We start from the raw sequence: 144,179 nt of genomic DNA, 5'->3' as shown, positions 1-144,179 counted from the left end.
CAGCTGGTGTATCTTTTCCCACGTTGGAATGGTATCAGCTGAGTAGGTCTTGTGAGAAATCTCAGTTTGTAGTTCCACTAAAAGCCAGACTCGCAGATGTAGATTTCTTTGTGACATTTCACCGTTGGATCTGATCTAGACTCTGCAATGAATCTCAAAAGTTCATGGACTTCTGCAGTTTGTTCTTGCTTCTGTTGCACAAAGTACACGGGGAGGTGCAGCACCACCTAACTGGGATGAAAAAATAATATTTTCCTTTCTCTTACAGCCAGGGTGTAGCTCTTTGTGCCCAGCACAGATAACCCAGCTGGTTGAGGATGAGCCAGCTTTGGTGCTGCCCACAGCAGAGGCACACTGGTGTGATGCTGACGGCTCTCTAGCTCACCCTGCTTGGCAGCCGCACGCTTTGGCTTCAGCATCGCCTCGTGGGCTTCAGCATCCCCTCTTGCCCTGGGAGAGGGGAGGAAGGGGTCCATGGCTGTCTGCCCCTGCCCTGTGGGGCCTTGAGGAGCTGAGTGTTATCTCAGACACCCATTAACCTCGCAGTCTGCCCTCAGCACTGAGCGCACGCCTCAGACAGGGCTGGGCTGTGAGCTGCCAAGGCTCTGTGGGCGAGAGCTTTCCAGGCAAAGCAGCCCGTCATCGCACACTGCAGTTTGTCAGAGTGAGAGCCTTGGAGCCAGCAGGGTGTGATTCATCCATCCCGGCAAGGTCTCTGAGGCAATCTGACATTATTCGGACTGATATCATTAATTAATGAGGGCTGAATGTTATTCTTAGACACTGGATTGAGTATTGGGTAGAGAAGCCTATGAAAGGGCTCTTTGATTTTGGAAAATTCCTATGGCACTGTCAAATTTGCTAACAAAATTAAATCATCTGCCAACTTTCCAACTTAAGGAGCACATCCCTTCTGGAGGCTTCACTGAATCTCCTCAGTGCCTTCGCAGGATCAAGGGATTATTTGATTTATATTAATGCCAAACGAAAATGATAGATAGCCTCCAAAAAACCAGTCATATTAAATCTATCGGGCGGTCTTTGGAGAAAGTGTGGGTTTTTTTGTCTGCTTCAGCACGGATCTGATCCTCCCCCACCTTTGTTTGGCTTTGTTTGGTTTAATGTGGTCAAGGTGGAAGCAAGCCAAAAAGCAGAGTTTTTGTGCTGCCTGGGGATCAGTCACCAGGTTGTGCCTGGGCTCTGCCCCTGTGCCAGGATGACCCACAGCTCCATGCAGTGGGAGCGAGGACCTGTTCATGCAGTTGTGGGCAGCTCAAACGAACCCCAGGTTTAATGAGGTTTGGGTCTGGTACTGAAAAACATCAGGGTGTGCTCCAAAGCAAATGAAGAGAGCAGCTCCCCCTGCTCCCGGCGCTCACATCCCAGGGATTGGCGCTGCTCTTCCCTCCTCCCAACCCTTTTCCTCCCCGGAGCCGCCTCTTGCCCCGGTTCTGGCTGGCTGCCCCGTGGCATGGACCTTGCAGGTGTCCAGAATTAGCAAAGCCTTTGCGGGCAGCAGATATATAAATATAATGCTGTCATTCCTTCAAAAACCCCAGACCCGGCAGGGCTGGGAGCGCGGGAAGCGTGGCCCACATGGGAGCCAGCCGGCAATCACACATGGATCCCATTGCAGCCCTAATAACGCTGGGGCAGGGGGAGAAGGGCAAAGGGGCTGCCAGTAGGTCAGCCCCTCCTACCCCAGTTCATCTGTCTCCAGGCTGCTCTTGGTCTTAGTGTAAACAGAGAGGTTCCCAAACACTGTCAGTTCTTCGGTTTGCTCTTGCTGCCACGTTTTTTGGGCAAAGAGGGGGCATGCATGACCAGCTGGTCTGCTGGGGCGGCGGGAGTTCATCGAGTAACTGCTGCACCAAGCCCAAGGCTTTGTGGTGGAATTAATGTACATGTTATCTGAGGCAGGCATTTTTGGGATGATACCCGCGTAGTGACAGTAATCATGTCACCAAGTGTTCATCTGCAGCGTGGGTTGGGTTTGTCTTTCAGCTGTAAGAGGTTGTCCTCAGGGCAGCCACTGCAATATGTTCGTGTCACACAGCTAGGAAGAGACCAGCAGCCACTTTAGCTGAAAAAAGCACATGAATGCTTACCATTTGGGAAAAAAACCACAACAATTCTGTTATAGATCGTGCCAATTATAAAGAGCTTTGACATGGTACCATACGTTCAGCAGCAGAAAGACCTGAGTTAATTGAATCCCCTGTTTGGTTTGGTGTGGCTTGTATCCATGAACCAGGCTGTAATCTGTAATTCTGGCTGCTGGAGTGGGGTTTTTTTTAGGGATGTGTGTGTGACTTGCTTTAGCTATCTGCTCTAGAGGCGCCCTGAAAGCATTTTGCTTCCATTGCCAGGATCAACAGACGAGGTGCTGGAACAAACTGATAAATTAAATAGCAGCAAGTTACCCAGACTTGATGGTATTAATCCAGGAGTTGTGAAAGGCCTGAAGAATGAAGTGCCTGAGCTGCTCACAACAGAAATGTAGGGACTCAAGGGAAGCAGAGAACTTAGGAGTGACAGTCTTTGTACTTACTTTTAAAAACAAACACGAGAGCGGTGCTAGGAAGCACCTCCAAGCCTTACTGTAGGGCAAAAATAACACCTAACTAGTCTCAATAATAAACAATGGTGAAGTTATAAATACACCTCCTACATCAATGATATGAAAGAGACAAAGTGGGGTGTATTTTCCAAAGGAAAACTACAAGTCTCTGTTGTACCACAATTTTTCGAATGCACAAACAAGCAGATTTGGAAGAACGAGGAGCTTTCTTCTCAAAGGAAAAAGTGATATTCAATCACCAACTAAAATGGATAGGAAAAAGAAAACAAGAAAATAGTAGTAAACATTCAGTTTTCAACCTGGCACCCGAGATAGCAGGGTGTCTCAAATTGCATCCTAAATCTGGCGTTGTTTAATACATTTAGAAATGAACTGGAAAACAGGAAGTGAGGCCCCCATCAGATTGGAGATGATATACATGTTCATGTATTTTTTATGTTATACAAGCTGAAGGAAACACAGAACGTTTCACAAAGCCAAGTAGAAAGTGCTGTGCTATGACAAATCAATATGAAAATGCATCTGAAAAGGCAATGTAGGTAGGAAAAGAAATATGTGCCATTGAATAACTATCACTGTGATTAAATATACTGAATACTGCTGTTGAGACACACTGCATTAATCTTCCATGCTGAAAACTGATTTCCTAGTCTTTGCTTATCAGTTTCTAATTTATAGCAAAATATGAACCCACATCCTATGACAACTGTTCCTCTTTGATAACTTTCTTAAAGTTATTCTGCAGAGTCCTCTGCTTATGATACATTTGTATTTTGTCCAGACCAGCCAGTGATCCATGTGATGCAGTGGCTGACAAATGGCAGTGATGGTAATTAATACCATAATCAGCTGTTGTAGCTGCTATGATGGGCCTCTGTGCTTGTGACTGAGCATGGTGACTAGGGTGGATACAGGATTAATGTCTCCTGGTGCTGCAGAATCATTCTTAATGCTGCTGTTGTTTTTGATACAGAGTTTGCTATCAGTGTATTTTTTGAGATACCTCAAAAAAATGTGTAAAACATTTTTAGCCGGCTTATATTTGCTGCCTCTTGCAATATAAAAATGTTCCTTTTTCAACTTGTATTAAGAGAAGTGAGTGAAGTTTAGTGATTTCAGGAATAGAGAAGTGGAATATGAAAAAGAAATACAGAAGAGTTGGGGCTCCGTGTCGTCTTAGAAATCCATTCTGTAACTCTCACTCTTTCTGAGACTGTAACACAAAAGGCTCCTGGCCACATTACCAGGTGGTATCCTTGGAAAAATGCTTTTAGTGAGCCTCAAGGTTATTCAGGGCACCTGCCAGATGCTGTATTATTCTGTAAAGTTTCTCCTGGGGCATCACATTTGCATTTGCATGAGGTTTAGGCACTGAGAAGGGACCACAGGCCCTGACCACCTGTGACGCCTCTAGTCCAGGAGAACGATGTGGAGCAGGAGGAAGCTGAGTGAACATCCTTCCCGTCACGTCAGTGCCTTCATGCATGGCCTCGAACATCCACAGGCAAGATGAGAGAATAGTTTGGTCTCTGTCCCTCTAGGAAGCCTTTCCCTTTCCATCAGAGACTGCCAAGGTTAATAGCTGTGCATGGGTGTAACCTGAGGTGTGGTCCACGTCTTGTTTTTTGGGACCTTGACTAAAGCCACCACTAAATAACCACCTGACTGCCGGTGACAACTTCTGGTTGTTCCTGAGCTGAGCTGGATTTAAAATGGTAATGTGGATGACGCAATTCCTATTTACAGTTTCCTCAGCTCTCCCGTGCTCCCAGATACATCATTACTTGGGGAACCACATAAAGCAGTTGCCACATACTTCTTTCAGAGTTTCCATTAGTATCAGTTTGTGCAGAGGGTGCCAAGTCCAATTCTCACTTATGTCAGTGAGATCCCAGTGCTCTTTGAGTTCCCTGAGATGAGGGAGCTGGTGTGGCTGCCACTGGCTGCCCAGTGCCACCCATTTTGTAGAAAGTGTTTCCTGCCTTACCATCTCCCATTACTTCTGTCTTCCTGATTTCCTGTAGGTAAGGCCTTTCATAGAAAGCCTCCTCTTACTTAACGTGCCATTTCTTCATTACTTTATGTCAGTAAATTCAAGATTCATCTCACCTAACTTTACTTGTCTGAAAGCTAAACCTGTCTTCCGAGCTAATGGACATAGAGGCATATCCAGAGGGTATTTGATCCCATTTTAAAATAGATTTCAAAGGAGCCTAGGCAACTCTTTTAATCTAGGTGTCAAACTTTTGAGCAGCTAAGGTAAAATAAAGATAATCTCCTAAAGGATTTGCATACATTGCTCCTTCTTGATTCTGTAGTGGAAAGGTGCGTTCACAGGCTTGAAGAGTCTCCTTAAACATTTAAAATAAAAATCATGTGCCAAGTTTGTAACAAAGGATCAGATGGAAAAGAAGTTCTACCAAATATGTTTCAAACTGCTATCATGGGTATTTTTAGTACCCAGTTCAAGATATCAGAGGTATAGGGATTAGCAATTTGGATTTACAAATTACTAAATTAATTTTTTTTATGGTTTCTGTGGGGAGTAGGAGGGCAAAAGTGGTTCATGGCCTCATGGGACTGTGACTTTTAAAAGTTTCCAAACTCATTTTTGTATGTTAATTTTCTTTTCACCAATACTTGTAGGATTACATGTAATTTTAAGAGTATATTTAATCCTGTCTCTTTAGGAGTTTGGTGAAATATTTTGCTTTAATGCTTGGCTCTGCCTAAAAATTAAATACACCCTAATCTTTACTCTTTCCTTGCCCCAGAAAGAGCTTCTTTTAAAATGGGTTCAAACGTCCAACCCTATTAGCTAAGGTGATGGTATCATTCCTAGCTAGGAGCCCTTTGCATCTTGCAGATCTTAGCTTTGGCTGACAAGGAGGCACAGCATTCCTGGCTGTTTGCACCATATGGTGAATAACTGCAGCTTTTTTCGTGAAGGAATCCCTGAGTGCTTTTCAAACTATTTTTATAGGAGTCACTTCACTCGTCACTGAAATGGAGCCCGTGCTGGGGTAAAACATGGCAGCCACTCAATGGTAACCGAAGCTTGCAGCACTTCTGAAAAACTGGGGACCGTTTTGCAAAACGTCAATATTTTTGATGATGTTGGGTACAGGAGGCCAGGTCCTGAGTATGAACAAATTAATGTTTTGGATTCGCTGGTGTCTGTGAAGTTGCCATAATTTCTGCCCATGGAAAAACTGCCCCTACCTGAATACTTTCGCTCTCTGAAGCCTTGATGATGCAAGGCCACTTTTGTCTGATTTCCCACTTGGTAAATCTTGAAGCGGCTGTCAGAGGAGGCACCCAATGATGTCCAGACGGGACACTGGTGTTGTGTGGGAGGGGACACCAGTGCTGCTTCTCTGCAGTCATTGCCCTGACTTCTCGCTGACCTCCCCAGGCCTTTCCCAGCACCATGAGCCCCAGCACACTTCTCACTTCAGGATGACTGGACTTACTAGCCTCGGTTTATCCTTATAGCCAACACCAGATGGCGGTAATGACCCAGGTGGCCTCTGGTGGTTGATAGATGGATTGGGTGGCTCTACCAGTTCCCTGCTTGGTCCCCAGCATGGTGTGAGGTCTCCCCCTGCTTCAGCCTCCTGCTATGTGGTGGGGAGACAGCATCTCGCCAGCAACAAGGCGGGTGGCAGTATTTTCCCACTTCATGTGTCTGTTATGAGGGTAAATACATCCAGTAACCCAGGCAAAGAGCTGCAAGGTGGATGCATAAGTTAAAAACAAACCAAACACTGGGTAAAATTCCTGAGGTAAACAATACAAGGCCATCTTAGATGCCTAAAGCTAGAAATCATGGCTTTCTGCCATCACTTAAGACAAATATAGTTAGAGATTATCCCTGTGAAAGTTTTTGAAAGGAAACTCTCCTCTCATGCAGTCAAAAGCCCCTCTTAAAACCTGTGGGGTGTTTGCTTGAGTTGGAGCCATAGGATCTGGCCTGGCACGCATCGCCTTTGCAAACGCAGCACTCTTTGTCAGAGGAAAATCTTGCACTGAAAAATGAAACAGCAGCTCCAAAATAATGCTTTTTGTCTTTAAGATGTGCAAATTCTCATGATCTTGTAAGTATATGCCTTAACCAGAATCTCTCCAAGACAGGTTAATGTGAACTCTGGGATCTGGTAAGACAGGACTTCCCATGGCATCACCGTGGGCTTTTCTGAGAGTGTGTCTTAAAAGGAAGATAAAAATGAGGGCCATGACGTTATGGGTGGAGTTGTGTGGAAGAGAGCATGTGGCTGACAGCATTTTTTCCAGGAAACTGGCCTTGTGATTTCAGATGCTTTGCTAGATACTGCTGGTGATTTTGATGAGCAAACCAGGCTGCCCTTCTGCTGGGTGAGGTTCAGATAATGCCTAGCCCCACTGTTACATACTTTCATGTGGTTTAGATATAGAATATTTATATTGTTTTGAATGAGATAGACTTTAATGAAAAAGCAGTTTTTTAAGTGCTGGCTGTAATAGCAGCACTGTTAATATTACTGTTTTTGGCACTGCAGGCACAGGAAAAGTCTTTCTAGAGCCAGAAATCTGACAGGCTTGACAGGGGGTAGCATCTCTTCTATCTGTCTTGCTCTGCATGTGGCTATAACATAAGACTATTATTTCCTCTGTGACAGGCAAATAATTTTGGCTAAAAATTGACTTGGATGTGGGAGGCAAGGATCAGCTTCGCACATGTAGATATAACCTATTGCACATCGTCTTCCTCCCTCCTCCAGAGAAAGGTTGTGAGCGAGTTTCTTGAAATATTTCACTCACATGAGCATAAGAAACTTGTTTTGTTTGTTTTTTTTTTAATAAGGAGAGGTGCTTAAAAGAAAGGAAAGAGTCTGTAATTACTTAACTTTCATTTATGCCAACACCCATTTTTAATGATTTTCATTTTCAGGTAGCAAATCAGCATTCCGTTTTCAAATAGACTGTTGGCTGCATTACTCTGAAGCATTAAAATGTTTCTGTAACCAACCTGTATATTTACATTTGAAAACAAAAACTTTTCAAGAAATATTTTTAGATTAGTTTGTTGTTTTTTTTTTAAAGGAGCAAAAAATGATAAATCATTTAGAAGGGACTGAGTATGGGAATGTTGCCATTTTTTAGCTATATATCACTGAATACATTGTCGGGAAAGCAATACAAAATGTTAGACTTTTCTGCTTTGAGAAGTTCTGCTCTCTGAATGGAATAAATTTGAAGTAATGTAGAAGAATTACCTTGGAAACCTATCAAGGAAATAAAAAAGATGTAAAATAACTTCACGATTCTTAATTTAAGTATAGTGACATTTCACAAGGAAAGACAGTCACATACAATTTACTGTCATATTTCCAGTCTGCTTTCTTGCACACTGGCTAATCTTCATACTTTTTGGATACAACAGCAAAATGACCAAAACCAGAAGTCCCTGGAGAGGCTGCCAAGCCTTCGTCTGCCCCAGGTAAGGATCAGGGGAGCTGGTCAGGTTGTGACCCACGTAAGCACTACCTCCACACACCAGCTGGGGAGCTCAGCACTGGTGCAGCAGGGAGCCCATTGAGTGGCCACAGCCCAGGGGAACCATCCCAAAGTTGCCTCTGACCAAATGGTTTTAACTCCAAAGACCACCCTCTTGGATGCAAAGAGCTGATGTGAAGAAGTGGAGCTGGGCACATAACATTCCCGTTGCAGGGACTGTTACGGCAAGGCAGCAGTGGTGCTGGGGGGCAGCTGCCCTGCTCCGGGCAGAGGACCCCATGCCCAGGCTGGTCTATAGCAAAAATGTTTCTTCTGGGAGAAGTTGCCTAACTTTAACGACTCTCGTGTCGTTTAAGGGTGGGGAAAATACTCTCCCAGAAGGTCTGGACTGCTCACCATCCTTGAACATCAGGGTGTTTAAACACGTATCTTACCCTCCCCAGGACATTGTTCAAACCACAGGGTCCCAGGAAAGCTTAGGATGTGGTGGAGACCAAGGCAGGGTGGCAAGGGAAACGCTTTCCCTCCTGGTGAGATTGATCAACGCTCTCATACAGGGTTTTTGGAGTCAGAAGGTTGGATTTAACCACTCTCAGTGCACCTTGCAGCAATAATCAGTATCAATAGATATTGAGTCTCAAAGATTAAATTTTGCAGCCCATTCTACATGGACAGAGATACAGCCGTTGTAGTTGTGGCTCCCGGATCAGGACTTTGCAGTAAAGTTTCTACCAACAGGAAATGAGGAAAAAGTTCATATCTCATGGTGTAAGTTTTTCTTCAGAGTAGCATAAGGCATTTTTTTACTACCCGAAATTAAATTTTAAAGCAATATATAGGCACAGAAATAGAAATAACTTCATTTTCTGAGGGAAGGTTGTTTACCTGGATTGGTGGCCCTTGAAATTTTTTTTAATCTGGGAAGTCTGAACTTAACATCTTAGAAGATGACTCCAGAGGGACTCCACTGTCTTCAGAGGGAGTTGGTCTGACTAGCCTAGAGCTTTCAGAGAGCTAGCATAAGCAGAAGTGTATCGCCTGCTTAAACTCAGATTATCCTGGTAGGCCAAAATTTTCAGAACTGCCAGAAGTAGTTTACTTTCAACACTGAGGCTGTTTTTAAATCTCCCCCCCCTCCCGCATGCATTTTGGCTGCTATTTATCACTTTAAATTGTTCCCTATGAAACATGAAAAGTGCTATGAGTAGCTCAGATGAAGTGCAGGCGCTAAGGAAGACAGTGACAAAACTCCCCTGGCTTCAATGGAGACAGGATTTAACCCTCACCATGTTTGTTTGGGGGTTTTTTTGTGGGTTTTTTTTGTTTGTTTGTTTGTTCTTTTTTTTTTATTAGCTATATGTATATACTTTTACTGGTTATGAATGCTATCACCTTTTGCCATTTATTTTGGCAGAGTTTAATGCTAGGTCCATAGTTTTTTGGAGCCAAGTTGCTAGCTCTGTAAAAGAAATTAAATAATCACTTTTAAGCTTAATTAGTATGTTGAAAAAAATGGCCACATGAATGTGTTAAAAGCAGGAGATAGTAGAGTCATTTAGAGGGAAATGACAAGGTAAGCTGGTGAGTGGGGTTCTTCGTAATAAGTCAAAATGTTTGAATGTTTTTTAACAAACTATTCAACTATACTGTCTTTCTTTTTTTTTTCTTCTATAGTTGTCCATGAGCATAGAATTATTTTCTGCACATTGTATGCCCTTTGAAGTAATTCACACATTGCATCAATGCATTCAGGCTGCGGCTTGCTCACAAACTGTGAATTCACTACATTGGTTTTAAAAAAAAATCCTCAAACTGTATGACCAGTCCGCTCCCTACATTTCCTGTAGTGCATTTTCTGAATGAATGATCAAAACTATCTAAGCTACAGGGCCAGAACAAATCTGGCAACGCTCAATTGTATTTCACTGAAGTCATCCTTCAGTACAGAACTTCCATGAATAAAGACGAGTAGAGACTTGTGTCCTTAGCTTCCAAAACACCACAGTCTTGTTGTAACTTCATGTCAGTGACTTTAAGATGTGCCACATGGAAAACTAAAAATATGTAAATTTTTACAACTGTAAAATATATGGATTAGCAATAGTTATTTTAGAAGGATGATGTAGCACACAGACTGGTACATGTTTTTCTTTTTTGAGTTACGTAGCACCATTAGTTACTTTAATTGTAAGGGAGTTTGTAGAAAATCCTACTGAATATTTACTAGTGGTGATTATTGAATCTCAAAAATAAGTGATTAAAAATGAGCTTGTGGAGTGTCAAAAATGCCAAACAGTGAACATTTTTTAAAGTATGCAAATATTTGCATCAATGCCTTCATTAATCTAAGTATTTTGACACACAGTGGAAAAGCATTAGCACGAGGAATACGTTATACAAAACCCCGATAATCACTGAGATTCTATAACATTTTGATGACCTTCCAAAATCTAGCTGATATAAACTTTGTTAAACTAGTAGTAGCGATGATCTAATTTGTCTTGTAAACAGCTTGAGAGATCTGGATGAAAAACATCAACCTTGGCACTTGAGGTTTTTTTAAACAAGCCACCAAAAAATGTATACACAGAAAAGTCACATATCTAAGGTTTTTTGTGGGCTTCATCTCACCTAACTTTAGACATCTGTAATGTCTCATTGAAGTTATTTATCCAAAGTGCTCACATAAAGGGAGCTCCTCTTCAGTGGGAAGGAACCAACTGTTTCTAAAGGTAAAAATAATCTCCGCTGAAACCAGTTGCTGAAAATTAACCAGGGAAAAAAAAAAAAAAAAAGATTAATACAGAATACAGTCCTGCTGATCCCCCAGAATATGCTCTGGGAGTGCTGTCTCACTGAAAGAGGAGACACCTGCAGAGGGTGTGGAGGCCCTTGGGAGGAGGGAAGGGTTGTCCTGGGGCTGGTGGCCAGGGAGGAGAAGCGGAGCTGTCCAGCAGCGCCGGCGCAGCCCACCCGGCCATCCTTGGGGTGCGGCCCCTGCGCTCACTGGCTGAGAGAGGACATGCATATGCGGAGAAAGTCCTACCTGCCCCTTCCACCAGCAAGCCAGCACTGCGCTTGCGTGCTTTACAGCTGCAGTTAGTACTGCTTTTGAAGCCTCCTTGTTTGCAGGGGCTCAGAAAGTACCGAATGTGTCTGACATCATCCCCAAATGTTAAACACAAGTGGAGCTGGGTCGACGGAAGTTCTCCTTTGAAACATGCTTTTGAAACACTGCAGTCTTCAAAGCTGGCTTACATACCCTGTGCTGTGATACACAGCCTTTTGTTTTGCATAAGTGTTTGTTTTAATGAGGTAGTGCAATGCAGCTCATCAAAATCAAAAACATATGATGCACCCTAGGCAAGAGAAAGGCAATAACTACACAGATTTTTGAAGAGGGCTAGTCATACCACAGGCTACCATTATAACAGAAAAAACAACAAGAATTTTAATATAGCTGTCTGGCCAAATATATTAATTTAAATTGAATGGCTTTTTCTGATATTATAGCTGTGAGGCACAATGTTCTACTGGCAAGCATCTTCAAAACTTTTTTTAGAAGATTTGCTTCAAATTATTTCTGTGCACCAGATCTTGATGGTATGTACATTTGGGAGCCTAACCAAAGGAAAAAAGCTTTTGATTAAATCAATGACCTTTTCTGGAGGTTGAATGAAATGGAGATTGTAATACAAAAAGCTACCTCCTCCAATAGTGTTTTCTTCAAAATATTTACTCTAAGCTCCCCTCCATTAAGTTTGCCCTAACTTTTCCACAAACGTTCATATCCTTGTGCCAGCACAGAAATATGCTTTCCCATTAGCAAATCCTTTTAAATAAATTTTAGTCATTTCCATGATCGCTTCCCCAAATGGCTTGCTTACCACCAATTTTCATTCTTTGCCAGAGGAGACTGCTGGGTCCTGTTTACTTTTGGAAACTTGGTCTTTATTGTGCTTGTGCTTTGTTGTGCTTCTTCAAAACCTGGTAATACTTGTTTCCCTCATCTAATTGCATGTCTTCCCACTTGGCAAACTGGAGACATTTTCATTCTGATACGGAGAGAAATGAATGTGATTATTTCTTAAAAATTATTTTACATATTGATTTCTCTTGATAAAAACTGGTGTCATCTTTTTGTAGCACATATCTTTGCACTTTGTTGTTATTCCATGAAGCAGAGCTCTGGGAACGCACTGAAGCTGAGAACAACATGTAACATCCTCCCCAGCAGTTGATGTTAATGAAAGTTGAGTCCCACAAGGAGACCAACAGCTTGTGTGATATTAGGCTGCCTATTATTAGATTAGGCTTGCTAAAAAAGCATCAGAAATTTCACCAGAAGGCACACAGGCTCAATTACAACTACTGTGCAGAGCTGGTGGAGGGAAAAGATCACTTTCCTGCTCAACTAGGTGGCCCCATTTTCAGGTGGTTTTGGGGCAACCTACAGACAGCACTGATATGGCTTGAAGTAGTCTCTTAGGTTTTCTCGTGCTGTCTGGGATGGATACTGATTCTCTGCAACCCAATTTGTATTCTACAGCAAAAGAAGTCTTCAGTGACCTCCTTAGGGAAGGCTTTGTTTGGTTTTTTTTTGGCCTGTGCATGTCTGATGCACCATAGATGACCTGATCAGGGCTTGGCAGTCTGGCTCTATGCTGGTAATGCAAAGAGTATTTTAGAACAGAGAAAAAGTCTTTGCTATTTACCTTTTAGAAACAGAGACTACTGTTTTTCATTCCCACAACAGTACTGCTTTTCTCAACATGCTTTCCATAATATTGGAGACCTAAAAGTGATTTAAAGCGATTCTGATAAAATCAGTTAAGGAAACACCTTCTAACAACATTTCTTCCATCCCTTTTACTTCACATGTTACATTGCATTTCACTTCTAAAGAGTTGGTGGGCAAGTCACAGGAGACAACGAAATTGATCAAGGTGTAAGGTGACATCAGTTTGCTTTGTCTTACAAGACGTCTCCTCCTCTATCCACAGAGGGTATGAAAATTGCTAATGGAATTATTAAGTAATATTATTTGCATTATAAAAACTCTGCTGCTCTGAAATGCAAAGTAGTGGTCCATCCCTCTGCCCTTCTCCCACCTTTAACCTCTAGTACCTTTTCTGAAATCCCCATGCAATCATCTTCTGCAGTTAACAGGAGTGCACCAGTGGGGCAGAATCAAGGGGCAGCAACCTCCTTCAGTGAGCTGCTGCAAAATAGTTTTGACCAGAGAGTTTAGTGGTTCTGTCTTGGTTACCAGGTTGCATCAGTTGTCTCCCCAGGAAAGTCTGGATGGAAACCTTTCCCGTGGAGCACCACTCCTGACAGCAGCACATCACCCCAGGGTGTGAAGGGAGCATCCTTAGGCATATAGTTTCACACTGTTTAGTAGCAGATTCACAGTTTTGGTTTGGTTTCAGTTACTTACTTTGCCTTGAGATTTCTCCTTGGAGGCAGGTTACTGTCCATATTTATTTATCCCATGCCCAGACTAAAATCCAAGATCTATCGATTACAGCCAGGTTTTGCAACCCATGGGATTGAACACAGAATTATGGTCAGCCCCCACAAAGACATAAATGTCCACTCTAACCTAGTGGACCGAAAAGTCTGAATCTAGAACTAAACAGCTCAAGACCATTTCTGTCAGCTGCATGGCAGCTGATCACGGGCAGCACAGGGCCCTGATCAGTTACGTATAGTCACACTTAGCTAAAAATGTTTCAAATAGGAACTTTTCTTCTCAAGAGGTAGAGCTGGGCTTTGGCATGGTTAGTATTGTTTCTTTAGCATAACCAGATAAACAATGATTTCCTAAAATGATAAGTTTATTTCTTTATGATGCTGAAATAACCTACCACATATCCAAGGACTGTTTTCACATCCAGACAATTTTTTGTGATTTTTTTCCACTTACTGGAATGCTTTTCTGAGTTTCTCACTCTACCATTGGTCTCCAGACCTGGTCCAGTTGGGGTCTGGCAAAGCTGTTTTTCTTCTGACCTAAATGCATTTGATTACCTGATTTGCTGTTCTGTAAGTGTTGGAGAATGTCCAAGCCTGTCAGATTTGAGTATTTTCCAGCAGAATGTTCTCATTTATAAGCCTGGCTTTTATGAAGCAGAGATGTATCTATCTTTTATCAAGGGCCCCAGCTGTAATTCTCCTATGGCCAGACCTGAAGAGGTGCTGATGTCTCCAGACACACCTTGGTTTCAGAGATGCCAGTCTCAGCACAGCTTGAAACTCAGCCCATGGCATGATGACCCTTTTATCTCTGCTCAGAGGTGAAAGAGGCAACAAGCAACAAGTGATTGATGGGTGTGATCAGATATCTCCTGCCAGTCATCTTGTGGCAGCACAACGTGCCTGTAGTCTGCTGTTCTTTTAATGCTGTATACAGGAATGATGTTTGTGACCTTGGGTAGGAGACCACTTTCCTTCTAGTCCCATTTATTTAGGTTTTCTTCCTAGTTTTCTAGAAACTTTCTTAATAATAAGTAATATGCTATTAGCTCCCAATTCAATTTGTTTTTTTTTCTTCTGCTAGTTTCTGCATTTACCAGTAGCAACCTATATTTCTATCTGCATTTGCCTACTGACCTTGGATACAGGAAGTTGCCTAAGTATGTGCTTAACTTTGAGGATAAGCTTAAATTTCACCAATTTTAATGGTATTTAAGCATATGCTTAAAGTGAAACCTAAAATTAAATGTCCTTCCTGAATAAGGATGTTCTTCTGAGTCAGACCCTGAATGCGTTGCCTTAGAATAGATCCTGGCTGTCCCTCGAGTATGTTAGACATGCCGGATGCTTTCAGAAGTGGTTAATCTGATGAAAGAATTCATCTCAGAGTCATAAAGAAACCACAAGTTTCCTTCACTTTCAGTTTGCTTCTTTGATATTGTTGGTCAGCTGCTTGTGTTGCAAGAGCATTTGCGTGGAAAGTTTCATAGTCTGATGGTTGGGTAGGTAAGAGATCTACCCAGCTGCTCGCACATAAGCTGGTGTGACTTTTACTTCTTAACTCCGTGCAGATAACCCTCTTTGTGAATACAGACTAGGCTTGTGTACTAACATTTTGAAAGTGGAAGTTGTCAGATGAAGACCAAAACCTCCAAGACTCAAAAAATAGGCACAAGGTGATAAAACACAAATACCGCGAAACAAAGAGTGGGCAATAAGTGCAAGGAGCACATACACGCCCATGACTCTTCTTCATTGGACAGGCAACACACTGAAAACTTCTCTGAAAAGGGAAGAAATACAGTGTCAATACACAGTAATATGGGAGATACCATTATTCCTGCTTGTGGCACATTGTTGTAAATGGGGCACAGCTATCTGAGTATATAGAAACATTTCATTTTAGAAATGTTGTTGTAGTGTGTTTTGGCATTTCCTAATTTTATCTTTTTTTTTTTTTTTTAATAATCCAAAGCAACTCATGGAATTTAACTCAAATGTGCAAATATTTCAGATGGCTCAGAATTGTATTTTATAAGGAATATATTATTCACTTCTTCCCAAAATGTGGGAACAATATCCCCATTACAGTATGTTCACAGTTCTCCTCAGAAACCATTCTCCCAGTAAAGTCCTACTCCCTAATGATCTGTTTTACTTAGCCTAACTTATCTACTTCATAAGAATGTTTGTCACCCTACAGTATCCTTTGCATTTCTTTAGTACATGCTAAATATTTGGAGAAGGGTGTTCTTTCCATGTCCTGGCCAGGGAATCACCATGTAATGAATGAGCTTGAAGCCCAAAATAGTGTGGCAATTAGAGCATGAATTTATATATATCATTTCCATAAGGTACTTTGATGGATGAGATTTATTTTCATCTGTAGGTGTTCCATCTTGAAAATGGCAGGGTAATTAAAATTAAAAAAACTATAGGGAAAAAAAACCCACAATAAGAAAATTGCTTGAGGGAGAAAATCCTTCAAATGAAACTTCACCTATAGCAGCTGAGAATTTTGTTAAGAACTGAACACACTAAAGTCATCATTGTAGTTGAAGAGTCAACTGTTTTGACTTCTTCTGTACTTTCTTTTAAAATTCATAACATAAATTACCATGTATGAATCTGGCTATTCATAGTGCACAAAGTTCTGTTGTTTAGTGTAGGAAGCTTGCAAAAGCAATCTACTTGTTTTCCAGCCTTACTGGAACTAACACGTATCATTTTATTTGTTATCCACCTCAATTTTGTTTCAAAAGACAATTTCTAGAATGACAGCTTAGTAACGTCAGACTTGCTGTAACTTTTGCATTTTTTATTTTTCTATTAGAAGCTCAAGCCAGAAAAATATCCCACTTCTTGGCAGTTGATTAGAACTATTTACTATAATTTTTGACACTGCAATTATATGGTTCTGTGTCAAATAATACATTTCAAATTCTTTCCTCATGGAGAGAACTGTGTGGCTGGCAATATCTCGATGGACTTGCTTGGATCGTACTTGCGCTATTGGCAGATACGCAGCTTTGGTTCTGCATATGCTTGGCTTGAACAAAGCCTACACAAACATAACTTTGAGATAAATGCATTCTTTTATAACATTATTCTTGTGTGTTATTTGTACTCCAATGGCAAACAAAGCTTCCCCAGCCCCCAGATCTAGAGCTGCCATTGTGCAGGACCTGGGAGGAGTTTATGACTGAAGGTCCTGATCCAGGAAAGCATCTGACCAAGTGTTATATCGGGGTTCAGTTGCTTGTAATTCCTTCTGCCCCACTTTGCACAGGACAATTAAAGAACAAGTGAGAGGCTGGGCTGGGGAGTGAGTGACTGAATGATGAAGCTGCTGTCTTGGCAGGTGGCAAGTCCTGCTGGCAAGGGATGGAGGTGAACTGAGTGCTTTGCCTGGGCACGTGCGGGGCTACCATGGAGGAAGGAGGGGGAGCTTTCCCTTCTTGAAAGCGTTGAGAACTGTGATCTTTCCTTCCTTTGCTTTCATGACAAGTGCCCTGAAAACAAAGTGTTGAAATCACTTAAAATAGCTGTTCAAGGGAATGTCCAGTGTTTTCAAAGCCTGCTGTTATTTTAGTTCAGGCCAAAACTACTCAACAAGTTTTTCCTGAACTAGCAAATGGCTTCAGCTATCCCCAAACTACATTCTTTGGCAAATAACTGCATTGCATATATACAGTTTCACTGAACTGTGATGGAAACGTTGCGTATGGTAAGAGATCTTTGCAAGGCTGGAACTGCAGCTTAGCCTTGGGGGGCAACAAGCCCTGTGCTTGTGTGCTAGGGTCTTAAACCACCTGGCTATCTTAAATACCTGTGGCTAGTTGAAGTAGGTTGATATGCTGAGTAACTCCTTATGAAGTGCTGGCACTAATAGTAGTGTCAGCAGTTCAGGGTAGGAAGGTAAATCCATCTATACAGGACTATTTTTCAAATGGCATTTTAATATATTTTTGGTAAGCCCATTATCAATATCATGTCTAAAAAAAGGTCTGTTGAAGACTATTTTCCACATCAGACAGGAAAGTCCAGGTTTTCTGAAAATTGTCTGCATTTTTTTCACCTGCTGTTTACATCTCCTAAAACTCTGAATATCTGATGACACTGGTAAATATCACAGTTTTCTGGCCTACATTGAACATCAAAACAAGTGGCTTCAAGCATTTGTGCCTATGGTATGTGAAGGCATAAATAGAGGCTCAGTTACAGCTAGAATGAAACTTCTCAGACAAAGTAAAAATTAAAAAATTAAGTCCTAAGCCTGCAAAACCTCATCCATAAATTGGGTTCTTACATTTTATATAGTCTTCACTGAAGTCAGTGAAAAGATAGTATTCAATTGTGTAAAGATAAACCCATATATAAGTCTTTGCAGGACTGAAGTTCACATCTGTGGTGTTATTTTCAAAACCAAAATGAGATCATTAAAAGGAAATCCAACAGCTACAGTTGCTAAGTGACAACAACGCAGGTACCAGTAGTGTCCTTTGTTGAACCTAAGAACTAAACAGCTATGAAATGTTAACGCTTAGAGGAAACAGAAATCATGATTACTTTGAAGTTTAAGGAGAATTTCCCATTTCCCCTTTTCAGTTTCCGATCCCTTTTACCTTTCTAATGCCAGATCATTAAAGAAAGTGACACTGACATGAATAACGTGTTTGCCCCTCTCCTCATAACAAATTTGCCATTTACAAGCCAAACAGTTTTCACCTTGGTTCTCTTGGTTGTTAAATAGAGTCATGTATTGACAATGGTTACAACTTTATGGGTGAAAAGAGGATCGCCCCTCCATCAACACAGCCATTCAGTGTAGAGCCAGATTTGACTGGAGGGATGGTCTGGGACAGTCTTACCTTGGGCAGATCCTGTGCAGATTTCATAAGGAAACAGAACTCTCCGCTTATTCAGTGGAAGGGTTTAGAGCTCAAGGCTTTCCAGGAGGTTGCGTAGCTCAGAGGGGAGGTGGGGGAAAGAAGTTGTGTACCCACCAAGGAAAAGGCGGGAGGAGCATTTTCTGCCCCGCTGGGTGCGTTTTGCATTGCATTTGGCCACAGCTGCCTGGCACATGGGCACCCGCGTGGACCTAGACAGCACCCTGACTCTTGCACAGCGTCTGTAGGTGACAGGAGGGAGAGGAGGAGGTATTGGCAGTGAGGAGGAGGGATTAGGAGGCAAAGATGCAAAGGAAACCAAACTGCCTTAATGGCACAGATCCTTTTTGAGAAATGCAGTAGCGCTTCATATGGAATTATTTTAAGAATCTTCTGTAGACCAGTCACAGTACATTGTGGGAAATACTGGGCTACTTCTAGAGTGAGTAAGATCAAGTGACTCAAAGTCAGATCAAGCCCAACAGAAGGATGGGTAATTTAAATGTTTTGCTTTCAGTTGATGCAGTCTTCTGAGAAGATGGCGATGAAGAAATAGACGCCCCATAAGTCATGGTCAGGTTGGATGGGGCTCTGAGCAACCTGATCTAGTTCAAGATGTTCCTGTTCATTGCAGAGGAGATTAGACTAGATGACCGATAAAGGTCGCTTTCAACTCAAACTATTCTATGATTCTATGGAGTTCGGTGCCATGAACTGGAAAAGTTTGGCATCTTCTAGGGCTGGGCCCAAAACACAGATCGTTTTAGAGTAAGTGCCCCATTCTATGAGACTAATGCTGCATACAAAACTTCATTTCTGTTTTACTGGATCCCAGCTAATTGCGAATCGTTGTTGGGAAAGTCACAGGCCACCAAGGTAATTCAACACACATGTTTTAGCAAGTTTTTCACACATGTCTGGCAAGCCTTTCATAGTAGAATAAGGCTTTAGGGATTCTTTCCCGGGCCTTAAATCATGTATTAAATCCTATCAATTATTGGTTCCCTCCCACTTTCCACTTCTGCTCATTTTTTTGTTATTGGACAGTACTTTTTGTGTCTTGTAACATGACCTACATGGGGCCCTTTGAAACTCAGAATTTCCAATTTGCAGGAAACTGTGATAATGTATAATTTTATTTAATTCTCAGTGGGTTGAAACCTTAATCTCATTAAGGCAAGAGGAGTTTTACTATCCAGGTTGGTTGAAGCAGGACATTGTTTTTATTTTTCTTAAAACACTGTGTAACCTACAAAGTGCTTTAAATATGGGTAAAAAGACTGTGATGATGACAAATCCCAGGTCTGTAAAAACTCTGAGTTCGTTATCCTGGCAATTAACGATAGTCAATGTGGTTTTTTTAAGTGATAAGCATTTTATGCCCACAGTTTTTATCTATTAAATAATTGAGAACTCCTTTGCTCTCTTTCTTGCGGGTGTATTTAGTCCCCAAGAGAAAATATTTTGGTTTACCGTTGCCAAGTCCTTTGATTTCACTGTGGTACTTTTAAGATAATAACATAATTTTCTTGTATGTTATTAGAAATGTCTTTCTCTAAATGCACTGAGCTTTAGAAATCACATCAGGTAGGACTTTATCAATGTGGCATTTCTTGGGTGTTGGAAATACTTGGTATTTGTCATCAAGCTTTACAGATTCAGGGTATGCTGTTACTCTTTAGAAGAGTTCACAGGCATGTTTCATGGTAGTAGAAAATTATTTTATAAACTGCTTGAATAATGCCAAAGTTAGAGAGTTGCCAACAGGCAGTTCTTGGGATCACCCGCTTTCCAAACAAAAGTCCTTTCTCCTACCCAGATGATCATGATCCTGCATGACCACCACTGCAGATATGGGGGATAGCTCCCAGACATGGGATCTAGCAGAAGAAAGGAACGAGGGGTTTCATTGCTAGAGAAACGGGTGAGCTATTTGTAGCACATCATCATTCCATGATTTGAGACCTATGCTCCTCTCTGCTCTTCAGAAAGCCACAGGAAAGCTGCAGTCCCTACAAGAATTTTTGGTTATTATTTCCTCTCAACATTTTTGCTCTGCTCTTCAAAAAGAGGATAAATACTTTTAGTTTAATTTTGTAGCTGAGATTCAAGATAGACCAGTGTTAGTTAACAGTGATTTCTTTAATTATTTTTTTCTCACAAGGCATATGGTATTACTGGGTCTTAGAGAGATCCAGAAATATCGGACAGTTACAGAAATGTATGAATCTTACCCTTTTTGGACCACACAGCCTAGCCTTGGAAGTATTCCTAGAAGATGTACTACCACATTTTCCAAGTGCTTAATTTCTATTTATTTTTTGAATCTTATTGCAAAATAGTTGTTCAATGATTATTGTTTTCATGTTTTCAGTATTTAAAAGGGCCAGCTAAATGTATCCTTCTGTCCTAGACAGGAAAAAAAAAATAAAAGCAAAGCAAATTACCAGTGCAGTGGAAGTAGTTTGCTTTTACTATATATGTATGCAGCATGCATGTAGTGTTTGGAAATGGTGATGGGAATGGCCTGCAACCTGAATTTCTCCTTCATAATTTTGGCAAAAGAAGAATGTTTATGGAGGAGTCTAATTAGTGCATTGTTCCATCAACCCCACCCCATTGCTCTTCTAACTGTGCCCTGTCACCCATGGGTGAGGGTGGCAACCGGCAAGGGGTCCCTACTGTAGACAGGGCAATTATTTCAGTTTTAACATAAGATACTGTGAGATACCTGGCACAGATTGAGACAAACTGAGTAGACCAAAGTTTTGTTTATATGTCTATGTTTTCTTTTACATTTTCTCTCTTCCCCAATGCTGACAAATTCACCTTTGGTAGAAAACAGCTGTCTAAATGGAAGGAGGCTTATTGATACTGGGGAAGAAGATCAATGGGGAATCCATTTTTTTCGCTGTTGTTAAAATCTTGAACTACATCTGAGTTCATAATTAGTATAAAGATGTATAAAAGTCTTGAGGTTTTCTATTTCTGCCTGTTTGTCTGCTGGGGTGGGGATATTCCTGGGTGTGTGCTTGTATCTCAAGGTGGTCAAAGGGTGGCAGATTTCAGTTATTAAGAATGATCTGGATTAGCCCTGGTCTTTCTGGGTCACTAAGTTTCAAACACAGATATTTCACATCTGTTTCTTGTTCACAGCCACTACCAAAAAAGTACAATACCAAAAGAGTCCCAATTTTAGATGCGTGTCTGGTCCTTTAAGGAATTCAGCTAGTTACTTAGAGAGAGGGGGGAAAAAAGCACAGCTACACCTCCTATGCGAATTTGCAGATTAGGCAAAAGCCCAGAGGTGAAAGGTCAAATAAAACAGTTGAAAGCATTTTCTATAGACTTCCTGGTCATGGAGGGGAAAAGAGAGCACACAGTCCTCCAAAGCATGTTATAAAAGCCAGAAGAGTGTGAGAGACACTTTAAGAGGTTCCATTCTTGATGAAAATCTTGAAACAGCCTCACTAATACAGTGTAGAAACCCAATATGCCAGACATATATATATATATGCTAGCTATGTGTAATGCCCATCAACGTAGGGATGGTGAGACCTTAAAGGACAATGGTCTGTAATTACCAGTTCAAACTATTGTGTAGTTCAGTTAAAATTATGCAAAACATTTGGAAGAAGGTGATGAAAAATGTTGGCCTTTGCCCTCACAGTTAATTCTTTTTTCCTTGCAAAGAATTTGCTTTTTTGAAGTGTTTTGTTTCGGGGTTTTTTGTGTGTCCTGTGGTATCACGGTCACTTAACCAACTTTAAATTATCATCAAACATCGAAAAAAAAAAAATAGCTTTCATATCAGTGGCAACTTTCAGCCAAAGGTTTCAGCGGACTTTTATTATTAATACAAATAGCACTCCTTTGGCATTTGACTCTACAACTGTTACCATGTTGGAGATGGGAAAATTAAGGAAGAATGAAAGGAAAGTTGGGTGACATTCATCTCACATTAAGAAGAGTTATCCAAAAGCTGGGTATCTCAAGTAATCTTACAGGTTCCCTTTGTAGGTAATGGAGAGTGTGAGAGAAGTACTTTAAAGGTGTGATTCATCTCACCTCTTTTAAGCAGCTGTTGTAGGTGAGACCAAATGACATGATGAAGATAGTTGTAGTGAGGAGTGCAGAAAAAGCCTTGGAGAAATAGGTTAGTGTGGACATCTACATCTAAAATCATTGCAGCCTGATGAAGTGAATCCCACTTCAGCAGATAGAATTCCCTGTCTGCAAATAAGTGCGTCAGCACTTCCCTGTTAGGAAGTACGTATGTTGACTATTGCAAATAACTCCAGTGTCAGTATAATTGTGACTGTGTCAATGTAATTCATGTAAACAGAGCTCCCATTAAATTTCCCATTTTTGAGGTATTCTTTTTATGTAGAGAGTATAGCTGATCTCCAAAGATGATCAGAACAGAAAAGGTGGGCAAACAGTGGTGTAGTCACCAAAAATATTTTGGCTGATAGAAGCTTAAGTACCCTGAGTCATAGTTTGGAATTCTGGGTTGGTAAATGAAGTACGTTGACTTTCATTTAGAAAACTTCCAATGTTTCATTTCTGTAAAACTTTATCCACTGGGAGACAATCCATTCTTGATTGCTGTTGTTCCATGAAGTAAAGTTAAGAAAAAATCGTTTTGCCCCCAAATCAGACTCTCTCCCAACTTTTCAGCTCTGCTAGCAAGTGAAGTGAATTCATTGCTATGACAGGAAGGAAGGTGGGGATGGGGGAAGACATGAAGGGACTGACTGGCTGAATGGGTTGGAACAGCTGAAAAAAGTGCGCAGGGTGATTGAAAGGAAGCAAAGACAGGAGAGTGGGAAGACATTAAATCGTAAGCAGTCTTCAGGGCAAAACTCATGGTGGGTGCCACCGCAGCAGGAAGAAATCTTCTTTTATCAGCTTCTGTGAAAGTATACTCTTTTTATTAACAGAAGCAATTTCTGACTTTGGAAAGAGCTGTTCATTGCGTCGTGTCGGAGGAAACGATGCAGCCAGGCGAGCCAGCAGCTCTCCTTTAGAGGGGCACGGAGCACCCTCTAGTGACTGCCGCTGCCGAGCTGCCCGTGGCTCCCAGAGGCGCTCCAGGCACTCAACACCAACTGGGGGAACATCGAAGGGATGAGGACATGTTCCTCCTCGCTCCACTGTGGTGCCAGACCTGCTAATAAGGGAAATAAGAAGCGCAAAAGCTTCAAAACAATGCTGGAGGAAAGGGTGATTTTTGTGGGATGCGTGCTGTGTTGCCCCAGTGGCCAGGTAGTGATAATTAGTATTAATTATGTGGCTTTACATGGGCTGCTTGCTTTGATATACTAATTGGAGTTTGGCTAAAGCAAATGCCCTACTTCATTCAGAGTAGCACCTTCCTCCCAGAGTTGACTTCCATGCTTCCAGCCATGGGTCAATAGGCATGAGCCCACTACAGAGCTGGACCCCATTTTTCCCAGGATGGAGTTTGTCCTGTGCCCTCAGAGCTGGTGCTGCATCAAACCTACTCAGGTGTGGAAGTAAGAGGTTCCTTGGGCAGCCCTGAAGGCCCAGCAGTCCTAGGGATGGGCGACAAGAGTCCAACATCCTGGAGCAGGATGGTCCCGCAGTCCCTTGGGGCAGGTTGTGAAACTCTGTTCTTCTTCTGGGCACCCCTGTTTATTCCCCTGCTAAAAGTTGATAGCTTGCTTTGTGGTGAGGGGAGAGTTTCCCCTTCTGTGAGAAGATTTACTGACTTTTTCTTCAGAGCCAGTTGAAAGCTCTGACTTAAAGGGAGGAAGTCCTGCTGAAGGGCTTGCTGAAAACTTGGTGAGAGTGTATTTGGGCCTCACACACCAAAATGAGTATGGCCAAACTGAAGTTTGGAGCTCCATTTAAGCAAAATACTATGTCTTTGTGAGATGATTAAGACCCTTTTAGGTGTCTCTTCATGTACCATGAAGTAGCATTAATTTGCCTGAATTTCTTAAAGTCTGTTTCCAAAAACTGCAATGCAAAGTATTTTGTTGTACTCAAGTTTTTTGATTGTAGCCTGGTTCTACCTAGAGGAAAGCCTCCTTTTTACCTGTAATGTTGGTAAGAGGAACAGAGTTCCTTTTTTTTCTTTTCTCTCTTCTCATTTTTTCTTTTAATACCCACATCTGCAGACACTACATATATGCATATTAAGCATAACACACAAGGGGAATGTGTTGCCAGGTTGCCCAATTATTTACCCAGTTATTTATAATGTAAAGAAATCTGTACAGTTAAAGGGATGAGGGCCACGTTATTAGCAGTACTAACAACATTTTGAAAATGAAAAGAAGCTATCTGGGCAGACTGCTAAACCAGCGTTGTGAAAGTAAAAGACATAGCAGCAGTAGTGTGGATAACAGAGCGCACCTCTAGTCCCTTGGTCAGCCTGGGCTGAAAGCAGCATTCTTCGTTTGCCTCCCAAGCAGCAAGATGGATTGCAGATCTGTTTACATAGGGAATATTGCAATATAGATCCTACATCCTAACACACTAGCGGATATGATATGAAAAAATCTGAGGAAGGATTGTTTTTCAGAGTTAGTAGTGGTGTTTCAAATAACATGAGAAATGGTGTCTCTGAAAATATTTTACATGTGTTTAGATGAGTATGTGCACGTTGAACGTATTTCTAGTACAACCTAGAAAGAATGCAACAAGCGAAATAACTTTTTTCTTTAGATTTCAATCTTTTATGTTTAGGATTTAGTCTAATCACTTCTTTTTCATGGTCAAACCAAATCTTTAGGTCAACACAGGACCCTGTTTGTTTAAGCAGGCTTGGATCAGCATGGATCTGATCCTTTGTCTCCAGCTGAAAAAGGTCTTCTCAAAAGAGGGAGCTCTTTAGTCCTAAAGGTTGAAGGTACTTAATGCAGTATTTAAGCCTGTCTGTATTCAGGAAAGACCTTAAGCACAGCTGTAATTCTAAAGCATGTGCAAAACCCCTGTTTTGATCTTAACTTAAGCACATGTGTAATATTAAGCACATGCAGTAGTGTTTTGTTGCTCTGTGGTGTCTAGATACAGGCTTGAATGTAGAAGAAAATTCCAGAAAATTGGGTGACAAACTTGAGTGAGAAATTAAGGGGGGAAGGGAATGTTAGGTGACTTGTGTGGATTTTTAATGCTTTTTTGTGTTTTCATTCTGTTTGTTGACCAAGCTGCATTTTTCCAAACTCACACAGCATTATTTCAGAGAATAGGAAATAGTTGCCTAACATAACAAAGACATATTTTCTTTCTATTTAACCTTAACAAGATGCAGAAAAGAGAAAAATAGTAAAAGTGTTTGTACTACTTTTATTTTGCAACTGGATGATGGTGATTTGATAACCCAATATTTTCCTTTCCTTACAGTACCAAGGCTCTGTCTTGCAATTGGATTGACATAAGCGTAAGCACTCAGAAATCTGCCTGTGGGTATTAGCTTGAAAGTCAAATAAACTTCATTGAATTCTTTGGCACAGAATATGTGCCAGTTTTAAATGGCAAAATCCTTACCAGGCTGTGGGCTCTGTAAAACTTATATAATAATAATAGAGCTTGGCAGAGTCTGATATTGCCTGCCTTATGCTTCCAAAAGCCCGACATAAATCAAGAGGAGGTTTATCTATACAGAGGTAGGCTGGAGAAGAATCATAACTAAAACCTGCTTGTGAATGAATTTGTCAGATCCCATTCACTGGAGAGCTGAAACTGATACTTCAAGCCTCTCAATATATTTGAGAAAAAAAAAAACAAAACAGAATATCATGGGCTTAACTGGAGTGGAAGTCACCCAACTGAAACATTATACAATGCTTTGAAATTTCAAGAAAAAGGTTCTAATCTTTTGGCTGTCTTGCTCATTGTTTGGAGATGAAAAGGGAGGAAATCAACATCCCCATGAAATACAATTACTGTAAATTGCTTTCTTTTCATACTGTTGCATACTGTTTGTAATGAAAATAGGAAAGTTACCAGAAGTTACCTACTCTGCAGAAGCACAGTAATTCAGTGGATGCGGACTGCAAGAAGACATTCAGCAGTGCAAAACTCAATTTCTATATGAACCTACTAATAGAGTATATAAAATATTGCACAACAGTCCTGACTTGGGTTTGCTCTGAAGTGACCAGAAGTCATCTCTGCAGTGGAAGAAGCCGGAGCTCCTTAAAGTGAAATATAAAACCAAGCTAAACTTGTACAGGGAATTGATCCTGTGCACCTCAGGGTCCAGAGCCGAGAGGAAAGGCAGGGTGTCTGCTCTCCCCTTCCCAGTCTCGCCGTCGGGATTAGGACTCAGATGGAGGCCTGCTTGGCCCCTTGGGCTGGCTGAGGAGGCCCTGAGGCTTGTGAGGCAGCTGGAGATGAGTTGGGATGCAGGCCCAACTGGGAGACACGTGGCTAAGCTTGAAACAGGGACTCCCCGGGAGCAGGTCTGCCAGATCCTGATTGCACTGGTCCTGTGTCACTCCATTGTGCTCAGGGATTTTCAGCTCTGTGGTCCCCATGGAACACCTGGTAATGAGGATTTCCCAGGACCTAGTGAGTGCCAGAGCCATTCTCATTAGCAGGGGCAGGTGGACGAGCCTTTCCTCTGCCCCCCCTTACGTGAGATGGAGCAGCACCTGCAGGATGAATGCCCAAGGTCCAAGCAGGCAGTGATTCATGTCCTCCGGGTGCGTCTCTGGAGAAGTGCATGGCCACGTGTCACCTTCTTCAGGTCAGGATAGGAGGGCAAGAGTGAACTGGGACTTACTGCTATCGTTAGGTACCATTTGGAAAAAATGCATACCAAATGCCAGCAGTCATCACCAGTTAGAGGGCAACGCTCCGATTTCCTTTTCTTGTCCTAAGGAGCAGGAGAGAAAGGCATTAGGAGAGGGTGAGGTCATCTGCCTCCACTAAATAAAGCTATGACAAACCATCACTATTTCTTGGGGTTTTTTTATCAAACCAGAGTCCCTGGTCAGAGGGCAGGACCTTAACTACAGCGGGAATTATTTGCCCAGTGCTGCAGCGCTTTCAAGCAATATGTCCATCGTTTTATATTGTTAGAGGAAGCATTGAGAAATTGTAAACCAGTTATAGTAGGACCAGCTTTTAAAAATTACAAGATTGTCAAACAGTTAATACATTCTGACTTCTTTTAATTTTTCCTTCAATTTTGAAGGTCCCATTTTCAAGTTTTTCTCTTCTAGCTGAAAGCTTAGAAACCATTGACACCAGGAACTGTCTTTCACAAAACACAAAATGTTGCGAGAATCATAAGAGCAAGAGGGTTGTGCCAGGATCCTATGTGGCTCTTTACATGGGGACTTTTACACTGGCTGGTACTGTGGGACCACTTCTTATTTTTTTAGTTCAGCATTCCTAAGCAAGGGTCTGGGACAGAGACAGTATTTTGTTTGCACAGCTGATATAGTTTTGGGGTGCCCTCTGATTGCCAAGTGCTACAAAAGGACAAAAAAAATATAACACTGAGTAAAAAATTGCTACCTCACTCCAACCAGAAAGGGAATCACCAGTGAAACCATCTCATTTTCATGCATGGATAGAGCTGTGAAGTAAAGGAAGAGAGTGGAAAATTGAAGACTGCTTATGGCAATCAGGCACTTGCTTTTGAAATTTATGGTTTTTTGTGACTTCCTTTCCTTGGTAAGAAAGAAGCATCAAAAAGAAATTATTGTCTGCAGTGTACTTGCTTCTTCTCTAAAAAAAAAAAAAATGCGCTAAATCAGATAGGCTAGAAAGTGTCAATAGCTCAAGAATTCAGGAATGAGGTTAATGGACAAATATGGATGTGGTGTAAGCGGGGCTAGACTTCATTAACATATTTGCAGTTACACCCGCTTATACCAAGTCTGGCTTTGGCCCTGAATCAGCAATTCCCCAGTGAATAAACTGCATGAAACTAGTGCTGAATTTGGCCCATTTCATCTGACATCTGCATCCTGCCTCAAAGTGGCATGTCACACTTGCTGCACATCAGATCACACCTGCCCAGGCAGTCACAGGCAATTGACTTTTTTGTTAAAAAAAATAATTAAAAAAATTTAGTCATATATCATCAAGAAAAACAACATTGTTTTAGGACTCTTATCTCTTCGCTCCCAAATATCCTGTTTCTTCGAGCTGCAGTGGCCAGGACCAATAGAAACCTCTTCCTGCCATTGGCTGACTTCATTTCCCAGAGTTAGCACAATCTCATCCGCTCTAAACAACCTCATCAAAACTTCTTTCTGGTCAGAGCGAAGCAATAATTATTATTAGCAATTATTAGCGATCAATAATCTTGATCACATTATGGCAAGCACTATTAAGGTAAGAAAGGGGTACCTTTTTTGTTGGAATTTTTTTCAGTGGCGTGTTCTTTGGTTTCCTTTATCAACCTAGATAAGTTAGAATTGGGCAACACCCCCACTGCCACAATAGAGGACAACAAGATTTCCTTTGTACTGCCTAGTAAATTTCCTTTTTCCTACTCCAACCATCCGCAAGGCTTAAAAACTTCAAACTCGGAAAAAAAATTGGGTTTTTTAAATTCACTGTTCAGTGCTGTGGATTGCATATGCGAAGCCCTTTTATGAGAGCTTCTGAAATTTCTTGTAGGTATCATTCTGACAGCTTGGATGTGTTTGCGGACTGCCATAAGGGGAGAGGGTGTGCACTGGAAGGAAAAAAAAGGGTTCCTAAAAGCACTAAACTTTTGGATACTTTTAAATGTTTCTCTTGTTGATGGGGCACAAATATTAGCAAGCGGGAATGAGAGGCACAAGCTCTTGTTTCTCTCATGCAGGTGTTAATTATGTGCTTTTCTAGAAATGCTATGCTGATACTCGGGACCTTTGTGAATGTTATTTTAATGGTGGTGGCAAGATCTCATGGGTGTGTTCTTTTTCTTTTAATTTTTTGCACAATAAAATTCTCTAATTGGCTTATAAATTGATCTCGGTGCATGGTTTGTTTTTTTTTTAAGAATGGCTTTGATGAGTTTTTCAGGTTGTGTCACTTAGTTGAATAAATCTATATGTCTATCTGTCTAGTTTTTGCTTCTCTGTATGTCGCAATAGATAGCAGTTACAGATATAGCAATAGCTGTGATTAATTGCAGAAGTATAACTGTAACTAAACGCTTTGTGATAGTGAAACTAATTTTACGTAAAGAGCAAACCAGCATGTACAGTGAGGACTCTGCGGCGTTGTATTATCAGATTTGGGATCAAGGTATTTGTTTTCTTTGTGGTATTGTGTATTTCTGTACTTTTCTAATTATGCCAGAGATTTAGTAAGAGATACGGAATAGCAGCGGTGCCTGGCCATTAGCTAAGTGGAGCAGCAGTTTGATTTCTCAGTAACTTCTGCTTAGATGTTTACATTTTAAAGATGCATTTGATGCTTTTTGTTACAGTTTTTGAAATCTGAAAGTCTTGCCTGAAGACAATGTGATTAAAAAAACTAATGAACCTTCTCTTTTTGCAACCACTAGTGCTTTCAAGGGGCTATTTATGGAGACAAAGATTTGAATCTCCTTTGCATTGCTGGCCAGTATCTATTATATGCTAAGTAGCTCCTGAAACAGCTGAATTCCCTTTGGTTTTGCTGCGCAGTTCAGAGCACACAGAACATTACAGGCGCTCTATGAAAATCTTGAGGTTCAGGGAGTCAAGTTTTGCATTGCTAAAAGAAGGGCTATGTGCTGAGATAGTAATACTGGTTTTTGCGTCTATTAATCAGAATGCACTATTGATGTTGGTGGGAAATTTTTTTTGAAAAATGATGGTACAAAGAGATTAGATGTATGCATTTTGAGGAGCTCTTATTATTTATTTTTTGATGTTTTGTGTTGGCTGAATTATAATAGGGTAGATGATTGCAAAGAATATCTCATAGTTATTATTTTACCTCCACCTTAAACTTACAGAGGTGGGCAGAAGCTGTGTGCAGCTGTGCATTATGCAGCCTGTTAACGCAATGCAGACAGCAAAGTCTCCTGCGTGGGAAAAAACCTACATTTTTGTCTTCTTATCTGGGAGTGAGAAACTTGCTGGGAGAAATAGGCACCCCAAAATGTTGAGGACTTTGGTGCCCAGGGTGCTGGGAAGGCCTTATATGCAAGGATTTTATTTATGCAAGTGCAAAATGTAAAATGACTGAAAAGAAATGACAGGTGCTTTGTACTGTAGATACAGGAAATGTACTGTGACATGAACCTAAACCACTCCAAAGAGATTCAATTCCTTCTCTGTACTGAGTACATAAAGAAGTCACTTAACTGAGATATTTCCAAAATAAAGAAATTCCATTTCAATGCCAAATGGGTGTTTGTGCTTTTGCTAAACAGTTATGTCTAGCAAAGATTTTTTGTTTGCAATTTCAGTATAATGACCTGTGTTCTCTGCTGGCAATGGGTAGCCCTGCTATCCCAGTGTAGGTGACAAGAGGCTGTGGCCAAGTAAGGTGGAAAGCTTTATCTGGGATCTCTGTGCCAGGAATTCACTCTCTTCTTTAGGGAAGCCATGGAGTCATTAAATTTCAAAATTGGTTTGCAAATGGCTATGTATTTGTTCATAACTGGATAGAAATTGCTCTAAATGTACACACCTGTAAAGGTGGCCTTCCAGTAAGACCATATTTGATTCATCCTTTTCCTATCAGACAGAAATCTGCAGGCAGACCCATGGGATGCTCAGGGATCATGAAAAAACAGGCTGGCTTAACTGGGGCTAATCATTATCTATGAAGGCAAGCATTTGTGTACGTTTTCAGGCACTGGCGTTGACATCACGAGTGTGGCTTTACTGGGAGATACGTCTCTGCTTGTCCCCTGTCCTCCTCCTGCTGCCCCCTTCCCCCTCTCCTCCATGACGGGGAAAGCGCCACAGTGAAAGGTTTCTCTTGAGAAGGAGGACACAGCAGTGCCCTCTTCCTAGGCCAAGGCATGGATGTCTTACTTTAATTCTGACCTTTACGCTGCAAGAACAACCACCCTCTCCCAGGCCGGGCACCTCTCCCTCCGATCGGGAGCAGGGCCGGCTCCCATGGAGGGCAGCGTAGGAAATTGTGGAGAGGAGAGCGGTGGGAGAAGGTGTGCGCCTCCATAGCTAGTATTATGGTTTCGGTACACAATTTGAGGACTGATATTTCTAATGCATTCACTTCCCTATATGTGGTGTGCACCTGGCTAACCTCACTGTTTGTTAGGGTTTTTGGCGTTTGAAGGATAAAATGTCTTTTTCCAAGTTTTTCAAGTTTTTTTCAACAGTAGTACCTGACAGATATGTGCAGTAGCACAACGGTGCAAAGCACTGAAGCTGAAGACCATCAAATCAATATGCACTGCTAATTATAGGCATCCCACTAGTTACTGTAAATACAAATTAAGAAAATATCACAGGCTTCTGAATTAGGCATCTGTCTTTTTTGGTATTTTTTTTAATAGAATGGAGCAAAAATTACTTAAGTGTTACCTTGGGATGAAGTAAAAATACTTATCTTGAAGGTCATTTGGGGTTTTTTTCTCCATTATCATATAGCGGAGGAAAGAACATTAATTAGAAAATTACAACTAGAATTCTACTTCCTTGCCATGTAGCAAGCCTTGTTATATTTCTCTCCCTGTCTGCCAATGCAATTATACTTATACTTAAAAAAACCCTTCAGTAAGTTATCTTGACTTTACAATGACTTATTGATTACACTTGTGGATATTTCTTTTACTCTAATTTACTTATAAATGTGTGCATGTCCACTTTCTATTATTGAATTCTAATGTGCTGTTCACATGGAAGCTACGATTTCTGGGAGAAAAAGTCTGTGTATTTGATAAAGGACAGGAGAATCTTCAAGCCTTTCTAAGGCTTGAAAGAGTATCGGTATACTGATTAAAGCAGTATATAGTAGCAAAATTTTTTTTGGTGAGGAATCTTGGTCTGTGCTTCTCTCTATAGTATTACTTTTCTCTCACTTTCTTTTCGAAAATCTAAGTACTCACTCAAGTATTTCTAAATCCAAGAAAAGCTGGAGACAGTTAAAAAAAAATCTGTTCTCGACGTATGGAAATGTTTAAGTCTCTGTTTAGAGGACTGCATCTGCACTGAATCCAACAGAACTGATACAGTAATTTGTACTTTTTGTTCCTTGCATTAAAAAAATTATAAAGTTTATTCTCTTTTTTTTTTCTAATCCCAATTAGCAAATGATCCAGTGGTATATTTAACTTTAAGCCTGTAAATACTTCTGTTGGCTTTGGTGATATGACACAACCCTCTTAAAGCTAAGCACACACCTGAGTGCTCTGGTGAATCAGAAACAAGAACAGCAAGAGCGCCTTAAACCACTTAGCCTGATCTTGCACTCCTTAATTCAAAGTTTCCACCAATTTCATGAAGATTTTGTTCCAATAAAGGCAGTAAAATCAGACCTATAATTTTTTCCACGTAAAAAAGTATTTCTAACTCAAATACAAATGTACAATTCAAGGAAGAAATAGTCATATAAGAACAGAAAAAGGTATTTTGGGGGTTTTTGTATTGTTTTCTTTTGCTTTTAATCAGCAGTCTTTTATCTCAATCTGGTTTGTGGCTACATATGCCAAACGAAGTCAAATATAAGGATTTTGCTTCCAGAATCAAGTCCCCAGGCCAGGAACATCAGCTGGAAAATGTGTATGTTTGACTGTCTGAATTGTTTTGTTTGTTTGTTTGTTTTTTTCTTAACAAGAACTATATTATCTCTTAACAAAATGTTTTTCAGCACGTTCCATGAGGCCTTTCAGAATAATGTTAAAAGAATCAAGTGCTTTTGGAGAATGACTTGCTGAAAGATAAATACATAAGTAGTTTTGAGAAATGTGAATGCCAAAAGAAGGTATTTATTTTCAAAGTGACAGTTCATAATGCAGTAAAAATATCTACTGCTCTTCACTCAAAAAGAAGCAGGCTTCATAGTGCAAGTTTCTAATTCATACCAACAACATTATTTTGAAAATCAGCAAAACGGAGAAAAGAAAAAGAAAAATTGGATTTGTATCACTTGTATTATCAATTTTAAGAAAGTAAAAGTGATGTAGTAGAAAATATCACATGCAGTGCCAAACCTTGTCAAGTTAACAAAAATCTTTTCACTGACTGCAATGTGTTTTCTATCAGATTCATCATTAACTACTTAAAAATTAATTTCTTTTGATAGATAATTATACAGTAGAGAAAAACTGGCATCTTTTCACATTGTCAGTAATGAAAAGCCACTGGTTTGACAAAATGGCATGTGTTCTGCTAGTCATCCTGCTGTCCTTAATATATATTGGTGTATTATAGAAGAAATATTGAGTACATTTAAAACACCGATGACAAAAAACTTTGAAGCGCTCATATGAAAAAAGTATCAATCCTATCCTTAAAGTATCAATGTATCTTTATGGTTGAAGGGGTTATTTTAAATGTTGTAACTAAGCCTCCCTGAGGTTGGATAGTACTGCATCCTTCAACTCATTCCTCTCACCATCCCCCTTAAAAGACGGACTGTATAACCCTGCAAACAACTCATCACAGTGAACAGAGGGAGGAGAAGTTCCAGGAAGTCTGGTGAGATTCAGGTTGCAAACACAAGGAAGTTATCTCTCTCCTTGGCATGCATACTTAGTCACCAGGTTGCTAATTTTTACTATGCACTATTTTTACTATGATTTTTCTAATCATCCTATTAGAAAGATCAGACATTGCTTTCAGGAAAGGGATATTAGTGGGTAATAAACAAGTAATATTAGTAATGTTTTTTAATAACTACTGTGTACAAACCAGTGATTACCACTTCTGGTAATTATCATGTCATAGATCTAATTTGTTTCAAAGTGAAATGAATAAAATGACAATTATTGTCATTAAAATGTCGTTGAACATTAAAAGGTAAAAAAGAATCATGAGTAATAGCAGTTTTTAAGGCTAGGCTGAAGGACACACCAAGCAATCATCCACATACAGTGGACCAGGCAAATGGTCTTCAGAGTGGTGGATTTTGGAAATGAATGAGTGGAAGGAATGCATATGATACGATGTCTCCCTTCACTTGTTGAGTAGGTTTATTTGGAGTGTATATTTCAACTGATGGGTGGAGAATGGTGTCACTAGGATGGCGTAACCTTTTCACATTAGGCAAAGTTCTGACTCAGTTAAATGTATGTGTTGCCAGGTTAAGCAGTGCCTGATAGATGGGAAGGAAATGCAACAACAAATTACAAGGACTGGGTATATGCAAATACCTGCAGGAAGGGGTGGTGAATTACTATTTATGGGAAGTGGCAGAACTCTTTAAAATGACCTACCTGACTTAAGAGAGATGAGAGAGCGAGATAGAGAGAAACAGTGCTGTAACTGGGAAAAAAGCCACAGGAGACTGGAAATGTTTCGTTTGACAAATCCCTAATTACAGTTGTGCTGAGAGAAGCAGCATATGAATTCTACATGGAAGATTTTGCATAACTGTAATGTTAGCCTGTAAGATTATTTTTTTAAACCTCATTCTTTAGAGTTGAAAAACATCTTTTTTTAGACGGTATGTTTATTACCTTGATAAACAGTAAAATGCTGTCACAGCAATTACCTTGATGATAAAGAGTCTGTAGACAGATACTTCCTGCATTCATTTCCTACCCAGATAAGTCGCCAAAATCAGGGACTACCAATACAGGAAATGCTTTCAATAGGAACTTCCTATCTGTTAATATCTAATTCACTGAAAAGATCTAAGCTCTTCTTGTATGATATAAAGGTACTGTTCTACCTGTTACTATTTAAACATTTAAGCCACAGTACAAAACATCTGTTTATGTAGAAATTTAAGACCAATGCTGTTATGTTGGACTATGAAATATCAGGGGTTTTCTCTGCAATGCTAGGAAAAGTGACCCTATCTTTTACAATACTACAAATCAGGTTGCTTCAAAATACATTGCCATTCTGTCAGATGAAGAGCAAGCAACCTCCCTCCAAGTCCTTGTTGCCTGCATCCTTTCCTTATTTGTGTGCACCACTGAATAAAGTACACATTTCACTAACCCTTGAGGTGGACTGCTCCAACAAGAGAAGCATGTTCAGAGCATGTTCTGGATATATTAAAAAGTCACGGCCATCTCTTGCAATCCGCAGTGACATATATATTCAACCGAAATGACTGAAATGGAAATTTTGCCTCACTGTACAGAGAAATAAAACCATGACTAACCTGCATGTTTGAACTTCTGCTGAGAAAAAGAGAAACCTAGAGCAAAAGAAAAGTAAACAAAGACAGAAAACCTCCATTGCTAACTGTTACTTCAGGGTAATTGCTTTCAGGCAGATGAATAGAATGAATGAGGATTTATGAAACCTGAAGTGAAATCAGCCAAAACGAAGTCAAAAGTATTTGGCCAATGGCTTGACTGGGGCCAGGCTTTCACCGAAGTTATTCAGGAGCTCAGTCCAAGTTTTGTGTAGTGTTTTGCCTATGATTGCCCTGGAGTCATTCCAGGTTTCTGCCACTCTGACTGAGATCAGTATCTTGGCCTTTCCCCATAGAGTTGAGTAGTCCTTTGCTATTGTGGCTTCATATATATCGCGCCTTTTCATCTTTGAAGAACAGACCCGCATTCAGTTATCTCCTCAGACTACTGCGGGAAAGGCAGTTGTTTAAGTTTATGTTGTGGTCTAACAGGCTGGGAATCTGAGGTTGGATTTACAGACCCCTCCAGAGACCACAATGAATGCATCACTTGGAGCACCAGCTGTCGGATGGGAGAACAGGTCCTGCGGGGACCTGACGCAAAAGTCCAGTTACTGCAGATGGGTTCAGCAAGTTGAAGTTAGTTTTGACAAGTAATTTCCACAAGGCCATGGGTGAAGAAGCTCTAGGAAGTTCCCCGTGGCTTTGGGCTCACAGGGGTGTTGGGGAAATACGTGCTCTGTCCTGAAAGCAATGTTCCTGGGACATGGTTAGTCAGCTCTTATCTACTTGCATACATTTTTATTATTGTTAGTCTTTGGCGTATTCACATCAGCTTTCCTCATGTGTAAGGTATTCCCTTGGAAGTGCTCAAAATTGTTGCTTTTCACTAATCAGATCAACTCACTAAAGTGGTGGCCAGAGACATTTTTAACATTATTTCCATACAGCCATTACCTTTAAAAAATTTTCCTGCGATTTGTCATCAAGGCACCATTACATGTACCATTTTCATGGAATTCAGAATCTGATTGTTTAGTCTACGTAAAGGGGGAAAAAAGAGGGGGATCCTGTGCCTTTAATGTTGTTTATAACGGTTGGACAGAGCTTGTCAGGTGAAGGTTAATTGCTCTCCAGTTAAAGCAGTTCTCTGCACAGATGGGTTATCAGGGCTGAACACTCGTTACAAGATTAATCTCATTTCCGACAAGACTTCCCTTTCCTTCAACTGATTTTTGCTCAGCCATTGGACCTGTCACCAGCCGTTAAAAGAAGGGTGGGTTACCTCTGGGATATTAATGCTTGTGTGCAGTGAAACAATGCAAAGTGTGTGTCATATCGGTAGGGAACATCTTTAGGAGACAGCACATTTCAGTGCTGTTCTGAAGGTCGAGATTCATAAACAACAGAAACAATCAGGAACGTTTGTATTAACCCTCTTAATGAACACAAACTCCAGCTGAGTCATCCGTAGGCTCCTTTTTCATGTCTGTTCTCATCTACATGTGGTATTTTTTGAGTGCCAGAGGTGTATTTTTATTAAAAATTTTAGTCAACAAAGTAGCCACTTGTGAGATGTGGAACCCAGGACCCTCTTCTGTCCAGTCGATTAACTGATTGATATGGCCACTGCACTTAATACTTGTTTCAGCGGGGAAATATATCATGGTGGCCACCCAAAGAAATTAAAACTTTGGGAGTAACTGTCTTGGGCTCTACAGTAAACCTGATGAATTTTCGTCTTTCTCTAAGCTAGAGAAGAGCTGGAACTGGATCCACTGTATCCAATGGGCTACAGAGGTATAAGATGGGTGTAAAGTGAGAGGAGAACATCATGTTCTTAGCATAATATTACCTTGCTAGCCAAGACTGCAGTGTAATCCTGAATGGTTGCATAGAGTGAGTTCAAGGAGGCTATGTCATGAACACAAAAGTCTTGCTGGAGTTTTGGGTTTATTTCAGGAGTTCTGATACAACCAAAATAACACAACTTGGCAAAAGTCTCTGGCTGCCAAGTTTCTTCCATGCAGCTTTAGTCAGTAAATTCCAAAACACTAAACAAATATTCAAGGCGACAAACAGGGTAGCTCTTATGTTTCCTCAGAGTTTCCTGTCCTGGCTTTGCATGAGTGCAATCCTGTCGATGGTGCTGAGTCTCTCCATTGACTTCAGTGAACTTTGAATCAGGCTAGGTTGCCTCAGCCAAAAAAGCAAGCTCTGTGGAGGGTCGCAGGCATCACGGTATTCACTGAATGGTTGTTGTAGATGTGATCCATCAAACCATGCAGACACGTGCTGAACTGAAAGCATCTGAGCTGTTCCACTGATGTTTTAGATTAAGAGCATGCAAACGTGCCTCATCATGCTGGGCTCTGCAGTGGTGAGGCAATGGCTCCCACTTTATTTTTATTGAACTAATAAGACAAATCCAGTGCATTTTATACACCTGTAAGGACAGAGGTTTCTGCACATGTACAGCATTAGACAGGATACGTCCAGGGAGACATCAGAAAATCCTATTATTCCTTCTGATTTGGATCAAAAATGTATGAAAAGGATACAGAGAGACAGATCATCAGCCTTATCTGATAGATACGCAGCAAAAAAGTTGTCCTTGTTCCCATGCGTGGGGCTCCTACATAATGAGAATAAATTTTTATGCAGTGATAATAATATTGGTCAAGAAGCAGTTATTCTCCTGAAAATGCTTTAGTGAAGGTCTTTACTGAAACTGTTTGTTTCTAATATATATTTTATAAACACTTAGCAAAACTAACAAATTATCTGAAAAATAGTGATTTTTTAAGACGCCTTCTATCTACAAGCTTCTGGCAATTTCTTAATTTTCTTTTTTGTTTTCTTATAATTATCAAAGTCTAATAGTTTTACTGCTGAATTCTTAGGGTTTTTATAAATTGTGATGAGATTAAAAATAAATTTTCCTTTGATTTAGAATCCACAGATTTTAAGGAAATGTACTCACTGCAGTTATAAAGCTGAAATGAAAGGTAGACAGGAATTTAACCTCTGGATGTCATACTCTTCAGCAGTATGCATTCATAGCCAAAGAAATTCAAGTAAGTGTATTCCATTACTGGTTCTAATAAGATAGGAAAAGTGCATAGTAAATCTTTACAATCCCAACTAAATCATTGGTGTTTTATGCCAAAGGAGGCAAGTTTAGTAGAAAGTCTTTCAATGGACCAGGTTGACATTTTCAAAAAAAGGGTCCCTAAGGTTAGATTGTTAAGTGTGTGCTTAAAGCCCTGAATAAGGATCTTTATTTTCTAAGGTGTTGACCACTTGAGAGTTCCCACTGTTTCTGACCAGTGAGGCTTCAGATGGGTTTTTGAAGATGGACTGCTTACTCACAAAATGGAAAGTGCTGTTATGAAATTTACCTGCTTTCACTGACGTGAAAAAACCCTGCTTAGTCAATGCTGCCTTTCTAGAAAAAGTAAGGAAAATTGAAAGTGGTTAGGTCTTTTTTTCCTAGGAAATGTCTTTGGTTAGTAAAATAATGTAATTAAAGTTGAAGAAAAAACAGTCACACAGGAGATGAACTCGGGCAAAGTGGCTTCGCTGTATTCTTTCTTCCTGTACCTTCCTCCCAACATGTATTATTAACCAGATGAAATGCTAGAAAACTGCAGTTTTGCAAAACTTCTCCTTTATTTTCCCTCTCATCTTCAATATGCCAAAACAGAGGCTGGTTTTGTTTTGCAAATAGTAACCATTCCCTTTTAAACTCTTCAGACCTCCTGTTTGATGGTGTTGTGTTAGACTTTTATTTGCATGGGTATCAATAACAAGCTTTTGAACAAAAAATTGCCGCTGACTATTGCTACTCATGCAATGCTTTTGCATTTTATTTTCTCCCTTAGGATGGGAAGCTTTAGATCCAAGCTGCTTGGCGGGCAAGTGTGTTGCAGATTTGACAACTACGACACCTTTTTAAAAAATGCATTTGAATAGGTGTTAAATTTTGAAGTATAGCACAACCTATAAAATGTATATGTAAAATACTGACTTTTAACTCATTCTGCATAAATTCTTTCTCCATAATGGTGCCCAGATACTTTCCAATTAGCATGAATGTTAAATCTTAGCTGTCTTCAGGTTCACTTCCCCTTCCCCCTCTCCCCCATCTTCATCACTTAATCTAACCTTTTGGAATGCAGTCCAGACCAAATTCAATTCCAAGTATGTTTCTCTTCTGAGCCTGGGCCTTCCTAGTGCTATTTTCCACTTTCACAGAGATTTTGTTTGGCCTTAACCTGTGTCACTCTCAGCTGTTCCTTGGAGGATGCAATTCTTGCCGAGTCTCATAATTTTTATCAGGAGTCTTGTGATATTGTAACAGTCTTCTTAAAGGACAATTTCTTAAATTATATGAACACTGGGAAGTCTTCAGTTGTCATTGACGAAAGACTCTCTAATATTAAAGAATCTACCCTGAAGGCTTAAAAGCCAGGAGGCAGACTGAAAGTGCATTGCTTTTAAGTGCTCTCTATTTCTGAGGCCTGACTTAAAAACTTTGAATACTTCATGTAGCAGGGCTGAACTCAGCACAGGGCAGAGACCCTGCAGAAGAACTATACACACCACCTGGACTTTGCTTACCTGCTTCTTAAGGGACTTCACGTGGTGTTAGTACCGCATAGGTCTTGACCTAGTCTTATGTGCAGAGCTAGAGCTCACACAAAACAAGTACGTTGTCTAAGGGTCTGATGCAGATGAACACTCAGTAAGCTGGAATTTTAGGGTGTACCTTTTAATTAATAAAAACAACGAGTCAGACACATTTCTGGTCATGTTTCTAGTCTGTAGCCTGGGATTCAGGTGGATTCTTGCCATCAGATGTCTGATATTGTCTTATTCCTGAAACTGTAAAGAAATAAAGCTGGCAGTCTAACCTATTGGAGAAATCTATTTTCTGTATAGCGACTGACAAAACCTTTGGCTCACTTTTTAAAATCTGAAAATATCCAATGTTTGTAATATCACAGATAAAGATACCGCACCTCTGTATATTTTAGTAGAAATTTTCTCTCCAAATATTGCAATTTAGGGGACTTGAAGGCTTTTATGACACTGGAGAGGATCAATTAAGAGGGCTGGAAGGTTGTTTGAGAAAGGTCAGTACTATGTGAGGTGTCTGTGAAAATCAAGGCATTGTTTTCCCTTTTTTTTTTTCTGGATGCTTTTCTGTTCCTTTCCTTAGTGAAAAGAGAAGGGCTCTGTCATGGTTTGAGAAATTCAGAAGATTCAATATGAAGATGAGGAAAAATGTTGCAAAATGTTTTATAAGAAAGTGTCCAGGTGGAGGTAGAGAGCAGTGGGACACAATGGTGAAATTAAGGTGATGGTAAGGAATTTTATCATTTTTGTCAGTAAAAAATTTTGAGAATTCATGAGATGATGACATCAGCTTAAAAATCATGGAATTTCAGGGAATAATGCAAGTTATATTGTTCACTTTCTTGTCTGTTTTTTAAACCTTGAAATTTACTCTTTTTTTGCTGAAATGAAAACTATCAGTCTTAGGTTTTCAGCTGACTCTATAATTTAGGTTCAAAGGAACCTAAGGTTCAGTAAGATCATAGAATTTGGCAACTACAGTTGTTAAAAAGGAAGCTTGAAAAATCCTCAGATTAACTCTTTTAAAATCTTAGATAAGGTAAAGCAAATATGATTGGGATGATGCTGAAAATGAAACTTCTAAGTTTGATAGTGACACTAGAACTAGATGCTGAAAAGCAGGACCAATAAAATTTGCTTCAAAATAATTTACAAGCTACTGCATGAGCAACTGAAGCAATAATAATCAGTGCCGGTCAGTGCTGAAAAAAATAAAGTGAAAGGTGGAAAACAAAATCTGTCTAGAAAGTACTTTGAATCATGAAGTATCCTAAGGAGGACAAAGCTTTAGACTTTTTGAAACTATCAGCTTAGTATACAAGGGACACCAGGAGAAAAGAAAAACAAAGTCAGTACACTGAATTTTCATGACAGTGAGTATAAACTGTAATCTCCAGCACTTCAGAGACCATTTACAATCACCAGACTTGTGTAAATAAATGAGAATGTGGCCAAGAAAAGGAGAACAGAGGCCTAAACTTCCAAAAAAGTCTAGCTTAGCAAGTAAAGAAGACCTATACAAAATATCACCAAAATTTCCTGATTTTTCCAGTGAATTAGGCAAATGCAGGGAGAATCCAAAGCCCGAAGTACAAGCAAAAGAATTGCATTTGCTTTTACAGAACAGTGGGCAGTTGTAGAAGACTCTTTTTTGTGCAAGGACCCTGAACTTCTTTTATTAAATATGCCTGGGCTCAAGCGGTGAGCTGTATTGCGCCCTTCAGCCACAGCCTGGCAGAGGTGCTGTGCAACGGCCACTGCCATTCTCTGGGAGATCCCCGCTGCCGGAGTGGATGTGCTGCCCTCTGCAACGAGGAAATGCCTTACGTTCCAGGCAAGTTGTGTCAGGGGAAAGACAAGCACTTCCTTACCTGCTTTGTACTTAGCAGATTGCAGAGCAAGTTGTCTCGCAGTCCTGGGGGGTGTGATGCCCACGGTGGTCCCAGCACAACTGTGGAGATAATACACAAGGAGGAGTCATCAGTTCATACATGTGAACCCATTCTCCTTGTCACACAGATCATTTAACAAAAGGCTTAGTATAACATGTCAGAGATTCATGTAAGACTATTTCTAAACTCAGCTGGCTCAGAAAGAAACTGCACTGTGATTCCCTAGTTTGTCCTACTGCTAAAACACCCCAATAGAGTTGGCATGAAAAATGTATTCAACCAGCCACTGTGATTTTCTAAGCTATAGCTTCTGTATTTGCTGCACTATGGGCGTGTTAATATCTAACCATTCTATTCCAGTCTGTTACCCAACGTGTCTGCTAAATACCAAATGCTGGTTCTATCTTCTTTTAGGTGACAGAGGAAATTTAATGCGGATGCTTGCAATAGAAGTGTTCAGTTCCCTGACCTTCAAAATCTTTTTTTTTTCCCCTTCTCTCTTTTAGTATTCCTTTCTGCTTTACTTTCTAACCTCCCTAGAGCCTGTGCTTTTGCTGATCAAATGTCACAACATACCTCTAAACTAAAATGAATATGTTTTTAAAGTTAGTTTTGTACTCTGCTCCAAAAAAACCCACCTCATTTGTCTCCATATATTGAAGTCTTACAATGCTAAGTGATGGATAACCTCTCATATAAATTGTAGCCACTGTGGATATCTTCAGCACACCAAAGTGCTCATAAACATTACCTCGATTTCCTCTGATTTTCTCAGTTTCTCTGGTTGGCTTTTCTGTACTCGATGCCTTCCCAGTGCTCCAGCCACCAGCAGAATTCTCCAATCTCAAAGACTTCAGCCTATTTTTTAATCTTCCATATTCTTTCCTTCTCTAGATTTCTTTGATCTCCTTTAGGACTACTTCATCTCTTCCTCTGTTTTCCTTTTCACTCAGGTTGCCTTTTCTCTGCTTTATGTAATCATCGGTTGCTCTCAACTTCTAAACACATGTTTCTGAAGGTCGGAGCTGGTTTCACACTGTCACCTGCATCTTCGCACAAACAGCTTACACCCCTTTTCACCAGAAACACAGTTCACTTGGCTCTGCAAATTTCAGTACCCTGTTTGTATGGAAAAATATTTCCCTCTGAATAAAGAAAATACAGGAGGAAAAAAAGTCCAAGCCCCTCATATTTGTATAATCAGTAGCCTGCTAATTACTCCTGTTGTTGCTGGCTAAATAGAGGACATGTTGTCTTTTTTAATTCCCATGTTGTAAGACCAGTGGGAACAAAGAGTTATGTAGCACCAGTGAGTCAGAGCAGGTTCTGTACATGCATGATCTGATGGCTAATGACTCAGGCAGAGGACTGGAGGGGAGCCTTTTCTGTTATATCCACAGTGTGACCTGAAAAAATCACTATGTATTGTCAAAAACGGCTGCTTTTTTTCAGGTTCCCATCCTGAGACACTTTCATTGTGATTTTCAGAGCTTTTTTAAAAATAAAATTATTTGTGTGTGTGACAAATGTAGTATTTAGTGTACTCAACATACAAAGCTATTTGTCGAAAAGTAGAATACAATCAGATGTGGCAGGAATTTTAAATGTTTCTAGCAAACGTTTTCTCCACAGTTGTGACTGAAGTCTGAAGCTTCAGAGGGTAATAAACAGCTTTAAAACATGCCTGGTCAGTGATGAAATACTCAACATGAGGAAGCAAAAAGTCTTCGTGAAGCCTTAGATCTGTTTTCCATATTCTAACAGAAGAGTTGGTTTCTGAAGATCTGTTTTCTATTTCAGTGTTACTGGAAGTATCTTATAAGGAAAGAGTTCAGAAACCTTTTATATATTTAAAAGACGTTCAGAAGAGTCAGTGTTCTCTTAGTAAAACCAAGTATGTGTTTCTGTTAACTCTGATGGAGCGAAATTAGTTTGCATTGAAGAGTTTAAAATAATTTTGTTTTGGTAAAAAAAGTGTTTGAAATCCTCAGAAATCAGTTTGTGTTTGGCTGGCTGCAGAATCCCAGTCTTGAGAAACTCGTGCTTTGAACAGATGCCGAGTTCAAGCGTGGATACCTGAGGCTGGGCACCTACATGTATCTGTGCATCATAATTATTTGCTTGACTTGCAAATGTATTGAACACCCACAATTACAAAAGCCTCATTAACTGGATGTGTTCCAGGTGAATTGAATGATATATTAAGAAAACACTTAGACTTTCTTTGGTCAAATTCCAATCTTCAGTCTGTCAAGCTCTCAGAGGGAAAATAAAACATAAAAAGCCCACCTTCCTGCTCTCATGTCAAGGGCTCTTATCGACTTACTGTTGCCTTTGGTTTACCTCAGCTGTTGGCAGCTCCTGACACTGTCAAAAGCCAAGCCCCAATGTTGCAGTAGGGCAGGAGGATTCTGCACACAAGGGGTGAGAGCCATCTTCCCTTTGGTGGGATGTGCTGCATTAGGGAATTTGCCCCCGCAGGAGCCTGCAGGGATACCCCCTCCCACCCAGCACAGGTATCTAAGAATGAATCATAGAATGGTTTGATTGGAAGGGACGTTAAAGATCATCCAGTTCCAACCTCCCTGCCATGGGCAGGGACACCTTCCATTAGATTAGGTTCCAAAGCTCAGGAGGCTTTATCTATAGCAGAGAGGGTTTGGGGCTGAAAAGGGAGTGTAGAGGGGCACTGTCAGTACTGCACACTGCATTGGCTCCTGCGTGTTCTTTCCACTGGGAGGTCCTGGGCAGTCAAAGGTCATCTAAAAGTGGAGAGATCCCTTCAGTTTCCCTCTTGCCACCATGATGTTGACACAGAGAGGTAGATCAGCTGGAGCAGAGCCAGAGAAAGCAGCTGCAAAAGGAACCCGGACAGGGATGAGTCGTTTGTATGGTGTTAGCTGGTTTGCTCCAGACAGTGCTGAATAGCTCTTTGCTTTTCCTTCCCCATTCCTCAGACTTTTCTCTTCACCTCCACTCTACTTCTTGCCTGCTGTGCAGATCTTGCCTGCTGTGCAGAGCAGCCTTTCATTTTTTATTATCATCTGTGTAGCTCATTCAAATTGAAAAATAACCTCTGGCACAACTGTGACAGTTGCACTGGTCACACTCTGCACTTAACTTGTGCTTTGAATGTATTTCCCTCAACTTTTGTCCCTTCTGCGTTAGCTGCAAGTGTTTTGTGACAAGGTCTATCTACTGCTTTGCCTTAGTTCAATCCCAAGATAGCAGAGTCCATTTCTTTCTTGCATCTAACACTGCGTAACATTCATGGTTAGTAAGTAGTAGTCAAGCATTTGAAAGGTCCTTTCTGTTGCAGTACCATACCAGTTTCAAAGTCCACAGTAGGAAGTCAGCATATCATGACATGAGTGTTGCCCCGTATCTCCTTCTCTGTAGAGTATAGCTTTCATGGCAATGCCAGGTCTTGCTGACACATGGTAGTGTTTTGGACTGTGGGTTTTAATTTCAAGTGACTGCAAAGTCTGTGTTTTTGCATATTTTATCAACAGAAAAAAGAAATTAACCACATCTTTTCACTGCGAAAGCAGTGTCTCCCTACCCAAAGATTTCAAAGCTGGTCAGATTCTTCATTTGGGGAAAAGCATTCCAGTTGTTGTGTTGATTCTACAAATGTTTCTTTCTTACTTGCATAAATGTCATGGACAGCAAGGCTGAAATAATTTGTTCCTTACTTGCTTTTATTCCTTCTTTCTGCTTTTATTTACTTGACAAGCCAAATACAGAAACAGGATTTTACAATGGTATGATGACATTTGTCATTGACTTTTATCACGTGTCTCAATGGGTGGAATGCATTATACCTATGGGAGTTCAGTGTATGGGTTTTCTTCGTTTACTGAATATCAGGAGCTTTGGATATTGCTTGGGTCAGCCAGGAACTAAATCAACGGGATCTTCTGGTTTTCCCTTCTTACAGAACGACATGTATCATTTTGCTTTATTTAGTCCATGCTTTCATTTTATTAGATTGCAGAGAAGCATAAATGGTGTCTGTTTATATTCCTTACTGATTCAACTTGAAATTATGACCTAATATGGCTTAAGTAGTTTATAAAAAGAGATGGTAGTTTCTGGCTCTCAGGCATATAAAGGTGTTCCTGGAAGCTCAAAACCCAGAGTGCAAATCAGTTAGCCTTCTCGATGATTTTGAAACCTCAAATCCTTTGAAATAGTTGGCAACTTGCCTGTTGCATATTTACAGTTACACAACTCTTCCTCTCTGTGACTCTTAAAAGTTCCTCCTTCCTTTTTTCTTTAAGTCTCTTGGCAGCATCAAACCAGCTTCTCTCTCTCGCTCCCTTCTCCCCCGCCCTCCCCCCTCTAGCTCTCTCTCTCCTTGGTATGGCACATTGTTCTGTGGAAATGGGTTGTTTTGAGTTCACACTTTGTTTTCCTGCTGTTTTTCTGGGAAGCTGGACGTGGCACAAAAGATATGGGAACAGCTTGTAGGAAATGGGTTTGTTTGGGGAAACAATAAAAGAGCAACAGCCCGCATACCTCTCCTGTATGTTAGAAGGCATAGCATACAGTATATAAAGACATTCTGGTGGTCATTTGTCAGTACAGTCCAAAGAAAAGTAAATCAAAATCTTTTGTTTTAGCATATCTTAAGCTTTGCATCCACACTGCTTCATTTCATATAGTAATGCTTATTAGATGCTTGGTCTTGCTAGCGAGATATGTGAAAAAGCATCTTAATGGTTTCTATTGCTGTAGTAAATGCATATCTCAGAGTTCTGGACTCGAGATTGTCTTCAGTTGCATTGACTTTCTCAGTTTGCTTTTCATCAATAGCAGCAGGTGGCCTTTTTTTTATCCTTCTGGAGCTAATGCTGGTTCCATTGAAAAATATAGTCAATATCAGAGCTGCAAGAGTGATGATGTCGGTAATCACTAGTTCAGAAGACATACTGCTGCAGGGAAAAAAGTGCAGGATTTTTCTTGTTGCCACATCAAAGATACCACCACATGCATTTTCCTTTTCTTCTTCACATGTACAATTAAAAATCATCCACAACCTGTTTCTGCTGCAGATGAGATTCAGCAGAAAGCATGGTCGCAGAGCCACAAGTTGCACAATAAAGATAAAGATTGAATTTGTGAGGTAGTTCTCCTAAAAAATGGAAAAAGAATGAAAGAAGTTGAAAATTTTCTGAAGTAATTATTTCTATTTTGTGATCTTGGATTGGCAATTTTCTTTAGGAAGACATTGCTTAAATAAAGTTAATACTTAATAGAACTCAGTTTAAAAGCAAAACCACAGATGTAATTGGGATTAAATTTTTTTTTGACTGTCACAAAGCAAATTTTTTTTGTGTATGTGAGGGTTTCTTGTTGTGGTTGTTCTGTTTTGTTTTGCTTGGGGACAAACAAAGAACATTCACTCCAACCTTTGCCATAGGTATGAAACAACATTTTTTTGTTCTGATCTGTTGGTTTGACTACCTCTCTAACTGCAATTTATCAAAAAACATACCAGTTTCTTTGACTGATCTCATAGTTAATGTTTGAGCTAAAACAAGAATATCCTTACTTTATACTGCTTCGGCAGAGCAGGTTAAATATGCTTAAACATAAGCACATGCTTTACTAAGCACTCTCCTGTTTAATCTTAGCGCACACAGAAATGGCTTAATACTGGGACATTCAACCCCACATTAATTTCATTAGTCATGGTTTGTGGCAAATGACTAAAATAACATGTGCTGAAGTATGAATCAAGATATTCATTACAAACAATTATAGGAAAGTATGTTAGGCTATATGCTGTAAAGGTTATCATGACAGGAAGTCATATTTTACATACACAGAGGGCATACTTGGAAAGTGCATTCTGAATTTAGAAAGATTACCCATCTGAGCAATATTCCATATGCTCGTAAAACGGAGAATACCATGAGAAGCATATAATACTATATATGTATATATTCAATGTATACATGGAAGATCCAGAATAAAAAGTGGTTGAGGAAAAGAAAGGGAGAATAATGTAAACAAAAGACTTCCTGTTGTAATGTTGTGCAAAACTGGAGAGCGCTCTTAATGTAGTGAATTTTTAAAAAGCTATAGCAATTTGCATTTTAATTCCAGTTATCTAATGCAGATGAGTCAGTCAAAAATATCAAGACAAATACATTTTGAAGTAAATAAAAACATCCGTACAAATAGAGATGGCTTAAGCAGTGTTTGCAAAAGCTATCAAGCAAGGAAATTACTTTAATAAGTGTTGGATGTGATAAGTGTTCTCTAAATAGGAAGGTGAGAATTTTAAATGTATGAAGGTGAACATAGTGGAGCATCTGAGACCTTGTCGGCCTGATGCAGCAGGCAAGAGGATCCCCAGCTCCAGGGGGTCTCTGAGGGGGAAGCTGAGCTGCAGAAAAGCAGCTCTGCAGATGCCCAAGAACAGTTCCTCCTCTCTCAGCTGATTGCTGTGCCTGGCTGCTGGTTTGAGGGGACTAGCCAGATTTAACAGGTAACACACCCAGTGGACACCCTTTTGTTTTCCAACAATTTTTGGGGGGATAACTGATATTACATTTGGAGCTAAGTTCCCCCATAACTGCAGTCTTTCCAATCAGAAAGTGAGCGACCTGTTCATGACACCCACATGCACACACGTGTGCGCACGTGCACAACCACCACACACAGAGGCACTACAGGGAAGTGATGGGTCACCCAGAAGTTCAGTTCATGGCCATCATCCAAGTGTTATTTCCCTAATGCTGTTAGGCATTCATAAAAACCAAAGGTTCATTGGAAAGGAAACTAATTTGGATGCTCTTTTCAGTTTTACCCCTAATATTTAATTCTTTCATCAATGCAATGTCTGTAAAGGTCTCTTCATTCCTTCCTATACATTTCTCATCACTTTGCTGATGAGTTTGTCTTTGGTTCATAGTATACCTTAGAGAAAAGTTTTTTAATGCCTGAATTACTTTTACTTTAAAATTGGTTCAGAGATTAAAGATGGCATTATCTAAAAAGGCGTATGTGTGTATATACTTATGTGTATATATATAATGGGCATATATAATTATATATGCAAATATATATGTAGTGAGTCAATGTACCACAGTTAAATATTAAACTTAGTATAAATGTGATGTATAATCCTGTAGTTTCGGCTAAATGGTAGGAAAAAGAACCTCAAATGTTACCCTTTCGTGATAACACTGGACAAATCTTTTGAATAAGGCAGAAGAAAATCATGTGGTATCTTTATGTTATGAATTTTCTCAATAAAGTTACTGAGACCAGAGTACCAGGGCAGTTACCATGTTCAAGGAAAACGTTTAATTCTGGACAGATGGCTAACTCTGGTAAACACGCAGTAATTCTTGAAGACACCTCATTCAAAATGCTGGGGCTACCGTGATGCCAAAGATCACAGAATCACAGAATCACAGAATCACCTAGGTTGGAAGGGACCTTTTAAGATCATCTAGTCCAACCGATGAAAAAAAAAAACCAAAACAAACAAAAAAAAACACCACAAAAAAACAAAAAACACACAACACCCACAAACAAACCACACACACCACCACACCACCCAACACTAATCCATATTCCCAAGCACCATGTCAACTCCTCTCTTGAATACTTCCAGGGATGGTGCCTCAACCACCTCCCTGGGCAGCCCATTCCAATGCCTGACAACCCTTTCAGTAAAGAAATATTTCCTAATATCTAACCTGAACTTCCCCTGGCGTAACTTGAGGCCATTGCCTCTTGTCCTATCATCTGTAACTTGGGAGAAGAGACCGACCCCCGCCTCTCTACAGCCTCCTTTCAGGTAGTTGTAGAGAGCGATAAGGTCTCCCCTCAGTCTCCTCTTCCCCAGACTGAACAACCCCAGCTCCCTCAGCCTCTCCTCGTAAGACTTGTGCTCCAAAGATTTTAAGAGGAAACATGGAAGGGGTAGGATTGTATGTCTAGAATGGGATTGGGTCATGTTTCGGGCAGCTGTTTAGGTCCCAAGACTGTTTCCCAATATTGTTTTATCTGTTAGCAAAAGTTGGTAGCAGGTATGGCATGCAGCCTCAGTTCACTTCCCACTGGGCTGCTGGCCACTTTACAAACCTGCCACCTGTTTTGCCAAACAAACCTTTGCTTGAAAGATTGCTGAAAAAAAACCCAAATGTTTATATTTTTTTACGTAGTAGAATGTTGCCTGCTCCTTCAGATAAAGTCCTATACTAGAAAAGCAAGGTAGAAGCAACAGGCTAGTCCTGGGCTGAGGCAGAAATGAAAAGGAGTTTTATATCCAAATTTTCCCAGTTTTCCAAGCATTTTGAAGCCCTAGAAGCTAACAGCCAAGCATGAAGGAGGAAAAAACTTCAGGCTTTCAAAGTTCATAATTGACAATACTATCAAGATGGAAAGGAATAAAAGTCTATTGTATTGCCTGAAAAAATAGTCATTCAGACTTTGGTGTTACAGCTCTTTATATGGATGGAAGTGCTAAAATAAGCATACAAAGCTACAGTTTCTTTAAAAATGCATATACAATATACAATTTGCAGTTTACAATTGTATTGTTTTAGCACTGGTGAATTAAGGTTGACATAATCATTCAGGAATATGTATTCTGAGCCCAGCTGATCATTGTGCTGCTCCTGCCCTGCAGCCCCCTAACCCCACTTGTTCAGCCACTGGCGCAGTAAATAAAACCTGGTGTTGCCTCAGCCTTTAAGTAGTTTACCAGCACTCTGCTGAAGGAAAAACGGACCAGACTCATCACTGTATAGCACCAGACTGTCTGCTTTATTCCCTAGGCTTTTTGATACAGTCTTATGGATTTTGAGGTCCACTTTCATTCAGAAGCCTGGTGCAGTTCTTCGGTTGTTGCACATGGGCAGAGATGCTTCCAGGCATACCCCTCTTAAAGTCACTTGGGCACTGAACATGCGCTAAAACAGATGCAGGATGGAAGCTTTGATCATCGCATTTGAACAAGATTGCTGCGTTGCTTTAGTGATGTCCAGGGCATGTGACATGTATGAAAGAGTTTCCTATTTCCATTTATTAAATCTTGGTTTAGGGTTAAAGTACTCATTTGCGCTTTGTCAGATAAAGACTGCAGGTGAAACGATTGTGAAATGGCACTCTACTAGGTGTTATAATTTTAGTATGTGAGATGTAGGGTAATCCCAGATATGGTACTGAAGTTGGCATGAGTGAGATGATATGTTTTCTAAGACAAGATGCATTTTTAGTCATTCTTACCAAAGTTACCCAGTAGCGCAATGGTGATTTTTCTTACTTTATGAAGCACTTGGAGAGATGGAGGGGAATTTCTGGTGCTATAAATATTACCCTATGATGGAAGGAGGTGACAAAAATAGCTTGGGCAAAAATAGGGTCTGTTAACATTTCAGGAGTGACAGTCTATATATTAGAAATGGTGATAAAGCACCACAGTCTACATTTGAATTTATAATATCTCAGAATTTATTCATTAAGACACAAAATGATAAACCTTTGGGCTTAGCCATGAGACCTCCGTTCACATTGCTAGTAATGGCTTACACAAAGAGAGCTGCAGGATTGGTCCTTAAACATCTGCTATTGTTTCCCAGAAATAAATGGAGCCTGCAATTTCATAACATCATTTTGATGGATGCTTGATTATTCCTTTTTTCAAGTGGGACTGCAGCAGTGGCTCTCCTTTGCTTCCAAACATCCTTTGTATTTTTCTCAGCAAGAGGTGAAGATATCAGATAAGTGGCAGCACCGGGCCTGTGTTTGGATTACCACGGACTATCCAAGCGCTCTTTGCAAATAGATGGAGGATGTTAGCTGAGCTGGCAATAAGATTCTCATGGGTGGAGGTGAGGACAACATCTGTCTTTCCTATCTTGTACTTGCCAAGGCTTTTTGTTGTTCCTGAACTCTCTCATGAATATAATATGTGGATTTTTGTCTGATCTAATGAATCCAAGACTTAGAGATTTAGAAGGAAAACACATTCCAGATGTGTTCTGCAATTCCTGACTCAGGTGACTGCATTTTAAGTAGTAACCTTTTCCAGCATGTTCCATACACCATATTGAGTATCTTACAAAACCATTTCTTTTGCAAATGGTCAGAATAGAGTTGTAAGAGCATCATGATAAATAAGCTATAGCAAGGCTAAAACATCAATCATTTGTCTTTTGTTTCACTGATTATTGCTGCATGCAATGAATCCAAGGCTCAAAGACTTGGCTTTAAAGCAGGACTGCAAATTTAGGCTAGAAGCCCTTTAGCAGTTCAACCACAGCTTGCTTTATCGTGCAGTGATGCCTGTTGCAGACGTGAGTGGAGCGGAGTTTCAGACTGGAAGACTGCCCGCTGCTTTGTGAGGTTCTGGTGTCCAGCCTCTTGTGTGCTCTCAGTTCCAATGTGGAAATAACATTCCTGGCCTGTTTGAAATTAGGCTTTCACTGCAGATAAACAGCTTCCTAGAGCATCAGAAGATGCAATCTGAGGAAGAAGAGAAAGAAGAGTAGCAAGTGAGAAGAGTGGCTCGGTGAAGTCTGGAGCAGCTGTAGCAACATGCATACTGTGTGCAGTCTTGCACATTTTCACCTGTTCTTCCTTTCAGTTACAATTGTATGTAATTTGATTGCACACAAATTCAATAGCATATGTTATTGAGTATACAAGGGGTACGGAGTTCAAAAAAACATGGAAACACTTAATAGAGCTAATTGCATGGTTTTAATCAGAACAATCTTTCCTCAAAAAATGCAGGTCCTCTCCAAATGTAACTTTATTAGAATGTTTTAACATCTGCAAAATGCACGGCAGTGTGCTACAATTCATCCTTTTAATAAACGTTTGGTGAAAGTTTTCATATAAAAGCTCTTTGTCTAATTTGAAATGAAAATAAGTCCCAGTATGTCAGAATTCTTCCTAGAATGGAGAATTAATTTTTCTGACCAACTGTAGAAATCCAACAAGTGATAAGAAACAGCCTTTGTCTGAGTGTACATAGGCTGTTTGAAGGCTGTGTGGAGGGTCTAAGCTTGTGCTTACAGAAGGGTTATCATGGAATCAAATTAGGCAAGTGCAAGTTGATTACATTAATGAGGAGAAATATCATAAAACTGTTGTCAAAAAAAAGATCATATAAATTCAATGACATATAGGAAAGCTAATTAAAAGTTCTTGATTGCAGTGTTATTGCAAGTCCCTCATAGTCAAGGGTAGCATGTCCGTATTGGAGTGTGGGAGTACTGACTCCGCAAGATGACTGCACAAGTAATAAATGCATTTTACTGCCTGCAGCATCTCTCAACATACAATGAGGGTTGTTGCTTTATTTGTGTCTTCTTGTGCATCCTCCTCTTTATGTGGAGCTCTTGCACAGTCTCCTACTGTTTTGTGGCCAATTTTTTTCATCATACTGGTGTGCTATTGCCTGCTAGGATTTTGACAGTGGTGGCCAGTAAATTCTTGACTTTCAAAGTTCTTGAAGCATTTTTTTGAGCAGCAAATCACTTGATAGATTTTGATTAGCCAATAGGGATAAATAAGATCTACTAAACCTTTTCTGTTACAGAGATTAAGCAATAAACCATGGAAATATTTGAAGAAATGAAAAAACCAGAGCTGAATGTTTTGAGATACACATATATACACATGCATGTGAGTGTACTACCTGGAGACATGATTCAATTTGATTGCTGTACAAATGAATGGAAATGGTGTCATGTCTAAAGTGGAAGCTGGGTTGATAACATGGCAGGCCTGTGAACACATGTATTTCACGCACAAACCAGCAAGTTCCCTAATCAGAATTAACTTAGAGAAAGCATCACCAAGTTAGAATGGCCTCCAAAGTCTTTAAAAGTCCTGCTGCAGTACTTTTTCCCCAATAACCCTCAGCACAAGCAAATTATGCAAGATGACTGCATGCCTCATTGTCTTCTTTAGCCATTTCTTAAGTTTGATCAAGCTTTAGGAAAAAAAGGTCTTTGTCCTTAGTTCCTGACATTGCATATAAAGGACAGGTCAGCTTGCATATACTTCTCATGATGGGAACTACTTCAATCACATTTCCTGTAACTTCATGTTTCTAGGCCAAGTAATCTTGCATTTGATTAAGTAAACACCTTTGTCCTAATGACTTTATGCCTACTTTAAAGGCGTTGCTGTACCTATTGTTCTACAAATTTGTCAGTCTGTTATTCTTTTCTTTTTTTTTTTTTTTAACTTATCAGTGAAGTGTAAGTCAAAACCAAATAGAGAAGACATTTTATTCTTTTATCATTAGTTTGGAAAGTCCAAGTGAGAAGCCAAGTTTTGCACAGTAAAAAAAAAATTATGTTTTGCTGGTGATGAGAGGAAGTATGTGGAGAAAGAAAAATGAAATAAAGAAAATCCAGGTCCAATATTGACCTCAGATAATATAACCAACAGCTCTACTTTACAGACTTGCATGAAAGACCTTTCCCACCTGCCACTGTAAGCTGTATGTGTTGGTTTCTTCATATTACATTACCCCAGACGCTGGTTACTAAAAATGAAAGGCTTCATTTCTGAGATGTCGTGAGAATATTGTATTGTCATACAAAATCCAGGAAGATGACCCATCCGCTACTAAAATTGTTACGGTTAAAGTACAAAATTTGGCAAGATTGAAAGGAGCCTTATAATGCATCTATTTTATAATATTTATTAATGTTTACCTTGCTTTATCCCACTTACTGCTTGAAGTTGCCAAACTGCTCCAGTAACAGCATTAATATGCATGAGAAAAAAAGATCAACATGTACATGACTAATGAAAAGTATTTACTAGAAATAGAAAATACATCTGTATGTAAAAAAAACCTTGCTAAACATTGTCAGGATTAATAGTTTTGTCTTCGTTTATATGTGGCCAGACCATGCAGCTATTCTTCATGATGGTGAATGCTGACAATTCTTACATTACATTTGGCCCAAGAGCTTGAATTTAGAATTATAGCAGAAAGCACAATTTTAAGTCTCTGTATTTAAGAAATAAATACCCATACTGCTTCCTGTCAGCTATTCAGTACCATAGTTTGCTGTTAGAGCCTTCCTTTCACAACTTAAGGGTTGGCTTGACAGCTTTAATTAATGAAGAGAAATCAAGGATAGACAAGATGAAACGATGCATGCAAGGAGCAGCTGATGAACATTTTCTATCTGGTTTTGGGGATACCAAGTTATGCCACATTATGCCTCATGTATAGCTGAGAAGTGCTCCGTGTTTCTTGATGCTGTTTCTATGCTTTCCCACAGTTTGAGTTTCGTGTGAGGTTTTATCAGGTTGTATTAGCTCTGATTGTTCAGCATCACTGTGTCTTGAATGTTCAGTGGATTTAGAAATGGCTGGGCCAGAAATCCGCTTTTTTTAAGATCATGGAGAGGAAAAAAGGCAGCAGTATCCAACCCTGGACACACAACTCCCACCCATGTGTTGCAGAAAACTTCTCCCTGTGCGTGAGGATATGCAAGGACCACATATTTCACCTGTAGCGGTTGCTGGCAAATTGGCATCACTGATCCTGCCTGCATTTGAAAGAGGACAGTCGGTACGGCTGCTGAGTCCTGGCTGACAGGAGCAGAACAGATGCTAAACATAGTTTCCATTTTTCCCACACTGAAACCTCAATCTCAGTTATGTGTGAGAAGAGAGAAGATGGTTAAAGAGTTAAAGAGGAAGTAAGGCTAATTCTAGTTTAGACCATCTTTGCTAGTTATGCTGACTCCTCAAAACTATACAAAAGCTTAGGTGGCCAGTTCAGCTTTTGTAATTTGCTCTAGGGAGGGATGATGCATGTCCTACTGTCCTTCAAGGCAGGCCAGCAAAGATCAGTGAGGACTTGGAGTAAAATGTCAGAGACACTTGCTATCATAGAGTACACATTAATAAGCCTTTCCCATAAGGACCGACCCAACAGCGTGCAAAGTTGGCAGAAACTCATTTATTCCTACAGAGGCTTTACAGACCTGTTAGTGTGCACTAAATGATAACTAGCAGGATGGAGTGCAGGTGAGTGTTTGCTCTTAAACCAGAACAAAACTCTAGCTAGCAAATTGAGGGGGTTTTGTCCATGACTAACTAGGCATTTTTTCCTGAAATGTGAAGTCTGAGTCTGTCTCTTGGGTTCATTTATGTTTGTCTTGTTTTTGCCATAGTCTTTTAGATATTCACACAACCTGTATTAGTTTGGCTCATACTTCCAGCATTTGCTGTCCCCCTCAGGAAGTTAAAATGTGTGTACTTTCCCTCTTTGTGCAATATAATAGGCACTCACAGCACAGGCAATATTTACTGTCATTAGTAATGCCAATAAATAGAAAGCCCGTATTTTTTTTGTTCACATTTATACTTACCCTAAGTATTCCTATATTAACTTACATTTGGTGATGTCAGGTTTAATAGGAACCCAAATAAATTTGCTTTGTTTCACTTGTGTGGGGGAGGATGAGAAACGTTATCTATTATATGTTATTTGATGCCTATTTTGAAAAGGTCTATTAGTAAATGGTTTACAGAGTAAAATAATATTATGCCTGTTGTATCTGCTTTCTACTATATAATTCACACTCATGTATTTACTGAAGCTAACTCTTCCAAAATTAATATTTCATTACATGGGTTTTGTTTCATGTATTAGCTCTCCAGAGGGGCAGAAAAGAGGGAACTGTGCAGTAAATGGTCTCAGGCATGGGATGCATTGGGATTCCCTGGCCAGGCTGTGTAGATAGGTAGACAGATAGATAGATAGACAGAGATAGAGATATCTTCATGAAGAACTCTCATGGAGTGTTGAGAAAGAACTTTTTATTTTCCTTCCAGTGTAACATTTTCTTTCTTTAGCTCTTGTGATGTGATTCCTGCTACTTTACCATCCAAGCACATCAAGTTCCTTTGCTGCCTCTCAGTGCAGCGTAGCCAGGGAGCAACCTTTGGGGAGCAAAGGACCAGCAGCCATCTCCTCCCGCTTGATAAGCAGGAAGCATCTTCAGGCTTTCCCAGGAGTGATTCATGAGAAAAGCTTCAGACCACCACCAGCAGCAGCAGTTTTAGCATGACCAGGCAGGATGGAGAGCCACAGGAGTCTAAGAAGCATGGCAAAAATGAGAGGTGTTATTCTGGCATCCCTTCTGTCTCGCAGAAGAATGTTCACACCCCTAGAGACCCAAGACACAGCAGTTTGGTAGCTGGGTTCAGGGTGAGGGAAGAGCGTGCAAAGCAGGGCTGCTAACTGAGGAGTTAATATTAATGGTGGTACCCTGGGGGTGACCTTCGTACTCAAATGACATCTGAATAGCAGTAATGCAAGGGTGCGGATCGCTGTCTGAATTTTGCATCCTGGCCTGTGCCGGGAAGCATTAGTGTTGGTGATTCAGTCATGAGTCTCATGGCATTTGGAGGGCTGCTTCAGAGCCCGTTCCCCAACTACAGAGATTAAGGGGTGATCTCAATTTTCATGAGGAGTAAGAAGAAGAAAGTGATGTTCCAGCCCTTGCGGTTGCAGAGAAAACTGAAAGTTAACAGAGTGCACCCTGAGGGCTCACAAACCAGGCGAATAAAAAGAATGATAAATCTATATGCCCTTCAAACGAACAAATACAATTGCTGATTTTTAGGGCAGCATGTGGCTGCTGGAGGTTGTGCAAAGCCCTCTTCCAGCATGCGGGGAAGGTAGGAGCCAGCAGGCAGCCACCCGGCTTCCCGGAGCTGGTGGACTCCCATTGCTCTGGCTCTTGTCTCTCTCCCCTCTCCACCGCATCCTCCTCTGCTGACATGGCAATATGGTTTTATTGTCCCCCCTCAATTGGTCACCAGTGGCGGGCCCACACATGCTACCTTGCAGGGGTGCGGTCCCACGCCGAACACCCTGCTCCAAATCTGGCTTGGGCTCCATCCCTCCCACCCCAGCGTCCCCATCCTTGGCCCCCAGGCCTCCAGCCATTGCCAGCTGGCCACTGCCACCACTGCTGTCATCTGGCCCACTGCATGCAGAGCCTCCTCTGCCAGCCCAGTGCTGGGGCTTGCCCCCTGACCACCAGTGGGGGCCACATGGGAGGGAGGGAAGGAGGAGCCAGGCTTTCCCTCTGCCCCATTTCATATCAGGGCAGAGCTGTACTGCCAGGGTGGGAGGAGGGAGTCCTGCTTTGGGTTACCATCCCTTATGCCCCATGTTCACCCTAAGGAGCCCATGGAGAGGGGGTTTTCCTTGGAAGGCTGCTTTTGGAGGTGTGGACCCCCGAGCCTTCACGGTGCTGGGAGTCAGTGGGAGTGTGGGAGCCCAGGCCAGCTCCCATGGCCAGGAAGCCTTGGCTTAGGCAGGATGGGTCCTTCTGGCAGCATCAGCTTTTCCTGCTGATTCCCGATGGCCTGGTGGGCACACTGCCTGCCAGAGCCAGGCCCAGGCACCTCCTTGCTTCCATGACTCGGCTCCAGATAACCTGGGGGTGGAGTTGGTGCCGGCGTGTGGCGGTGGGGAAAGAGGGTGGCCTTCACTCCCTCTGGCCTCTGTCCAGTCTCCAGCCAGCCACCAGGGCAGCCACCCTGCCACCAAAGGGTCTGGTGAACCCTGACACTCTTGGAGGCCATAACCACAGTGCTGCCACGGTGAGGGAAGGTGGCCGGGGAAGCCCTTCCCACAGCACCAGAGTGGGGTGCCCAGCTGGCCGGCCTGCTGGGAGGGGTTGCCATGAGAGAGAGAGAGGGAGAAGCGGCTAGTGGGTATGGTCTCCTCTTGGGGCTGGTGGTGGGCACCTCCACTGAAGCTGGCAGTGAGTGGGTGCTGGCAGAAAGAACAGGGTCCCTGGATCAGAGGTTGCACCCAGCTATGTCTCGACTCCCTGTCCAGAAGGGACTTGGCCTTGGTTCCAGAGGAAGGAAGAAGAGCTCCCACTGAGTCAGCAAGGCACGGCTTTTGGTTGCTTCTTGCAAGGGCAGTTAAAGCAGTGATGCCAACTTGCTTGTGCCCCTGGTGGATCTGGCCCTATCTGGGATGCCAGAGCCCCAAGATTCACTACCTGTCCTGCCCTCTCCTCCCTTCCAGCTCCTGGTCACTGTTCCTAAGTGTTTGGTAGCATGTGTCTGTTCATCTTAGCCACTGGTGGGAAGCATCTCCTCAGGGGAAAGGCTGTCTTCCCACCATATGCTGACAGCATGTCTGGCACCATGAGTCCTCACCTCCACCGATAGCGTTGGTGTGCCTAAAAAGTAATCAGCATTTAGGCGAGTGACTGGGTGTTCGTCTTCTAGTGAGATAGACAAGCCCTTTTTTCCTTGAAGGATATTGTAATGTTTGCTATGAAACATGGTCACGCTGACTTCTCTGGTTTGCAGGAAGCATTATCAGTGGTGAGTGAAGACCAGTCCTTGTTCGAGTGTGCCTACGGATCGCCCCACCTTGCGAAGACAGAGATGACGGCCTCCTCCTCCAGTGAATATGGACAGACATCAAAGATGAGTCCACGTGTTCCCCAGCAAGACTGGTTGTCGCAGCCCCCAGCCAGAGTCACCATCAAGATGGAGTGTAACCCAAACCAGGTTAACGGGTCAAGGTAATAAGACCAGTGTTACCGTGGCTCAAGTACACTTTTTCTTGTGATGGGTATAACTCAGTTGTCTAAATCTGTGAATCTAGTGCCGTTTTAGATGGCCCAAGATATCCCACCTGTCCCAGCTGGGACAGCTGCTGTCCCAGAAGCCTACCAGTCTCTTGTACATTGTGGGTCACACTTGCCAGCCCCGTTCAGGTGTTACGGAGAGTCTCTAGTGGTGCTACACGCACAGTGTTCGCATGAGCTTGTGCAATACCTTTCTGTGTTTCCTCCGACTGTGGATCATTTTGCATGTGAACTTGCATTGCACATTAGGTGAAAGAGCATATATTCAAGTTAGCAAAATCTGAGTTTGCTGTAGTCTGTGGCAGCGCCACTGGTCCATCTAAGGGTGTAGCGTATGTGATCTAATTTCTAATGGAAATTGCCAAAATACAGTAATTTGGGCAGTTGCCTTTGCTCTAAATGTAACCAAACACAGAAGCATAGGAAGTAAATTCTTATAATGGCAGAGGGAGTGAACTATTGATCTTTACTTTTATATTTACTGTAAACATAGTACCAAAAAGCATAACCGTGGCGTTGGATTTAGGAAGAGCTCACGCTGAAGAAACAGCGTATGTATGGAGGCAAGCAGGGGAGTGGAAAGGAACAGGAAAAGAAATTATTCAGCTCAACAAGCAGTAGCCACAGTATGTCAGTGCATTAATTGTTGTCTCAGGACTTTTTTTTATGAATGTCACTATGAAGGAGAATTGTATTGATTAAGTTGAAAGAGTAACACAGTGGATTTGTGGATATTGACTGGTAGCCCTCCCAAGCATAGGAGCACTCTATGGGATTTCTTCCATCTGAAAAAGCACAATGAAGATTTTTTTTTTCCAAGGAAAATATCCAAACAAGTGCTTTCCTGTTTAAAATGCCTGACTGTCTAAACAGTTTTCCTTTGGTGTTGCTGAAGGGCAGAGTTCCAGAAAGAGTCGGTTGCTCACAATTGTTGGTGATATACCAGGGAAGACTGTTCTTCACATCTCTCTGTCACAAACACCCACCTACTAATCTCATCTCCCAGCATCAGTTGTTTAGAAAAACCTCAGTCATGGTCACTGTGGTTAGTGTTGACGCTTGCTGTGCTAATGTGATGGAGCATCACAAGCAGTGCAAAGTGGTTTGACAGCTTATCACACCTGCACTTCTCAGTGGTAAGGATGGAAATTGTGCTGAAGTCAAATCAGAATTTCCAGTGAATAGTCAAAGATTTGAGATACGTAGAAACAAATGGTGAAGTTACAAAGAATTAAGGGAAGTCTTCTTGTAAGCCTGCTTATTTAGAACTTGTTCACAATCAATTTCAGTGAGGTTCTTTTCCCTTTTCTTGTGCTAAGCAAATGCACAGGTATTATCACAAATGGAGTATTGATTCAAAACCAGTTTCACCTGCTCCCTAAAATTACCTCTAAGTATTTGTGCTGGCATTTCTGTTAGAGAACTGATCACTGTTTTTATCAGTCTAAATTCCATAAAGTGCATTAGAGTGCTTAATTAGTGTTAATTGTTACTGAGATTAGTGGTAATAGTTTGTAATGTTATACATAACTAAAATCAGTCATACACAGACCCCTACTTTAACATACTCCCAGATCTTAAGAAAGATCCTAGATGATACAGATGCATTTGAAATGGTTGGTCAATGACATTTTTTAAATACTCAAGCCAGAACCCTGAATTTGCTGGTTTGGGTTTCTGTAATACGTAACTACCCTCAATATTAAAGCTCAGTTTGTGAATCACAGGTACTTGGCTGTTGCTGTGACGGTTTAAGGACAAAAATGTGGGTGGTAATATTGTCTTTTATTAGCTGAAACCTTGTCCTGTCTTGTTAGAGACCTTGTTAGCGACCCTGGTAAGGATTATAGTCTGATTTAGGAGGTCAGGATCCTTACTGAGTCCAAAATGTGTGCCCATAGTCAGCTAAATTGGGTCTCCAGGCAAACCTGTATAGGCTGTGGGTGAGAGCACGGTGTAGGAAATGTGCTGTCACACACCAGCACACCCCAAACCGGTAGAGACTGGTAAGAGCCTTGCATTGAGAGCACAGACAACTCCAGGCACTAAAGCGCCTGGCTCCTGCAGGGGCTGCCTTGGTCCAGAGATGACCAGGCACTGTGAGGCACCCCTGCTATTGCGGGGTGCCTGGGAAGGCAGCCAAGCCCTGCCTTGGTATCCGAGAGGCCTGAAAGTGTCGTTGTGGATGGATGTGTGTTGAGGCGTGCACCTGGGAGAGATCCTGTGCTCAGCACCTTTGCTTCTCTCCCAGGGGCTGTGCCGTCGTTGGATAAAAACAGAAGTAACCTAGGGAGCGGGGAACCGCAGTGCAGCCACCAGAGCAGAGCGTCCCAGCTGCAGGGCTGGAGTAAGGCTCCCTGTCTCTTGTCTGAACCCACAGTTCACATGTTGCTGCCTGCCTGGCAGCCCGACTTTAGCAGGCGGGACAGGGCAGGCTCATGTTCAGCATATTTTACAGGACTCAAAATACTTTCCAGGGATGGATAAGCATTCAGAAGCCCCGAATTAAACAGGCTGTTTGGTCGTATCTTCATAATGCCTATAATTTCTCCTTCCTTTATGCTATTTTCTATCCGTGTGTGTGGGCATTAAATCACTTAGGGTGATACTTAGGCTTCCTGCACAGTCAATAGACAGAAATTGGCCTGTGGTTTAGGTTGCCCGAGCTGCTCTTTGCACAGAGAGGTATCTGCCTTTCCTTCAGAAGTATCCTGGTCTCCACACTAGCTACATAAAGTGTTTGTGCATATGGTCTGCAACTTCTACTAGCAGAACAGGCATCTACTTTTGCAAGGACATATAATTTGACCATCAGTGGAATTGTTTTTAAATGAATCTCTTTTAATTAGTCACAAGGCATGATTTTAATTCATACTATTCCAGCAGAACTGTTCATTGTTATAAAGAAGTGGCACCCGGGAGTTGCCAAGGCACCTGGAGCCTCAGTGACACACTTTTGCACCATCCTGACCACCTTTACTACCATTACAGAAGCAAAGAGATGAAAAGAAGCAATTTTGTGCACCTCCTCTCTGAAAAAATAGCATTAGGTCTACCTACTCCATCATTAGGACTTGGAGTTTAGTGCAAATCAGCTGAGCAACACGTGAAGATTAAGTTCTTCATTTTTCTCTGGACAGCATCACTCAGAGGTGCTTGATGTAGTCACCATTAGAAAGTGAACAGCTCAGCAGTGGCCGTTCTTTCCCAATATTGAGTATGTGAGCTGGCCCATGGGCTATGCTGCCAGAAGAGGCTGTACAAGTTACTTGTCTGAACTGCAAAATGTTTTTGATCAGAGCACTGGTTTTCTAAAGGGCACAGCCTGGCTGAAAGTATAATAGGAAGAAATGCAGTTCTTTCTATATTGAATTAGAAGTAACCTGCAGCATTGGACACGGGGTTTCAGTTATTAATCTTGGATTTGACAGCCTCTCCTATTGACAGAACAATGCAGAATTTCTAACTGGAGAAAACAAGAAAAATTCATACTTCACTTCCTAAGACATGACAACATGCTGAAAAATAAACAAAGAAAAATCACTTATAGATGACCAAAGATAAGAATAGACTAGCAGTACAAAAAAAATTCATACATATATTGCATGCTTATACTTAACACACACACAAAAATTATCATGAACATACACGTTTTATTTCATCAGAAAACTATCATTTTAAAAGGGCTAACACATGCCTGAAAGAATAGATCATAAGATTCCACTTTTACTTGGGTGAACTAATATTGCCAAGTAACAAATACAAATATGTTCTGCCATTTCTGAAATGCTTGTGTATGTGTGCATGTAATATATATATAGTGTTAATACTCTGGGAATTGTAATGCTTCCTATTATGTGATATTCCTGCCAGTTTTAGAAAAAAGTGTGTATAACTCAAGCCTTACATAAAATGGAATTACTCATCAGTATTATATTATTGCTAAATAATCATAACAAATATTCTGATACATTGATTAGTACTGTCAATACAGAAGTCACTACAGGTCAGTGTGACATATGCGTCTCTTACAAATCTGAAAACCATTTTTTCCTTCCTGAAGTCTGCTAGGCCTTTGCTATTTGTACGTTGGTGTTTCACTGGTTTCCTGACAGACTATCTGCTGTTTGTCACATGCATAGTATCGGCCACAGTTTATATGCGCAGATTAGTGGTACCCTGCCCTTCTGCAGGATACTTTGCATTTTCTTTTCTGCAGAAGCCTTCCCCACCCTGCTCATTTGCAGTCCATAAATTTATTTCCTTAAATTAAATGCTTAGTTCTTAAAAATGATTCACATGTTAAAAATTAACACATGCAGTAGAGCTTGGAGCTGCTTTTCATTTTTAGTAAAACTGTACCTTCTCTGTTTACACCCATTTTAAAATCTGTGTTGTCCCAAAGGACTCTAAAATACCACAGCCACATTGCAGAGTTGCAGAAGTGCTAACTCTTGGATCTCCAGAGTATCCTCTGTAATTGTCTTCCAACAGGGGAGCCTGGCTCTGAATAATACCGTGTGAAGAGGATGCAAAACAGGGTACCAGACCCCACAAAGTGATAACCAGAGACTAGTTAGCTTTATGACTTTTTTGCTGTCCGCTTCTCCCTTCTCACTGTGTTAGGCTGCTTCCTGGCCGTATATTCTGTCATCTGGAAGGGGGTATAAAATTTTAGGAGCGTACTAAACCTCTTACACATCAACAATTAAGTACCCACTCAAAGCAGAAATGTACTCACTCTGCTCGGACTCTACCCAGATATACTTTGGCTGTAATTGCCCTACATTAAATCTCAAAACATAACAGTCTTAAAAGTGGCATTCCTATGAATACTGAAGAAATAACATTAGAATGAAATTAAAGGGTTATTTTCAGTGTGCTGCAGAGGGATTAGCTACACAGTTTTCTTTAACAATAACAGTATTTTTTAAAGCTAAACCCTGCTGCACAGCACCAGAAAATACAGCCTAAGGGCCTACCTTAAATTAAATAAAGCAAGAAAAGTTTAAATTAAAGCTGTCATTTACCTTGCTGTTGTTGCATATATAATGCAGATTGTCACAGGTGGTATCAAATTGAGTTTCTTCAAATCCATTATGTTGGTACAGCCATTATATTTCTTCCAGGTACATAAATCTAATGAGACCTTTTGTGCCACCATATAGTCAATCTTTCACCTGCATGTAATAATATTGTTTCCTGCTATTTATTGCTCTCGAGTCAGACCAAAAGATTCATCCTGTCATAGTAAAGTACTATAATACAAATCTGGAGATTGCATATATCATACTGTTACTTACTTTTCTGTTTATTTGATCAAATTAAGCATGAGCAATTCTACTACAGTGAATGAATACGATTAATGTTATGCATTTAGGGTGAAATTCACTCCTGCGGCAATGGTCTCATGAGGCCCTGGCTAGTGCTTAAACAGCATTTAAATCCGTGGATTGCTCAGTGGTCTCTGAACACACTCACCCATGGGAGTCCACCATGCCCATGGGTGGGACTATACAAAGGTAGGTTGGAAGAACTACATTTACTGGTAGGTAATCAGTCTTTGTAAGGGAGACTGAAGTGGAACATAGAGTCTTATTCACAGATAAATTTCACTTGCCGTGCGCAGTGTGATGATTTCATTGAAAAAGCATTTGGAAAGTTAGCTGCAGTGAAAGCACAGCAGAAGTTTTGGTTTGGCTGATACAGAAGTTTTAATGAAATGCCAGGAATAATTATTTGTCATTAAGATTTAATCATGTGCAAAATATTGTTCTAAGTGCTACCAATTGTTGCTTGAAAACCATTTGAGAATTAAATTATTACTTAATATATCTTTTGTGCTAGCTCTTTAGGGAAACACCATTTTTCTTTGCATGTTACTGTTCTAAATTTTCATCAAAGAGCCTCTGTACTAGCTGGGTTGAGTGCATCTGACACACAGGAGGACTTTGCAGAGTCTGAAGTAACCTCAAGTTTTCATTTATTGTTTTTTTTTTTTTTTTTTTTTCTTTTCCCTGTGATGTAAAGTCTCCTAAGGGGTAGCTGGTTTGTGCTATATAAACCAGCAAATTTGGGTGGGTAGCACTTGAGGTACCTTGCGCAATCTAGCCATGTGCCAGCTGATGTGCCCAGCCACTGAGGAGAGTACATTCATCCATATGGAGCTCTGTATTGCCACCATGAGAGAACCACCCTGCTCCCAGGATCCAGGCTGACGTGCTCTAAGCCAGATGAGGCACCTCTGCATTATGCTCTAGTCTGTGGTTTAATACTGGTGGATCTAGTTAGAGCATTTGCACACCTTGCTTGTGTCCAACACATAGGGAAACAGTTGGGCTGCAGTAATCGCCCTGACTTCACTTGTTTTTCAAGGGCATGGCTTTTTCCATCCCTGGAGCAGAACCGTGTGGCTGAGGCTCAGTGCCATCCCTTCCACATCTGGTGGCGTACCACCAGTATGCAGCCCTGGTATTCTTGGTAAACCTCAACTCAGACTAAACAACAAGCGTGGTCCAAACCCCATGGCAGTCAATGGGACTCTCTCCTCTGTCTCCAACAGGGCTTGAGTCAGCCCCTACATCAGTCCACAGCAAAGCTGGGAGATCTGTTTTAAGAGGATGACTTTCCTAATGCACTTACTGCAACTGCCTTTATAAAGTAACATTAATCTTGGGTAAAAAGATGTGGTGTTAGATACCTCAGACTGATAATCTTTTTTCCCACTGACTGGGTGGTTGGTGGAGTGGCTGCCTACCAAAGTGGAAAAACTGCAAATTCAGGATCTTCTCCATGTAGGGCTTTGTGTGTGACTACTTGAAGAAGTTCCTCTTTGCTCTGAAAATCCACCAGCTTAACATGAGTGCATGCGTATGTGAGTGTTCATGTTTGGCTCTGTTCTTGAGGCAAATACGTTGCCAAGGAGAAAAACAAACCCAGCTCACCACTACTATAGCTACTTTTTTGAAGCTTTTTGTGGGGTGCTGGGCTGGCAGGTGCTAGCTAAGAGGCTTTCCACTCTGGGATAGCATGTTCATCCGTAGTTGGCACAGTTACATTTTGGATTGACCACTGATGCTTAAATTGTGTGCTTAGCTTCAGGAGTTTAAGAGGGAGATGTGGATAGATAGAATTTCAAAAGTGCTAAGCAACCGAAAGCTCTCATATGGGTAGTGAAATATAAAATTAGTCTTCAAATAATGACGTAGGAGCCCACGAGACTATGCTCACTGTCATTATTTATGGCACTTGCTATCATTACAGCTTTATTTCCAGTACGGTATTTACGTTTAGAGCCAGTGGTTGTAGTGTTCCCCCTGGCTGACATGGCATAGGCACTGTCAGCAGGTAGGTTGTCTCTGACCCAGCACATCTGGAGATGAGTCCTCTCCTCTCCCCCTTCATTAGTAGGTGTTTTATTTTGATCAAGGTAGTATCAGTGTGGGTGTTCAGTATTTAAAGCTTGGGAATAGCATTCTAAGACAAAGTGGAAGGTGAGTAAGAAAAAGAAAAGTGGCTAATCGTGACTTTACTGTTTGACACCGATCAGCCTCACAGCCTGATAATGCTAATCACGAAAATTAGAAGACATTCCACACACACAGGGGATTATGGTTTCTATAGAAGATGTCACTTCTGTTTATGCCTAGCACGCTCTACTTTGCTAGCTTTCTATGTGATCCCTGCCCACAAAAGAAGGCATTGGTGGTTTGGGAAGGGCCCTGGTATTCTCCTGGTATTTCATATTTTATGAAACCACAAATACAACAGTCTTACGAGCTCTTGAAATGAAATACAATTTGAGAAATGTAATCCATTACCATTATAATAGAATTTCTATAAAAATAATAAAAGAAAAACAAGAGAAAATAGGTCCTGAAAGTTATAGGCCAACTGGGAAGTCATTGTGGCTTTGGCCTAGCTATCACCATGTCAAACTTCAGCCTTCTCCCAGGCAGCAATCTAATTGTAAATTATGTATATACAGAACATCATTTCTTAGCTTTGGCTTTTAGTGACCCCCTTCCCTTCTTTCCCTTTCTTCACTCCAACCTCACACATAAGAAATATTGAAGTGTTTGCACTAATGGAGAAATGACAACGTGCAGTCAAACTTAAACCAGCTGTTTCCCCACACTATGAACACAAAGAGCCAGGCCGGTAATATTTATAGCTTGACTGGCCTCTAGTGAGCCAGACGCTGACTGCCTTAATTTGCCATGATGGCCTTAAGGCTTGAAGCAGCTGTGGACCGCAAGATAGCCGGGGATAGTTAGGCAAAAAAAAAGAAAAGATTGTTTCAATTAGCAAAAGTTATTGTTTGATTGAAAATGAACGGCTGCTGCATATACAGCTCAATAAACAAGCATCTTTTGTTTTGCTTACAGAAAGCCAACAACATTACATGTGTTGGCATGTGGTGTTTGCTTTCTTCTTTCACTGGAGGAAGAAACCGAAGGCACTTCTATGTGCCATGCTGTGACATCTCTGAGCTAGACCCCAGGGCTAGCCTCATGCAATCCTGAGCACCTACCGAGCCCGGGGCACCCCACAAAGCAGTATCTGCCCCTGTTTTGGATGCTGAGGGAGTGTGTTAGCATGGGGCTGACCCAAGACCAACCTCTCCACAGCCCCGGTCTGTTGAAGACCGGTTTGGTTGCCCCTGCATTAGCCAAACATGGAGCAGTGCACCTCCATGGCTGTGTGGCCCAGCGAGGACTTCAGTTTTCCTTGTTTCTTTTTTCTTTTGTGTTCTGAGGACTACTTTTGACACTCGCCTTATAGCAAAGGTGGTGTTGGCAGATATGGTGTAGGGGAGAACTTTGTAGAGCGGGGTTGATGGTTAGACTCGATGATCCCAAGGGTCTTTTCCAACCTGAGTGATTCTATCATTCTATGATTCTGTGATTCAAAGATAAACAGACTGTCACTGTGGCTTCAGCATCAACCTAAGCCAGCTTTAGCTGGCGGCGTGGGTCCCGAGGGGCTTCCCTCCCTTCCACAGACCTCAGCAGCTTGCTCCCACCCTGGCTGTCCCTTTTCCTGTGGGCGAGCGTTGCCTTCACACAGCCGCCCCACGTGGGTGGGGGAGTGACTCAGGTTATAGCTAAGCACTGCATTACGTACCCCCCCACCCATTTATTTACTTATTTGCGTATCTGCTGGGGAAGCAGCTCCCCAGCCCAGTTCACTAAGCAGTGGTGCGAGTGCCTGTGTAAATACCCCAGGGATATTTCAACCTACGTGCATTTTCTGGCGTTTTAATGGCTCTGTTATGTTGGAGTCCTCTGCGGGGAATTTTGCGTTGCTTACACAAGAAGCCTTGGAAGGGAAAAGAAAACCTCAGCTTTCCTTTCAGCAGGTTAAAAGTGTGGTGGTGCTCATGCAGCAGATTAAGGGCAGGTGCCTGCACAGGAGCAGAGGGCTTGGTGCACTTGTAGGGCTTGGCCTGGTGTACACCTAGATGCTGCGGTGCTGGGTGATGAGTGCGTGTGGTGGAAACCGAGCTCTGTCAAAGCAAGTGTTGGGACCTCTGATATCACCACTGAACGCACTTTTCGAAATCTCACTAAGCACCCATGGGCATCACCGTTGGTGCCAGGGAAGCAGACCCTGGGGCTCTGCAAATCTGCTGGTGCAGCCACACTCCTGCTTTGGAGGTTGGGAAGTGCGGGCTCCTTCTCACCAGAGAGTGAGTCAGGCTGTCCCCAGTGATTGCTGCCAAAGGGGAACCCAAAGGGGGATCTGCAGGTCCCCTTTTTGCTTGTCATTGCTGTGGCAGGTCTTGGCAGATGGGAATCCCACTGATTCATGAAGGGGAAGAGGGTGCAGAGAGGGGCAGGGCATGGAGTTTAGGGCTGCAGCTGTGGTAAACCTTTGAGTTGATATTGTGAAGTAAAGTATGTCAGGCGTGTTTTAAGAAACAACAGTGTACCTCAAAGTAAGAAATCTCAGGGATTGGCCACTTCTTCAGTGACAAACCATTTTTGGGGGGAAAGCGCTGACCAAATTCACTACAACTTGAGTAGTTAGAGTGAATGGAGACAAGCCTGAGCACGCTTTGCAATATGTATGAGCTGACCTTTACATGATGTCATTTTGGCTAAATATAAATTTACTTGTGTTCGCCCAAATTATCTGAAAGAGCTGGCTTTGCAGAGCTCTCCCTCTTGTACTTAAGGACAGGGTAGGGACATTGCAGCCCTGCTGGGAACATTCCTCTCTCTCAGGTCACTGGCATTACAAAATGGGAGAGGAGAGGAGGAGTGGAGGAATCTGTATCCTGTAGGACAGTGTCATGGTTTGTTCGACCAGAGCCTCACAGAGTAAAAGTTCTGGTAGCTCAGTGTATCCTCTGACCTGACCAACCACAGGCTAGATGGGGACCATGCATGGAAAACTCTTCAAAGATTTCCTTACACTGCACTACTCCCTTGAGACCCCTTTTCTCTAAGTAGCCTCTGTAAAGACGTTATCCAAGCTGTGTTTGTTAAATGAACTTATAAAGATATGTAGATATTTGGAGAATACAATTTTTCTCATTTATTTCCCTTTGTAATTCAGAAATATTAAATAGAGGGTTTTATATTATGGGAATGTCACAGAGATCATGTAAAATTTTGCTGATTCCTAATCTGTGTTTCTCTGACACCTTGCATTTTAACACAACACAGGTGCTTTATGTCACATGGGGAAAATAGTAGCATAGTGAAGAGGAAAAACTGTGTTTCATACACTTATTTATGAACTTACATTTGCTTTCATCAGAGTCAATGGCTGGCAAAGCTCCAATCAGCTTCAGTAGGAGTGGGCGCTAAGTTTAACCATCAAATCAGCTGGATTCTAAGTAACCCTGAATAAAGGCAAGGCTTCCAGGTCCAAGGACCCATGGAGAAATACTTTCTTCAATATACATTTATCAACTATCAAGAGCTGAATCAGCTCAGGACCGAACAAAGTGCCCTTGGGTAGCATGATTGTGGTCTTTCCACTTTTTTTTTTTTTTTTTTTTTGTAAATTCCAGGTGTAACACAGTATATTTACAAAGGGTAAAAATAACATGCAGCTGTGAAGAAAAACATATCAGGTTTCATTTCAAACCTGGAGCTGAGGATGAATCATTGCAAAGCTGCACCCTTTACACTGGGCACACTTTCTGAAAGCTGCTTTTCCACTGCCCCTGCTCCCCCGGTGGTTCAGAAATAAAGCAGACTCACAGAAAGTCCTAAAAAAAGGCCTTTGCAGACAATCACTCTCTTGTTGTCCTGGGCACTAAAAATACCATTTTCTAGTGTCTGCTTGCATTTTCAGTTTTGCTTTCTGTACCATAGAAGTCCATTGCAGCCATTTGAATTAAGCCTTGGTTCAGTGGTATGGATAAGCACACGCTCAGGTTGAAGTACCTGAGTAGTCCTGTTAGCTCCCGTGGAGCTGCTTACATGCTTGAAGTTAAGCATGGTCTTAGAAGATTTGCTCAATTGGGGATTTGCCTGTTCACCCAGTAAGCTAACATGACAAAACCTTTGACTGTCTGCTTCTGGATTTTAATCAAAAGTTATGATTTATTTATGATCTTCTTCCCCACCCCCATCTGTTTATATTCAGATCAGAAAACCAGCTCAGAAGCCGTATCAGATTGCCAAAAGCTGTGTGCTGCTACTGGATCTTTCACATCATTTACTGTTCAGTGTTTACAAGAGTGTTTTTAATGCACAATTGCCCATACAAGTGGTGTAGGCTAATACTGATGTGATATTTCATGTCAGCAGCAAGACTTTAATGTCCCTGTATCCCAAGTTCCTTTTCACAGAAAAACAAAATAAAGTAACTGTGTGAGTTAGGCCAAAGGATGCTGCTAACTCTCTGTTTCCCAAAAGCATCCCTAAAAAGTCAGTGAATGGGCCAAATGGTTCTTTCTTTTGAATTTGTAACATAAGTGACCCTGGGAGTCAGGGTAGGCATCGTCACAGGTGGAGCAGCAATTGGATCATGTTTCCAAATATACAGCATTTAGTATCCAGACTCACTTACGCATATGTGCCATTTGTATTTGTTAAAGGTAAACAGAAAAAGCCAACATTTTAGTCGCAAGCAATCATCACAAAAGCTCTTTTTCAACACGTTTACATCTGAAAGAAAAAGTTACTTTGTTTTGCTTAGGTCTGTTTAGACAGAAATAAGCTGCATCTCAGAATTATATTTGGAGGTATATAGTGGGATAGAAAAACCTGAGAGAATAATGCCCAGGTATTCTGGTTCTGAGAGGAAAGGTAAATTCACCACCACTGAATGATGGACAAGACCATGTGCTGGCTGTATCTTCCCTTGTGGTTATTATTCAGTCCTGTGGCTGACAAAGCAGTTGTAGGACCTTTACACAAGGCAGATTTCATATGTACAATGTCATGTGGCACCCAAGGTATTTTATACCTGAAAAAGGTATATGAAGCCAACATTTCCCAGACAACATTCAAGGCCCTGTTCCTTCTCCTCAGAGGATGACAGTACCCATTGAATGGTTTCTGTGATATACTTTATTCTTAAACTGAAAGCCATCAGCAGTTAATTTTTAAAAAATATATACATTAACACAACATGGTTAAATTAGAAGTAGCACTGCAGAGAAAAATCTTGATATACTTACAATGTACTTTTAGTATTTAAGATGTATACTAAATCTTTTCAGCTTTCCAAGTGCTAGTTATTTTTTAAACACACGTGAGAACTGTAGCTGCATTAATTCCTGACCAATGGTAGTGCTGAGCGGTCAACTCAACCGAGTCACTTGGGCATTGGATAAAATATCTGCCCTTTTGACGTATGTTGAGCAGACAGTGGTCCAAACTGTATATTATTTTTCCTCTTTTGTCCTCAAACAAAAACTTCTGGGAAGGCACCTGTATTCTGACCACTGGTGGACTTATACTAACACTGCTGCCCAACACTTGCAGCAAGAATTGGGATTTCTGAGCTGGGGAGAGCAAGAGGCTCTGGGTGAAACACATTTTGTGGGGCAGGAGGCAGATCGTGAAACACGCTTCCAAGAATCTGGGTCTTGGAGGGTCTCTTGGTTCTCCGGACTGCAGATCAATTGGTTTGCAAGAAACCAAAATGAAGCATTGCAACCTGACTTGCTGCTTGTTTAGTAAAACCAGGGTACAGTTCCAGGAGTTAAATGGCAGGACTAAAAGAAAGCTTGTCAGTAGTGTAGTATCACTGAAAAAACCAAAACCCAACTAACACCCTCCTTCCCTTGCCAAACAGCCTCTTTACATTTAAAGGTATTCCCTGTGGCTCTGTTCTTTATTTTGGTTTTTGTAACAATTTTTCTCTCTCTGATGAAACACGTTGTAGACATTAAATTAAGGGACAAATATGTCTGTGTCTGCCAGAAAGAAAACTGTGATGCAATTAAAATGCCATTAGGGGACCCCCTGTGGGATATTAAACCGAAAGACTCCATTCAGAAAGCAAAGCCAAAATTAAAGAGGTGTCTGGTTGCAGATCCTCTGCAGATTTCCATTTCTTAACTACAGTACCATGGAGACTGTGCTAGTCAGGAGCTGAAAGGTTTTTCCAGTCATGCGTGTGGTATTTTGAATCACAGCTTTGGCAAATGTTCCTTTTCTGTAAGCCATACGTAGAAGTGCGTCCACGTTGCATGACATAAAGTGCAACTGAGCGTGGCCCACATGAAACAATGACAGCAGTGGAGAAGGGAAGCTGTCCAAGCCTTGTCCAAGCCTTGGACAATGACAACTAATAGTAGTTTTCCCTCAGAAAATTTACATTAAGTGCATCTCTCTGTTTGCTGAATTGTCTGTGAGGTGTTTGGAGAGAGAAGTGCAGCTACTTGCAGCCATCAGACTCAGCAAGCTCATGAACAAGTCTTCATTCTAGCCGGGTCTCTGGAAATAAATCATTAGTGTTTATATGTTTGGAGACATATAAGAGCTGAATCCTTTGAAAATAAAAATAAATATATGGTCCGTTGGGGCTGGTAATTTTTTCTGAGGCAACTGAAGGAATCAGCGGAGTCATTGGGTGGTAGGTACTGAGTTTTCCAGTGACAGCCCAACCCTGGTGCTTAAGTCTCATTTTTTCTATTTCATTCAGTGTGATTCTTTGCTGAGGATATTAGTAGGGACTGGAATATTAATACAAGCACACCTCTCTTCTCTGTCTAGGAATTCTCCTGATGACTGCAGCGTGGCAAAAGGAGGGAAAATGGTTAGTGGCTCAGACAATGTTGGGATGAACTATGGAAACTACATGGAAGAGAAGCACGTTCCACCCCCAAATATGACTACCAATGAACGAAGAGTCATTGTGCCAGCAGGTTAGACCCTCTACACAAAAATTATAAGCAAAAAAATGCATTTCCCCTAAGTCTACTAACATTATTTGAGAAAGTTTGGAGAAAAATGACAATGTGATATAGGTGATCAGAAAGAAGAGAGCAGTAATTTCTTAGGGTTACTAAGAGAATGAGCTGAGAAATATCATAGTAAAGCCATCTCCTCAACCTGTTCTTCCCATTTCAGCAGCAGAACTGGCTAATTACAGGCACTCAGATCTTATCTGACTTCTCTAGCTCCTTTTGGAGTATTTCACTTGAATGTGGGCAAAATGAAGAGCCACTTCCACTTCCTAACATCATGGACTAGCTGGTTGCAGTGTGTGAGACAGAGAAAGGATCACTGTACCACACGGTATTCCTGCCAATACTAAACGCAGTCCAGCCCTCATCATTCTGAAAACAAAATAGCTTCTGTGAAATCAAACAGTGTGTAAAAAGCATTTATCTAGGTTATCCCCTGAGTTTGGGCAGTGTAAAACATTTTAATAAGCAAGCTGACAACTCCACTGCAATATAAGAGAATTGAGAAATTCTTGGTTAGTCTTGGCAAGCTTAGTTGTGGGATTCAGCAGTTAATTGAACAAGAAGGCATTCACTCCTGTGTGCCTTGCCCTCCACACCTCTGTTGGAAGGTTTGTTGCCTTAGTTTGCAAAATAATTAGCATGCCTATTTCTGAAGGTCTAAAGCATTAGACCATCATGACCTATGTGAGCGTTCATAAACCACTGGATATACACAGCATAGAAACAACACCTGCAAACAGAAGAGAATGTTTTGCTGCTAGTTCCTCTCCAGCAGACATGTGCCTATCTGAAACATTTCTGCTACTGCTATGTTGCTTAATATTCTTACAGTTTTTCAGTTGCTAAGATATGCAAGAGTACTAACTGTGGCCAATTTTGCAAGCTGTGATTATTTCAGTTATTTGTCAAGACACATGTGGACAAATATGTTGCATTATCCTTTGCAATGGTATTGACAGTTCTATTCTGAAGCACAGAAGAGTGATGCACTGAATAATGCCTAACTGGAAGCAGAGCACACTGAAATTCATAACATTTGACTGTTCTTCTAGAACATTTGTCTTCTTGGTGGTTGGCACGTTTTTCAGTCTTTTAGTAACCCTTAACATGGTTAGCTCAGCAAGATTTTTTTTCTCAGTGTGTTCCTGGAGGTGTGTTTTGAGGCGGATTTGAGCGATATTCAAGGAACAAGATGGTCACAGCCACAGCCTTGCTATTTTGAGGTCCCTAGAAGAAACGTGTGGGTGAAAATCAGTTAGAATCATCAAATCATAGAATTGTTTAGGTTGGAAAAGACCTTTAAGATCATCAAGTTCAACTGCACTGCCAAGTCCACCACTAAACCATGTACCTAGGCACCATGTCTACCCATCTTTTAAATACTTCCAGGGATGGTGACTCAGCCACTTCCCTGGGCAGCCTGTTCCGATGCTTGATAACACTTTTGGTGAAGATTATAAGGCCATTTCAGTTTATCCTATCACTTGTTATTTGGGAGAACAGATCAACCCCCATGTCACTACAACTTCCTTTCAGGTGATTGCAGAGAGTGATAAGGTCTCCTCTCAGTTTTCTCTTCTCCAGGCTAAACAATTCCGGTTCCCTCAGCCGCTCCTCATAAGTCTTGTTCTCTTGGATGAGAAACTCAACATGAGCCGGCAATGTGCACTGGCAGCCCAGAAAGCCAACCGCATCCTAGGCTGCATCAAGAGAAGTGTGGCCAGCAGGTCGTGGGAGGTGATTCTGCCCCTCTACTCTGCACTCGTGAGACCCGACCTGGAATACTGTGTCCAACTTTGGAGTCCTCAACACAGAAAGGACATGGACCTGTTGGAACGGGTCCAGCGGAGGGCCACGAAAATGATCAGAGGGCTGGAGCACCTCCCCTATGAAGACAGGCTGAGAGAGCTGGGGTTGTTCAGCCTGGAGAAGAGAAGGCTCTGGAGACACCTCATAGCAGCCTTCCAATATCTGATGGGAGCCTACAGAAGAGCCGGAGAGGGACTCTTTGTCAGGAAATGTAGTGACAGGACAAGGGGTAATGGTTTTAAATTGGAAGAGGGGAGATTTAGATTAGATATTAGGAGGAAATTCTTTACTGTGAGGGTGGCGAAGCACTGGAACAGGTTGCCCAGGGAAGTTGTGGATGCCCCATCCCTGGAAGTGTTTAAGGCCAGGCTGGATGGGGCTTTGAGCAACCTGCTCTAGTGGAGGTGTCCCTGCCCATGGCAGGGGGGTTGGAACCAGATGATCTTTAAGGTCCCTTCCAACTCTAACCATTTTATGATTCTATGATTCTAAACCCCTCATCAGCTTCATTGCTTTTCTTTGGACACACTTCAGCACCTCAATGTCTTTCTTGTAGTGAGGGGCCCAAAACTGAACACAGTATTCGAGCTGCGGCCTCACCAGTGACAAGTACAGGGGAACAATCACTTTCCTATTCCAGCTGGCCACACTATTTCTGATACAAGCCAGGATGCTGTTGGCGTTCTTGGCCACCTGGGCACACTGCTGGCTCATACTCAGCCATCTGCCGACCAACACCCCCAGGTCCTTTTCCGCTGAACAGCTTTCCAGCCACTCTACCCCAAGCCTGTAGCACTGCATGGGGTTGTTGTGACCCAAGTGCAGATGTGCAGCTCAGGTGGCAGTGTTTATGAACAGAAAAGGAAAAATTTACATTTCCAGCTGTGGTAACTTTCTAGTTATCATAAATAAGAAGCATTTAAAAGTTACAAGCATAATAAAAATGTTTTAGTAAACTTCCTAGTGTTTGGTTGCTTACTTCAAACAAAACTGAACATAATTGTTAGAGTTCTCTGCTGTAGATGTGGGCTATCTCATCCGGACCCTAGGTTTACCAGCCAGACTTGCATCTCTCTAGATTGCTAAATATTTCATACCAGATGGAGGAGTTCTTTTAAGTCTTTTTTGGTGCACTTCAGCAAACAGAGAAACCCTCTGAACCTCCAGAGAATTAAATATTCTGTCTTTCAAGGCCTTAAAATGCCAGAAGAAACATCAGAATAGGTGAGGCACTAGTGGACGAAGGATTGGGAATGAGCAACAGCATGACAGACTCTGTATAGTTCCTAGCCCATGGAAAGAGGTCCCCATCTCTTTCAGACCAGCCTGAACAACAGTCAAGAGAAAGGGGATAGCACTGAATTAAGCCACAGAAGAGCTATTTAGGCTGTAACGCAAGTCCCAGCCCCTCCACAGACTTTTATGTGACAGAGTTCAGCCATTTGACCTCTGTGTGCTCCATTCTCAGTCTTCAGGATATCACTGTATCATTCAGGTTGGAAGGCACAAACCTTTGAGGACTTTGTTTCCCCTTAGCTTTATTCTTTATTCTTTTCTCTTCAAAAAGTACAAATTTTTCATGGTAGGAGCCATCTTCCGTTATGGGGATGTGCACTGCAGGTCATTAGGGACTAGTTCTTACTTTTTTGCCCAGATGGTTTTGCCAATACTTCAGGTAGTAAGTAAAAACCCATGAAGGTGTAGCAGTGTACACCAGTAAAACTCAGCAGTCCAGGAAAGGAAGTGCAGAATATTTTAATAAGACCCACTCTAGTTTATGAAATAACCAGTCAAATCTGTGAGCGCTTACTTAGCCTGTGCCCAAGAAACAGTACTTCTGACTTGAGTGGAAATTTCACTTGGATAAAGTTACAGATTCAAGAGGGAGCTTGTTCAGATGAAGAAAATTGTTCAGATGGAAGTTGCAGTGCTGTTAGTGGGCTCTCTTAAATACCTTTCTAAAGAGTATTCTCTGTATGAGTACAGGAGCCTATGTTGATCTGTGGATAATAACGCATAAAAAATAACAACACAAAAGAACTAAACAGGAGAAGGAGCTCAACAGCAGAGGGTTTGTTGTTAGTAATCAGAGTTCACAGCTCTTCCCTAATAGTTTTTCACAGACAGTTATTCTCCTTTGCACTCAACAGGCAAAATTAATTCCTCATGTATCTCCAGCAGTCAGTAAACAGGGGATTAAAGTCTCTCCAGTTTGACTGTGGTCTACATTTATTTTGCAATGGTCCAGCACATCTGCACTCTCCCCTCTCTGCCTTACTTTGTGCTTTGTGATACCACCAGATCCTACACTATGGAGTACAGACCACGTGCGCCAATGGCTGGAATGGGCAGTGAAGGAGTACGGTCTCCCGGATGTGGACATCTTGTTATTCCAGAACATCGATGGGAAAGAGCTGTGCAAAATGACCAAAGACGACTTCCAGAGACTTACCCCAAGCTACAATGCAGATATCCTCCTGTCACACCTACACTACCTCAGAGAGAGTAAGCTAGTTTTCTGTCATTATGGTAGTGGCTACAATCAATCTGTTGTTGATATCAGTCTTAGATTTAATGGCGTGGATACACTCAGCTGGGTTTTCAAATGTCTGTTGCAAATGTTGCTGTTCCTAAGAACATAGGGGGGAGCCTGATCCAAAGCCTCTTGAGTTTGATGGAAAGATTCCCATTAATTTCAGTTGGCTTTCACTCATGTTCATCAAAGAAAAAGTTAGGGAATATTTCTACATGTCCATCTCGGAGAAAAATGAAATTGAAACCCAGCATATTCATCAGCATACTGTAGGAAGAAAATCATATGGGATTCAGTGCTAATGTTTTTTCTGGTCACATACTCATTTCTTTCTATTTTAATGATGAGAATGCTAAACGAGAGTGCAAACATTGATTCGTAAAGCGAATTCCAGGCATGATTCTAAGGACTGACAGCAGTTTGCTCTACTCTGAATAAGATTTCTCTGAATTGAATAAAAGTTCTGTAAATTCATGGAAAAAAGGAACAGTCCCTGAAGTCCAAATGCAAATTACTTGTAGTGCATGGCTAGCGTTTCAAAGGGAAAGAAGGGACTAGTGAATTCCTGGCTTGAGGGCTCTCATCTAAGGTTGAGGAAATTTTGCAGGTTTGCCTCAGTTTAAAATAGTTAAAGTGAACATGGTTTTTAAAGAAAAAAACCAACAAGCATTGCAACACCAGTGCGGTGCAGTCTTCTCCACACGCACACTGTCAATAATCAGTCAGAAATATTATGCATTCATAATGTTGAATAAATGAATGCCCTAGTTTAAACTGTAGCACACACGCCTCCCTCCAAACTGCAGATTGAAACTGACTATTGGTAGACTCGCATTCAGACAATCCTGTCAAGGGAAAATATGGTTTACAAGGATAATTCACAATTTTTTTTTCATTTTGGTGTTGCTTTTTGTTTTGTTTTGTAGCTCCTCTTCCACATTTGACTTCAGATGATGTTGATAAGGCCTTACAAAACTCTCCACGGTTAATGCATGCTAGAAACACAGGTAATGCTGGCACTGCTCCCATTGCTAGAGGTCATCTTCTAAAAGCACAGGATTCCTTATTATGGGTTGCTCGCTAAAAATGGAAATGGTAAATCAGGAGGGAGACAAGCGTATCCTCTCCTTGCTGTGTGTCTGAGTTTTATGCACAGACACAGAAAAAAGGTGAGATCACGCAGGGCTAGATGGTGCAAAAATGGTCTCCTTACTGGTAATTTCTTGTGTCCTGCAAGAGAATGGGGTCCCTGACACATGATAAACTGCAGGCTCAGGGCCTTTGTCTCTGGGGACTTTTTTTCTCATTCTGTCTCATTGTACTCTCAGAGCTACTCCACAGATCCCTCGAAGGGTGGTGGAGCTCAAAAGTGCTTCAGCGCTTGCCTAAGTGATGTGGGCTCTGGTGAATGGGGACCGTCTCCCCTCCCATGTAGCATATATTGTATAATTCAGTAAAATTGCTGTTTAGGCAGTTAGCTCATCTCATTTGTCAGCTATATGGGACTTGAGCTGGGAACTCCACTAAGTTTGGTGTTGTAATTTCCTCTAAGTCTGATCTGAATGTAAAATGATTTTTTTTTACTATTCACCCTTCTGTTTATTTGGCCCATAAAAGTATTGAGCGTAGGTAGGAGAACGATACAATACATGCCTCAAAAGCATCTACCTTTCAGGATGTGACTTAAAATATTTATTAAAATAATTCAGAATAAATTTTATCTTGCTCTAGCAGTTGTGTGACAGAGGATGGCATGGAATTGTACATGTAGTATGGTATACATACTGATTGAAGATACTTGGAATATTGCATGATCATGCCTGAGGGTATTAGTTACCTACAGTGACCAGAAATAACAATTCTATATGAGAAATGAAAAAGATAATACAAAGGATATTGCAAAAGAAAAATAAAAGAAAACCTTGGATTGTGATGCCTTTTCCACATTTCATTTAGTTTTTCACTGTGGTAAATAGCAGTGAGTTTCCTAGCAAAATTAACAAGATTAGAGCTCTCCCTGAGATTAGATGTTTGCCACTTGACATAAAGTCCTGCTGTGGTCTGTAGGCCTGCTGCAGACCCCACAAAAAGCAGCAAAAAATATTCCATTGACTTTGATGGGGTTTGGACTAAGCCTGAAGCCCTTTTTAAAAATAGATGGACTCGATGGTCTTTGCCATCTCTGTCTTTCCACATTCTAATTTGCCAAGCAGTTTCCGCATACAGTCATCCAAGTGTTGATTGGCAGTTCCGTGTGTTATCTTTTTCTATATGTGTGCACTGACAATGATATTTTGAAATTCACTTCACTAAAATGAGATTGTCTGCATTTCTGTCATTGGGAGTGTGAATAATATCATGCTGATCAGCAGCATAAGGAAAGTTATTTGTTCTGGTGGCATAAGAACTTTGGAGTGGGATTTTCAAGGGGCCCCCAAAAAGTTAGAAACAAGTCTTCTTGAAGTCAGCAGTAATTGCACAAATCCTCATGACCCTTTTCATGTTCCTAGAGATGGTCGTTAGAAGTCTGTTGATGTAGTTAGAGCAATCTCAATGCCTGAGATAACTGAGATACCATTTTCTGTATCAAACTCACTATTTTTAATTTTTTCACTCTGTGAACAGAATGGCATTTCTGAGGGCCTGATCCAAAGCTGACCGAAGTCTGTGAGAAGATTCCCACAGACACCAATAGGCTTTGGCCCAGGCCTACAGACTCTGTTGAAAATATGAACCTGTTTGGAAAGTGTATGCACAAAAGAAGAGAAGGCAAAGAACTTTTATTTCAGAAGATATTTGAAACCACCTACCCAGGTGTAGATGATTGTGGGGAAGGCAGAAGGGATTTCCTGAACTTGACTCTCTCTGTCCTCTCTTGACACAGATTTTGCACAGACTTTTATCCAGTAATTTAAATGGATTTACACAGATGCAAAGGCTATCAGAATTAACTTTTATATATAACAGTCCTAAAAGAAAATAATTTTTCATAGTCTCCATTCAGACCCACTACAAGAGGGGAAATATCAGTGGACTTAGGGACTGTGAAAATGAATCTTTAGGTGTTATGTCTTCTTTTTTCTCTTTAGGAGGTGCCACTTTTATTTTTCCAAATACATCAGTTTATCCAGAGGCAACACAAAGAATTACAACCAGGCCAGGTATGAACAATGACCACCTTTTCTATGCTGTGATCTTACTCATTTCATCTCTTGAAGTATCTCATTCTTTTTCTCCTTCAATTCTCTTTTCATGAATACTAGGCTATATTTTGAATATGCACACATATATGCGCATACCATTTTTATATGTGTGTGTGCATATATCATTGTGTAGAGTGAGATGATTAAATAGAGCAGTTTAATGTCTGTTTCTTCCACATATCTCTGTCTTTTAAGCAATGCTATCTGGTGTTTAAAGTGCCATAGAATCAGAAGACCGGAGCTGTCTTCACTGGTTCTGTTGCATTGTCCTAACACAGTCACTTTTCAATGTGCTTCAGCTCTCCATCTGTAAAATGAGGCAAGAATATCCTCTTTTATAATGTTATTTGATGTATATTGGGAAAAAGTACTCTAAAAATGCAGGATACATGTTTCTCCTGCTGTATACTTTTTATTTATGTTTGTGGCAAATAAACCCCACAAATATGACTGTGAGTTTAAGAGACTGAATAAGTAAAATAGGAACATAAGAAAGTTCTTACTGCTCAAAAGTTTGAAGCCCATGAAAGTATTGTGGGTGTGCTGGTTTGTGAAAGGCTAAAGGGAGTAATTAAAAAAGATGAGAACATTGCTATGAAGCTAAAAATTTTCTTTACATCACCCTTCACTGCTAAAGATTCTGGAAAAATACCTAATCTGAACATTTGCTTTTCCAGTAATAAGCACAAAGTACTGTGAGACAGCAAGAGGAGTTGTAGCTAAATACTAAATTTAAAGGAAATCCATTACTGTGCCAGAGGCATACATCCAAGTGTTCTGAAGGGACATACACTTGAATTGACTGAGCTCTTGTGAAAAGATACATTCTCTCACTAAAAACAGAGGGGTTTTTGGATAGCAAATATTTTATCTTTTATCGATCCTCTAGGGTATAATCCAGGAAAGTATACACAAGTAACTGTTTTATATAGACTTGTATAAATGTATATGTGCATGTCTGCAGATTTGTTAATTGATAATTAAAAAAGATAGATAAGGAAACAGCTACCAGAGCATTACACAATCAAATCCACTATTCAGTTTCTAGGAAAACAAACTCTTTGCTAGATTTGTTTGTCTATAACAATACCGTAGTGAATAGAAAGGAAACCAGTGATCCAATGCATACATTTGGCATTTGGCTTTCATAAGACATTTACCAAAGTGCCCTACAACTATTTACAATGAAATTTAAGTCAGCCTGTTATAAGAAACAAAATATTTTAACAGATCAAGAGCTAGATGATTAACCTGTTACAAAGACTAAGTAATGGACATCTTAAGTCATGAGTGCTTTACCATTTTCTGTCATGATCTATAGTTATTAATAGTTGGAAAAAGGACACAATAAAATTTGGTATAAAACTTAGAGATGACATATGACTTTGTAATTACTTGGAACCAGAGATTACTCTAAAGTATTCCTGTACAGGCACCCAGAACCTCATTAGACATCAATGAACTGGCAATATGTTAACAGCTGAAAATGCAAGTTGGTAAATTCAGTATAAGACACAAGTTATTTGCATATCTTACTGATTTCAAACTTACCCTCTTCACTCATAAAAGAAGAACTTAACATAGGCATCTTTACTTATGGAAGTGTGAACTAGAGCACTGCTCCAGTTGTTGGCCAAAGTGAAAAAAAGTAAACCAATGAAGAAACACAGTGGAGGATCATATGGGAAATCTGACTGCACCATTAAATAAATCAGCAGTGTGGCCTTGTATGGAAAGTTGTGTGAATCTTCCTTTATCGAAGAGGCAATTTGCAGAATTAGAAGGCACTTAGAGCAAGTCATGGGAAGATGGAAAATCTTTCGAGCATGTTGAAATTGTCCAACGCAGGGTCTGGGGATGAGGAAACATGATATAATTATCAAAATAAAGAGTGTCACAGAGTACCTACATAGTCTCAGTATTAGAAGAGAAGATATTAAAAAAAAAGTTAGACATTTTCATGAAAGATTAAAGCAGACTGTGGCTCTTGTGGTCACAGGTTATAGTAGCACCCAGGAGCTTTGAATGACAAAGAGGAATCTGGACATGAATATGGATGAGAAGACAAAGCATAACTTTAGAAACAGTTACCAACTATGCAATGTAAAACTGGATGCCCAAAGCTCTCAGTAGTTTCCAACAAAAATGAACATGTAACATAAGACCAGAGGGACCCAGGTGTCCTACAGTAAATAACCATGCCAATTTAGAGGATTTCAGGCAAAGGCTCAAATGAGTCTGCTGTGAAATAATACTATTTTATGGGCATACTTCCACTGGACTTATACAAAACTTGGGAGTTTTTATCCCATTACATATTCTGTGATTTCAGTTTGTTTCATCCTGACTTGTGATGAAAAAATAAAATACTAATTTTCTCTGAAGTAAAAGGTTTTAAAAAAACCACATGTATCAGACATGGAAAAGTCCTTCATTTCAGCATTTTTATCCAAATCACATTTGCAATGACGCTTACAAAACAAAAAGCTTTATGTCAACATCAAAAGCATCTTCCTGTGTTGACACAATTCCTTGTGGGAGTTGCAGTTTGGATATAGGGTGTCTCTATTCTTCCATGTAAACTGGTGTATCCTAACTAAAAAATGCCTACAACAAGCGATCATGTGATTTTGAAAATATTATTTTATCTTTTACAATTGAAAGTTGACAAACATCTTTAAAGTCAGAATTTTCATTCAGAAAGAAAAGATTTTTTTGCAGAAATTCAGTTTTCTCTCAAGTTTTTCTCAAAACTTTCTCTAAGTTTTTTGCTTATTCCATTGCTTTCCTTTTAATTAAATATCACATTTCAACTAGACTGCAAAGAAACATTTTCATAACAAAGCTCCTTTATGTGAGAGCAATACCAGACCCTGGGGACAATCACTTGATGACATGAAAAAGGTCAAAAATGAGGGGATGGGAGTAAATAATGTTAAATGGGAATTGGCCACATTCTGGGATGCAATTTTGGAGAAAGTAATTAAGCATTGCCATTGTTAAGGCACTACAATAGAAAATAGGAAATGAGCAGGGCTTGTAATGAACTGCAATGACAAAGGCGTATTTCTTCAGTCACCTTTACAACAGAACATGAGGTTTCAGCAAGCTGAAAGTAATACAATGAAGCTATCAGGAGCTCAGGAATACCGAATATGGGTTTGTCTACATGTCTCATCAAACAGGAGCATTCCCATCAAAGATCTGTCCAAGATAAGGACATGTTGTACTAATATCTCATGAATAAGAACAGATCTGCTTATCTAGGATAGCAACATGTTTATCAAGGCACAATACTGAACTAAGAATGAAGTTGGAATTTTGCGCTATTTCAAGAAAGGCTGATAACTGGATTTTTCTTTTCATGGAGAGGGCGTAGTCAGAAAACCATCTTATGATGTGTTGAGTTAAAGGGCAAAACAGTTTTCTCACAGTACTAAATTTGTACCAAATATATTTAAAGGCTGCAAGTGCCACTGAGCACAAGCACACAAGATCACACAGCCCTTTCAGTGTACAGATGTCTAATAATTTGCAGACCCATAAAAAAGAGAGGAGGGGGAAGGGGGGGGAGGGGAGGGGAGGAGACAAAGCTGTGGAATAGGTCTCAAAAAGTCAGGGATAAAAAGGCACTAGTTATTCAAATGTAATATAAAGACAAATTGCATATCGTAGCAAAAGCAAAGTTTTGAAGTGTAAGATTCCAGGAGATGACAGCACTGGTAGTGCCAGTCTGCTCCTCAAGCCAAACAGACTAAATAAATTAAAGGCAATTAGGTTGAAAATTTCACATTACACTTTATTTCCATGTGATACTTCTGCTCATAGTGCTTGGAAATGGGCAGAGATACATCTGTTTTGCACATAGCCAGTCTGTGACTGTTTCTTTACTTCCTAACTGGTTTCATTTCCAATCATCATTTCTAAAATAAAGCACAAGCACTGTTAAGAATCAGATCATCTGCACCAGCTTAGTTCTACAAGGTGGGTACTGCTGCCTTCCTGAGATCCTCTCCAGGCTACATAAGTCTCTGATTTTGGCAGCAATTTTAGCTAGTGTGTTAAAGCCAGCCATAGTAAAGCACTGGCAACTGTAAAAGGTTTCAAAGGACAAACCAATCATTTGAGTTTACAACATATACTTTATGAAGAAAGCTTTTATATTTTAGTTTCTTCATTTTTATATGCTAAAGCATTTAAATGAAATAAAAGTAATGACTAAATGAAAGGAAAGGCAAACGAAAATTTAGATACATAAAGTTGAGGAGCTTATCCCAAGAAGCAGGAAGGAATATTTGAGTAGATGAAGCAGGAAAAAAGCTATCCACTTTTGGGAAGAAATATAATATGCATACATATATATGTTAAACATTGAAGCAATATCACTGATTTCACATGTTATATTTCTAAAGATCTGTGAGGATACTGGGGTATGAAAGGGAAAGTGAAGGAAAAAGAATTATTAATAACTTGAAATGGCTAGTAGAAGAGAAACAAGTGAGATGATTGGCAATGTGCAGCAATCAGTTATCCCAAAAGGTTGCATTCTGATTGATGAGAGTGAGACTAGAGGTTGCATCTGAGGAAGAGAGTGCTTGCAAACATGAGGAGTGATATCACAGGGAGGGCATAATAAAGTGCGTGATGGCAATGAGAGCTGGTACAAATGCAAACACACAACAGTGGTTTAGAGGAATCTCAAATAGACAAAACCAAGACTTTGTTGTCTCACATATCTCTGCCTATGACCAGGTGGTAGAAAAGGGAACTCTCAAACTCAGCCTGTAAGGTCTGATCAATCTTGAAGGATGACAGCAACAGACTAACAAAGAATGACATATAAAATCAACTTAAGTCTGTCTTCTTAAAATGCTTTGACATGCTGAGATTGGGAGGGAATGGTAGACAGTATATGCTTAATCTGAGCTCTGACCTCTTGGGGGGACTTTCCTGCAGAACTCTACCATAAATTGTCCATGATGTGCAGTGTGTGTCATTCCTTAGTGTCCTGGGCTGAAGAAGGAGACCAAAGGGAATACTCTTGAGCGTTTGGAAATTATGGACTCTATTTGTATCAGCTGTTTCAGTGCAGTTCAGACATCTAACAAGAATAGGTACCTCTAAAGAACAATACAGAGGGCAATGTGATACTGTTATTTTTAGAGTCAATAAATAAAATAAATGTTTTAACAAAGAGTGTCCTTCCTGTTTCAGTAATTTTTCCAATCCAATGGGTTCCCTAGAAATGTGCCTCTTATGGACATAAACACTTCATGCCTTATCTGCATGAATCAGTGTATTTTTCTTTCACAGATTTGCCTTATGAGCAAGCCAGGAGATCAGCATGGACGAGTCATACCCACCCCAGTCCTCAGTCGAAAGGTAAAATACATCAACATATGTCTAGCCAATGGACCTAAGGCACATCCAGTGCAACCTGAATAGACTCTGAAGTGAAATGATAGGAGCTACCTCATTCAGTTCTGGAGGATTTTTACCTGTGCCTTGGCTGGAAAGACTGTTAGCTGTGTATAGGCAATAGTGGGTTGAAGGGCAGCCATATCTTTCGTTGAACTGAGGCTTCATCAGGTCCATGACCCTCTAATCTTTTAAAGCTGATCACAATAGGATTTATCGAGTGGTGAGCAGCAGGATTCCCTGGTCTGTGATCTGTCACAGATCTATCAAACTGGAAAAATAACTACATGGGTTTTTCCATTTTCAGCTACTCAGCCATCATCCTCAACAGTTCCCAAAACAGAAGACCAGCGTCCTCAGTTAGGTGGGTGTCATTTTGTTTGAATTATGCTTGGGTGTGACGGGGTTTGTTAAACATGATGAGAAGGACACTTTCTCACCTACCAGTCAGAAGCAAATTGTAACATCTGATGCAGACCACTAACGAGATCTCCAGCTGGTGACCACTAAATCCCCAGATGTGTATGGGTTGGCTCTACCTCTGGATCTAAGATGAAGGCTCCCATGGCCATTGAAAATTGCTTTTAGTAATGTTATTGGCAATGACGAGCTTGCAGAGTGAAAAAGCTTTTAAACAAAGTACCTATGTACAGTTTAGGGACAAAGGTGAAAGGTAAGGATGTCAAAAGACCATATACTCCACAGCAGTTGAAATGCTAGTGTTTGGAAAATCTGTGTGAGCAAAGAAAAGAAAATGGATAACAGCATTCAGAAGCCTATTTGAATTGGGCTCCTGAATTAAACAGGAAAATTTGAAGGATTTTTAGTCTATTGGGAGACTGAGGAGAAAGTAGAATTTTGTGAGTTTGTAGACGAGTGGTCTTGCAAAATGGGTGCATTTTGTGTTTTCAAAGCAGCTAAGCCATGGGATAGGACCCATTGTGAATTCCCTTATTGTGAATTAGACTGTTTTGGACAAGTAGCTAGAAAGCACTACAGATTCTTGGTCAGTTGTGGCATTTGTTAACAGCAAAAAGGTAGAAATAGGAAATAAAAGAGATTTGGAGGATATCTTAGCTCAGAAGACACTGAGCCCGTTTTTATCACATGGATTTCAAATCATTATTCTAGTTTTTCTTATAGTGAAATAAGACTATGTGCATGACTACATCTCATTAACTCATATGCGTGCTGCCTGAGAAGTATTATATTGCTTTTTGCCCAAATAGCGCTTTATCTAATCTGGCCTTCCAACCATGAGAATCTTTCAAGAAATGTACTGATGATTTATTTAATTCTTTAGGATGGTTTAATGGCTGTGTGTGAGCTGCACAGATTATTTCAATGTATAAGGAATGTAACCTGATTATCTTCTTGGCTGTAAAACTGGCGGCCATTTGAGAGCAGCCATCCGGAGATGAGGCAGCACAGCGACGGTCATTCAGTGAGGGGCTCCAGGCTGTGCTTGCAGCCCATAATTTTGGCTTTTGTACTTCTGTCACAGCCTTCCCTTTTTCCTGTTGCACAAAAGTTCAGGCTGAAACAAGTTTTTGTTTCCTGAGGGAATCCCTTGAGGAAAACATTGAGATGCTACAGGCATTGTGTGGCCAACACAGGCTGTTCTGAAAACCCTAGTTGCAAGGTTAATACAGGGGATCCCTCACTGGAATCCAGTGACAAAGAAGTATAGACCCAGCCACGTTGCCTGGGTTCAGCCATGCACTCAGCCCTCTTCTGGAGGCTCCTTTGGCACAGAAACAGTTAGCAGTGGCACGGAGAAAGCACATGTGGCCTTACAGAAGAAGAGGGGCCACTGTCCTTTGTGGAGAGGACTCTCACCCCATTACCTGTCTGTGCCTGGCACACTGCAAGGTTCGATAGTACCAAAGGGTGCCTGTCTGTATGTGTTCTTTATTTAAGTAGGAATCGGAATACTTCTAGGCCAAATTTACAATGTGTCTGAATATATGCTTGTGCACATTAATACAGTACAAAAGGCAAATGTGTATCCTTGAAATTGTTCACTTGCACACTCAGTTTTAAGCGAAAACATGCAAATATTGCAATGCAGAGAAAGGAACTGCTTTCCCCAGTGTTGGACCTGCTTTCCCATCAAGTGGTGTCCACTTCCCCTTACAACGTTAAAAAATAATACCTAAAATATTTGACATTACCATTACGTGATTTAAAATCTTTCTTTCACAATTTTGTAGATCCTTATCAGATTCTTGGACCGACCAGCAGCCGACTTGCAAATCCAGGTGAGAAGGGATTTTGCTGATTTAGGAAGATTTTCTTCAGTGGTAATGCCCCCGCTTCAGCTTTGAGGCCAGACCTGGAAAGTGATGTGACAGATTTTACCACCCTTCAGTATGACTCAGTGGGAGTTGATGATACCAAATGTGTTGCAGGATTAGCTTTCTAACTTACACATTGTGGGACTGAGGTCACAGATTAAGACACGTAAACTCATTTATGTTAATGTAGAAGTCTACATATGAGCTAGATGTCTTATTTCCCTTGATATTCATTGGAGACGTAGTTAATATAGCTCTCCATAGAGAGTGATTCAAATCATCCCAGAGTACATTGTTACGTTCAGTCAGTCAAATACCTCATTAGAGGTATATGAACTCCTCATATCAATAGAGTTCACTTCAATTGCCTAAACATTGGAATTTTGTTAAGTGCTGCAAGATATCCCATCTGGCCTCCAGGTACCCATCCGGAAGGGCATGAGTCTCTTACTGATCTGCGTCATGTGTGTCCCAGATTCTGTTAATCCACAATACAATGCCATACTGACCTTGGCAAATAGAACATTTGGGGATGAATAACCCAAACCAGCTCAAAATACATAGGGAAAAAAACAGGAAAGCATAATCAATTTGCAAAGAATAATTGGGTTAGACACCTCAAAAATGTTCTCCCACTTTAACAAGAAGGCAATGGGGTGCATTGTGAAGAGAGTCGTGTAGCATATTTAAGTTTAAGACAAGGAACCTTCTTGGTGAGTTAATAACACTGATTGTGAACTGTGCTGATTTCACTGTTGCTGCTCTGAGTCTCCAGGACACACTGTGGCCATACACCACCATAATCAACATCATAATCTGCCACAATGGACTGACATTGTACCTGCCACTTCCTATTTCCCTTGCTTTAACAGCCACAGGACACAGTGTTCCTTATTCCACATTGCAGGTCTTCTCAACCCCCAGTAACAAGATTTCTTCTTACAACAATTGTGTGGCTTTTCAAGGCATGAAATTGCCAAAATACTGATCCATTTCCTTTCACTTTATCCCTAGTGACATCAAACACAGTTCTAGATTAGCTTACTTTCTAAATAGTTTTACATGGCATAGGAAAGCAATTAAGCAAGTATTAAGAATAGTGTTTGCCAAATGGCCTAAGGCAGTGGGTTTCCAGGTAACACTGATCTGAACTGGAAGTGGGGGCCTACCTTTCTTTAATTTGATAGTAAACCCCAGCTTTTACAATTTTGTCAAGCGTCTCTTTGGTAGCCTTCATTACTGTGGAAGACACTAACATTATCTGGATTGGGATACTTTGGATATGGATTCCATTTGGATATGGAATTCCTGCACACCATCATTCTTGTGCTTTAACATGTTTTGTGTGTTTATAAATTGGTGGAATTACTCTCTCATTAAAAGGAAATTGACAGCAACCATTTATTTTCATAGGACTATATATTACATTTGGAAGGCAAGTGTTTATGTTAGAACATATGTTGGATTGCTTATTCAAAAATGTGTGTTTTGTCCAGTGCTGAACTGTTTATTGATTTTCAAAGGCTAATCCTCTTGTTATGTTTCGTGTATTAAAACTTGCATGCCTTGCTCATACCATGGATTCTTTTGTTTGTTTGTTTACTTAATGCATGTTAATGGAACAGAAGAAATTCATTAAGAACAGTTTGGATAAATATCATTTAAACGAATATGGGTTTCAGTTGCACTGAAGTATAAACTGCTAATGGATTTCAGATGCTACTCTAGCTTGATATTATAATTTGCTGCTATAAGCTTTCTAAAGAAAAGCTTGTTTATTATACCCACATATCTGGTTTGGAAAAAAAAGAAACCCAACCGATTCCTGGTCAGAGATGTACTTAGAAGTTAGGACATACAAGCTGGTTGGCAAATTCTGCTGACATTGTCCTTGTGAAACAGATTGCCTTGCAAGCTGCTTCAGCTGTATTTTGCATCATTTCAGTGCTGCTTTATTAAGAAATGCTAAGCTTTTAACATGGATATCAGTGGCAAGGCCCTTTGAAATCTATTTTCAATTACTTAAAATGGTCAAATTTTATTCCTATAACTCTGGGCAACACGCTTCTGCAAAGTTGACAGCAGACTACTTATTTTCTTTTTAAGATTAAATTGGCAGACGAGTGTCAAAAAACCAACTAACTTTTTAAGTCTTTACTTCGATAATCATTTAAACTCGTTTGACACAGAACAATGACAAGAGTGTATTTTATGGACCTTTTCACTGTTCTCGCAAACGTTTTGCCCTATGGTTGTAGTGCAACAGCAAGCTAATAAGTTTCCGTTCTGCATTTCCCCAAATGCTGCAAATGGATGATATGGTTTGGCACTAGCCCAGCTTTCTCTAAACTTCTCTATTTTGTGTAGGCTTATTCCATAGCAGAGAACATTTAGTTGCAACATAATGCTGTGAGAACAAGCAAAATGTTACGCAAGTGAAAGCTGTTTGTCCTGAACTTTAGAGATTAGTTTCCTAAATGAGCACTGTATTATTTCCCCATCAATTGTCTACACTGAATGACATTAGGTAACTATTAAATCTCCATGTAATGGCATTCTGCCACTCAGATGAGGGAAAACATGACACATTACCATTATCTCTGCTCTTTAGGATTTCATGAGACACGGCTGGGAGAAAGGGGACTAGTAAGAGTAAGAAGTAGGAACCAACATTGCAACATTTCCTACTAGGGTCTTATGTGAGAGGCTGGAAGAATTGATGTCTTAACATTATTAGTCACTAGTCCTGACATTTCTATTTCGTTTCGCCCCGCAGGGAGTGGGCAGATACAGCTATGGCAGTTCCTGCTAGAGCTCCTCTCGGACAGCTCCAACTCCAACTGCATCACCTGGGAGGGTACCAACGGGGAGTTCAAGATGACCGACCCCGACGAAGTGGCTCGACGCTGGGGGGAGCGGAAAAGCAAGCCTAACATGAACTATGACAAACTCAGCCGTGCGCTTCGCTACTACTATGATAAAAATATTATGACTAAGGTTCATGGTAAGCGCTACGCCTACAAGTTTGATTTCCACGGAATCGCTCAGGCTCTCCAGCCTCACCCCCCAGAGTCGTCCATGTACAAATACCCGTCAGACCTCCCCTACATGAGCTCGTATCATGCGCACCCTCAGAAGATGAACTTTGTAGCTCCTCACCCCCCTGCTTTGCCTGTAACATCATCCAGCTTTTTCGCTGCCCCTAATCCATACTGGAATTCACCAACTGGAGGTATCTACCCCAATACCAGGCTGCCAGCTGCTCATATGCCTTCTCATCTTGGCACCTACTACTAAGTGGGGAAAAAAAGTATCACCAGAAAAAACAAACAAGGACACTCTCACTGGGCTACAGTCCCTGATGAGTTGCAATGAACTCTATTGGAGTACATGAATTAAAAGTGCCTAAAGAGACAAGTGAAGGTTTGGCTGGGAAAAAACACATTAAAAAATAGATGTCAAAAAGACTCTTTGTAGTAGGGATTTAAAGGAGGTATTCAAGAAGTATTAAGATACTAAAATGTAATGTATATGGGCATCGACTCTATGGACCAAACAACAATAGACTATTGTAGGTAAAAGCATGAAATGATAAGGAAAACCTACGAAAGCTAGTGGTCTTAAAAAGTTGATAAGCTTATGTGTAAAGTTTGATATCTTGCTAGTGCAAAACTGGGACTATACTACAGCAATATAAGGATATAGTGACCTAACATACAATATCTGAATTATTACAAAAGAGGGGGGAAGAAGGGGAAAAAAAAAAAAAAAGAAAAAACCCTACTTGTATTTTAAAAATCAAAACATATCATCAAAACAGACTGGTTTAGTGTGGAGGCTGACTTGGAATATAACAGCACTGTTCTGGTTAAAATCCAATGCGTTCCATTCATCGGAGTGTTATCAGCTACTCAAACTGTGAAGACTACCCAAACTTTAAGATTCCTTGACAGTATTACAGGAACCCTGAGCCAAACATTGGAAATGAGAATGTGCTGAAGGGCAAGTGTATGATTGTAGATCAGAGGCCTGCACCTGACAGAGGAAGCAGAAAGGAGAAAGAGGAGGACAAAGGTGGTGAGAATGGGAGAAAAGAAACTTCTTTACTGGTAGAGACTGAAAAGACTGAAAACTTCATAGCGTTGGGACTGTGAAGAAACACTTGTTTGGATTTGTGATATGTTTGGATTTTGTTTGGATATTGCTCAGTATCACACCATTCCCAGTATTACAGGAGGAACAGACTTGATTTTATAGTAATAAAAAAAGTGGAAAAAGGGAAAAGCAGAAGAATTCAGAAATCAGAATATGCATCTCTTTTTAAAAAAAAGTAAAACTGGAATTGTGTTTGATATTTAAAAGTTACCAGTTAGAACCTCATCATTATTAAGGGAGTTTGTTTTCTATTGGTTAAAGCAAGAGACAACCCCTGACTGCCAAAATCAGAAATCATCTAAGTATTTTTGTTAGGCGGGCGCCAGTTTTTCTTTATCGAGTCGCGAACGCTGTGCGTTTGTCAGAATGAAGTATACAAGTCAATGTTATTTTTTTCCTTTTTATATAATTATTATATAACTTATGCATTTATACACTACGAGTTGATCTCGGCCAACCAAAGACACAAAAAAGGGACAATCAAAAATATTGTGGCCTTGAATTTTAACTCTGTATGCTTAATGTTTACATTATGAACATATTAGTACTTAGAATGCAGAATGTATGTAATAAAATAAGCTTGGCCTAGCATGGCAATTCAGATTGACACTGTAGTTTGCATTTACATTTGCATTTTTAGTGCCTGACACGCCTATCAGATCTCCTACTCACCATGTAAAAATATGCTAGGCATTTTGTTTTGTGAAATCTGGCAATCGTGAAAGTGTAGGACCAAACAGCGATGCTTAGCCTAAGTTCAAAGTGGGCAGGTGCTGTGTGTCTTCTCTTCCAGACAGTTCTGCTTGCAGCCCTTCTTTAACAGTGCCTTGCCATTCTTGTCCTGAGCTTCTTTTGCCCAGAGATTGCAACCATGCCCAATTCTTTGACAACTTCATGGCCAAGATTGAAAATGATGTCTAAAAGAGGCCTCTAAGGAAGAATACTGATACCCAGAAATTATCTTTTGTTGCCATCTGATTATGCGGCATAATCTCAGTCTGAGATGTATTTTCATACTGAATCTTATGTTGAATCACCATGCCCCCTTACTACTACTACATACTGTATCATTATTAGTAAATAAAGTGAATAATGAATAACTTCCATTATTCCTCACTTTAGAATGGAGTGTATGGTAGCTTGTTAATTTTTCATTGCAGTTCATCCTGGCTGTTTACAAAGGGCAGGATGTTTTCTTTCTGTTCTAGATTTAGAGGCTTCCCACACTGTACCCTGGGCCCCAAAACTACATCTGGTGCCTAATGGCATGACTCTATTTTTTTGCAAGACCAGCTGAAGAACTGCTCTGGAAAATCTGCGCTGACATTTATGAGTGGCTCTCCACAGCAGGCAGTGTTTACTGCAGAGACCCCAGACAGCTCAGACCTCCAACTGTATCCCTCTTTTTTGCTATTCTTTTGTCTCTTTTTCAGTCCAAATGGGTGTGGCTTCAGGTTTTATAGCAAATATTCTGCATATCCATTTTGTGGAGCATTAATCGGTGCTGTGCCATGGGAGCCTACTTGCCAGATTCCCGTGTTACGGGTGTCGTGGTGGCAGTTTATAAGCACAAGATTGTATTACTAATGTTTGAGGCCCGAGCGGTAGCATCATAAGCCTTGTGATTGTTTGGGAAATAGGCACTGTAAGTCTGTATCTCTTAAAAAATAAAAACTCATGGAAAGGTTAGAAAAACTGAACTCTTGGAAAAGCTTAGTCACTCACTATTTCAGAAAGTTATGGCAGGCACACCTACATGCTGACTATAAGAATAATAGTTTGCCTTTCAGTGGAAATACATCTACAGATGCTTGCTATCTACTTCATGTGTACTTCCAGCTCAAAAAACGGTAAGTGTATTGTTGAACCACCTTTTAATTAAACACTTAAAAATCCAGATAAAACAACCGTCTTTGTTTAGATTGGCAAGGACGTGCCTGGAGGCCTCAAAAGCATCCCCAGTGCTCGCAGAGCTGCCTGCAGGATTTCCAGATTGTGTTGCCTGGCTGCTATCATTTGCAACGGGAACAACATCCTGATGTTAAAGGAAAGGGTTCAAATTCTGGGACAGGGATGGAGTCACAGCAGATGGTATGATGGAGACCCCTCATGAGGAAAAGCAAAATCCTACAGTAAGCCATGGATAGCTCACTGGTGAAGGAGCCCAGGGCACCAGTCCTAGAACTCCAACTTTCCCCAGGACCAGCTCACAGCTTTTCAGGAGCCTTGGAGAAACTGGATTTTGCAACCCTGAGGATGAAGAGGATAGTGAAGGATGGAGATACCTTACTGCTGCTGCATGGGGATGGGTGGCTCTGCTACTTGCAGGGACTCCCTACCCAAGGGGCAGCAGCTACCCCACAGTTTCTTACTGCTGGAGGGGGCAAGGACCAGCCCAGTGTCCCAGGGCAGTGGCAGAGGCAAAACAGGCAGTGGACCCATGGTAGTCTCTGCTGCACACTGCCTGTGATCTGGCCCTGCTGCTGGGAGCCAGGAAGATCAGAGTGAGGCCAGAGCTTTAGGGGCTGGTTCCTAGCCCAGACCATGACAACAGATGGGCCCAGTACAGCCAAAATGCTCAAGGAAGCTGAGCAGCTCTGCATCCATACCATGAGAGACATTCACATGAGGCTCAGCCAGACCCCAAGACCTCAGCTGAACATGCCATCTCTTCACCATTCTGCACCTGGATGCATGGACAACATGGCCCCAATGAGTCCACATTTGTACAAGTTGGCCATGCTGATAGCTTTGGCCGTTAGTTTAAATTAGGACTTCTTTTAAAGTCAGTTGTCAGTCAAGTCTCATATGTTTTTACAGCACTCCAAGGACTGCTCTGAAAATAGAAGCTTACCCTTACCACCAAGAAATACACATCTGTCTGAAAAGCTACACTGTAACATGGGAAGTGATGGTAAGAAAAGTTTTAAAACTAGGAAGCTCAATTTTCACCATTGGTGATAAGTTTTTTCCCCCTGATATTAAATTTGTTTTAGTGAGTATATAAAAAATGCCTTTGAAGGTTGTATTTTACAACACTTTACAAATTATGAGTCTTAGGGGAAGATTGACAGAGGTGAGGACAGGACAGCACCAACTATACTGAGCTCCTTCGTTTCCCACACTGTCTACATTCAAAAGAGTCCACGTTGGCTACATCAAATGCCACATGTTTTTTAAACTGCTCACAAAAACACAAGAATCATCCGTGATTTAGACATTCTGCAAACTCTTCTTGTTCAGACTGTTTCTTACCCAGCTAAGATCTAATTTTAAAACAGATTTTTAGTTACGGATTCATTAAAGAAAGTTAAGAAAAAACCACTCTACCTTATATTGTATGCTTAATGATCCCATGATCTTTTTCTGTGCCATCTTCTCAAGTTTTGATCATATCAGCAGAACAGCCCTGAGAATAGTCTCTGCTTACCTATATTGCTGGTAAGTCAGAATGGCACCTCATCTGTCCAAAGGATTAAGTTAACTCATGCCAGAAAAAAATTTTAACTGCCTCCTGAAGCAATCCCGATGCAATACAAGTGCTTAGTTTCCTATCTGGTCAGTGGAGGAAGCCTTCAGATATCTACAGATCCTGCCTGCCTTTGGGACCTATGTTAGGACATCAGGTGCTACCGTGGAGGCCCACAGTGGACTGTGGCTAGACCTTGGCTTTGGCTGGGACCTTGCTGACCATCAGCAAGACAAGCCCTTTCATGAGTGACAGGTAACACAGTTATGTGGGTGCAACACCTGGTGGAAAAAACAGAGCTCCCTTGTGCTTTCTTGGTAAAGATATTTCTTTTTTTGCCCTCACATGAGTTGTCACATCCCTTGCTATGTTGGGCTATTCAGAGAGCCCTTCCTCATCAGAGCTCAGCTAAGAGCTCACAGCCATTAGGGTTCAGCAGAGGCCATCCTCCAGCACTTGGCATTACACTGAGGGAGGCTAGGGCTAAGGAGTCCCTGAAGCCTCCCCCCTTGGTTAATTAGCACTATGGCCCTCCCTCCATAATGAGCACTGCATATACACACACCTGCTCACAGCTCTTGGCTATGCACTCCCTCATGCCTCTCACCTGGTTATGTCTTGACCTCTGTATAGACCACACAAGTGGGTCACACCAGGATTTCAGCAAGAGAAAACATGAAAATGAAGTCTGGGTAAGCCACACCATTTTCAGGAAGCACATGAGGCTGCTCAGAAGGCTGTCCTGGCTCCCTGCTTGTTTCCAGGTTTCATCTGCAGCCTCCAAAGTGGCTTGGCTCCACCACACAACAGGTGTGACCGCTCCTTCGAGGCACTGGCAGCCAAGACTACATAAGATGCATAACCCAGTGAGAGTCTCGCTTGAAGAAGGGGGACCACTTGGTGAGCAGGTTAGTGAGGATATTAGGCCAACTGGAATGTGGAAAATTGTTTCAAAGTGTAATGGCCATCATTGTTTAAAAAAGCACATATTTGCAAGAAAACTAAACAAAAAGGCTGCTTACGCTAGAAATTGTCCTGAGATGTGCTTTTAAATCACTGGAGTGAGCACTTCTCAAAACCAGGCTCCAAAAATTTCTTGGGTTGTGTACCAATCTTGGGTCATATATATTTTATAAAAGAATAAGGGGCAGAATAATCTTCTATGCACAGTCCTGGAAATAGTAGTGAGAAAGTCTACCTGGGAAACCCCATCCATTCCCCTCACTATTACGGAACTATTTTCTATTGTATACTTACTGATGTATCCTTAACTCTCTTCTCATTCGAAAAGGTCTTAACTCTAGGGTATTCCCACCCATTCCCTTAACACAGAGGCTAATCCGTCTTATTATCAGAGGGTTTATGTTTGGGGTTTTTTTGTTTTCCTGCTATTTTTGTGTTTTGCGATTTCTTCTGATTGTGCTCTCCATGCATCACTCTCCAGAGTTCCTCAGTGTTTATGGCTTTCCAAATATTTGTAGTTTTTTATCACGCTCCCTTTGACTGGATGTTAGCCAAGCTTAGACATATTCCACTTCACAAACCTATCCCTCTTCTTCTCTGATAATTGTTCATTTTTTTGTTTTGTTTTGTTTTTCCTATATTTTTTTTCTGTCTCTGCACATGAACAGACGCTCCTGCTCTCTAAGCCATTTCCATCTATGACTTCTCTGACTGCTGCCTCTTTCTCACTGGAGTCTATGCCTCTCTCCCCACTCAAGCAGTTAATCTGCTTGTAGCCTTGCCTGGCTGAAAGGTCTTCCTTGAGCAGCTGAAAGACCCTTCACCTCTTCAGCTCTGAATGGACTTCCATATTCATCTTTGTGGGCAGCAGTTTCTTTCTCATGAACTGAAAAACTTCCCTTCCTCAGATGTCTCCACCAACAGACCACTAGGAAGGTTTTTCCAAACCATTGTTGTGAACTTGTTGCACTAATTCCGCCAGCTCATCTCACCCAACTGTGCAGTGTTTATTTTGGCCCAGTTCTATCTGTGTCCAGGACAGGCTGGAAGCTGCTTCGGGCAGAAAACACAGAAATCCCAGCAGTGTGTTGCTGCTTAATACTAGATAATCATGAGTAACATTGCCAAAAAAAGTGCCTATACATTTCCAATTCTCTTCATGATGAAAGTGTCATTTTTCTCCACTGGAAACTTGAAAGCTGCTCTGTAGAAAATGGATACAAGGTTCTTAAAACAAGCACAGGCGCTTGGGCTAAATGATTGCCATGGTCCTTTTAGGATTCAAAGCAGTCCTAAGAGGATATGAAAAAGAAGTTTTAAGTTTTAGACACATCTTTCATTCAATTCTTTCATGTATTTTTTGCAAAACTAATTACCAGTTTGTATCAGCCAACCAGCCATGTAGACTCTTTGACTACCTGAGATGTGAGGGGAGGACTGCCAGGAATGATATAGGGCTTCAAAGATCACCTGCCTGCACCCTCCTGGGGAAGAGCTGGAGGGCTCGTGAAGCTGTCCAGTACATCTGCAACAGCACTGATCACTGAAATGGTCAATTTTTAAAATAAAGTCTCTTTTACCTTGTGTGTTGGGAAAGGTTATGTTCACCTGCATTACTGTAGCCAAAACACAAGGGGAATTAAAAAAGGGGAAAGTCAAAATATTCATTTGTTTTATAGTTGAAACATCACCCCATGCTGTCTAGTTCCCAGAAACACTAGTCTGGTACATCAATATATTTCAGTTTCCTGTGATGAGAATGGCATTCAGATGACCCAGCCATGAGTTGGATCCTATTGTGCTGGATATGGTAAATGCAGATCATGACTAACAGATGTTGCTTTGAAGTGCTCATATCTTTAAATACACAAGACTAATAAGTGCTGGAGAGGCTGTGTTTTTCACCAAGACTAGCTGAACATTTTCCATTTCAGGTCTTTCTTCAAGAAGGGAGGGTGGGATTGTTTTTTTTCTTCTAACGTGCTCTGAGGATAAATCCAGGAAACTTGTAGAAGGTGCTTGGACATTGTGATGGGCTCATATCCTGACACAGATAGACAGCTCACAGCCTGGTTCCCCGAGAGACTGAAGTGTTTGCTGTTTCCCTGAATGACTGCTAGTTATGACTATGGAAAAGTTCTATGTGGCTCTGTATGGTTGTAAGCAAGTTGTAAAGCTCCCACCACAAGCTGTAAGGAAAAGACAGAAGATTAGGACTAAAGCAAGTGGCACACAGTCTTTGGAGCAGAGCAGAGTCTGAGTCCCAAAACAGGTGTGAAAATAAAGGTTGTTACCTCAGCTGTTCATGGAAGATTAAAATGGAGGAGGTGGTAGGAAAGGGGGCATATAACCAGGGATGAATGGAAATGACAGAGCTATTATCAATTGGGCTTGAAAAGGGGAAAGAAATACAGGAGAGCGAGGCCAAAATCAAGAGGGAAAGAAGAAGAAAAAGAGTTATGAAGTGCTGCCCGAGGGGATAGCAAAGTGTCACGACACTGGCCTCCCTATTAGCAATTTATGGAAGGGGATATAAATGGCCCTTTGAGACACTCTTGCAAGGATTATTCGGTACTTGATTTGATAATGGTGACATGAGATCAGATCTGAGTTGTCAGTAAACAGAGAGCCAACCAGAGGATCAAAACATGGGCTGACAATGTGAAGGCAGCGACCAAGGAGGCTGACTTAGCTCAACCTCCCCTCCCTCTTAGGAAAAGGGGAATTACATGTGGTCGGGGGATGCCAGGAGGTTTCAATACCTTGGGAAACCCAAGCAGGTTATTTTCCTGTGTGGGAATGGAAACTGAGGGATGTGGGGAAGGAAACAGCAGCTGGTTATGAACACGTTAATAGAAAGAGAGGTGAAAGTGTAATAAAAGGAGACCATAGACCCTAGGGAATGTAGAGGTTCAAGAGAACCAAAAAAGTCTTAAAAAGAAGATAAGATCAGGTTTAATTCAAAGTACTGAGCCCAAAGGAGATGCTGGAAAAGGAACTGTGATATGCAATTTGGTAGGAGGAGGCAGGTTAGCACATCTGGGCTAAAGTAACAGTCGAAGCTGCCTGAGCAGAGGAGATGGTGGAGGGTGGAGTTTGTAAATGTTATACTTCATTTCTCTTTCTACACTTCCCACTTTAGTATATTTTCAGCTAACATTTCATTAGAATTTCCACAAACATTTCATGTCACGACTTCATTACGATGTAGACTGCACAGTGAACAGCTGTAAAATAGCCTTGCCAATTCTGGTAATTTGCACTGGGAATGTAATATCAAGTTCCAATCACTGATGAGTGCTATACAGAATGAGCTAACCAGCATTTTTCATTCCTTCAACCACTTACCTCAACAATTAAATGTATTGCAGTGCTAAATGTATAGTATATAATAAATCATTGCAGACTGTATAAAAGCATCAGATAATACATCTCTGTTATTTTGTCATAAGCTGTATAAAATGCTGGCTTAGCACTCTGTAAATGGCTTTGTTCACTCTTGTTGTTTTAATTGTATACCAAAAAACAGTAGAGTTTCATACGTACAGTGTATGTCTCCTGCCACGTGCCAAATCCAATATGCTGTCCTTTTCCTCTTAGATGCAGATCACAATGAAAGGTTTTAGCATAGCAGTGTATGAGGTGGGAAACCAGTCCCTATAACGTTTTTGATGTTCCACTGTAACTACTAGAATAGCTCTTGAGCTGAGACATGGTAGGTGCTATTATTTACTCTGGCATTTCCATTTCACTACTTTGGCTAAAAGCTGAGACGTTTGGTTTGTGGCTCAGTCATCTATTTCTCAAAAATGTCTGGTGGGCTTTACTGTAATTATAATTATGTTACAGAGAGTCATTGGGGTCTAACATGCCTTTTTTTTCTCCAATTTTGGTACAATACAATGTAAAAGTGGAGAAACTGGAAGAGGTAGAGCAGCGTTATTTAGTCAGAATATCTGGCAAAATGTAGTCAGTAGAATGATGATATGGTTTCAAAAAGACCCAAAGTTGCTTAGGCTCTCAAATTTGGTAGACTCGCGATGGGATTTGTGTCCCTCAGCCCCTCAGATGTTCCAGAAATCCTTCCCTGGCGCTTTGTCATTTAACCAAGTCACGTTAGTTTGGAAGGACTTGAAGCTGAGTACACAGCCCTGGGGGTGATCCACCCACCATCGAAGGCAGCCATCAGGGGGTAAAATGCCACCATACAAAATGTTCACTGTTAAAGGAAAAACAGTTCACCAAAGCACTTTTCAAAACTGTGATTAATAGCTTTATGTCCTCAAGGTGGGGCTTGGGGTGAAAAAGAAAAGAAAAAGAGCTGGATGATGATGTAGATTTGGGATTGTGTTTGAGTACCCTTGACTACGAAGTCTACAGTCTTGGTCTGGTGCCTGCATGTTGATGTGCAAATGTGACCTTCTGTCCCCAAGCAAGCTTTCTCACACAGATGGAAATACAGCCCTTATAGCTCTTGGACCTCAGTGAAAAATGCCCATGCATTTTCTAACCCATTCTGTGGGGCTGCTGGGGCCTCTTATGGCCTTCAGGGTAGCAGCTGCCAAGAAGTGCCTGGGCAATCACCTATTTCAAGGCTGTAGGACATCTGTAGGGAGAAGCACTTTTGCAGACTCTGAAGGTGCTAATGAATTTTCTGAACAACAATGTAATCTGAGACACTAAGGAAGGTCTGGGTGCTTGTGGCGCTGTCTGACCGCCAAGTGATCTCAACAGGGTTGAACCATATGGAGAACTGACAGGCCTCCAGAGAAGGAGCAGTGCTCCCATACACCTGCTGGGCCTTGCATGGTTTATGCAATTAGCCTTGTAATTAGGCTCCTGGAGACTCTCAGGCGTAGTCCCTTGCACCTTCTATAGAAAGAGGTGACCTGAACATTTTCTAGGAGTGGTGTGGTTTGCTTGACTGTTGAAATAACTACAGAAGTGTATGTTGGGTTTGGCCTGCAAATACTTCATGCCTCCACTTTACCCCTCCCTCATGTTACATAGTGACTTGAGTCATCTCCTGCAACTCCTGTCCCTTGGTTCAGGCTCTGAGATCCAGAAACCATGGCTCCACTAGCAGCTGGAGACCCCAACTAATCAGTCCCTACTGGCAAGGTTGCTCACAGAGCGGTGGCTGTGCGAGGCACCAGGCATTTTTCTCTTTAGCAAGAAAAACAAAAAATCTGTTTTAAAAAATACAGGAACTGGTACGTGAACTTGAAATCCACATGTTACTGGTGTCAACGTGCCCAGGCTGGACCACCAGGACATGGGTCCTCTGGCTGTTCTCCTGGGGGGCAGTGGGCAAGGCGGGCTGCCAGGCTGGGGACAAACCCACTGCCGTGGCCATGCCAGCAGCCCCCGCATTCAGCATCTCTGGGATGGGGATGAAAGCTTCGCAGGCTGCCAGCATGGCCTATGCCAAGGGGCATTGGGGCGGGGAGCACCAAGTCAAAATCTCCTGCTTTCTCATCCTGCATGGCCACTGAGTTCCTCGTATGGTGGGGTCCATTTTGGGATTATGAGGTTGGGGCTTTTGCAGGCAGTGATCCACTGAGCTGTCTGTCCTGTGTGCCCACTGCCTGCTCCTGTCCCCCTCTCCCCACAGCCATGGAGGGAGGGCTGGGCACCCTCAGGTGTGGGTCAGGGCTTCCCTTCGATGCCAGCGCGAGCGTGTGCGTGTCCACACACGTGTGCTGTATTTTCCACGTTCCTAAAGCTCCCTGCTAAAGTCTCCCCGTGAGCACATCATTCCTACACAAGTGCTCTGTAGCACAGAGGGATCTGAAGGGTTTTGTCAAGTGGTTTATAACCAGCTTTTTGAGGGATATTCTTTGCGACACAAGTCATATTCAGTCTCTTTGCCCTCCCTCCTCATCACTTTCCTCCTGGGCTACAGCTGGGTGGCCAGGAAGAGCTGAAGGCACAGGACGTTTTTGAATGCTGCCTGTATTTCGGGTGCTCTCTATTTCAGATGCTGCCTGAAGTTTCTGTTTGAAGGCCTGGGCTATGCCCCTTGCCCCAGCCTGGAGTAGGCGGCGGTGCTGAGCCTGGTTCCCCCCAGGGCAACCAAAGGACAGATAGAGCTCTGTCAGAGTGGGAGATGAAGGCAGGGTGGGCTGGGAAGGAACCGCAGACCATGCTGTTCCTGCTCTGCTTCCCCGGCCTGACTTTACACTGCTGCTGTACCACACTGCAGGTGCAATCCTGCTACTCCTTCTGGCAAGACCCTGCATGTCTTCTGCCCCCTTGACAGGTCCCTGTGGCATGGGTGATAGCGTGCTGACCCCAGGGACAAGGGGCCCCCCCGCACAGTGCTCATCCCCTGCTGCAGTGCTGGCCAGGGCCGCCCATAGCCACTGTTGAATGCCACATTGTCCTACTTGGCCTGGAATGTGGTCTTGCTCAGGAAAGCCAGCCCTGGTTTGTCTCCTCAAGCTGCTGTAATACCAGGGGACCCAGGAGACCCTGCACCTCCAGCCCCGCCCTGCACAAACATCAGCCCCAGGAGCCAGGGGCCAGCAGCAGAATAACCAGCAGCTGCTCTCCCAAACTTGTAAGGGCATATTCACCGGTCAAGGCATATTCCTATTTCCCCCAAAAGATGGCACTAGGATTCACCAAAAGTGAGCGACTCAGCACCCTGAATATTTTTACAGCTGTGAAACACACCACCATGACCCACCACTGTGGTCCCCACATCTCACCCCCCATAACCAAGGGATGGCCCCTAGGGAATGTGCAGCCACCACCTCCCCAGAGCAGACCCTAATGGGGCTGTAGGTTACAGGCAACAAAAGCAGAGTGAAAAACGAGTTGCTACCTGCTGGGCATATATAGCAGGAGGGGATGTCTTTTGGTAGGATGAAAATACCACCCACCACACAGTCTGTGGTTTATTTCTAAGGCAATGAGAAAAATTACAATATTGCAATTAATCTTCTCGTATGCTGAGATTATCTGCTGTAGTAAAATTGACATCATTAGGATTTTTGCTGAGAAGTTAATTATTTTTTCATTTGAACAACACAGCCCATAAAGCTATGACTAGAGTCTGTCTGGTAATTTAAGCCACATTTTAAGGTGTTTTTTGAATGCAAATGTTTCTATATAATGACGATTATAGAAATATTTTCATGATTAAAAGAATAAAACTAATGAAAATACCTTTTGCTGAGATTATTTTTCCTTGCAATTTTTATAACGTCTTGAAAAAAGCTTTTTATCTGTCAGTGAAGCAGTAGTTTTTAGCTTGAAAATCAATCCCCATTCCAAGATAATGGACTTTTTGTATTCATTAATGTCTCTAATAGAGCTATCACCTGAATAGCTGGAATTTTTCCTTTCATTAAAGAAAATGATAGGATCATAGCTCTATAAATGAAAAGAAGTTCAAGCTTGCAGATGAAGGGTTTCTAAAGGCAGCAGAACTCCAAGGCTGAAAGTGCTGTCACAGTACATTTAAAAATGGAGAGCCTTGTCAAAGCTTCCTGGGCAGCTCAGCAGCCTCTGAGGACTATTGGGTCCCACAATTGCCCAAGCAAATATTATTCATTACCAAGTTCAGCAGTGACATCTCTTGCCAGATTTTTCGTTTTGCAAATGCTGGTGCCTCCTGAAAGACAGAAGTCTGATTCACACGTGCTTCCAATTTTTTTGGACCAGAGGTTAGCATACAGTAATTCCCACTGCTAGCAGCCAGAAAGATACTTTTTTCCCCTGCATGTTACCGCCACTAAAGCATGTTTAAAAACACAAGAGTGAAAGGCAGTCTGAAGACTGGATTTAGCCCTGAACTTACCCATGTACTTCCCATGTGATAGACCTGGAGAAGGTGAGGTCCTTGCAATGCAGATGTTCTTCTAAGTACATAAACTTGGAGGTGTCAGTTAAGCACACCAAGTCCCTGAGCATTACCCTATTTTAACTGTGCAAAATATTATCTGTATATCTGGCTTATTTCATTGCCCACTCCTCTTTTTATGCTTAGCAATATGCTTTGCTGCGTTTTTGCATGTCTTCAGGTAGGAAGCTGGTCTGTTTAGTGGTCTACAAGTTGCCATGCACTGCTATGCCACAACTACTAATGAAATAATAAAGTGACAATAGAACCCTCCAACAAAACAACAAACAACAACAACAATAACAAGATTTTACGAAGCAGACTCTGATTGTAAATTGCACTGTGTGAAGAGTATATATTTAAGATGCTTTGAAACAACAGGCGTGGGCATGGGGGAACTGAGTGTTTTAAGAAGTCCTGACACTAGATGGAGCGGTGGGTTAGAGCAATCCTCTCTTTGCCGGAGACCCTGTTTTGAGCACATTTTAGGTCCATCCTGGGGTTTGGCAGGATGGTGCATATTTGTCAGCTTCCGCTCAAGAGGCGCCAGGGTCTGAAGGAACTGTGTGGTTTCGGGTCAGGACACAGAGAGGTGCTCAAGCTGCCTGCAGCTGCCCCAGCCCGCTCCAACTCCAGCCATGTTTCTCCTTCGCTCGCTTTCATTAACAGCATCATTGCCCAGAAATTACAGTAAAAGCAAAGCTAATTACCAAAATTATACACCCCCAAGAGGACGGGAGTTAACCTCTAGTGCCAAAATAGGCACTGGGTCGAGTCTAGCTCTGCTGCAGGGACTGTTTCCCTGCAGCCCGTAAACATGAGCCCAGCTCACACCAATGCTGGTGCAGCTGGGTGTGGGTGCAGAAGCCAGCATGTGTGCATGCCCATTGCCGTGCCAGGGCACTGGCACTTCATCTGGCAAGTACTGAGCTGCCACAGGCAGCTGTGGGTGCCTGCTGCACTTGCTGATGTCAACGGCAGCAAATGGGATTCGGTGCTTTGAGGATGGCTTGGCACCTCACAGGCAGGAGGCTTTAATGTGGTTTCTTGGGTGTAACTGAAAGCAGCTTTTGGCCCAGGGGAATGAATATTTTTTGCCTTTGTGTATGCCCTGATTTTTGTAATCATGCTGTTAAATAGGTCTTCTGGACAGCAGTAATTAACAGAGGACATATTTTAGTTACTTCTTCATAGAATCATATAACGGTTTGGGTTGGAAGGAACCTTAAAGATCATTGAGCTCCAACCCCCGTGCCCTGAGCAGGGACACCTCCCACTAGAGCAGGTTGCTCAAAGCCCCATCCAGCCTGGTCTTGAACACTTCCAGGGATGGGGCATCCACAACTGCTCTGGGCAACCTGTTCCAGTGCTTCGCCACCCTCACAGTAAAGAATTTTTAACTAATATCTAATCTAAATCTCCCCCCCTTTCAGTTTAAAACCGTTACCCCTCATCCTATCGCTACACTCCCTCATAAAGAGTCCCTCCCCAGCTCTCCTGTAGGCCCCTTTCAGGTACTGGAAGGCTGCTATAAGATCTCTCGTGAAGCCTTCTCTTCTCCAGGCTGAACAACCCCAACTCTCTCAGCCTGTCTTCATAGGAGAGGTGCTCCAGCCCTCTAATCATCTTCATGGCCCTCCTCTGGACTTGCTCCAACAGGTCCATGTCCTTCTTAGGTGAGGGCCCCAGAGCTGGATACAGTACTCCATGCAGGGTCTCATGAGAGTGGAGTAGAGGGGGAGAATCAGTTCCCTCAACCTGCTGGCCATACTTCTTCTGATGCAGCCCAGTATGCAGTTGGCTTTCTGAGCTGCAAGCGCACATTGCTGGCTCATGTTGAGCTTCTCATCCACCAGCACCCCTGAGTCCTTCAGAAGCCATCGAGTGTGTTTGTTCAAGGAGTGATTTTTTCCTCTTCTGAATAGGTGATTTTTTTTCATCAACAAATGTGCCGGCAGCATACTAGGGGTCAGAACAATGACTCCTGAGATGATTTCCTTCATGATGTCATGGATTAGGCACATGAAGTTCTACTGACCTGTGCAGAACTCTGTGGTCTTGAGCCACTTCAGCAGTTTCAGTCACTCTCTCACTACCCCAAGAAATATTCTGAGTGCAATTTAAGCCTGTTCTGGTGTTTGATACTTACCTAGTTATTAGGCTCTTTTTCAGTTATATGCATTAGTGGTCAAAACTGGGACATCATGAGAGTGCAAAAGGTGCCTCCAGTTGAGGCATTGTTTTATAGCTCATGAAGAACTGAAAAGGAAAAAAATGGGATGCATTATAATAACTGAGGAAGGCTTTCAGCGCAGTCCATCCTAACTCTTGTTCCCTAAATATCTCTTTCTGTGGTTCTTGCAGTCTAAACCTGAGCTTAGCTTTCCAGAGGGGTAAAGTTTCTTCTAGCATGCAAAAGAGGTTTTCAAATCTTGAGCTTTTAAAGCCTATGGAAAAATAGTCCTTGAAATTATATAGGAAAATAATAAGCTTGGGGAGGGAAAAAGGTATAAGATAATGATCGCAATAAAATGGTTATTAACATGATTTCACCATCAGGAATGCCACAGCAGGAATTTGAGACTTTTTATCATTCATCAAGAGGGGCAAAACCTAAACAATTAGCTCAGGAATATTTTTATGGACAAACAAGGCAAGTTCAGTTTGCTCTGACTCCTGGAAACACAATTTTGATGTTTAGCAGAAGCCACACAAGTTCACCCAGATACTCTTGTAATGAACTTGACACTAGGGGAACAGGCTCTTAATTTTTCAGTAATATCCAGGCAGAACTACAAGAATTCTGTCACTTTCATCAGTTTTAGCACAAGTGTGTGTTTCTGCCAAACCTTCAGCCACTACTGTGTTTGTTGCTCATTAGTTCCTTTATTTGTTTGCTGTCTATAGCAAATATTATGTTCTCCCCTGTGTAAGTGCCCACCCATCAGTTAGGGAATAAGAAACAATCCCACATCCCAGAGGTGACTCACCCACCTCGTGGATACTGAATCACCATGAAGATGAGGTGAACATGTGGTGTGCGAAGTGGAGGCTGGAACGTTTTCAGCCAAAACATTCAGAAAATACTGGTACGCATTAAGGAATTCATGGGAGGGAAGAGGAGCAGCTTGTGAATGATTATTTACAACACAAAGGACTAAACTAACAATTCCCAAATGCTTCCGGCTGTCACCCCCATTACAGACCATTCATTTTGTGTGACCGCAAAACCAGAGAAAAGTATAGAAAATTCAGCTGAACTTTGTCTAGCTCTAGTCCACAACCCCTCCTAAGCAGTCCCTGCTCTAAGTTTGAGCACTATTGGGCTAAACTATTATTTGCTTAGCACTATGAGCATTAGCGATACAGTGGTACACTGTCATACACAATATACCACCCAAAACTCCCATTGTGCTCTGAAGATGATGCTTTGCTGTCCCCGCCATTCTCATGAGAGGGCTGGAATCAGTGGCACCATCTTGCCAGAAGAAGATGCTGCTTAGCTGTGATGAAGGCTCCTGCTTCAGAGTTTCCACCCACGTTCAGGTTGAGGAGGAACGAGGATGATCCTCAATAGCTCTCACACAGACTCATCCCCTACCCAGGCATGGAGCAGGAGAAAGCCATGTGTGTGTGATCAGCGTGGTGCTAGCTACTCACCAGAGCCTCAGCACGAGGCAGGTTCCTGTTGAGATAACCGCTGGGCCCCCAGCAGCACTGAGCAAGGGCAAAGCTCGCTTGCAGCGGCACAGCACAATGTAGACACCCTGCAGGGGTCTTTGAAAATTTTCTGGAGTGACATGACTAAAGCTGTTCTGGAAGCACACTGAAATTGTTGGAACTGAGTCACAGATCCCAGCACATGCATTTGCAGTGAATACTTTTATAAAAAGGCCTTCTTTTTTTTTTCCCCCATATGAAGGCAATTCGGGGTGATTGTTTTGTTCAGAGTTGGATGCATGATGTTTTATTGTTGCTTGAACTGAGAAGTTCGTGTGTTAAACACTGTTCCAGAGCTGTACCCGATTGTGTCCAGGTTAATAGACGAGCCTTTGTCAAGGACATTGTGCAAACACATTTCCACAAGACATTATTGTCTGGACACATGAGCAAATATTTGCCTAAAAAGTGTAATTGACTATTGTTCAAGAACTGCCACCTGTCCCCTTGGTTTTCTGGCACTCTCATAGAAGGGACTACGCTTTACCGCATTGCCGTCAGCCAACATTTCCACAGGAGCCAACTCTTGACCAACAATTAAGTAAACATTCAGCTTGCTGATTTCTTTTTTTTTTTTTTTTCCATCTCCCCAAAGCAGCGTAAGCTTTTAATAATGAAGGAAGCATTATGAAGAAAAGGAGAAAAGGCAACCAGCCTTGCTTCAGCAATAGCGCTGCAGGGAAATAACATACATGGGGAACAGCAGACTAACATGAGGGACATACTGGAGTAGTCATGGACGAGACCACAAGACCAAGCAGCAACACAAAGAATAAGCTCATCTCTGTTGTCACGTTCATTGTGTCAGCTGAAGCTATGAGAAGTGATGACAGTCACGATGCCAGGGGATGGACGGACAAAAGAAGGTTGTGCAGCTGTCCTCTAGTATGTGGTGCATGACATGCCAGGTGGTTTGAGCAGGAGCTCTGCAACCTCCTTTTGCATTTCCAGTAAAGCTGCCCCAAACTGCAAATAAATGACTTCAGAGATAAACACTTGCCCATCCGCCTTAATCTTAAAGATATATTTATACAGAGATATATTTTGGAAAGCTACACTCAGTTCAAAGTGGAAAACCAAATATTTCTGTTTGAGAATCTTGAAGTTAAATCTTTTGATGGTTAACCATTGTCTTATCAGCCCTTTCTGGTTGAAATAGTTCAACAAATTTGATGGAATTTCACCAAAATACTTGATTAATTAAAATCGATATTTTTCTGATTTAAACCTTTTTGTTAAAAATGGTTTAATCCAGTCCCATTCATGGAAACTGTATGATATTCCAAACTGAGTTTTCTTCATATTTTTATCATCTTAATTTCAAACAACTTCTCCTAAAAACAAGTGACGTTACTGCAAGGCTAAGCTGTGCCATGTGTTTGTGGAGGCAGCAACCAGCTAGAAATAAGTAATTGCACTAAAAGCATTCCCTTTTGGTTTGCTCAATGTAATAAAACGTTTTGCTACCAGTTAACAAAAATTAGTGTTTCTTTCTTCATGTATCATATTTCCCAGCTTACTGGCCCCCAAACCCTGGCTGTTGCAATTTGGCTGACCTCTGAGTTCAGCGAATGATTTTCTTTGACTCCCTTTGGTTGTTTCTTCCTCTCAGACCCCCACTACCTGCTGAAACAGTCCTGTCTTTTCAGAAATTCATAGAATCATAGAATCATAGAATCATCTAGGTTGGAAGAGACCCTTGGGATCATCGAGTCCAACCATCTACCCTACTCTACAAAGTTCTCCCCTATACCATATCCCCCAACACCACATCTAAACGTCTCTTAAACACATCCAGGGATGGTGACTCAACCACCTCCCTGGGCAGCCTATTCCAATGCCCGACCACTCTTTCTGTGAAAAATTCTTTCCTAATGTTCTGCCTAAATCTACCCTGTTGGAGCTTGAAGCCATTCCCTCTCGTTCTGTCATTAGTTACCTGTGCGAAGAGACCAGCACCAACCTCTCTACAGTGTCCTTTCAAGTAGTTGTAGAGAGTGATGAGGTCTCCCCTCAGCCTCCTCTTCCTCATACTAAACAGTCCCAGCTCCTTCAACCGCTCTTCATATGATTCGTTTTCCAGGCCCTTCACCAGCTTCGTTGCCCTCCTCTGCACTCGCTCCAGCACCTCGATATCTCTCTTGTATTGAGGTGCCCAAAACTGGACACAATACTCGAGGTGTGGCCTCACCAGTGCTGAGTACAGGGGCACAATCACCTCCCTACTTCTGCTGGTCACGCTATTTCTAATACAAGCCAGGATGCCGTTGGCTTTCTTGGCCACCTGGGCACACTGCTGGCTCATATTCAGCCACTTGTCAATTAGAACGCCCAGGTCTCTTTCTTCCAGGCGGCTTTCCAGCCACATTTCCCCAAGCCTGTAGCGCTGCTTGGGGTTATTGTCGCCCAAGTGCAGAACCTGGCACTTGCCCTTAATTCACCAGAATTGTCCTAATCTTGACCCTTACATTCCTACTTGTCCTTGTCTTATTGCAGAAAATACAGTTTATTAAATCCCTGCTCTGCTCAGGCCTGATTGTACCAACAAAAGAGCTTGACTTCACCCCATACTCTTTTTTCTGTATTGTCACTTTGGTACCCCCCAGCTGTCACAGCTCTCCAGAGACATAGTCCATGCATGGTGTTATATACAAGAGGATCTCTGTGCTCCTCATCTCCATCCTTTCTCAGAAAACATGATTGTCAGATGAGGGACAGCCAGCCTTATCTGAGGATGACAAGAGTTGAGTGGAGATACCTGTGTTTGCATGGTGGGGCAGACATACTGACCTGAGGCCCTTAACTCCCATCATCTTTTCCCTTTGACATGTTACTGTACTTGTGTTATGGTAACCATCACTGTTGACAAGAAGAGTAAAATAATGTTACCAAAACTTCCCCAAAATAGCTTCCTCTCCATCACTTGAGAAGCCCTTTTTCAACACCAGCTGTCAACTGCCCACAGCAGGAAATGCTTCCTCCGGTGTGTTTTCCTCCTGAGGGACTGTTAGCTCTGAAACATGCCATTGTGCAGAGCATGGATTCAATACACAAAAGGCTAAAAACTGCACAGCATCCTGTCCTCACTATTCATAAAGAGGAGTCCTTCTCTCACTCTGCAACACGGTGAGAGACCAAAAAGAAAACCGTGGGTGCCTAACCCGGTAATGCTGTTGTAGGATTCACATTCCTGAAGGCTGAATCCTATAACAAAGGTGAGCACGCTGAAAGCAGGGCAATGGTTAAAGAGCTGACATGCCCGTCACTGCCCAGAAAGAGAGGGAAGTGAGACGCTGAACTATTTCCTTGCACAAGGACTGCACGATCTGCTAAGCTGAAGGGACGAGAAGTGCTGATGAGTTACAGTAATTTTTACTAGCAGATTGCCACCAATACCTTGTCTGACTTCCGAAAAAAAAAAAAAAATCATACTTGTCCTTCACCATGCAAGTGGCTTTACTGGCATAGGTTTGGTATGGCAAAGGCCTTGGCAATGTCTCTGCTGTCCAGCCCTTCTGAAGAAGAGGAGCAGAGGTGAGTGAGGGTGGGCTGCAACAAATTGCCATTGAGCCATCAAGAGTGTGAATGGGGTAAATACCAAGAAATGTCCTCCTGCTGCTTACATTGAGTCACTGATGAGGCTCTTCTGGCCCATAGCACACTGTGCCCGCTCTTGAGCCAAGATAAATCCAACAGTGTCTTTCCTGCCAGCTCAGGAGCCAGGGGAGGCTTGTGTAAAGGTTTTGCTGATGAAAGAGGAAACCATTTTTTGATGCATGCCAAGGCTATAATCGGGGGGATTTGCGCAACTGGGAAAAACCTATACTTTTCTTCATCACTCATGAGGAAATTGAGAAACTTGGTCGCCAAATATCTGTTGGGAGAATCAAGAGGAAGAAGAGGTGTTTATTTGCCGAAGGAAATGGGAGGGCTCAGCGACTACAGCAGTGACATTATCTGAGCGCAGGGCATGTACAGGGCTGTGCTGGGACTCTCATCCGGTTGCCTTGATGGAGCAGGAAGCTATCAACCGTGAGGTCTCCGTCCTGCCAGTGACCATGCTACACCAAGCCTCAGGGGGGTAATGAGCCCTGTGGGATTTTTTTTTTTAACCTCTGCTTCAAAGGCCACACGTTTTTCTGTGTGTGTGTGTGAGACTTGCTTCTCACCCATGCCCTCCACAGCCCTCTTATTAAGCTTTTCCTGTTGACCAAAGGTTTGATTCCACTCTGGATTAAAAAAAAAAAAAACCACCAGAAATGCCCCTCTGTGCATCTCATGCATCCTCCACTTCAGCTTAATGGAAATGGCTCTGTGAATTTAGTGAACAGTGCTGCCCAGGCTGTTCTACTACCCATAGTTTCTTGGTGGGTTTTTTTTTTTTTTAATTATACTGCTTTTATCTTCCCAGGAGCTGTACATGATTCCAGGAGTATATTAAATTACATGATTAGTATATGGTGCATGCGATTTGGTTTTCCTTTCCCAGAGGAAAAAATACTTGTGCAATGTTGTGTTTTGATTTAGTGCTTTCAGGGGTTTTGGGATGCACTTAATATTTTTATATCCTAATTCCTCTGTGTGTGTGTATTAGAGGGTGACAAGGAATGAGATAGCCCACAGTTCCTGTGGGCAGATGATTTCATGGTCTGGGACCAGCTTCCAAAGTGACCTTTTCTTCCAAAGAGAAGAACATTAAATTTATGGGGGGAAGTCATTGGTGGTGGACAGGTCATTCTCTACCTCAAAGCTTGAGACAGTCTTTCAGAAATGCTGGGCTCAGGCCTGTGGCAGCCGGCATTGCAAAGCAGAGCTGCCACAACTTTCTCTTGCAGTTAGTGTTCCCATCGGCTGATGGCTTTATGGTTTTGCTGTGATCTACATAAGTGAGGAAGCCGAGGGAGTGCAAATGCCCATATCAGAAAAGAATAACAGTTCCTAGACAATGGGAGTCGTACAAAAGTGGTTTTTATTGGTACCACGGTGCATTACTTAACACACATGGAGGACCTGGGAGCTCCCCAAAGTTGTAGCCTAAATGAAACTGTTGTGGTTCTGCAGCTTGAGCCCCAGGTAGCTGCAGGAGAGCTGCAAACTCTTCCAACAGCTGCCCTTGGCCAAACAGCACTGCCTTCACTTTGGCATTAGATCAGAAATTTTGCTTTTTGCTGGTTATACCTGCCCATCTGGTCTGAAGAACAACAATGCCTATCCATCATTGGGACACCTCAAAGATCTGTTAAATAAAATGTAAATGTTAAAGAAAAGATAGACAGCTATCTGGCATCTTTTGTTGGCCTCTGGGAATTGTCAGTGCTCTGTGAGGACAGAAAGGGAAAGGGTGAGTGTATGGGGTGTACTTACCATCCTGTTGAAGGGGGAACTAGAATGACAAAGCCTCTGAGATACTGGATGTCTAGGACACATCATCAAATTGCTGCAGATGCACTTGTTTTTCATTTTTTTCCTGGGCCATCCTTGTCTTTGAAACCCATGATACAACAGAGAAATGGTGCCCACAGAGCTCAGCCTGGAGTGGTGTGTGATCTGCATCAGGTCCTCGAGATGCTCCTCCTGCCAGACCTGCCCAGCTGAGCAATGTCACCTTCATCACAGGGAAAAATTACAACAAAAGCAGCCTGTGTGTTTACACCCCTGTATGGAGCTCAACCGCCACCCTGTGCAGTCAGTGGGTGGCTCACCCATGAGCTGGGTGCATTTCAGACATGGCTCAGGGTGCCCTGGATCAGAGATCTTTTTCTTCATGTGTGCATGAAAGATGTGTTACCCTCCATCAGCTGGCCTAAGCCCACTCCTACAGAGCCTTTCTAGGAGATTCAAAACATGTTTTTAAAGTATCTGCCCACTTACACAGTAAAAACAGGTTACATTATTGTAGCTCCTATCAAAGTCCAGGGTATATGTCCGTAGAGCAGCATGATTTGCCCTTTAAACAGGAGCCCTCTTACTAAATTCAACAATGCTGCAAAGACAAAATCTGTTGTAAATAATTTGTTTTACTTGGGTAACCATGGGAAAGGAGAGAGAGCAGAGCAGGAAGGAAAGGGCACCTGCATTTGCAGCCAACAAGATTGGTATCAACCCTGGAAAAATATCTGGATAAGGGTCAGAGAAAAACTGACAAAGATTGTCCTTTGTGTGTGATCTGCAATAGCAAAAGGGGGTGTGAATGCCTTCCAAAGTAAACATCAAACCTTCTCTCGTCTTTCAAGACACAAAGCCATGTAACTGGGGATGGCAGCAGCTCATCACCACCTGGTTTGGTGGTGAGGAGAGGGGCAGTGGGCAAAGCCGTGCAGCTGCCAAGGCCCAGCTGAAGCCGATGTGATGACAGGCAGCAGTGCAGCCCCAGGAGCTGCCATGGCAGGGGTAGGTCCATGTCAGGGAGCAGGGTGACAGGGAGAACACTTCGGCCCATGTGGTGCACCTGGAAGAGGAAGATGTTTTGGTACAGCCCTGCTGTTGCCAGAGTTGCCAAACAAACAACCTCTCTGACCCAGAGATGTCCACATATTCTCTGAAGCCCTTTCCCTCCCTGTGCTTGGGGGAGGCATCCCACAGCTCCTCAGAGTTCTCCCCAGGCCTCCCAGGTCTGGGGGCACTGCCAGCTGCAGGTCTAGGCACCTTTTGCATTGGCCACATCATTCTGGCCAGCTGGGCTTGCTTATGTCAGCCAGACTCCAGTCCCACCAGCACAGTGACAATGCTCTTCAGTAGCAGGCACAGCTTGCAGAGCCAATTACTTTTGCTTGAATCAAATCTACTTCAGAGAAAAGAAAAACCAGAAAACCTGATTCTAGCCCCTTCCTAAGGCTTGACCTGAGGAGGCCCATCCCTTTTCCTTTGCAAAAGCAAACCTGTCGCTTGTGCTTATCCATCCTTTTACCTCTCACCAGAAGGGTTTTAGTTCTGCAATCTCCTTTCAATCTCAAGCTCTACCAATATATAATTTTCAATATACTGGAGATAAGATGTCTGAAACCAACAGCACTGCTTGCTATCTCTTGGTATAACCTTAAATCACCTTATCCAGAAAACTGGTAGGTTACTTTGATTATGTTTTCCACTGACTCTTTTAAATGAAAATATACAACACCTATTCCTGGACCCTGATACAGTTTATATTTCTCTTAATAATCTTCATAAAGTCATTAAGTTTATTACCTAATAATATATAGTTGGGAGTCATAAAATTTATTTACATTAGATAGTTTTCCAGGTATGTGGAAGGTGATTCAGCACTCCCAGCCTGTGTTCTGATAAGGTCAGACAGATTCCTTAAAATACAGGAAGTTTACCAGCAACCGAATTTTTTTTCTAATCAAAGTGATATTCCTGCCAGCTCAGATATTTCTCCGTAATGTGTTGACTTTCAAGAACAGTGTACTTTGTTCCTTTGTTCCCGTCATGCTACGGTAAGTGAAGCTGATCGTGTTTTTCTTTCCTCTTGGACCAAAACAAGCTATGGAGAGAGCCAGCAGCCGGCCATCACCTCAGATGGGGCAGGGAGCCCTTTGGAGGATGAGTGTGACCGAGCACTGCAGTTCATGCTATGCATCAGCGCCAGTGGTGCCTCCCCACAGTGTTTGTCAGAACAAGTCCTGAAGTCACCCTCAGGTCACAGCTCACCTGCCAGGGTTTGTGCTGCAGAAACATGCCCTTCGGCACCTGAGGACATTTGGGCGAGGGACAGCCCCTGCCCCAACAAGGACCCCAACCACACCAGGTGTCTTCCCTGCACAGGCAGTGGCTGAGCGGAGCCTGATGACAGCTTATCTGGTGGCGAGTCTGAGTTGCAGTCTGAGTGTCACTGCTCTCATTTCTTTGGCTTTTGGTTGAAAGGAAGGTTTTGGGAATAAGATGGTCACCTGGAAATCAGCATCCAGGTTCAGTTTTGAGCTGTGTCATGGACTTCCTGAGATAGCGTGGGAAAGTCACTCCATCTCACAGTGCTGCACAGTGTCTGTCTGTGGAGGGGGAAGGGAGAGATAATCTCACATTTCTTCCTCCCTTTGTTCATCTTGTCCTTTAAGACTGCAGCTTCTGAGGTTAATGGCTGTTTCTCATAGTGTGTACAAGTATCTTGAGTTTGGCCAGGGCCTGAAGGTGTTACTCTAAGATAGACAATAATAAATAGTAATAATAATAAATATAATATAACAAATAATAAATAATAATACATAATAAGAATAAATAGTAATAAAAGTAGCCATGAAATTGCTGTCACGAGATACAAACTAAAACCAAGTTAAGTAAATGGCATGCAGCTGAGCTTTTATGCCAGTGGAAACTCTTCTCGTTCTCTTGGTGATCTGGAGCTCCTATGGCAGGTCAGTGTGGCAGGTTCTTGTAATGCCACTAGAAATCTCCCAATATTTGAGTTTTTCTGAAAACTTCAGGTCCTGGAGTCAGGTAGTTACAGTTGAGTCTCAGCTTCCACTGAAAAACAAGTTTCTCTACTTCTAGTGATCCAGAGAAAAACCTTAAAATATTAATGCTGGAAGGAGAGAGAGAGGTGGAGAGTGAGAGAGAAGGGGGAGGGGGTCAGGAGAGAGAGAAACAGAGGGACAGAGGAAGAAAGAGGGAATAAGATAAACAGAAATAAATAAAGAAAAAAAGAATCCATATTTTATTTTTTTTTCAAAGTCTCATGATGTTTATGCCAGTCTTAAGATCTCTAGTGGCCTGATTCGTGGTTTCTGAATGGATATCTCTGGCAGCACAGGAATCTCGTTTAAGACTTTCAACAATTATGTTCTCAGAGTCTTCAAATAAAATGCTCATGCTTTAACAAACACTGGAGAAGTGAAAGGTTTGGCTTCTTTCCCTTTTGGATCAGCAATGGAATGAATGGAAAACTGGTGCTGTGTGCTGCACTGATAAAAGGGCAAACAACATTGCTAGATTTTCTTCTAGTGATTCTGGAGCACATTAGCTAGGAGGACCTGATACATATTTCATATAAAGCTGCTGGGCAGGTCATGTTGTACCACCCTCAGTAGCTTTGAAGACCCCGTCTTCTTTTTGAGTGTGTTGTTAGTCATAGTATTGTAAGGTTGTAAGATTTACAGGATGAGATAGTTGGTGGTGTTCAGTCTGGAGAAGAGAAGGCTGCAGGAAGACCTTATAGCAGCTTTCCAGTATCTGAGAGGGGTCTACAAGAAAACTGGAAAGGGACTTTTTACAAGGGCGTGTAGTGATAGGACAAGGGGTAATGGCTTCAAACTGGAAGAGGGTAGATTTAGATTACATATCAGGAAGAAATTTTTCACTCTGAGGGTGGTGAGGGACTGGAACAGGTTGTACAGAGAAACTGTGGATGCCCCATCCCTGGAAGTGTTCAAGACCAGGCTGGATGGGGTTTTGAGCAACCTGGTCTAGTGGGAGGTATCCTTGCCCAGGGCAGGGAGGTTGGAACTAGGTGATCTTTAAGGTCCCTTACAACCTAAACCGTTCAATGACTCTATGATTCTATGTTGGGGAAGGAGGTCTCCCAGAAATGAATAAAAAACTCTAATGATAAGCATTCTCTATTAAGCCCTACTACTGCAGAATCAAGTTCAAAGAGTAAGGAGCAATGCATATTTATGGTAAACATCTCCCAGCACAAGTCCCTTAGCCCAAACCCAGTGCCCTGGCCAGTGCAGCAAGCTTGCCCACCTTCACAAGCCATAGCAGTGGAAAAGCACTACCCCCAGCTAGATGAGGACAAAGCCCAGTCCTAGGCATAGTCTAGGCATCACATGGAGGTTAGAAGTCACAATGTCTTCCAAATATCCGGGGCTTTGATCTCCACAAGCAAACTTGCTTCAGTGGATACTGTTCAGCATTAGAATTAGAAAGGCTCACATAATCTGGTTTTAGAGCTTGACTGGTCATACTGTGGAAATCAGTGGATGCTGAGGGGATACTCTGTGTCCTGCTCTGCTTCTTTTGTGCCCCAAATACAAGGATAGCAGCTGTTTTGGTAAGAATCCTCATCAGATGAATCCATGAGTTTTCCACTCCTCAATTATGACTATGAACTCTCGTCCTGGGTCAGCTTCGAGCCACAAACCAAATCTAAACTTAATCTGGATGCAGACCCAGCCCCTTCCCCCGTTCAAAACACACAGGAATTCCAAAGGCGAATTTTGGAATTTTCCATGGTTTGTGATAGTCTCTGTGGAGCAGAGTGTGGGCAAAGCAAGCACGTAGCATGACTATTGAGGGCCAGATGAGTGGAAGCAGTTGTTTGTTTTGTGGGTAATATCTTGGAAGTCAATGAGGCTGCTCTCTAGGGAAAACATGGGAAATCAATGGCAGAATCTGGCTGTGTCTGTAGCCTTCTGTAACTACAGGGTTCAGCAAATGTAAAAGAGGCAAAACTAGCAAGAAACATGGGGGGCTGCTGGTGGCTCACTGTGGACCTGTTTTATCCAGGTTTGAAACCTGAGGAAGGAAAGAAGAAAGTGAGTGTTAGCAATTTCTGTCTGAGATTCCCGTCCTTTGGATTGTCTGCCCCGTAAGCATCTGCCAAAGTGGACCAAACTATTCAAAGTGTGTAAAAACTCTATCCTGTTCAGAGGGCTTACACAAAAGGCTTACCCAGCCACTGAAGCTCAGCAAGTCCCTGTACCTGAGCCCTACTAGGTGGGTTGAGTGACTAGTTGAGTGGGAACAGGGCTCCTCACTGCCCAGGAATGCCTGTCACTCCAAGGATTCTCAGCTGTTTGTAACCTAAATGCCACTTAGAGTGCTTTTTCCCAAAGATATTTTGCAAAAATGTCAAACTTCAGATGTGCAAGTGCATACAAAACTCAGTGGTGGAGCTGGTTTGGGAAGCACTGGGTGAGTTTGCCTAGCAACTGTTTCAGACATATATTCCAGTTAGAAAGCACAAACGTTCAAATTCCTTGGCTGCTTTCTGGAGTTCCAGGTCTTTACCTTGGCTCCAGATCTGGATCAGACCAGAACTGCTTGGGAGTGATTTTCCTTTATCAGCTACTTTACAGATAATTTACTAGCAGTCCAAGATAGGTATTTACTTTGAAGAGCAGAAATTTCATCTTTCAGATAAGATTACTCTCCTACAAGTAAATATTGGGCAGAACACAAGGAAGGGATGAAAACTGCAGACAAACTGAAAGGAAATGGCTGATCTGGCTATTAGATAGTTAGTTCATGTTGAAGTACCTTCAGAATCAGTCAGAAAAGAGATTAGAGGGGAAAATAGTTCGTGGCTTTGTAGGACCAAGTGCAAAGCTCTAACACTGGCTTGTGATCCTTGCAATGTATTCACCTGGCAAGCTCAGTAGATTCAGATACTGAAAGTTAATTTAGGAAGAGTTTGGAGAGCTAATATAAACACTATTCGGCTAAATGTGGCTTTCCACTGTAGCATTGGAAGTCTGTTGAATGCTAGCCCAAACTCTTGAACAGAAAAGTGAAAGACCTGTCTAAAAGCCTCTTCTCTGTGGAGGGGATGCTGCACTGCAGGACAGCAGGTGCCAGGTTTGTGGACCCTTCCCATGAGGGAGCTTTTGGAGGAGCAAATATTTCTAACAAGCTCTGTTGGAGTGAACGCCGTAGGAAACATGCCAGGGTGGGGAACCTGGGAGAGAGATAACCGATGACAAGCTGCATCAGCTGCAAACCTGGGTGCCGCATTTCCATGTGGTGCTTGGCTACCCTGGTGACAGACACGTTATAAATACCTCAAGACAGACCCATTTTGGAGGGATGCCTGCAGCTGTGGGGAAGCTGCAGATTAGAAATTCCAACTGACTCATCACAGGCACGAAAAATATTTCCCATCTCCACTCTGTGCTCAGGGGGCTTCTCTTAAGCAGATGAGACTTCACTAGTCTCATCAAATTGCTGTTAGAAAGGCTTGTGAGAGCTGCATTCAGCCCAAAAACTGATTACTGCTGTGTCAAAGCCAGTGTGGTGTAATGTTTGCCCTTGGAGCAAAATAATAAGACTAGTAGAGAACAGATTCTGGTTGAAGAGGCAAAGGCTCAAGGTGGGTGTTGAATGCCATCACTGGGTTGTGAAATAGATGGACCAGCAGCAATAGCCCACAGGTGCACTGAGCCACCAGGTCACACAGGCTTGTAGGGCTTACTTCAGCCAGAAGTCGTCTGCAGGCAGGATTATGTCACTACTCCTATCCCAACCTATATTCAGGGAGACTAAGTGCCACTTTGAATAGAATGCTTTAAATCACATTTAGCATTCGGTGCAATGCCCGAACCATCCCCACCATTTGCTTCTGTGCTTTGTGCTCCTCAAAAAGTGACCATCACGCACAAGGTACCTCATGGTAGGTTGTCCATGTAGGTGCTGGCCTGGTAGGTGACAGAAATGTTAACAGTACAGTTCACCATATAGGTCAAGTGTGAGGCAGATTTTATCCTGAATTATGAAGTTCCCAGATCTAAGACCTTTCCAGGATAGAATGATATTACTTATGCAGCAAGCATGGTTACAGGCAGTACAATACCCAGGACACAATCAAGGCCTTGCTCCTGCACAAACAATGGGAAGCAGAGGAAATGATGCAAAGCCACTCTGGAGTGTGCACCTTCCCCTTCATGAAGGCATGAATGAGAAATTGCCAGGCTGAATCATTTCTTTCTGATAAACCACTCTGTATTAATTAAACCTAATCACTTTAGCATAGCTCCTTATACGGTTCTTAAATTGCTACCAGCTTACTGATGATCATGTTTACGAAAAGTAATCGGGCTACCTTTCCATTGGTGTTATCAGAGATTTCCACTCATCACTAACTTGTTCCTTCCTCCACTACAGACCCCTTAGATGTGCCAAATGCCAGATTAATTATTTCTGGGGCTGCTGTCTGTCTGAAGGGGAAGAAATGTACAAACTGAAGAAGCAGGCAGGTGCAACAAGCATTAATAGGGGTTTTCCTCCTCGTTGGTCACTGGTGGTGCTTATAAGGACAAAGGAACAGACAAGAATGAAATGGTGCAATATTCCTTTGCTTCCCACAAGTGCCATTTTTCTGTACTACCACGAAATTCCTCCTGCCCAGATTGATATTAGCATAATGCTTGTAAGTGCTCTTGGGGCCCTGATTACATTCACTCGCTCCCTTTGCCAACATGTAATATCTTTTTTTCATATATGTTTTATGTGATCATAAAAAGCTATACCCCACTTGACATCTGTTATCTGGATTAAAGCTATTCTTTCAGCTGGCCAAAAAGGGATGGAAATCTGTGGAGCGTTTCATTTGCCACAATCCACAGGTGATGGTCATTTGTCAGGTTGCTAATAGGAACAAATCCAAAAAACAAGCAATCAGTCTATGGACTTAATAAAACAACAGAAAGGGGGAAAAATACCAAGCCCTCCTCCATAATGCTCTCCTATATATTATTTTTGTCTGTGTGGTCTTGTGATCATAAATGTTGCAACTACAGTCTACACTAAGCAAGTGATTTATCACCAAGACCCTCTAGTAATGAGAAGACAAAAATGCAATGTTTTGAAGGTCTCCTCTGAATTCAAATGCCTGAACTGAAAATGGCCAGTCTTGCTACATTTACTAGAGCTAGTAATGTCCAGAGTTGTTCCTGCTCGGCTCTTTTACAAGTCATGTGATTTCATTTTTCCTCTATCAACACTCTAGTAAATGAAAACCTGACTCATAATCATACAATCAATTTTATTACATTGCCACTGTGTGAAAAGAAAGGCTTCAAAGATAAGCGGCATTTTAGATAAGGAGAATGAGAAAACCGTGACTGCTTCAGCAACAACAACAAATAGGGAGCATTTAAACAAATGATTGTGGAAAAGAGCTATTTCATACAGTCAAAATGTAATTGGGTACATAACATGGCTGATATGCTAATGGCCATGAAAATTTAATTAACTTCCGAGCCACTGAATGAATTATGCAGCCTCTCATTGCTGCAGAACAAAGTTTATAGGCCAGATTCACTGTTGGCACAAGCAACCAGAGTTACATTGGCTTCCGTGGAGTTGTCATCATTTGTTCCAGTGGTGAGCTTGGCTCGCCATCCCTGCAGCACGGATCCAGAGTCCTTTGAAGTCAATGGAAAGGGCCCTTGAATTCAAGGGACTTTGGATCATGTCTGGTGTACCATGTGCTTTGCCAGCAATTGAATTAGTTATACTGCAGATCACCATGTACATACACAATTGGTGTTGTGACACGTACCGACCTGGGAATGGGACTGGAAATGCATCCCTAGCAGCAAATACTCTATTTCTGTAACTCAACCCTGCATTTGTAGCTAGTCTCTTCACATTTAGAATATTTCCATTTAGTGCCCAGCCCCTCAGTTGGTTTGCCGTTTAATTCCTTCTAGCATGTTATTCCATCACCCCCTCAAATTGCTCAGTAACTGCCTGAAAATTGAAGCTATTTTAGATGAAGCTTCATGGGAAAATACGTGGTTAAAACAACATATTTTTGCCCTGCACCAGCTGTCTTTTCTCTAAACCTAGCTGTGAAAACAATTTTCCCAAGAAAGCTCTCTAGCAGAAGTTAGGTAGGAAAAGGATGAGGGAGAGCAAGATCATGCATTTTAATCACCAGTTAGTAGTGTTAAGTTGCAGAGCTTGCTCTTGTCAAATAGTGTCCAACCTGGGTAAAGAAGGTATACCCGAACAATGCAGTGATGCCAGTTGTCACATAAGTAAAGAAATGCAGAGAAAGTCCAACGAAACACAAAGCTCTTCATAGGCTCTGCTTCCCAATGACTTGGTGGGGTGCCTCAGATGGCACCCCTGGAAAGGTTCAGGATTCATCACCTGGGTGGCCCTCAGTCAGACCTGTGTCCTGTCCATCCTGGGCCTGGAGATCAAGCCACAGGTCTCAGCAGCAGCAATCCACCTTTCCTGTTGACAGGCTGAGGGAGTAAATGGATTTTCACTTGTTCGTCTCAGCACAACAAATGTTTGTGAGAGAAGAAAGCAAAGAAGAGAGGAAGACTGAGCAGACCTACAGAAAAATAACCAGACAGGCTGTCCTAACAGGCAGGAATAGCAGCATGGGCTGATCAAGAGAACTGAGGAGGAGAACAAAAATTGTGCAAGTAACAGTGGTGTTTTCTCAATGGACAAACATAAGTGTGAATTTGAACTATCTCCTGGCTGATGAGAGGATGAGACAGAAAATCTGACACATTCCACTTCTCAGGTAGCATCAAATGTATTAAAAAGGTTTACATGTCTAATTTGATCTAATTGCAACCTTACTGGAATAAAACTCAGGTCTCCAGTTATTGATACCTCCAGCTTTGACCTGCTGGGCTACCCTTGCTGTTTTGCTATTCTGTGCCACAGCTTCCCAGCTATGAAGAAGAATGAACATAAATCACCTTGACTGCTTTAATAAAGCACAAAAGAACCTTCTGCTCTGAAAAGCAGCAAAAGCAAAATAAGCAGAGTTACTATTATTTATCAGCTGCGTTCAGATATGAGATGGATGCTTGGTAATGGGACGGTGATATCAGATTGCAGGTTTAAAATAGACACTTTCAGAATATGAAAGTCCACAGACAAACTTGTGAAATACCAGTAAAATCACTGACCATGGATTAGCAATGAAGTCTAAGTTCAAATTCCAGCTAAAAAGCCAAATTCATGGTTGTAAAATATAATGTTTAAACAAACCTGTATCTGACACCAACTGATCATCACAAAACAGAATTAGAGCTGGCTACAATTCTTCTGGGTTAGTATGAAACTACTGGAAGTTTAATGCTTTTTCATGTTTTGTCACAATCTTGATAATGGACTTATTATGGGGGTTGTAAAATTTCATTACAGCACATTCATTTCTTGAACAAAATGAGGCTCATTTTTCCAGTGGAAATAGCCTAGTCTTGACGATGCTTCTCTCTGTGCCAGGGAAAAGGTTCAGCTGGCTTCTTGGATCAGCTTTACGGCCTCTTTGCAACGCCAGGCTGCTGCAGAAAGGGGAACCTTGGAGCCAAGAATTTGGCCTCTGGATTTCGGTGACATTAACACCCAGAAAGAATTCCTGGGAAGGACCACTTCCATGAGTGAAACTGGAGCCATTCCTTGCAGTCTGGGGCTTGTCTGCACATGCGAATAAATGTATCTGGAATAAGAGAAGCTGTAAATTTAAAGTGGGAGAGTGGTAAAATGGAGTAAGCCATGTGGCAGTGCAATTATTTCTTTTTTATTTCTGATGGAATCGGTCATGAAAGTCAGTGAAGCTGATGTAGGGAAAGAAACCTGCATTCCAGTCTCACAGCATCCACATGCACTATCACTCTGGACTGGGGTTATTACTTGGGGTTGTTAAATGATTGAGCTGGAATAACTCCATGGGCAGAGAAGCTCTCATTTTTCTGTAGAACTGGGGAGAGGCAGAAGTCTATCAAGGAAAAAATGCAGCTTGCTTATTTCCTCTCAGAACTAAAGATTTGCCTATGCTTGTGTGGTTAGTATAAATAAAATTGCCAGGATAAAGCAATCAGTGTTTCATTAGTAGACATTTCAGGCTGAGTAAACTTTTTTCAACTTATCAACTGGAACACTCACTCATTTATGGTTTTCAAAACTTAAGTTCTGAGTGTCTATTCTAGCTTTCAAGCACTTTGGTTGAAGGAGAAAAGATCAGTTATCATACTCACCCAGATATAAGTCAAAATACAGCTTTAGGGCAATTTTCTAGGAAAAAAAAAAAACAAAACAAAAAAACCCAAACACCAACTTGCCTTATACTTAGGTGCAACTTATTTGAAGAGGAAAGCAAGTCTCGGTTCTGAAGTGCTACACACTTAGAGAAGATATTAACCTATTCCTTTTTTTCTTGCCTACCTTTTGGTGAGTGTTTTCCCTATTTTTTGTCAGCCATAAGCTCTCGTAATATAAGCACCCAAGTCTGTGGTTTTTAGAGGTGCTTTGTGTTCATACAGAACTTGTAGGGATGTCATTTGTTATTCACTTCTATTTCAGGGCACTTGGTGTACAGAACAGATCCTCTCAAAAGAAATTTATGGGAGACAGCAGAGGAGAGAGGGAGGGAGGAAGAAACTTGGGATCTCATTGGGAATTATGCTTAACCTTCATTCTGACCTTCCCCAGATGCCTAATGGTACTGCACTGAGACTGAAATGAGTGATTCTGTCACACAAATATTAGTTGGACACACTTTGGGAAATGAACATTGCCTAAACGTTTGTTTGTCACAGGAAAGCAGTTCTACATCTGTAGTTTTATAATGAAAAACTGTCCTGACTTACAACAAGCCTCTTCCATAGGTTACTACAGTAGACTGTTCTTTCCAAGCTTTGTCTACCATTAGGATTAGCATTTGAGATACTTTATTCTGAAAATAACAATCTGGTTTTTTCCAATAAATAGCAAGATTGGCCATTTTGTATGAATCACCTAATTAATTCCAGATCTTGGACTTTGATATTTATTTTGAGATGTTTCTTATTTTGGAGCACAGCGAAGGGTACATTTCACAGACCATTTTACCAATTTCATTGGGTAAAGAATGAATAACAATTCCTTAACTTGAAAATTGTTGTTTAACCACAGCTGTTAAGTGAAATCTTACTCTGCTTATGATTCAAGTGTATATCTTTGTTGCAAAGGAAAGATAAATTATTATCTTAGCCAACATTAGACAATTTGATGCTTAATATAAGCAGTAGAAGGCAAAAGACATTGAAATAGGCCTATGGGACGTGAACAATTTGTACTGAAAAAGCCATCAATGAGTACTGGAGCCATCTGACCTCTGTTAAGTCTTTTCTTCAAGCACCTCAGCCCTTTTTAGTGTATAGCAATTCAGACTCACTGCATTTTAGTTGGAGGCCAACATGTTCCCAAGAGAAAGCAGATATGCAGTGAAGGTAACTGAAGACAGCTTTATGTTGCTGCCCTCATCGAACACTTCTGCTCTGCATGAAAGTCAGCAGGACGTAACACACGTCTTGCACTCACAGTGCAGGATCTTAGCACCAAATTACCTCCATGACCTGGTTTTGGTTTCATCAGAGCCTGTCACATATTTGAATCTCAGCTGGAGCCTTGGTAGTGCCAAGGAATTATCCATTCCACTGTTGGTCCTGAGGATGCTGATCTTGGGCAAAGGAGACGAGCAGGCAGGTAGAGCAGTAAAGTCTTTGCCCCTGTGAAAGATTCATGGTAATGTGTCTGTCAGAGTCATAAATCTTATGTCCTTAAACACTTTCCTCCTCTCAGTACCACTAATGTCAGTCACTTTTCATATTTTGTCTGGATAAACATTTACAAGGGATAGAAAAGAAGGAATGAATTTAACAGCCATGCAGTATGGTGAGGTGTACAGTGACCATTGTGGAATTTATTGTTAAGGGCAGATGCAAAAAGCATATGTACGTGGTGCTACTTGTGGAATTATGTTGTTTTGCTGTGTGTACTGTGTGCTAACACAGGACAGGGCAGCTCTGAACAGTCTCTGCTCAGGGAATATGTGACGTCCTGGAAATGTTCCAAAAGCTCTTTCAAATCATTTAGATACAGGATGTTCAACCAGTACCTATTGCATTAAAGGAGCTCTGTTCTGGTAATCTAATATTTGCAGAGAGTATCTGCTGAAGGCTGAGCAGGCAAGTCAGGGTAACATTCCTTTATTCATGTAATGCCAACAACATGAGGGTGACCAGGACATGACCGCTTTGCAGCCAAACAGTGTATTAGCAATGAATAAGCAAGAGCTAGAGCATACACTATGGTTTTTTAAGCTTCTCTCCATCACAGATTTGCTAGAGTCATCACAGAGTCTTACCTGTTCTCTTTCAAGATCAGGCTGTCATCAGACTAACACTGAGCAAATACGTTCAGAACTCCTCAGGAACATTTGTTCAAATACAGAACTTGCATTCACTTTTCCCAGTCCTTTGGGTCATCTCAGCAAAACTGAGAGAGTTTGTTGTTTGTTTTTTTTTTTTAACCTGGCATTCTATGGAAGTGGCAAATGTTCAGTCATATGGGTGAGTGTAAATGTGCATGAGTGGATTTTTTTCTCTCTGTTTTCCAATTCTCCATCCCTTCCCAGTGTCTTTTAGACCTAGTGGCTATTTGCCTTCCTACCTCTATTCAGAAAATTAGAGAACCACATTTTTCTGGAGACCACTATGCTCCCCTGTCAAATTCTTGGCTTTCCACAAACATTGTCATCAGTTTGGAAGATGAAGTGAAACATTTGTGAAGGATGGTGGAACTGACTCTGGCACAGTCAGCCTGCAGTCTCTGAGGGTTCATTTCTTTCCTTTCTAAGTCATTGCAAGGAAGCAACAGAAGTCAAATTATGCTTCTTTAATCACCTACCTCCACAGAAAAAAAAATTAAAAAAAAAAAAAGGAAAAAAAAAGAATATTGAAGTCAAAGCCAAAACAAATAGTTCAGAAACAGTCCATGAGCTGAAATAAGTTCCTCTTCAGCTATGTGCTGTACAAGTCCAAATACTTAAAACGACTCTAAAAATGTTCTGTTCATTGATAACTCATGAAAAATAGAAAGATAAATATGTCATATTCCTCAGTAAATTTAAAAAATAGATTTTAATTTACCATGACTATTTTCTTCTGAATGATCTAGTGAGTGGAATGGAGGATTTACTTGACAGACGTACTCATTCACTTAGTGTACACAGGGACATGGATCTCCACCGCTTTCTTTAGTTCCTGAAATTTTAAATTTGGATTTAATTTAGATTTGTTCATAGAGTCAGTACATTTTAGAGACTAGTACAATTATCCAACTCAGTTGTTCCCAAAGTGGTATCTTCCATTTGTGGGGCAGGGAGGGGAGTGAGAAGGGGCTACTGTGGGCTCTGTAGGGATATGACCTGCTGGAGCTGTGGATGCTCTGCCCTGACACCCTCAGGACAAGCAGTTGACAGACAAGAAGGCTCTCACACCCTCAGTCACCATGTGGACACAACAGTCCTTACTCATAGGTAAGGCAGCTTTGGGATGGTCATGGGAGTTTTGCTTTCCGGTTCTCCATCCTGTCAGTCCTCAGCCGAGGTAAATCGCCAGAGCTCTGTTTACACAACCAGAAGATCTGACCACAAGGAGTGAGAGGTTGTGGTTTGCTGGTGATTCATATCAGATGCACATGTCATGACATTTTTCCACTGCAGTTCACTACTCTGCAGCTAAACATGCTGCACCAAGGCCACTTCTGCTTTTCTTAACTTGCAGAGGGAGCAATGGAAGTTAAGCTTGTATGAAAGCAGGAAGGAAAAGTCCAGCTTGTTGCAGAGTAAGACTGTGGTCTGAATCTGGAAGGAATGAATAGCAGTCCATTATATATTATACTAATGTATGTGTGTAATACTACTGTACAGCCTCTTACTACCTGATGAAGGTTTGCTTTGACTTTGCCAAAGATTTCTAGTCTTTCCTTTCCTTTCCTTTCCTTTCCTTTCCTTTCCTTTCCTTTCCTTTCCTTTCCTTTCCTTTCCTTTCCTTTCCTTTCCTTTCCTTTCCTTTCCTTTCCTTTCCTTTCCTTTCCTTTCCTTTCCTTTCCTTTCCTTTCCTTTCCTTTCCTTTCCTTTCCTTTCCTTTCCTTTCCTTTCCTTTCCTTTCCTTTCCTTTCCTTTCCTTTCCTTTCCTTTCCTTTCCTTTCCTTTCCTTTCCTTCCTTGTAAGACTGAAAGTTCAGAGAAAATAATTTCTGTGATGCATTTTTTCTTTCCAAGGCTTTTCCTTATGATGTTTTCCCTTCAGGATAACCTAACGACTGGAATGGCCTAGTGAACATAGCAACTGAACCCTGGGGTTGGTGTACACAGAGACTTAAGTCCCTACCTGCTTTCTTAGCTCCCAAAATGAAGATCCTAAAAAAGTACTCCTCAGCAGCTGTCAAAGCCCGGAGCAGCCTGGTCTCTGGGCTCCTAAATGGTTGCCACAAAAGTCCCCACACAAGCACATTGCTGCAGCTGTGTACCCACAGGACTTCCTAGATCTGACATTCAAGAAATACGAAGTTCATTGGCACTTAGCACATGTGTCTTCTACAGGGCTCAACACACTAAGATTTCTTAAGATACAAGCAAGAATGTGCAATAACAAACAAGTTTATTGAAATGGATGGAGCGCTCACCTGAAAGATACAAATTGACACGCCTCTTTTTATTTGCAGGGATGGGAGGGGAATGGGAGGAGTGGGTTCAGTTCATTGTCAGGTATTTCTGGAGAAGAATTAGCTCACTTGTAGTTGATGAAACTGTTTTACAGTCAATAAACAGCTGAGACAATGCCTTTAGGAATGGTCAGAACCCTTACCCAGATAAGAAAGAATCGGAGTGTATGTTTGATTATCAACACATGGAGGCTAAGGCTTGACAGAAGAAGGATTAAGACACCTGACACTTTCACCCCAGCACCCCAAAGCAGTGTTCTTTGAGTTGTAAGACATGGAGTGATTGCAAAAATTCATGGAGCGCACATGCTTTCTTGCAATGAAATGAGCAAGCAGAGAAAATGAGGGAAAAATGAAAGTTAAAAATCAATAATTTAAACATTGACAACCTCTCTCTGTGGCTGCAGATGAAAACCTCTGTGACAACACAGCATAGTACCACCTGGAAAATTTTCCTGAAAATGTTAGGTGACCCCTGCAATTACAATGGTTTGAGAAACCTTGTAGTGCGTAGGGAACCTTCTTGGATTAAATTAAGTCTCTCCAAACAGATTCTTGGATCCCTGACTTCTCACACAGTAGAGCTAACCATTTACATAAATGAGCAGTTTTAAGCCCCTCATGCACCTCATTACCATTCTCAACTCCCACAGTGCATTCCCTTCTTCTTGACATTTGTTCTTGGTGCCATGGCCATCTCTGTACTCAACTTGCTGCGTGCCTCTTTAGGCACCAAGTTAGATTGATTTATTGTATAGAATATTTTATGGCAGGCTGCAGGACTGCATTCCACTGGGCCACATGGTGCTGGGAAGATAAACACAGTAACAGTAAGTTAAAGGTGCCAAAAGTCTTTTTATCACTGCAGGCCTTGGTGGCTCTCAGGTCAAGATCTGGCCCACAGACCCAAAACTCAACCTTAATGCAGCTTTTCCTTGCCAAAGGTTTAGAGGAGCAAAATCTCTAGAAGTTAGAAAGCTACCAAAGTGATATGAGTCACAAATAATTTCTAAGCCCCATTTAAAAGCTGACCTACGTATAATAGGCATGCTACGTGGACATCGCTGCTCCCTGGTTCACTACCCATAATCTGACCGCTTTAGCAATCTTCTGAGTCCCCAGGTTGTGTGCTGGATGCCTCTGCCTATGCAAAGCTCATTCAACTCGGCTCTTTCAACATCTCTGAGGTACCACACCCTCTCCCCATGCCACAAAGAGATCAGGATCTGCTCAAATTAAATTCCTTTATTAATGGAATGGTTTTAAAAGACCAAAAATGAAATCTATAAAAGGAATGCTTGTCCTTTATGGTTCCAGAAAAAGTAAATATTGTCTACAGACATTATACAGCTTTCTTTTAACCAAAATTAAATACGGTCCATAGCAAAGCAAGCAATCTGTAGAAATGTATTGTTATGCTGCTATTACAAACTATTTACATTGGATAAAAAACGAGTGTCTCAAAGCCAGCTTTAACCTTAGTTGATTACTGTTATGATTCTGTGTAGCATGCCCTTACCTCCCCTTTTGCTATTATATATAAATCAGGCATTAAAAAGGTTAAAAAAGTGAGTGATCACAAAACAAGCTCTGAATAGCAGAGACAGAGAGCAAGCTCCCTTCCTCACCACCCAGCACGACTACTCTGCCACCCTCCTTCAAGATTTAAGAAGGAGTTTACCACTTCCCTGCAGGCTCTTCCCTCATCCAACCATTTGTCTCTCCAATCAACTTACTTTCAGCACCAGGAATCCCCGCAAAGGTAATACCTGGTACGAGAATATACATTTTAAATACACATATCTTAAAGGAGCATATTTTCTTCTAGCAGTGCTGTCTCTGTGAATGCATGTTCACAGTAAAACAATGTCAAATAAATATTTGAAGGAATCAGCACAGTGCACCCAGTTTCACTTTCCAAACGGAAAGTGGTGTGTCTGCTTTTAGTGGTGGTATAAGGCAGAGACTTAATACAAATCCAACTTTGCTAAGTCAAGATCATGAAAAAGAAATCCTGCCTAATTACAAAATACTTGATTAACAATTTGACCAAACAAACGAATAGGTTTACTCTACACCAAAGCTATTTGCTGAGAAGAACTTCACTGCTGGTTTAATAGCAGACATGCAGCACAGAGAGTATGTTTTTTCAGTTTGCAAAAAGGATTAATCAAAATAGTTTGTCCATTCAAACATTGCTCTGCTGTAACAACATCGTTCTCAGTTCCCTCTCTCTTTGATCCTCCTGCCTGTATTTCTCCTCTAATTTTTGTTTTTCAGAGTCCATACTATAAAAAGTAGAATCTGTGGTTCTCCTAATCTTCTCAAACTGACTGAAATCCGCAACGTACTTTCCATTTGGAGAGAGAGAAACCACAGGCACGAACTCATAACCCCAGTGGATCTCCTCGGGGATGTAGGAAGTCCTGCTTTGGCAGACAGCACTGGTGGACTCCACTGTGGCGTTCAGAAGCACCACAAGCTCGAAGTCCTTCTCCTTGAGATTTTGAGGTGTGAGATCTCTCAAAGGGCTGCTTTCATCCAAAATATGGTAGAAGGTTAAAGGCAAAATGAGAAATGGACTCTCTGAAGAGGAGTCAACATTGAACTTGACACTGGCTTGATTCAGCAGGATCCGTTCCCCTTCCTTGGTTTCATATGTCTGAAGAAGCTTCCCAGACAGCTGACACTGTATCAGAAGGCTTTTCCTCATATTTGCTACTCTGATCACCAGGCAAAGTTCTCCGTTGTGTTTAGTAATGACGGCACAGTGGCTGAACTTAATAGTCTCTGCCCTTTTTTTAGGTCTTGCAATTTTGGCCAGAAAGGTACCTGTGATGAAGATTTCAATCAAGGTGGTGATCACCAGTTGCGCCACAAGTAAGAAAATGGCATGAGGACACTCCTCTGTAATGAAACGAAATCCATAGCCAATGGTCGTCTGTGACTCCAGGGAGAAGAGGAACGCCCCAGTCAGAGAGTCTACGTTCTTGACACATGGCTCGCGCTTTGGGGTGAACTTGTTTATTTCTAAATCACCATGAAGGAATGCAATGGCATAGTAGATAACTCCAAAGAGGAACCAGGTCATAACAAAAGTAGCAGCAAATAAGGTGAGTTTGTACCTCCACTTCATGTCTATGACTGTAGTCCACAAATCTTGAAGGTAGAGTAGGTAAATGCCATCGACTTTGTCTATCCGCACGTTGCTGTGACCACTTTTGGACATCACACGGGGTTTGTGTGCCTTGAGCATGGCAGTGTCGATGCCTCCGTTAACCAGCGGTATGCGAGACATGTTAATCTTTGTGGTTTCCATTCTCACAGCTTCAGTCCTAAGAAGAGAATAAAAGAAGACTGTTACTTAACAAAATCAAACCACATAACTGATTCTGAAAAGCATTTGAAAATGCTGATGGAGAGAAGGCACAAACATAATCTAAACACAGCAGCAGTGAATAAAAACAGTTGGAATATAAAGTTACCATCATACAATATCTGACATTACAAATAATTTTATATTCTTTTTTCCAGGAAAAAAAAAAAATCATTCTTTGATTCTGATGACTGCCAAATATGGAGACGTAGGTTTCTTTTATGGTAGCCTGCAAAAGAACTTCGACCAAGCTGAAATTTTATATTAGTATTTTATTTCTGTAAAATGCATTAAATTTTTTTTCTTACGTTTCTCTAGAGAAGAGGCTCTTTTTGATTACTGAGCAGGTTTTCTTTAATGCCCTGAAGAGAGACATCTGATCAAAATTAAAGTCGCGTCAATGCTTGGTTTAGAACGCAGATCCAGCACACCACCTCTGTCTCTTCCTGCGACGGAGGCAAAATGAGCCAGACCAGCTTTCACTGTGAACAATTAACTTCCACAAGTGATTTACTCAATCGGATCTGGCTCTGTTGCAAACCTACAACTAATCTAGAGGGAAACAAAGCAGACTCAAACACATCAAAGTCGAGTTTTGGAAAGGAATATTTACACCTGAAAACACTTCGAAGCTGTTTGCACTGTACAGCACTCTGATTTTAAGCTGTCTAAGGAAAAAAAAAGGAGGCATTTCACAAAGTCAGCACACTAGCCATGGGCCCTGACCTGCGCGAACCCAGCAGTCATTGGACCACCCGACTCCTGAAGTTTGTTTACTGTGCATCAGTCCGGATGGATAGTAAGTGTCCGGACACTCAGCACTGAACAAAGCCCACAGAGTGAAGCAGAATGGTGCCTGTGCCAGTTTGATGAGGCAAATAACAAAACCCAGCTTGCAGGACCAGAGAGTGATTACGTAGAGCAAGGACAGTGCATGTTATAGTCGTTTCCAACAACAAAACTTCCTGCTGACAAAAACAACAAAGAAAAAAAACATCCCATGCATCCTTTGTGCTTTGGCAGGTTGTACAAAAAGCATTGTTTTGTTCCATTGTTTTCCTCAAAAAGAGCCTTAAGTAAGTGATTCGTTTTCGTGAACCACCAAAAAAAAAAAAAAAAAAAAAAAAAAAAGAATGTCTTCCTTATAGCTACTTAAAAGAATTTTGCAGGAAGTACAAGATATATTTGTGGTACACACATGTGCCAGTCCAGGACATCAGCATAATTGCTCACTGAAGTACCTTTCCTGTTATGTCAATTAAGGAGAATTTTTGTTTATGACTATACCCATCACACTGTTGGAAGTTTTCTGGGAAAGGGTAATTAAACTTAACTCCCATTAACACCTGTAGCTCATTCCAATTTTGGTTTAATCACCAACATCTCTTCCATAGCCTAGGAGCCATTGTCATATATATATATATATATACACTCATGTATAAGAAAGGAATGCATCAGTGATCCCAGTAGGAGATTCCTTATGTGACAGTCAAATCAACACACAGTGCGCAGCATGTCCGGATAATAAACAGGAAAAAACCTTCAAGTGATCTGAAAAAGAACAACGGGAGGAAATGGGGGTGGGGGGGAGAGGGAGGGGTAGGAGTGGGAAGGAGCGTACATGCAACTGCTCTTTAGGCAAACTCAAAATCAAGTGCTATGGTCAGTGCACGGTAAATACATGCAACCTCTAATGGGAAACCTTTTAGGAAAACGCACACCACTTAGTGAAGAGGCTCCATTCCCCACACCGAGCCTTACCCTGGATAAGCTATGGATATAAAATATGTGTAAAAATCTGTCCCAAAATAAGTACACCTCTTCCTCTCAAGCACACTTTCCCTTAGCCATTACTTCCAGGTGTAAATATTACGTTGTCAGAACAAATTTCCCTGCTACAAATTGCTAGGCCAGGACATAGCTCTCCTTCCCAATCCAGCGCCAGTGACACATCCCCATCCCATCCCCTTTCTCAGCCTACCTGGACGCCTGCTCCTGGGAGCAGCTCCCCAGGGCTGCCAGCTCCTCCTCCTTTGGAGGCCACAAGGATGGAGACAGCCAAGGCTCCACCTTCCCTCCTCAGTGCTCCAGCTGGTGGGTTTGAGCTGGCGGGGCAGGGACAGGGCTTGTGGGCTCAGTGAACAGCAGACTTACTTACCTGGGCAGGGTCAGGGGTGGCCCAAGGCAAGGGCCACATGGACGCTCGGCCCCCCACACTCACCATGGCTGTGCCACGCCCAAGAAACACTGGCTTCTGCACAAGTGGTCATCATACATGTAATAAATCTGGCATGTGTAGGATGCACTGGGCATACTGTGCAGAGCAGTTCTGCCCCACATGCATTTTGACTCTGATACTTCCTTCATATGCCAGACTTGGTATGCACACACGGCACCATATGCGGCTGCGGCATATATGGCAGCACCAGCTGGGTCCATATTTTCAACCCACACAAGGACTTGGTAAGAGTTCTTGCCCCTGCCTCTGCTCTGCCCTGAAATAGACTGTTCCCCATCCGGGAGCCCTGAACAGAGAAAATCCTGAGACTGCAGCCTGCCACATTTCCAGACCTGGTGGACGACACCTAACATCACCAACATACTGAAAAGCCGTAGCAGAAGAGTTTCCGCCTCAAGATGAGAGGTAGGAAGGTAGTCACAAGGCACAATGTCTTCCCTGGGCTATGCGAACAGAGAGATAGCTGCAAAACTTGCCATTTCATGCTTAACCTGAGAAGTAAAGCTTTGCTGAAGCCCTAGGCAATGTTTGGCACGCTCCAGATTGTGTTTCAACTTACAACCAAAGCCATTTCTCACTGTGTCTCTCTGCTGTCACCATGTGTAAAGTTGATCTCCACATGTGAGGTCATCATGGCAGAGCTGTTAGTTTTAGAGTCTGCCATAGAAGAAAGAGGCTGTATGAGAGTACCCCGTCATCTTTTCTGTCCTCCCTTGATTTGTATGTGACAAAGTTGCTCAGCTTTACAGTGATTTCCTGAAATGGATCCCAGCCAATTTCTTGTGCTTTTTTTGGTGGCAGGGTATTTTTTGTGTTGATTTGCTTCCTATTTTTTTCTCTTACATCACTTTTTCCTGTGTGATCCTGAATTCCTCTGGTGCTCTTTTCCTCTCCAGGGAAACTCATCTTGGTTTCCTTTCCCTGCAAAAATAATAATGCAGGAAGAGAGGATCTGTCACGCTGCCTTGGAGCAGCACTGCCTCTGCTTCCCTCCCTTATCACTGACAGCATCCAGCAGCAGTCATCTGGGGGAAGAAACTCTGATGAAACCAATAGTGGAACAAAACTGGGCTTCAGAGGAGGGTTCTCCCTACCCTCCCCTTCCCCACTGCTTCCTGAGTGAAGTAATGAGACAGTATACCACAATAAACGATTCATGGATGTCTGTATGTATAAAACCCATGTTATAACACCTGGATTACTATTTCCCATCTTATACCTTATATAGGTACTTCAGGTACTCTGCCCCCTGACAACCATCCCCAGCACCTCAATCAAAACGTTTTGGTTTGTTTGGTTTCTGATCTTTTCCCCTAAATCAGAAATCACCTCTACCACAGTAAGTTAATATGAGCAAACAAGCCTGAATAATAATAGCAGTATACATTTTTAAATTAAAATAACATCTACTGTCCATTAGCTAACTGATTTCACACTGATAAAGTATTTTTTATTACTTTAAAAAAAACCCTACTGAAACTCTAGCTGCAAATAAAAGGGAACTGAAGGAAACAGATACTTAAAGAGGAAGAAAATGAAATCGTCTCAGACTTGTCTAGTGCTGTAATGTCCTATGAATTACCTCTTTTCCAGACCAACCCTTTGGAACAGCCAAAGGAGACTCCCCATCACAGCACATGCTGGTAAGGAAGTTTAGTGCAGACAAAGTCAATAAAACATAGAGCTACATACCATACCACCAACCAAGAATACCTTGATATTAAGGTAATTCCAGCAGCCAGGGATATAACAAGCACATTAACACTGCTTCCAGAGACCACATTATCAAGAAGTCAAAGCCAGCTTGCATACACGCAAAAATGTTCCTGTTACATGAAGCCAGATTTGCTTGTGCAAGAACTCTTTTGGCAGACACAACTGATTAAAAGTGTACAGGAGCATGACTTGTTCAAATGGCCTCAGCTGTTTGCTTTTTCTCAAATCAGATATGCTTTGCCACTTGAGCAAACCCTCACGCACACTTCACTGCCACTCTGATACAAGGGCAAAACTTGAACTGTATTTTCAACCAGCATTAAACCATTAGCAGGCTTGGCATTAAAAAAAAAAAAAAAAAAGCAGGGGTGAGCTAAGAAAACATTGAAAAGAACTACACAATCTTTAGATCTTTCCTAGGTCTGGTGTGGTTCAGTAGGTTATAAAAGTCCCTCCTGAATTCTCAGTGCTCTGTCTAGCATGAACACCCTCCTCCCTTTGGGCTATGCACCAGGTTATGCCGCCCAATTGCCAACCAGCAAAATCCTCCTCTGTAGCTGAGTTACAGAATACAAAAGGAGAGAGCTGAGGTAGAGGGAGGGAAGCGGTGGTTGCAAAAGGATGCTTCACTTCTGCCACCAGCTGCAGCATACAGTGATACAGCTGGACGCTGCTACCCCAAGCTTCAGAAAAGAGGACTGGTCAGCATCGAGAGTGGTGATAGCCAGGCTGGCAGTCAGCCATATTGTGAAAGATGCTGCCTTTGAAAACAAAATTTACACCTTTTTATTTTCTTTTACAAAAAGATTGGGCCAAGAGATCTGTAAATACCCCCTCCAGTCAAAATCAGTTCCCAAAGCTGTGCCTTTAACTCCCCATCCCTCCTTATAGCCACCCATCAGCCCTGCGAATGCTGGCTCTACCCATGCTTGGGCACCAAGGAGCAGGTGACAGCAGAGGCACAGCTGAGCCTGTGGGCAGGGTAGTGCCCGGGGGCTGCAGAACTGGCTGTGCCAGAGTTGGGGGCAAGCGGGACAGTGTGGGAGCTGGTGGAATGTTTTTCATCACTCTGGCCAGGGCCAGGGCCAGGGCAACCATTTACAGACCAGTGAAAACCCAAATCCATCTTTGTCTCTCCCAGGTTGCCTGCCTGACATCTGGCCATGAAAAATTAATTAAAGCTGGAGAAGTCTCATGGTGCATTGTTTCTGAGGGAAATTTTTATAGGAATCTTGTTCTTTCCAAGGGGAGGATGTAAGGCTTTGCAGTAACTATTGATTTACATAGATGAGCCTTGGAAACTCTACTGATGCAAGCAAATAAGAAAACAACCAAGCAGACAGAGAGAAGGCAAAAGATGACTCAAAGCTTACTGAGGTTAATGGAGAAGCTCCCAGTGATTACACGGGTCTCTGGATCAGGCCTCCAAGTGGAGAAAAAGAACTTACTGCTACCGTCTGAACAGCTAACAGACTGCAAGTGGGCTGTCCACACTTCCAAAAACCTGCCCTCCAGCCTCTGCCCTGGGCTCTACGGATGAACAGTGGACTTCATCATGCAGAGCCTTCAGTCCAGGAACCTTCACTTACACCAAAGTCGTCTTTCAGAAAGAAGTAAGTAAGCTGATCAGTTTCTGAAACTCTCCTTTTTGTGTTCAGTAATATGGTTTATACAATGCTGCTGGAAAAGAGAGAAAGGTTCCCTAGAAACCTGTTCTGCTCTTTTATTTTTACAAATGGCTTTCCTTCAGCAGTGCAACATTCAATACTTTTGAATGTCTCCCTTGCTGGCGTATTGTTGCTTCAAACTCTTTTCACTTTCAAACACTTCATTAGCACAGTTAAGCATTTAAAACCTGCCTCTGCTCTGATGCTTTTCCCACCCACTAACCCTTTCCTCGTTCTTGCTCTGCAAACCTTACCTGGCTCTTGCTACACTGGCAAGTCTAAACAGACTCTGGAGAGCCTGTCCTTTCTGTTTATGGGGAGCAGGGTGCCAGAACTACTCTGCAAGGCTGAAAGGGACATTTTTGTTGCATTATGCTTATCAAGCTCATACACTGTATTTCCACTTCATTTACACCTTCAACCTGCTGTAGGAACACTAGTGACCCCTCACAGTAGGCCTCTGGCACAGGCAAATATCTCAGCAACACCACAGAGAAGGAACTGAGCAAAGGGAGGACGGGAGTGATGTCCCATCCTAATCAACATTAGCAGTCAATACTGAGGCCAGGACTAGACCTTCAGAGAGCTTAACGCCTACTGTTGCCCCGTTTTGCAGCCACTGCCATTATTTCTTCATTCTTCCCTTCTAGAATGCCTTTGGGGGTTTTCAGTAGCTGTATCCTGTCCTTTTTTTTCTCCGAGGCTTTTCTCTTTTCCACGAGGGTATCTCTTGTTATCCTCCTTTCCCCCATTTTGCTTAGTATCCCTTTCCTCCCCTCTTTACCATGCTCTGTGAATCAAAAGATCCAAGCTAGTTGTGCTTGCACCACCACCAGAGAAACATGTATCTGTGGCAGTAGACTTGTTACTCACAAGACTGCACACTGTTTGATGTTCTGCAAGTATCTTACCATCGGTTCACAGCACCTATTCCTGACCTCTCCATTATATGACTCTGTTTTCAATGGTTTCAAATTTTTCAGAGCTTCAACCCTTTGGGCTGAGGTTTTCCTCAAGACTGGTCACAAGCGAACACAATTTTATTTCTTTGTTTACTTAATGTGTCAGTCAAAACAAAATAGCCATTTCCAAAGTCAAAGCCAAGAAAATATGTTTTGGGATGTTTCTGCATCCATGTTAACACAGTTTTGGTGTCTTTTCCTTCAGGAAGCCAGCGTGTAAAGAAATAAGCAATTTGGGCAAAGAGTGAAGCTCACACTCTCCATGGCCAGCTGAGCACCCTAACAGCTTGGTTGTAATGTCGATGCTTTCTTGCTTTCTGGCCTTACAAATCCTTCTCCATACAGTGATGCAGCTTCATTAGGAAGCGCAGAGTCTCCCCTCTCCATCTTCCCAGCTCCTTGTAAGTGAAATCCCCTGCAAGGATGGAAATGTGGGGAAAAATCGCTTCAGACACAGGCAGGGAGGAGTCTCGCCTCCACCCCCTCAATGGGCAGATTTGGCAACACAAGTGGCAGCAGTGACACAGTTCAGGGAGCCTTGCTATGCAGGAGGGACGTGGAGAAGTAGAGAAGGGGGTACGCTGGGAGAAGGTTGAAAACAAGCCAAGGAGTGCCTCATTTCTGGCTCTTCTTGCTTAGACGCGAGATAAACTAATCCATTTGGTGTCTTAAAGGGTACTTTGTGGCATGCCCAAACGCACAGCTATTGGGCGTCCAACAAAATGAGAGTCACAAGCGGAGACATCTGTACATGTCAAGCACTTCCAGCACAAAACAGAAGCTGGGCAGGCATTTTCTGCAAAATAGTTTTTCACTTAGTCAACTAAGGCCTACCTAAGTCCTACTTAAGTACTTAATTCCTTTTTTGGGAACAGGCCCTTCTCCAGTCAGCTGCTCCAGCTGCTGTGAGAGCATGTTTTCACACAGCTCCCACTGCCTTCCCCATCCCAGTGCGAGGACAGGCCACCTTGTTGGAGCACGGCTCCCAGGGGAGCACCAGCTGGGCAAAGGCACTCAGAGAGGCTGCACTGCTTTTTTCTCTGATTTCAAGGCTGGGGCTCAAGGTGGTTGAGTTTTTTGCCCAGAGGCATATTTTACCTCTTTTTATGCTTATTTATGTACTGCCTGGTATAAATCACCTGGCTATAATCTGACCACAGAAGCTCACGTGCCAAGACAGTTTCATGTTCCTGTACACAACCGAGGGATGACTGTGTTTCCTTCTAGTGTTTTAGTCACGTGGTGGCAGCTTTTATAACGATACAGAAAATAACAAGTCTGAACCCATCTACTGCTCAGGTTGTTAAGTCCGACAAAGCTCACAGGGAGGGGAGTCCCCTTCCAGGTCAGCACGGAGCACAAACGTACAGGACTGGGCTGCTGCCTAAATTTGCTGGGACTGTCATTCCCTGCTCCCTGTAGGTTGGCTGTGCCCTTGTCTTCCCTTCCTTCACAGTAGGTAAAGGACAGCACCTTGTTTTTAACCTCCTCAGAACTCACCCATCACTTCACAAGCTGGCAGATGCCTACTCTACCACTGAATTATAGTAACAATAATAAAAAAGTTAAACTCGGAGCAACTGTTTTGCCAATCTACAGTTGCTTTGAAATTTGCTACTTTTGTTTCAGACATGAAGAACAGTTAGTGTGACTGCAAGCTTGTCTGGTTTCTTTTTCTTGTTTGTTTGCTTTTTTCTCCAAGTTCATTTCTTGGTCTAATAAAAATCTGGTTTCATTTAAAAACAAACAAGCAAACAACCCCAAAACCAGACATTTACTCTGGATTTTTAATTTAAATTGTCAGCAGGTGGCTGAAAATGAACAATAATGTGCCTAGTCATGGTTATGCAAGAGGCAGGGAGAAAAGTTAGCACTTTGCTGATAGCTCACGAAAGCTGGCTAAAACGTCTGCAGTCTGCCTTCCCCAGGGCCACTTCTTCTCCTTGTTTCTCAGCTACCATGGCTGGTACATGAAATATATTTATCAGGCAGCAGGGGGATATTTCCAAACATCTAGAGTGGTTTGTGCCTCTCGTTCCTTTCTTGGACTACAAATACCCTGAGCCTCAAACCCCGTGTTGGACACCAGGTCCCAGCACCAGCCTTGTCTCACTCTGATGAGCAAGGGCATCAGCTGCTACCTGTACGTCAACCACACAGTATGAATACATCCAGTGGCTCAGCAGCTCTCTTTTTAATTACCATTTGTGATGCCAATTCATCGCATGATGCATGCACTGTATCCCAGTCAAGTTGGGTTTTGTTTTTTAATTAGTCATTGCACACCAGGGCTCTCATAGCTCAGTGTAGGTGTGGCCGTGAGGTGAGGCTCCCTGCAGGGTGTCAGGCTTCTGCTGTGGCAGGTTTTTTAATGTGCTCTCTCCATATGAAAGCTGCATTTCCTGTAAATCACAACACTTCTTTAGCCCATACCACAAGACATTACGCTGATGGAGGAATGACCTTAGTACCCCACAGTTATCCCACTGTATGTAACCACTCGCAAACACTGCCAAAATCAACGTTTATAATTTTCCAACTCTATGCAGTCACTAAATCTCAAAACTGAAGCACCAGTCTATGGAAAGAATTTTCCACACAAAAATTTTCTGTGCCTTTTAAATATGTAAAAACCTCAATAGCACTGAAAATAATGGTAGGGCTGCAAAAGGCAAGGAAGCTGGCAAGGGAAAAAAACATTTTATTTAAAGGTCTGTGTATTTGTAACCTTTTGTTATCTAGTGCCTAATGTAGACAGAATCAAATCTAACTGGGAAATAGCACACCTTGACCCAGCAGGAAGATGGACCCTGTTATGGTTGTAAAGCTTTTCCTCTGGGACAGTTGCTGGGTCTCCCTTACCTATACAGTGTAGTTTATTAGTTCTGCTTCATCTAGGCAGAGTAACAATAAATGCAGAGTAGCCCACTAAGTAAGCCAAATTTATTGCTTCTCTGCATAGGCAAGACATACCAGTGAATTTTGTGATTTGTGGTTTTTGCAATACTACAAAGCCCGTTTCCAAGAAAGAAGGATGGGTTTGTCATGGTTTCATCTTAAAACTTGTTACAAGCTGATTTTCTCAGGAAGTTATTTGGTTATGAAGACTTGCTCTACCTGTGTGAACAAGTTCATACCGTAGAAAATGTTTTCAAAAAGTGACTCTTCTTTCATAGTAGCAAAAAGCAGCCTGTGAGATGCATTTCCCTCACCCAAGCCTAATAATTTTTCAATTGGAGGTCTTTCCCTCTTAGGCAAAGCACAGATGATGCTACTGGCACAGCAGAGACACATATAGATTACTTAATTATTTTTTGATAATTAATTACTTTATTGTGAATTACACAGTAAGGGTGGCCAGTATCGTCTTTGAGGGACACAACAGCTTCAAAAATGTTCATCCCTACTCTGTTTTCTCTGCACTACAAAGATTTC

At 41.8% G+C, this 144,179-nt stretch overlaps 2 protein-coding genes across 4 annotated transcripts; one reads left to right on the top strand and one right to left on the bottom strand.

The window, feature by feature from the left end:
• Positions 1 to 28,635: 28,635 nt before the first annotated feature.
• ERG (ETS transcription factor ERG) lies at positions 28,636 to 94,702 on the top strand. Of its 3 annotated transcripts, XM_074159752.1 has the most exons (10): positions 28,636 to 28,767; positions 59,526 to 59,743; positions 73,996 to 74,147; positions 78,303 to 78,506; positions 79,461 to 79,541; positions 81,624 to 81,695; positions 87,051 to 87,119; positions 87,463 to 87,519; positions 89,369 to 89,416; positions 92,229 to 94,702. In XM_074159752.1, exons 1-10 carry the CDS (start codon positions 28,750 to 28,752, stop codon positions 92,747 to 92,749), a joined length of 1,440 nt encoding a protein of 479 aa, XP_074015853.1. In that variant the 5' UTR covers positions 28,636 to 28,749; the 3' UTR covers positions 92,750 to 94,702. The 3 variants fall into 3 exon arrangements, with proteins under 3 accessions (XP_074015853.1, XP_074015860.1, XP_074015868.1); XM_074159759.1 differs by lacking the exon at positions 79,461 to 79,541 and having other exon boundaries at positions 28,657 to 28,767; positions 92,229 to 94,696; XM_074159767.1 differs by lacking the exons at positions 28,636 to 28,767; positions 79,461 to 79,541; positions 87,051 to 87,119 and having other exon boundaries at positions 59,604 to 59,743; positions 81,627 to 81,700; positions 87,453 to 87,519; positions 92,229 to 94,696.
• Positions 94,703 to 132,972: 38,270 nt separating this feature from the next.
• KCNJ15 (potassium inwardly rectifying channel subfamily J member 15) lies at positions 132,973 to 134,536 on the bottom strand. Its single transcript, XM_074148385.1, has 2 exons — positions 134,469 to 134,536; positions 132,973 to 134,119 (listed from the first exon to the last, which is right to left on the bottom strand). Exons 1-2 carry the CDS (start codon positions 134,534 to 134,536, stop codon positions 132,973 to 132,975), a joined length of 1,215 nt encoding a protein of 404 aa, XP_074004486.1.
• Positions 134,537 to 144,179: the final 9,643 nt, after the last annotated feature.

Source organism: Numenius arquata, chromosome 1, assembly GCF_964106895.1.
Source record: "Numenius arquata chromosome 1, bNumArq3.hap1.1, whole genome shotgun sequence".
Classification (NCBI taxonomy): Eukaryota; Metazoa; Chordata; class Aves; order Charadriiformes; family Scolopacidae; genus Numenius; species Numenius arquata.
The sequence above is the reverse complement of the archived record's forward strand: the minus strand, read 5'-3'. Positions and strand labels throughout refer to the sequence as shown.

What these genes read in the sequence shown, in the direction of transcription:
- ERG (XM_074159752.1), top strand. An exon ending in AAGAATTACAACCAGGCCAG is followed by an intron (nt 81,696 to 87,050) that starts GTATGAACAATG and finishes TTTCTTTCACAG; the next exon opens with ATTTGCCTTATGAGCAAGCC. An exon ending in CAGCCGACTTGCAAATCCAG is followed by an intron (nt 89,417 to 92,228) that starts GTGAGAAGGGAT and finishes TTCGCCCCGCAG; the next exon opens with GGAGTGGGCAGATACAGCTA.
- KCNJ15 (XM_074148385.1), bottom strand. Translation starts at nt 134,536, where the DNA reads ATGTCTCTCTTCAGGGCATTAAAGAAAACCTGCTCAGTAATCAAAAAG. An exon ending in AGCCTCTTCTCTAGAGAAAC is followed by an intron (nt 134,120 to 134,468) that starts GTAAGAAAAAAA and finishes TTCTCTTCTTAG; the next exon opens with GACTGAAGCTGTGAGAATGG.